Source organism: Tamandua tetradactyla, chromosome 11, assembly GCF_023851605.1.
Source record: "Tamandua tetradactyla isolate mTamTet1 chromosome 11, mTamTet1.pri, whole genome shotgun sequence".
Lineage (NCBI taxonomy): Eukaryota > Metazoa > Chordata > Mammalia > Pilosa > Myrmecophagidae > Tamandua > Tamandua tetradactyla.
The window spans coordinates 41,692,296-41,836,474 of NC_135337.1; positions in this window are offsets into that span (position 1 = coordinate 41,692,296).

The following is a 144,179-nucleotide window of genomic DNA, read 5'->3' on the forward strand; positions in this document are numbered from 1 at the left end:
GAAATGATGAATATGCAACTATGTGATGATATTAAGAATTACTGATTATATATGTAGAATGAAATGATATCTTATTGTTTGTTTGTTAATTTTTTTAATTAATAAAAAAATGCTCAATCAAAAAAAAAGAGAGAGGGGTGTGGGATTCTTGTTGTTGTTTCTCTTTTTTTTCTTTTTTCTTTTCCCCTCTTCTTCTTTCTTTGCGGAAGAAATGGAGGAGTTCTCATTTAGATTGTGGTGGTGAATGCATAACCATGTGATTATACCGTAGAGAAGTAGAATGGTGCAGCTCCTCTGGAGGGCAGTATCATGGCTCCAAAGAGGCTAAATACAGAGTTGCCACAGGATTCTGCAACCCAATTTTAGACAAAGACTTGAAAGAACTGAAAGCAGGAACACAAATAGGCCTTTGCACACTGGTGCTTATGGTGACATTATTCACAATTTGCAATGGATGGAGGTGGCCTAAGGGTACATTGATGAATGGAAGGGCAAAATGTGGTATATACATACAACTGAATAATGAGCAGCTGCAGGAAGGAATGAAGTCAGGTTGCCTGTAACTAAGAAAATGAAGCTTGAGGCCATTATATTGAGTGAGATAAGCCAGAAAAACAGACAGATAATGCCTGGTCTCACTAATATAAACTAACTATAATGAGCAAACACTGAGAATTGAATTAGAGTGTATGGGTTATCAAGGGATAGAAAGTGGGCAGAGATTGGGAAATTGATGTTTAAGGAGTAAAGAATGTTCATATAAGGCTCATTGTAAAGTCTCCTAGATTGTAAGCTCTTATAGTAATCACATGAGTTTTTTTTTTATAGCTCAGATGCAGCTTCATTCAGTGTTTTAACATAATTACATTACAATTAGGTAGTATTGTGCTGTCCATTTTTGAGTTTTTGTACCTAGTCCTGTTGCATAGTCTGTATCCCTTCAGCTCCAATTACCCATTATCTTACCCTGTTTCTAACTCCTGATGGTCTCTGTTACCAATGACATATTCCAAGTTTATTCTCGAATGTCGGTTCACATCAGTGGGACCATACAGTATTTGTCCTTTACTTTTTGGCTAGTCTCACTCAGCATAATGTTCTCTAGGTCCATCCATGTTATTGCATGCTTCATAAGTTTATTCCATCTTAAAGCTGCATAATATTCCATCGTATGTATATACCACAGTTTGTTTAGCCACTCGTCTGTTGATGGACATTTTGGCTGTTTCCATCTCTTTGCAATTGTAAATAATGCTGCTATAAACATTGGTGTGCAAATGCCCATTTGTGTCTTTGCCCTTAAGTCCTTTGAGTAGATTCCCAGCAATGGTATTGCTGGGTCGTATGGCAATTCTATATTCAGTTTTTTTAGGAACCGCCAAACTGCCTTCCACAGTGGTTGCACCATTTGACCATCCCACCAACAGTGGATAAGTGTGCCTCTTTCTCCACATCCTCTCCAGCACTTGTCATTTTCTGTTTTGTTGATAATGGCCATTCTGCTGGGTGTGAGATGATATCTCATTGTGGTTCTGATTTGCATTTCTCTAATGTCCAGGGACATTGAGCATCTCTTCATGTGCCTTTTGGCCATTTGTATTTCCTCTTCTGAGAGGTGTCTGTTCAAATCTTTTTCCCATTTTGTAATTGGATTGGCTGTCTTTTGTTGTTGAGTTGAACAATCTCTTTATAAACTCTGGATACTAGACCTTTATCCGATATGTCGTTTCCAAATATTGTCTCCCATTGTGTAGGCTGTCTTTCTACTTTCTTGATGAAGTTCTTTGATGCACAAAAGTGTTTAATTTTGAGGAGCTCCCATTTATTTATTTCTTTCTTCAGTGCTCTTGCTTTAGGTGTAAGGTCCATAAAACCACCTCCAATTGTAAGTGTCATAAGATATCTCCCTACATTTTCCTCTAACTGTTTTATGGTCTTAGACCTAATGTTTAGATCTTTGATCCATTTTGAGTTAACTTTGTATAGGGTGTGAGATACGGGTCCTCTTTCATTTTTTTGCATATGGATATCCAGTTCTCTAGGCACCATTTATTGAAGAGACTGTTCTGTCCCAGGTGAATTGGCTTGACTGCCTTATCAAAGATCAAATGTCCATAGATGAGAGAGTCTATATCTGAGCACTCTATTCGATTCCATTGGTCGATATATCTATCTGTATGCCAATACCATGCTGTTTTGACCACTGTGGCTTCATAATATGCCTTAAAGTCCGGCAGCATGAGACCTCCAGCTTCTTTTTTTTTCCCTCAAGGTACTTTTAGCAATTCGGGGCACCCTGCCCTTCCAGATAAATTTGCTTATTGGTTTTTCTATTTCTGAAAAATAAGTTGTTGGGATTTTGATTGGTATTGCATTGAATCTGTAAATCAATTTAGGTAGGATTGACATCTTAACTATATTTAGTCTTCCAATCCATGAACATGGTATGCCCTTCCATCTATTTAGGTCTTCTGTGATTTCTTTTAACAGTTTTTTGTAGTTTTCTTTGTATAGGTCTTTTGTCTCTTTAGTTAAATTTATTCCTAAGTACTTTATTCTTTTAGTTGCAATTGTAAATGGAATTCGTTTCTTGATTTCCCCCTCAGCTTGTTCATTCCTAGTGTATAGAAACACTACAGATTTTTGAATGTTGATCTTGTAACCTGCCACTTTGCTGTACTCATTTATTAGCTCTAGTAGTTTTGTTGTGGATTTTTCCAGGTTTTCGACGTATGGTATCATATCATCTGCAAACAGTGATAGTTTTACTTCTTCCTTTCCAATTTTGATGCCTTGTATTTCTTTTTCTTGTCTAATTGCTCTGGCTAGAACCTCCAACATGATGTTGAATAATAGTGGTGATAATGGACATCCTTGTCTTGTTCCTGATCTTAGGGGGAAAGTTCTCAATTTTTCCCCATTGAGGATGATATTAGCTGTGGGTTTTTCATATATTCCCTCTATCATTTTAAGGAAGTTCCCTTGTATTTCTATCCTTTGAAGTGTTTTCAACAGGAAAGGATGTTGAATCTTGTCAAATGCCTTCTCTGCATCAATTGAGATGATCATGTGATTTTTCTGCTTTGATTTGTTGATATGGTGTATTACATTAATTGATTTTCTTATGTTGAACCATCCTTGCATACCTGGGATGAATCCTACTTGGTCATGATGTATAATTCTTTTAATGTGTTGCTGGATTTGATTTGCTAGAATTTTGTTGAGGATTTTTGCATCTATGTTCATTAGAGAGATTGGTCTGTAGTTTTCTTTTTTTGTAATATCTTTGCCTGGTTTTGGTATAAGGGAGATGTTGGCTTCATAGAATGAATTAGGTAGCTTTCCCTCCACTTCGATTTTTTTGAAGAGTTTGAGGAGAGTTGGTACTAATTCTTCCTGGAATGTTTGATAGAATTCACATGTGAAGCCGTCTGGTCCTGGATTTTTCTTTTTGGGAAGCTTTTGAATGACTGATTCAATTTCTTTACTTGTGATTGGTTTGTTGAGGTCATCTATTTCTTCTTGAGTCAAAGTTTATTGTTCATGCCTTTCTAGGAACTTGTCCGTTTCATCTACATTGTTGTATTTATTAGCGTAAAGTTGTTCATAGTATCCTGTTATTACCTCCTTTATTTTTGTGAGGTCAGTGGTTATGTCTCCTCTTCCATTTCTGATCTTATTTATTTGCATCCTCTCTCTTCTTCTTTTTGTCAATCTTGCTAAGGGCCCATCAATCTTATTGATTTTCTCATAGAACCAACTTCTGGTCTTATTGATTTTCTCTATTGTTTTCATGTTCTCAATTTCATTTCTTTCTGCTCTAATCTTTGTTATTTCTTTCCTTTTGCTTGCTTTGGGGTTAGTTTGCTGTTCTTTCTCCAGTTCTTCCAAGTGGACAGTTAATTCCTGAATTTTTGCCCTTTCTTCTTTTCTGATATAGGCATTTAGGGCAATAAATTTCCCTCTTAGCACTACCTTTGCTGCGTCCCATAGGTTTTGATATGTTGTGTTTTCATTTTCATTCGCCTCGAGATATTTACTAATTTCTCTTGTAATTTCTTCCTTGACCCACTGGTTGTTTAAGAGTGTGTTGTTGAGCCTCCACGTATTTGTGAATTTTCTGGCACTCTGCCTATTATTGATTTCCAGCTTCATTCCTTCATGATCCGTGAAAGTGTTGTGTATGATTTCAATCTTTTTAAATTTGTTGAGACTTGCTTTGTGACCCAACATATGGTCTATCTTTGAGAATGATCCACGAGCACTTGAGAAAAAGGTGTATCCTGCTGTCTTGGGTGTAATGTCCTATAAATGTCTGTTAAGTCTAGCTCGTTTATTATAATATTCAAATTCTCTGTCTCTTTATTGATCCTCTGTCTAGATGTTCTGTCCATTGATGAGAGTGGTGAATTGAAGTCTCCAACTATTACGGTAGATGTGTCTATTTCCCTTTTCAGTGATTGCAGTGTATTCCTCACATATTTTGGGGCATTCTGGTTCGGTGCATAAATATTTATGATTGTTATGTCTTCTTGTTTAATTGTTCCTTTTATTAGTATATAGTGTCCTTCTTTGTCTCTTTTACCTGTTTTACATTTGAAGTCTAATTTGTTGGATATTAGTATAGCCACTCCTGCTCTTTTCTGGTTGTTATTTGCATGAAATATCTTTTCCCAACCTTTCACTTTCAACCTATGTTTATCTTTGGGTCTAAGATGTGTTTCCTGTAGACAGCATATAGAAGGATCCTGTTTTTTAATCCATTCTGCCAGTCTATGTCTTTTGATTGGGGAATTCAGTCCATTAACATTTAGTGTTATTACTGTTTGGGTAATACTTTCCTCTACCATTTTTCCTTTTGTATTATATATATCATATCTGATTTTCTTTCTTTCTACACTCTTCTCCATACCTCTCTCTTCTGTCTTTTCGGTTCTGACTCTAGTGCTCCCTTTAGTATTTCTTGCAGAGCTGGTCTCTTGGTCACAAATTCTCTCAGTGACTTTTTGTCTGAAAATGTTTTAATTTCTCCCTCATTTTTGAAGGACAATTTTGCTGGATATAGAAGTCTTGGTTGGCAGTTTTTCTCTTTTAGTAATTTAAATATATCATCCCACTGTCTTCTAGCTTCCATGGTTTCTGCTGAGAAATCTACACATAGTCTTATTGGGTTTCTCTTGTATGTGATGGATTGTTTTTCTCTTGCTGCTTTCAAGATCCTCTCTTTCTCTTTGACCTCTGACATTCTAACTAGTAAGTGTCTTGGAGAACACCTATTTGGATCTATTCTCTTTGGGGTGCGCTGCACTTCTTGGATCTGTAATTTTAGGTCTTTCATAGGAGTTGGAAATTTTCAGTGATAATTTCTTCCATTAGTTTTTCTCCTCCTTTTCCCTTCTCTTCTCCTTCTGGGACACCCACAACACGTATATTTGTGCGCTTCATATTATCATTCAATTCCCTGAGCCCCTGCTCAAATTTTTCCATTCTTTTCCCAATAGTTTCTGTTTCTTTTTGGATTTCAGATGTTCCATCCTCCAGTTCACTAATTCTAGCCTCTGTCTCTTTAAATCTACCATTGTAAGTTTCCATTGTTTTTTTCATCTCTTCTACTTTGTCTTTCAATCCCATAAGTTCTGTAATTTGTTTTTTTCAGACTTTCCATTTCTTCTTTTTGTTGATCCATGCCTTCTTCATGTCCTCCCTCAATTTATTGATTTGGTTTTTGAAGAGATTTTCTATTTCTGTTCATATATTCAGAATTAGTTGTCTCAGCTCCTGTATCTCATTTGAGGTATTGGTTTGTTCCTTTGACTGGGCCATTTCTTCAATTTTCCTGGTGTGATTTGTTATTTTTTGCTGGCGTCTGGGCATTTAATCAGATTTCCCTGAGTGTGGGACCCAGCAGGTTGAAAGACTTTCCTGTGAAGTCTCTGGGTTCTATTTTCCTTATCCTGCCCAGTTCGTGGTGCTTGTCTGTCTGTGGGTCCCACCAGCAAAAGATGTTGTGGCTCCTTTAACTTTGGAAGACTCTCGCTGCTGGGTGTGTGGTGGAGACAGAAGAAAGGTTGTAGGTTGGTTTTAATGGCTTCAAATTGTGAAGTCCTGGGATCTGAATTCCTTGAGAGAGGAATTCCATCTCAGGTGCGTTTCATCCCTCCTGCGGGGAAGGTTCAGGTGGTAGAGAGCCCTGAAAGCAGCCTGTTTCTGCGTTTGGGGCAGTCGCAACCTGTGTAATCCCAGCGCTGAGCCCAGAGGCTACGAAGCCTCCATAGAAACAGCCACAGAAGGCTCTGTTTCGCCCCCTTTCCTCTTTTTCAGTTAGCCCAGTCGGCGGCTTCCGCCTTTATCAGTTTCGCCTGAGCTGAGGGCCTATTTTTAGTAGTCAGAAGTTGTTCATTAATGCCACTATTGGTGTTAGGTTGGGCTCAGTCTCTACTACTGTTGGAGACTCTTTCCTTTCCCTCTGGGAAGTCTCCTGTGGGGGAGGGTCGCCAGCCGCCATGACTTGGGGAACCGCTGTTTCGAGGCTCCTAGCCGGCCCGGGAAACTGCGTGTGTGGAAGGGGCTGTGGTCGCTGGCCACCGCGGCTTGGGGAATCACTGTTCTGAGGCTCCCAGCTGGCCCGGGAAGCTGCGCGTGGGGGAGGGGTGCCGGCTGCCACGGCTTGGGGAACCGCTGATCCAAAGCTCCCAGCCGGCCTGGGAAGGAGGGAGGGAGGGGCTCCGGCCGCCAGCCGCCGTGGCCCGGGGAAGCGCGTGCCTCTCGGGGACCTCACTGCAGTGGAGTCTCTTAGCCAGTTCAACCATTCCAGAATGGGGTACACTGTGTGTCTGGTCTCTGTCATGACTCCGGGAGCTGTTCTCTACTGTTTGTAGTTCTTTAGTAGTTGTTCTGGAGGAGGAACTAAGACCCGCATGCCTTACTAAGCCGCCATCTTCTCTGGACCACCAATCACACGAGTTTTAATTGTTATTTCTAATTTCCAAGATGCTGTGTTCTTTGTGTATAACTAGTTCCCTGGAACATTGGATATCTGTGGGACAACTGAGACTCAGAGCTAGAGTTCTGCAGCTCTGAAAGTCAGTGTTATTCCAAATAGCAACTGATATGAAAAAGAGATCAGACTCCATTTAGAGATATGAATGAAATGGACCTGGTTAGGACTAAGGTAAATCAGAATACAAGGAAAGGGATGATACTGTCTGTATTTTAAAACTTTCATCTCCATGGGAGACCAAAAGGAAGAAATGTTTATTTGGTCCAAACTTTAAATTTTCTGTAGTATAAACCTGTCTGGTCAGTTTATTTAAACAATCTAATTACATAGACCTAGAATAGGGAATGAAATCTTATTATTCTGTGCAGGTTAATATAATACCTAGATGCATTCCCAAACACTTTGGGTAGAAAATAAAAATGTATTTACAAAGTTACCATGAGGGACTGAGGAAAAGGTGAAACTGTTAAACTTCTTTACCAGGGGAATTTCTAATATTCTGTCAGGTGTTAGGGACTACTGATTTAGTAAACCAAGCCCTTTGTCTTGAGACTTGTCCTTGTGAGACTTATTTCTGCAACAGCGAAGTTAGGCGTCCATGTAAATATGCCTAAGAGTCATCCCCAGGGAGCCTCTTTTGTTTCTCAGAAGTGACCTCTCTCTCTCTAAGCCAACTCCACAGGTAAACTCACTGCCCTCCCTACTACATGGGACATGACTCCCAGGGATATTTTCTCCCTGGCAGTGTGAGACCTGAATCCTGGGGATGAGTTGGGACCCAGCATGATGGGTTGAGAATGACCAAAAGGGGGAAAATAAATGGAACAAAATAAAGTTTCAGTGACCAAGAGATTTCAAAGTCAAGCGGTCATTCATTCTGGAGGTTACTCTTAAGCAGGCTTCACAGTTATTGCAAATTGCTGCAGTATGCTATGCTCCAAACAATAGTATTCCTGAAAATTGTGGGGAGTGCCCTGGACTCTAGCAAAATCTCTGTAAAATTTTTTCTTGGTGAGTTTGTTTTGTCAGAAACTTAAAGGTGCCAGGTTGAACCTGAAACCCAGAGGTACCAGTCCTCCAAGATCAACCACCTGGTTCATTCCTCTACCTCAGAAGGTGAACATGCCTTCCAGAGTAAAGAAGTTAAAATGGTCATTGTCCACATATCCCTGAAGATTGAAGAAAGATCAAATGAGAAGAAGGAGGTATAACTGAAAAAAATTAGGGTTTTGCATCTGTGACTCCTGACTCATTATTTTTTAGAGTTTGATGTTTTAGAATAGCCAGAAGGAATATGTGAAGTTGTAGAGCTGTAACCCAGTAGCCCTGATTTTTGATAATGATTGCATAACTATACTGAAAAAAAAGTCACTCACCCATGATTGTGTGGTTTTACGTTTAGGTATTTTGTTTTGTTCCACAGATATATATTTATCTGCCAATACTACATTGTCTTGGTTAATCTACCTCTACTTTATGTCTTAAAATCAAGTACATTGCAATATTAGTGATCGATAAGAGGGAGCAATAAGGGATGTATAAGGTTTTTCTTTTTATTTCTTTTCCTGAGTAATAGAAGTGTTCTAAAAAGATCATGGTGATGACCACGCAACTATATGGTGATATTGCGAGCCATTGTATACTTTGGACATATTATATGGTGTGTGAAGAAATCTCAAAAGGTACATAAAAATTTTAAAAAGAGTGATTCGTCTATTAGTAGTGTTTACTTGGAATGATGAGAAGAGAAATACAGAATGCATGGTGTTCTTTTGAACTTTCAGAGAACTTATTCATAGATATCCAGCACTTTTGGGAAAAAAATGCACAGCTGAGCAGAAAGCTCCAGTTCTTAAGACATGTGGGTGACATGAAGAATAGTTCTGAGCAAAGCCTAATTCAACCCAGAAAGCTCAGGAATGAACCCTTCAGAAGTACTTAATTCCATGGTTATGAAACATTTACTTGAAATGAATAATAACCAAAGTGTTTTTCCCTTGCATAAGAAAGGAAGGACCTTTATGTGTTTAAAAAACATTTTCTTTTTCCCAAGCTGCAAATTGTGGTCCAGCACATTGTATTTTGCCTACAGATGTCGCGAGGAGCAGTGGAAAACAGTGACACATCTGGTAAATTCAGCTGGTAAATTTTGCTTTGTCACTGTTAGGCATTTTGTTTGCCTAAAATTTTGGTTCAAAGTCCTGTTGGACAACTGTATTTCTTTGTTCATAAGTTGTTAGATTATTTCAGAGATATCGTATGATACCGTACGGTTTGCGGTGAGATTTTTAGAAGGCAAAACTACCTAACCTATATTCTGTAGGGAGACGTCCCTATTACTTGTGTTGACAGTAATCTCAAGGTAATCCTTTGAAATAAAACCTATAAAAAATGTTGTGGCAGGACAAAGATAATATGTGTGGTAGAGGAAATGAAGTTAAAGTGTTTATTTTCCTGATAAAATAGGAGTGCCTTTTCTTTCCCAGTTGTAGTGTAGTGACTCAGTTCAGTGAACTATATAATCCTCTCTGGAGCTTAATTGGAAACCTTGTAAACTGAGTGCAAGAGGCCAGAATATACGTTATATGAACACACAGAAAAGGCTTTTATTTCTTTTTTTTTTTTTAATGAAAACAGGAACTCCCATTGAATCATCGTATGCTGGGGTCTAATGACCTTGTAATTGAATTACCCCATTGCGGTTCAGGAAAAGGCACCTTCTGTATCCACAGAACGATGATGAGAAACGTGGACTTTGCACTTTTATATTGAAAGCATTCTTCCTTTGCTCCCTACATTTCAGAGTATAGAGCACATGGATCCAGATTCCTCTAGCAGCTGTTTTGTTGGCTGTGAACTAAGGCCTAGCATGATTTCCTAAAAGGCATTCTCATGAGCTGAAAGAGTTAATGTCTGGCTCCTATCCAGTTGTAAGGAGAACCCAATTTCCCCTCCAAAGGAGACCAGTTTTTGTTTTGTGTTTTTTTCGCATTTCTTGAAAAGCTGGAGTCTGTTGCTGAAGTGTTCACTAGTGCGGCCAGGCAATGAATGGTGGGTACCTTTTAAATACCTTTTTCCATCCCCTTGCACTTTACCTTTCACCTATCCTCTATGTCTTTACACTGACTTTTGACCTTCCAACCTCCAGGCTATGTCCTAATGTGAACTTTTACAGTCTGTACTATTAGTTTATAAGCTTCCATTCCGAAGCTTATTAAGTTTTAGTCAAGGGGTGGTTGCCATTTCTTCTTTGCCCTGGAGTTTAAAGTTTAGTGTACTTAACGATATTGAAGTTTTGGAATAATTGCTCTTCCTTTTCTAGGGTCTGAACACCAAAGGAATATATTCCCTAAAATAAAGGTGCATTTTTGTATTTATGTGATCAGAAAAATAAGAAAAAAATGCGGTATACAATAACTTATGACTCTGGCTTTTTCATCAGCTACATCGATTTATATAATAACATTTGTGTTCAGTTATATAACATGAATAATAGTATATAAATGGATGTCTTTTTATAAGTAGCACTTGTAATCATAAAACACATGTAGGGTTTATACCCAGTCAAATTTCAAATGTTTTGAATATTGAACATGTTATTAGATGAGATTAATAAACTCATCTTTTCAACTCACTATACCTCCCGTTTTCTGAAATATATTGTGCTTACATTGAAGGCTAATGGATGTATTTGAATAATAGTTTTTTTTTTTTGAACTTTTATATCATCACAGGATGATGTTGCAAACCATTCTATATACTTCTCAGAATTGGACTGCTATTCTTCATATTTCCTATTCTTTCCACGTTCTTCAAATGTAATTGATTAGGTCTGGGGAAGAGGAACCGGATTGGCAACCTGTTAAAATTGCAACATGCCACATGACATTTTACACTCCAGCTCCCTTTCAATAAACAAATGCATAAACCTCATCATAATTTAAGATGGATGAAAGAAAGCTCTTCTATCCAAACTAAGCTGCCACAGTTTTCCAAGTTGCCATATATGCCCCCCCCCCATTTTTACCAATGTTTCATCTCATATTCTAAGGTATTCAATGAGCACTTTTATCCTTAATGCCTTCTACTTGTAAAAGAATTTTCATTGAGATGAAGATGTAGCTCCTGTCCTTAATGGACAGTAATCTCAAAGGTGAGATGAAACAAATACACGCATAGTAATAAAACAAAGTAGACCAGGACAGAAGTCATAAAAAGTTTTAATAAATAATATATTTAAAGTGCCTAGCATGGAACTCCTCACACAGCATATGCTCAATAAATGCTGGTTCCTTTCTTCTCTTTACCAGGATGGAAATGCTCCATGTGTTCGGAAGAATATTTAAACTGGTGAGACAAGTAAGTATTTTGGTTAAGACAATGTGGGCAAAGGCCTATGGAATGGAAAGCAATTCAAATAGACTTGAAAATGTATAAGTATAAGAAGGCAGTTGAAATTATTTTTGGAAAGATGGGCTAGGGCCTCATGTGCAGGGTCTTGCATGTTAGAATGAAAATTTCAATTTAATTTCATCAGTAGTAGGAAGCCATTGAGAGTTTTAAAGTAGAGGAGGATCATACCATAACCTGTGCTTTAGAGATATTCTGCAAGGAGATTAGTCTGGATAAAAATATTTATTGCAGTCTTTGCTATTTGTAATGGTTAAGGTCACGTCTCAGCTTGGCTAGGTTATTGTGTCCAGTCATTTGGTCAAACAAGCCATGACTAGATTTTTACTGTAAGGATATTCTGTGCTATGAAATCATCAATAAGGTGATTGCATCTCTGGCCAATGACTTCTACAATCAACTGGGGAGATTGTTTTCAGCAATGAGAGAAGTCTCATCATATCAGTTGAAGTCTTTAAAAGAAGAAACAATTGATGTCTGCAGTCAGAAGGAAAAATTTCTCCTTTTCAACAGCTAGCTTCTCCTGGGGAATTCATTAAAACGTTCATCAGTTATCAGCTTGAGGCCTTCCCTATGGAATCCACCTTGCCTATTCCCACTTGAAGTAGTGTGAGCCATTTCCTATAGTAAATTTCAAAAGTATTTACATATATATCAAGCCTGTCAGTTCCATTTTCCTGGAGAACCCTGACTAATACACCATTCATTTAATGTATATTTTGGACCACAATTTCTACATATGTAATCTTTAATCTTCCCAACCATCTTGGAAGGTAGATATCTCCATTTAACTGGTTAAGTAATTGAAGAACAGGACTTATCTATGACATAGCTACTTAGCATTACTATATCCAGCATTGAAAACCATATTTCTCTGAATAGTAAGTAGGTCTCACACTGTTCATAATGGAATATGGGACCTTGGTTGGGTGACTTGCCCAGGACTCAGTTTTTCCTTTATGAGGAGGCAAATCAAACTTTTAAATTCCACTATCTATCTATATCTACTCCTCTACTTCTCATTATGGCCAATGGCATGCATTTGCATTCTGAGTGTCCAGGAAATCAAATAGAGGCCAATATGGGGTTTTACCAAGACTTACATTCTTACTAGCTGAGCTAACTTTTCAGGCTGAAGTATAATGGATTTGAATTTCTAATAGCACAGTTTTTGTAACTAAAATGAGATTACAGAGAATAGACATTGGCAAATCATCCAAATTCTGTAGCAGAAAGATCATATTTAGCCATATTTTATAAAAGGAATATTTAAAAATATTCAATCAAATGATATTTCACTTGAAGATATTCTGGAGTTAAAAAGAACAAGTTTCAGGGAAAAACATTATGACCCTAAACCCCTTTTTACTTCAGTTCAATAAGGAATCAGGAGCAGACTTTGTCAAAGAAATAATTGAAGAACCTCTGGGAAGAGGAGACTGAGGTTTTCAAGTTTGTCATAAATCATTCAATGCCTTTGGCAGAGCCTTGGTGGAAATTATGAAACTGAATATTGTAATGCAATTTAAGTTTTCACTAAGGACTTCATTCTAATTCTGATGGGAATTTTATCCAAGAAAGGACTGCTGAACTGAATCCCAAGAGACAGATTCTGTTATTCGTGATAATGTTTTGCCTCTAGCTGAAAGGTGAGCCGCTATTTTTGAACCCAAATGAGAAAAGGATTTTGGAAGCATCACATCTACTTCTTTTATACTGAGCGGAGGTAAACCAAGGAAAGGATATGAAATCTATTCCTCTTCTAGATAAAAGTTGAATGGTAGTCCCTTTATTTGTATAGGACCGAACTTACAAATCTCCTCTGAAATCTGTATCAAGTGTCTCTAAATGGTATAGGCGTGTGCATCAGTGATGGCTCAGTAGATCTAAACCTGTCTGAAAATCAGAGCAATTGGAAAATATTTGTGCTCACTCACCTCCTGACAAAGGAAACAATAACTAACACAGTAGGAAGCTACAGTTATCTTCTGACACATTATGTTTCCAGCCCCAAAATGTCACCTGAAACTCGCTGAATGGAGATGAATGAAAACCAGCAGTGGTCCCGAAACATGCAAAAAGAGAAAAAGGCCCAGCTGCAAAAGCAGCAGTGGTTCTTCAAAGGCCAACAAGCTGTTGACTCAGACCTTTGCAAAGTAGAGAGCATGTGTTCCTTGATAAGGCCAAGGGACCTATAATTGACCAGGCAGGGAAACTTACATCTCTAATTTAAGGTATAACTGCAAATGTGAATTCTTTGCAAGAAGTCCTTGGAGAGAAAAGCTACAGGAAACCTCAGAATGATTTTCTGTGTCTCTGCCATTTGAAAATGTAAGACTCCAAAGTTTATAATGTTTGAAGAAAAGAGGACCCAGGAGCTTCCAGAATTCAAACTTATTTGACTGGGCTGCATCAAGAAATTTTGCATTAAGTTCCCTGTGGCACTAATGAAAGACTCCTTCAGAATCTGCGCAGGTTGAAGAGCTTAACAGAGGCATGAAAATAAGTTATCTTTATATAATACCCTTTTCAGAGCTTCCACATTACTACTGAAGTCAAATGAACTTTTTAAAAGCATAAACATTTCTTAATGCATGAAGTTAGAAATTCATATTCATTTGAAACTGAAGGCGGAAATGAGAAAATGGGAGTTATCCTTCATAACTTAAAAAAATTCTCATTGGTTATTATTTGAGCTACCAGTATTCTTTGGTACCCTAGTGAGTAAAATACTGTGATTATTCTGCTTATTTGAATAGAGAAATTTCATTTGCTCCAAGAGAAAGTAAAAGCAAATGGAAACAAGCTTTATGAATTCCTTTTATTTGTGACTGGAATATTTCAGGATGGGTCATTTTTACTTTTATGCATAAAACTTTAGCTCTTTTTCTTCCAAGAACACAAGATTTCATTAAACAAAAATTCAGCCCCATGGTGGAATTCAGATGCTGGTGCAAATGGGAAGAGACGAATATATGTCAACATTTTACTTGAAATGAAGCATTAACATTGGACCAGGTAAATGACATTACTTCTCACCACAAATTCACAATTGATAATTGGGCAAAAAAAAAAAAGGATTTTCTGTGATTTTTTTGAGCACTTAAACACTCAGGCTCAGTAACTGTCCAATGTTTAATACTGAAGTGATACTACCTACAAATGAAATTAGGATGACTTTATTTTCCCAAGCCTTGAAATCCCTCTGGTAAGAAACCTATCAGAATATATAATGAACTAAACTGAAATGTGTATAAAACATTATACATTTACAACTTTTCCTTTAATGCTGCAAAACTTCATTTTGGTGCTGGAGGTATTATTTTCAGATATTTTAGTAGTGTTAGACAAAATATATAATGGAGAAATATGCTAGAAAATTAAAGAGAATAAGGTTTTGGGTTATTAAGTTATATTAACAGCTTTCTCCAGCTTTATTTAAAAAATTGATGCAATAAATGTCATTTTAAATATTTAATCATACATTTAATCTGGTTGAATAGGATTTTGGCAATTTATTCGTGAACATAACATTTCTTAATGAGGATTTTTATACTTGAAATTTATTAGCATATAAGACAAAGAAAAATAAGTGAATTTTTACCCCTATATTGCCAAGTTTATGATTTGTTAGCATGTTAAAGTAAATAAACATGGTGCTTATACTAATAGATTAATTTTACATATATTACAAAGATGCTAGTTGTTCAATTTTCCTAATTTTATTTTTTAACTTCAAATGTACTAATGATATTTGTACATATATACATCATTCCTCAAATTTTAATCATGTGAGATACTAGCTTATAATGAATTTCAATCTATTCATTTTGTGATTTTGAATGTTCCCAGATAATCTAAAGAGATTGATTGATGCATTCATCCTTTCTTCAAAAAAATGTATTTCGTGTCTAATATGTACCAGGTACTAAGCTATGGGCTGTGAGTATACTGGTGTAAAAGGCACAGTTCTTGCTCTTAAAGTAGTTTGTGGCTGCCTCATAGAATGTCAGAAAGGCAAATTAAGGGCTTGGCTAAGGTGCATTCAGGGATTATATCCTGTATGGTTGGGATGTTCTCCTTCCGGGAGTGGTATATGAGCTGAATCAGTGGCCGTTATATGGTGCTGTAACCCTTAAAGCCAGAATACATGAGTCCAAGAACCAAGAAGTAGAAGTAAAATTGGCCCTACTTGCTGTCACTCAAAGCATGTCCCTTGTGGAATTTGTGCTTACCACCCCCACAACTCTGACTCTGCTAGATTTGGAGTCTGGTTTTCAGTGGAGTGGCCGACTCTTCCATACAGAGGCTGGTAAGTGTATCAGACCTTGAAACTTTGACTACTGTTTGGTCATTTTGGGCTTCTCATGTAAGTGGATCCAAAGGAAGTCATCGTCATATTAGCAGGGGTAATTGATCCTGATTACTGTGAAAGAACTCTGGCTGCTGCTGCCCACTGGTTTCATGCATGATTTCATTTAGAACCCAGCAGCTTCACTGAAGCTTCTCCTGGTGATAACAGCAAAAGAACAACTATAAAGACAGTGGCCTGAGCTGGGTATGGTAATCAAGGTCACTGATCCCTTGGAGGTACAGGTATGGGTTATCCTGCCAAACAAGCTAGGTTAGACTAACTGGGGTCCTGAATAAGAGTGAGGGAAATGGAAAATGGTGCAGATGAAGAAGATGATGATTAAGATCAGTTTATGGCCTCAGGACCAGTTGAAGCAACAGGGACTCTAGCTTGTTCTGCATGCTTTCCACCCTGGTTTTTTTGTTGATGATGCAAGAGGTGGGCTCTATCAGAAACCACATATGCCCACTTCTACATGGAACACCTATAAGAATCTGCTCAGCCATTCTGAACATGAGCCCCATTCTAAACCACACCTCAGGGTTGACACTTGAACCATGAGGGATAAGAGCCTATGTGTCAGGTAGACAATTCTGAAATATACTCTACAGGGATGCTTAAGGGTCCCTGATAATATCGAGCCCTCATTACCAACCTTGGCAACCAACTCAAAACGCAGCACTGGATCAGATTTCCTTCCTTTCCTGTTTCCATTCTCCCACTTCTATTCCTTGGCATTACTTCCAAAATAAGCTATCTACATGCACACCACTGTCTGAGGGTCTGACTTTTCTTTTAGAGGGTGGGGAGTGGGATGTAAGAAAGATGGTGAGAAGTATTTTGAAGAAAAGCAATGAATGGGTTATGGGACTATCAAGAAGTTGAGAGGAATTGGTGATATTTGAACAGAGAACAAAGAAAAACAGTGAACTATGTGGTTATTTGGTGGAAAAGCATTCCGAGCAGGTGGGGCTGTAAGTGAAAAGGCACTATGGCAGAAGTGCTGTCTGTCATGTTTGAGGAACAGGCTGACCAGTGTGAATGGAGCAGAGCAAATAAAGGAGAAAAATGTAAGAACATTTATAGAGGCAATTGGGTCAGATGAAATAGGAGCTTTTAGGGTCTGTGCCAGTGTATTTCACATCTCTCCCCTCTCGTCTGTATATGGAGCAAATAATGCTGACTTCACATGGTCTTGGGAAGTATTCAAGATAATATAGTTCCCAGGCAGAATAAGCATGTCCTCTATCAATCTCTCTACATTTTACTTCTTAATTCTTTCATTCTCTTCCACCTCCTCTTTACTTCTCTTCTTGCACAGCACTCACAGATACATAAACGATTATAAACTTTGGCCACATTGTTGAAATGAATAGAAATGAAATGGAATAAATGGAAAGGAACTAGAGAGCTAAGAGCCTTCAGGGAATGAGACTCTCATACCACATCCATATGTCACAAAATATAATTTGTCTCCTTTTGTCATCCTATGTCATCTTTCAGTCTCAGGAGCTTTGCCCCCTCTTAGCCTAGAAACCTTGTTCTACTATGAAAATTTTTGCATCCTGACCTCTTAGAGGGGCATATCCTTGACGATACACATGCTCTAAAAGAAACTTAAAACAGGTGGGTACTTTGATCATATCCAATGTAGCAGGAACACCCTTCGTTCATTGACTTTTGTCATGTTTTTACTTTCTACTCAGGCTATGAGGGAGAGCACGAGTCATCACTATTGGGAAAAATAAGGTAAAGCAGAGTAGGCTGACTATCAGAACACGTGTAAATTATCTGATGCTGCCTGGAGCAATTGACTTTATAATCTGTTATGAAGGTACTTTCTATTCCATACTTCTGGTTTCTCAAAGATCTGTTCACTTCGTAACTAGGGACTTCCTCCTGGCTAATGTTATGAAATCTTCTGCTTCTAGACTATAGGAGATCCATTCATTAATTTACTTGCCAAATGTTTAATTTTATCGAGTATAGCGTTGTAAAAATTACTATGCTTATGACTTGGAAGATATTCACGCATATTGGGCCTTTCATTCTTTCTTACAGCAAGTATCAGGGTATGCCTGATAGGTATAAGGTGCTAGGAATATAATAGCATATACAATTTGAGCTCTTATATAACTTAGCATCTTGGGGTGGGGGCATTGAAAAGTAGTTATGAAAATGATGACTCTGGCAAAAGAGAAGTCCAGGGGTCAGGGGAGCTTTTAATAAAGGGACTGGCTTGAAACAGGCAGCTCTGTGTCTCTGTTGCTTGTTGATACATTTATCCTGCTACTTAGATAGCAACTCCTGCTCCTTAGAAACCCAGCAGTTTCACTGGGGCACACTGGAAGAACTTTAACAGAGGAATTCTGTAATGGGAGACACCAGGAATCCCTCAAAGACAGGCTGCTTAGAGACACGGCTTAGGTTTTAAATTTTGCAGTTGATTTAATCATTAGTTAAACTAATAGGAAAGTTGCCACACTGTCTCCATTTTCCTTCTTCATGCTCCCACTCCAAACAAAGCAAGATGAAACAGAAACGCCTCTTTAGATAAATTGGCCTCCTATTTGGTAGTTCAGGTTGTAATACTGCTGATGCAATTCCAAAATTGATGCATAAAATTATGAAGCAGTAAATAAAGCCCAAATCACAAAAAGCTTCTTGTGGTCTAAATGTTGCAAAAGCCCAACTCCCACAAATCATGCCAGGAATAAGACTTCCAAAGATGAGAGCTTCAATTTGAGAGAATTCAAACCAAGAATAAACAATAAGGAAATATTTGACAGGAATTCTAAAATTTGAGAAAGTTTAAATGTCAAGCATTAAAAACTGTATCTTGAGCATCCCAAAGCAAGCATAACCATAAAAAAATTTATATTCAATTGATGTTACTTATATATAACACTCTAAAAAGGCCAAAGGAGTTTGGAAATAGGTTTTCAGAATCTCAACAGAATTGGTTAAACTTTTGAATGCTCATGATGCTATTCTAGATATCTAAATTTCTTTGAGTTTTCCAACCAGTGATTGACATATAAGTGGCTTAGATTCCAAAGTACAAGTTTTGCTTAATTACATTTAAATGTGTTCACTGACATATTAAACTGTCATGCCATTTTTGGGATAGATAAATAATTTTTATTTAGAATAAATTCGTACCTTTCATTATCACCCTTTATTTCTTTATTAGTTTCTTCACTTGGTTTCTGGGACACAGCCACCTCCCAGATTTCCTCCTATCTTACTGGACACTTCTGTCTCCTTTGTTTGGTTCTCCTTATCTCTCTGAACTCTAAATAAGGAGGGCCCAAGAATTCAGTCTTTGAATTCCTTCTCTTCTCTGTCTTCACTCATGATGTCATAGTCTCAAGGATTAAGATATCTCTATTGAGAACCTCCACGAACTACAGACTCCTTTTACAACTGCTTAATCAACACCTCTTCATAGAATTCCCGATTCCCTCCCTATCCCAAACTTCCTTCTCCCAAACTCTTCTCCATTATTTGTTAAATGACAGCTCTATACTTGCATTCACTCAGGTTGAAAACTTGAAATCATCCTTGACTTTCTTTCTCTTACATTCTATATAAATTTGTCAGCAAATCCTCTTTACTTTAATATGTATATCTAGAATCTAACCTCTTTGTCCTGCCTCCACTGATGATCCAAGCCTCCAACATGTTTCATCTGCATTATTTCGATAGCACCTCAGCTAGGTCTCCGCTTCCACTCTTAGCCCCAGTGCTCTATTTTCAAGGTAGCTTGACTCCTTCCTTCTAGATTTCAAGTTAGATCACCCTACTCCTCAGCTTAGAATCCTCTGATGGCTTCCCAGCTGACCTGGGGGTTAAAGCCATTCATCAAACCCCCTACCCCCCATCTCACCCATCTTTCTGACCTAGTCACCTTCAATTCTCCCTCCCTTGCTCATTTTGCCCCAGCCACATTCACCTCCCCACTATTCTTCAAACACTCCAGGGAGGTTCCTGGCTGCGGGCTTTTGCACTTGCTTTTCTGCCTGGAACATTCTCTCTCTCTCCAGCCAGTCAGTTTCACACCTTGCTTCCTTGCTTCCTTCAGGGCTTTTTGCTCTAATGCCACCTTTTCAAAGAGGCTTTCCCTGATCATTTCTCATTTTCTGTTTTGTTTTTCTTCCTAACATTTACTGTCGACCAGCACACTAAATGTTGTTCTTATCTCTTGACAACAATGTAAACTTCACTGGGGCAGAGATTTTCACTACTTTTCTTCCTTATTTTTTCTCCAGGTGAAACTATCATTTTAAAGAAAATAACTAGTATGCACACACTAAGAAGCGTGCCTATTAGACATTCAGTAACTGGAGGAGATTCATAAAATGGTTAAAGACCAAGGCTTCTCTTTAGATGAAGTTGTTAAAGCATTTAAAAGTATAATATTTTAACAATCATGAAAATCACAAAACAATTATTCCTCTGGAAATAATCATTTTAAATATAAACTTAAAATGTCTATTACTTCTAAACAAAACAAACCCAAGTCTTCTGCTACTGAGCCATCAGAGTATCGCCCTCTGTTCTTATTAACATGATTATCAACAGAATCCAATGTCTTAATAAACTATGGAAAATACCCAATAAAATGGTGAGGAAAACTTCCAGAGACAATGTGTCTCAAATAAAGCAGATAGCTGTCTATCGTGGCAGACAATTCTATAATCCAGGGCATGAGACGGTTTCTCACGCCCATTAAAAATCTCTACGGGTCCTTAGGGACTCCAGAGAGAAGCAAACCAGACATCATGGCGTCCATGAAAAATTAGGTATGACAATTCATTAAAAGCATCTTTTGATGAGAGCTGATGGTTCTCTTAAATTTGGTGGCTGCAAAACAAAAAAAGATGAAATCCTAATATCATGTTTAACTGGCTGACATCCTTTCTGTTTTTTAATAAAAGAAGGATTTCAAGTGCCACAAAACCATATTCATTGTCAAACACAAGAATGGGGTATGAATAGGAAATAAGCGGAGATGAACATAGGGTGCGTCCGTGTCAATGTCAATCTTGTGAAATTGTACATATTTAGAAACTCTCATGGCCTTGCATTTTGTGTTCCTGGTAGTAATAATCTCTAGAATCTAGGACTGTTTGTTTACACTTTGGGAATATAGTGTTTCATTTTTCCTGAAACTAATGGGACTTATTAGTAATGGCATCATCGTATTGTAAACACGTGTATTTCTCAGTAAATTTACAGCTCGATGCTTTGGCTAAAAGAAAATGCCATTTAAAGAACAGAGCCTGCAAACTGAAATATGACATAGGGAACAGCAGTGAGGAAATGATCAAAAATGAAACTCATCCCACTACTAGTTTAAAAGCATTATTGAACCGGTTGAGATTGTAATTTGGCTTCTAATTTCACCTGCTCATGTGTAAATCACTCACAACTGCCAAGGTCTTGAGCTCAGATTTTTGTATGTTTTACAAATTTAAATGACTAAAGCAGGGGTTTAACTATTTACCTCTACCTGTTTCTCCATGCTTAACTAATGTAAAAGCTTGGCTAGGCAGATCTTTTACCTCTCCGTTCCTAGAAAAAGGCAAATTGTCGTGGAGTGATAATTGAACTATAGGCAACTCTGTCCATACGGTGGTTCATCAGACAAATATTTCAAAGAGAATATTGAAACATAGAGAAACACAAATGATCTTGGCTGTGGAAGTCTTAGGATTTCAAGTTCAATCAAAGGGAATAGGACTTGCTTAAAAATAGTCATCTCCATACACACTGCAGCCTGAAGTTAGACCTGCATAATGACAGACGCTGCCAAGTCAGTGTAAGGCACACCTTAAAGCAGGAATGCACACGCAGCTCACAAGGCAGTGCATTTGGATGATTTGTGGCACAGGATCAGAAATTGCTTCAACTTGTTTGAAAGGAAAGAACAACACACTTTAGAAAAAAGAACAAGAAATCCCTTGTGATCTTGATTCTTGGAAACACCTATTTTCTTAGTAAATGTAAAGCACGGAGGAGTGCATCTTGTATTATTTATTCCTGGCCGATGGTATATGTCAGAGTGGAATGGCTTTTTGGTTTTGGTATACATGATTGGAATGAGACAAACAGAGCAACACAAATATTCCATTGTTTGCCTCTGTCGACTGAGGGGGTAGAGACAAAGGCACTAGAATGCTGGAGAAGCAGTTTTGTGGAAGCGCTGGTGAGAGGCACCAAATGCTACTCTGCCATTCTCCCCAACTTGCTTTCATTTCTCCAAAGCCAAAGCAATGATAATTTTAAAAGCACAAAAATAATAGAAAGGTGATGTGCCCAGTCACAGTTATAAGTGAAAAGAACTTTCTTATAGCATTTACAAAAACGAGAACTTACTCGGAGCCCCCTCATCACCATGCATACACCCTCAATTAAAACAGTGCCCCTGATAGCAGGCAGTATAATCTGCATTTTATTTCACTCATGAGCAAAATAACAAGTTACTCAGGCCTGCGGCACTCATGAGTGATATGGGGCGTGTAATATCCTTTCCATTGAGTTTCCTATTATTAAGCTTGAAATAAGGAGTTCAGAATTAACTGTGACAATGATTTTATCTGGTGTTGGCATCACCATTAGCTTTTGTAGTTTACTGCTAATAAAACTTTAAATTTGCTATTACTTCTAATAACCTTCTTGCCACCTTAGCTGTAGAAATTAGACAAAGAACCCTGCTGACATGTGGCTAGTGACATTTTCTGGAAGTATAGAAAATTCAGATGACAACAGCGACTGTTATTTACCAAAGTATAATAAAGCTAGGCACTGCTGGCCTTCAGCAGCCTAATTTAAAGCACCTGTTCCTGGGATTTGAAGGGGCCTGTAAAAGAACAAAGCATAAAATTTTGGTTTCTGTTATTGTTGTTCCAAGCATCAGGGTTTTCTTTCATAGCAATCCGTTAGATTCTAAAGTAGGAAAAATAATTTGTGGCTAGGCTACATGAATGAAATGAAATATTCAAGTAAGTCATTGTTTGGTGAACTCAAAAACCTTACATATATACACTAGAATCATTAAAAAAAATGATGCAATGACAAACAGATCTGTAGGCTTGATCATTTTCTATCAGATCAGTAATTGTATTTAATAATTCCTCTGTAATATTGGCGATAATACCACCCCTCCCCATTAATTAGGGTTATGAACATTCTTATTTTTTCATACTGTTAGCAGAACTGAAATAGGTCTGGGCATTATGACTTCTGATCAGGGACCTGTTCTATCTGACAATGTCCTCCCACCAAGATTTCCTCAGATAAACAAATAAAATATAAGTGGGAGAGTGGACTAAGCATACAGAGAAAAATAATGGAGCTTTTATTTATTTATTTATATTTATATTTTAAAATAAAAAAAATTAAAGCATTTGCTTTTAATCACAGTGAGAAGAAGTAGTACTCAGACTTGTATTTGGGCATCAATGTGTCACATCCAGTCAGGTTTATGTCTGGCATGGAAATTTCTTCACTCACAAATTTTCATCTCAGGGTAGGCTGTGATGTTGGAAGGTCTACACTTGGACAGTGTGTTGTTTGATGAGGAAGCCTGAACTCCAGAAAATTTGGGAATCGAAGTGAAACTTCTAAGTTAAAAACACATCTTTTATAATTATTCTTTTTTTTTATTCTGAGTTCTTTAGTCAACTCTCTTCTCAATTTAAATAAACAAATTTCATTTAAAAACATGGCAAAAAGAGAAAGTATCCCCCTTCCCACCTGCCATACCCGCCCAGGACATTCCAATGAGGATGTTCTCCCTGCCAGTAAGTGAAAAGTCAGCACTTCTTGTAATGCCCTGAGGAAGACTGGTTGTAAGTAGCAACAGAGAACTAGCAAGCTCTTGAGATTCCCTGAACTGTGAATGAATTGTTTATAACTGGAGGAACCAGCTCAGACCATTCTCAGGCTTTGCAGAGTTGATAATGGCTTCAGCATATAGTGCCGCTTTCTCCCTTAGGCAATACAGGGTTATCCTTTGCCCCTCAGCTACTAGATCACTTCCTGAGTGAAAGTTAGGTATGTACCCATTGCCTCTCCCTCTTAATCTTTATCCTCTCTCAGCACTACACACACTGAAGATATAGAGATTCTGCTACTTCTTTTACTGTGCCAACCTTTTGGAAACAGTACAGTGCCAGCTTTTTGAACTAGTGAAGGGAGAATAAGGGTGTCAATATTGGATCCAGTTAAGAATGACATAAAAGAGGAGAGTGTGGGAGATGAATAGGGGATCAAATTGGAAATGGGCAGGATATCAAATGGTAGTCTCTTGTTATGACTTTCCTGGTAACCCAGGAAGAATTTCCTTTCGTTAAATTTCCCAATTCCCTCACAACTCAAGGAAATGTTTTCTTGGCATTCTAAGCCAGGAAGGAATGGTATCTTTCCTTTAATGAGCCAGGACTTCATTCCTTGTGTGAATGCAAACTATTCTTCTCACATCTGGGATTCATCTGTTCAACCACAAAATGTCGGCTAAGAAAGAAAGAATTTAGTAAAGAACGTGATATTCAAGGTCAGCTCATTCTGGGTTGTCTGGGAATTTGGTCAGAAGAGATAGAAAATGACTGAGAATCAGGTAAAAACCACTGATAGTTATATAATGATAAAAGAAGCACATTGTTTCTGTCCATCATTCCTTGCCCCTTCATTTGCCATTGATTCCTCCTCATTTCAGAGCCCTACCCCAAGTCCCTGCCTTCAATTCAAACATCGGGTCCCAGAAAACTCCATTTTGATCCTCTAAACTACATACATGAGGCTTGGGGAAGGAGGAGAGAAGACAATACTCTGCTTCAACACCAAGGAAAACTTGTTCCTGCCAAACTCCAACCTAAGGGTGTAGAGGTCTAATTGCAGATTCTCAAGGGAACCCTGTGTGAAAGTTACATTTAAACTTCAGTCAGAGCCATTAGGAGTTAAATTGTCAAAATGTATGGCATTATTGATATGAAGTGATGCATTTGGGGTTTCCAAAATATCTCCTTCAACAGAGCTTTGGAAAATAGAATTGGTTCATAAATTGTTTTTTTGCAAAAATGCTAGTTGTGCTGAATTCCCTAAGTTACATTGACTTTTATTAGCTTTTGATTACTACAAAAGATCCATGTTTGTTGTAATTATTCTTCTTTCTTATTATTAAATCAGGAAAAATTTTCCTAAACTCATTATTTGTCTCATAAAACACTACTGAAATTAGATGTATTTCTCCCCAAATTATTTTCTACTCTAGTGGTTTCTGTCCACTTGGACTATTCACATCAGTTGCTGAACCATAGAAATAGGTATCTTTTGTAACGTACAAAGAGCTTTCAATCTGCTAATTAGGGGTAATTAGAGGGCAATTGAACTTTACTCTCCCTGCATCTTTCTCTCTTTAAACTATAGGCTGATGGCATTTTACAGAGTAATAGAATGAGCGAGCCTTCCGCTCATGCTCTTTACTATGCTACTGGTTCTATACATTTTCTTGTCAGCCTTAGTATATAGAAACTCTAGCACTGCAACTGTGTTTATTAAACATACTAAGAGAGACTAATTGAAGTCTACTGTATAGGGTTTGATTGTTCTCAAGAAAATATTCTTTCGGATTGGGGAAAGGAGGTATAGCTAGGTAATTGTGTAAGATTCAGTTATTTTCTATACTTTTTAGTAATATTTTCCTCCTTAAAAGTAAATATTCTAGACTTCTTGGTTCCTGTCCCATGTTATTTGCTAACATGATTTCCCTTGTTCCTTATATCAACCCTGTAAGGTAGACCATTGTCTGCCCCATAGAATTAACATGGCACAGGAGGAAAGCCATGTTCTTTTGAGTCGGACAGCTTGGGATCAACTTCTGCTCCCCCGTTTCTATTCTTTACTTTGGCATATTACTAAAATTCTTGGAACTTTAGTCTCACTCATTTGTTCATGAAGTGATAGTATGTATAAGGTTGGTGAGATTGGAGTCACCAGCTCAAGTTTCAGTCATTCACCAAACTCCCACTGAAATTCTACTGTGTGCCACATATTTTAATACAGAGGCATCAACACTAATGTAAACATGATGCTGTCTGCTTCCTTCAAGGGGTTTTGATCCATTGGAGAAGACAGTCCAGAGAACAGAAACCCTCCAGGCTAGGAGATAAATGCTGTGATATAAGTGATATGGATAGTGACTACAGGAACACTGAGGTAGGTGTTATCTAACTCAGCTAGGAGGACTCAGGAAGGGATTCTGGAGAAAGTGACAAGTAAGCTGAGCTTTGAAAGAAGGGATGAGTTAAATGAAATGATAGATGAAGCGAGGCCAACCATATCTAGAAGCAAATGAGTGATAACAGATGGTCATAGAGATGAGAACAGAGGGTTTGAGGTAGTGGTTAGAGAATTAGTTAGTGGGTAAGAGATAGAGGGATTTTAATTTTAAGATCATAATCAGGAAAGGGTAGAGTCAGGATTTTAAGGCAGATTTTCTGATTCAAACACCATATTCATGGGCCTACTTCTCGAAGTTACGTCTTAGCTCAGCACATTTGTATACTTGTGTGTGTGTTTGTATGTATAGCCATATATAGAAATGAGCCTTTTATATATATATTTACTATTCTAGGATGGTACTTTTCTTTACAACTAACATGTTAATACACCTTATAATGCTGGTCTAATGGAACTGATATATGAACATACTTTGAAAGAAGCATTTAGCTGTATTTTTACCTACTGCTATCTATACTTAAAAAGAGAAAGGGAACAATTGAATCCATTAAAAACTGTTTGTGAAATCTTCAAGCTTTAAAAAGTTGTCTTTGATGAGACGGAGTACAAGCAAAGGAAGAAAGCAAAGCAAACTTACACTAGGACAGCATAGAATAATCATTTTATCTGAAGTGAGAGCCAACCACCCTAATGGGCTTGAACTGTAAATATTTCTCCAATGACTGGCAATTCGTGGAGAGAATTCCTCAAGTACACTGCTTTTTGCATTTGAATTATTGTAAATTTAGATTAGTAGATAGGTGGATAATGGACAGGTAGATAATCTACCTATATAGTAATGTAGCGGTCACATTTTTCTTTTAAGACATGACTAATATATAACATAAGACCCAGATTCTGAATAGCATGTACATTTACTGCTAAGAATGTCAACCTCCTCATAAAAATAGATAAATGTATATATTTTAGGTGAGACCCCATGGTATTCTAACCCTCAAACCCAGACCATTTCATTGTAGAAGTCACAATGAAAACGTCTGAGGATGAAAAAGAAAAAATTGTCTAGTCCTATCTAATACCTAACATATTTAAATGTTTGCAATAAATGGGCTCCTTATGAGGGTGTGATTAAGAAAAAAATAATCTAAAGTTCATACACTTTTAACCTTGTTCAAATAAATGTATACCTCTGATGTTTTTCTGTTTATGAATATAATCAGTTATTTAAATTCATAGTTTATGATTGAATGTCTTTAAACCAAATCCTAGTTTCTTGTTTTTCTTATAAACTAGGGGGCATATGTCCACATTCTGAATTCATTGTGCATGTGGAGTAGGGAATTAGGAGGTTGAGGAAAAGTTTAGTTATTCACATGACCTCCTAGAAATATTATCACAGTATTTGTATTTGCTATAAACTCTGCTATGTTTAATTTTCCTCAAAATCTTAACAGTTCCCCTAATGTTCATCAGTGTTCTTACTTCACACTCATACTTCCTAAAGCTGAGCAGCCCTCTTAATTTGGTCAGGGTCTATCATATCTACAGTCTTTTCTAATTTTTTTTTATTGCAGTTGAAAAAATTACATTTATATTGCCAATTCTGTAAGCATGCAGCAAACACCTAAAATAAAATACAGCTATGTAGACTGCTATGATGGGTACTTTCTATTTGCCTCTTCATATTTTTTTCCAGCCTTCCCCCCTTTGATCTTTGTTCCAGGAGGCAAAGCTGAAGGGGGACTAGGATTCTTTTCCTCTGACTTTCAATGGGGTTCAGCCAATAGGAAGCTGGAAGACATTGAGGCAGGAAAAGTTAGGGTATTTGTTGCCTTGGCTCCCTGCCACTGGTCCATGGGTTGCGGGTGTTCTCTTCTGATAGCCACAGCTCTTGGAGGGCTGTGCTCTCTTACAGACCTGGTTTTCACCCGGGTCTCTCAATATTCCCTCTTCTTGTTATTTCAAACTTAGCGTTGGTTGGGAGCCTGTGGGGTGCTTCCCCTTCCTCGGTGAGTTTCAGCTAACTCTGCCCACCCTTTGTGTCCTCATTAAAACCCATTGCAATCACTTTTTGTGAGTATGCTATTTTCTTTGTACCGGAACTCTGTCTGATACCACCTGCTAACACCGAAAGTGAAAACAATAGAAACAAATATCACATTTGTGTACTGAATAAGCCAAAATTTTGTTTCCCTGCATCTCAATGTACTGTGCAAAGCAAATTGATGTGAATACAAAATGTATTATCTCCGAAAAAGGAGGTTAGTTAGGAAGAGTAAATTATTTGCATTGCACTATGGTTAGCATTCACTATACATCAATGATATGAAGATGGTGCCAATTTGCACTGAAAAGTAAACTGTTTTCTTCCTCTCCTAGGAGGCTATTTTTTAAAAATATGGCCAATCATTTCATGTAAAAAGATGTACAAACTATAGAATATCAGAAACTAAACACATGATTTAGAGGCCATGCTAAAAAGCATTGTAAAGGCTCTTCAATTGCTTCATCAGAATGCTCTGATAATGGCAAAATCGTACCTGCCCATCAATGGGCTTATGCTTAAATGACAAAGTTATTGCATAGTGACTTACCTTTAATTTCATTAATGCAATTTGGGTGGGTAGGGGGACTGTTTTTGTTTCATTTCCTGGCTCATTTCTTTCTCCACACTTTCTTGGTCTCTGGTGCTACTTTCTGCTATAAGTTAGAAATGAATTTTTAAAAATAAGCACTTGTACTTTGAACCATAAAACAAAATCTGAAGCTGAAATCAAAGGAAGAAGGTAAATTACTTTTAGTGCTCTGCAAAGAAACTTTCACTTGGCTATTTCCTGTTGTTTTGAAACTCTGAAAATCAATACGGAAACATATCATATTCTGAAGGCAGGTCATCTGTGCACTAGGTGTTTTTAACAGTTGGCTTTGAAGGGGATACTTATGCCCCCTTGACATGAATCTACAGTTCTTTGCACTAAGTGTCCCCATGAAACTACATTTTTGCTTGGGCTATCCATCTCAATGGTTATTACTTTTTACTGTTTCAGGCTCCCATCTTCTATTATAGATTCACTGATAGATCAGTATGACAGAGGCAAGATAAAAGTCAGTTAACTGTACATGTCTATTATGAGCCTGAAAATTCAGGCTCACATTTCTTCTGACAGAAGCCAGGCACATAACTGAACTGTTACATGTCTGGATGGTTTTTCTAGTTCTTTCTGTACAAACTCACATTTCTGGATATCTTTCTTAATTTTGAGGACCTCATGGCCAGTCAGGGAGTTAGGAGTGAGTGGTTCCCTAGGGAAGAGAGTGATTTTTCAAATACAATCCTCACTTTTGAAAGAAGAGAACAAAACACATTTGCTGCTACAGTGAGGTAGTAAAAAGGAGTGCTGACATGCTCGGTTTCTGAACCACGGGCAAGTGGACTGTAAAGTTAAGCAATGGTTCAAAGTCAAGGCACAAATCTTTGCAGTCCTCTAGTGGATAATGGGAATGAGGAATCTGGCTTTGGGTTCATTGGAAACCTCAGATTCCCTCTGAAGTAGATCACTTCAGCTATTAATCAGCAACCATTTTGAGAAAGAAGCAGAAGCCTTCCAAACATTTTAGCCACTGCCCATTAGTTGTTTTATAATATTGACCAGGCTTAGTAGGGATAGTGTTAGAGGGATGACTCAGAGAATGAAGAAATAGGTAGTGAAAGAGGCTGAGATTCAAATGGTCTTACATTTTAAGATTTTAGCTCTCATTGTGAGTTCTCATGTTACATTCCTGACAAGAGATATAAAACTTACAAAGTCCACCAAAGGCCATTAGATATTCAGCTAGAATATAGATTTTTAAATTCATATGTTTTTTTGCTTCATGGACTTAGTACACATTGCGAACTCTTATTGAGTTCTCCTGTGTAAATTGTTTAGCTTGGAAAGAGGTTGGATTCCTATCCATAAGTAGCTTATGATCCAGTGGAAGATACAGGCAAATTAACAGGTGATTTTGGAAAATACACAGGCACAGCAAAATTCCATTTTCATAAAGATGTATCTAAAATCAAGGATACATATAAATGTATGGATCCAAAGAACACATTACAACAGATGCTTATATGTGAAGGGAAAAGGAAGGGTGAAATGGAATGAGTGAATAGTAATGGGAAAAAATGTATTGCACTGACTGTTAATAATAAGTCATGACTGAGTTTGGAAAATAAAACAACCTAGAAATTATAATGTTAGGGTGGGGGTGGGCAGTCCCCATAGTGCTGCTGGCAACATGGAGTGGGATGGTCCACTCAGCCTGACGGGTTTAGGGAAAGCCATCTGGTAGAGGAAGAAATGAATAGACTTTTAGAGGATAAGAACTGAATAGGTTACTAGAGGACGAGCTGGGGTTTATCAGCTGAAGAAAGTTTGTTGAAGTTATGGCTTTAGCTTTTTTTTTTTAATTAGATCTGTGTAGTTTTAATTTTGATTTCTCCCCTTCCACTACCCACAAAGAAAAGGGAGTTTGTTAGAACTGTCAACTTTGTGTGCTTGTTGCCTTGGTATCTGTTCTGGTTTGCCAGCTGCTGGAATACGATATACCAGAAACAGAATGGCTTTTTAAAAAGAGAATTTAATAAGTTGCTAGTTTATAGCTCTAAGGCCATGACAATCTCCAAATTAAAGCAAATCTATAAAAATATCCAAATTAAGGCACCATCAAGAGGTTACCTTCACTCAAGAAAGGCTGATTAAGTTCAGGGTTTCTCTCTCAACTGGAAAGGCAGGTGGCGAACATGGTGAAGTCTGCTAACTTTCTCTCCAGAAATCTTTCAAGAAGCTCCACCAGGGGTGTTTTTCTTCTTCAACTCCAATGTCTTTGGCTGTGTGGGCTCCGGTAGTTCTTGTGGCTCTCTTGTCATTCTGAAGCTTTCTCCAAAATGCTTCCTCTTTTAAAGGATTCCAGTAAACTAATCAAGACCCACCTGAATTGGGTGGAGTCACATCTCCCTCTATTCAGAAGTCAATACCCCCAATTGGGCGAGTCTCATCTCTGTGGAGGTAATCTAATCAAGTTTTCCAACATACAGTGGTGAATAAGGTTTAAAGAACTTGGATTAGGATTAAGCATGGCTTTTCTAGGGTACATAAATCCTTTCAAATTGGCATAGTATCCACCTTACTTTGGCTAAATTGCTTGCCTCAACACTGACCTCTTGCCTAGTTAATAAGCAGCTTTCCAGGGCTGGGGCATAAAATCCATCCTTTACTACTCTTGTCCCCTCCCCACCCCAGTCCCTTTCTCTTTTCCTATGTGTTTGCTTTAAACCAAGCAACCTTTACTCCAGTGGAAAGTCTACTAACAGTCACCCTGGACTACAATAAAGGCACAGACCAGGGGTCCCTCTTGCTACTTGTGTGCTCTCCACCTGCTGTTGAGCTACCCAAGCTCATTGAGCTTCCCCTGCCACAATACCCCTCTGTCTCTAGGGCCTGTGAATTACAAACTGTCTTTTCTCATACATCATGTCCTAAGTTTCCTATCATATCACACCTGACCTCCACCCTGATCCAAATTTGAAATCCATTTAATCAATTCGGGACAGAGCTCTTGTTTAAATGCATGCGGGAGAACCACAAGTAGTTTAATATGTCAAACAACAGGGGGAGGGAGAAAGTGATAAGATTTCATGTGGTAGCAGACAATAAGAGGCCTTACAAATTATTGATGTTACATCAATAACAATTCAATAAGAAACCAATGAAATTATCTGTGAAAGGGCATGAAATGATCAAAATATACATTTCAAAACTATCACTCTGTGGGCAATTAGGAGGGTAGATTGGAAGAGGGTGAAACAAGTGGATCAGTCTGGAAAAAAATGATAACTTAAGGGTGCACGGGTGGTTCAGTGGTAGAATGCTTGCCTTCCACGTGGGAGACCTGGGTTTGATTCCTGGACCATGTACCACCTCTCCCCCAAAAAAGTGATAATTTAGACAAATATAATGAGGACCTGAATGAAAGCTGTGGCAGTGTGGTGGAGAATGTTACAGGTTCCCAGGTAAAAAGGAATACTAGAGGAGACGGGGCAAATGACTATGCTGCAGGATGTCCATTTACTCAGTTTCACTCGAGAAGACTAGATAAACCTCAAGCCCACTGCTGGAAATATTCACATAAGAAAAGTTCTGAGCTCTCCCAGCTCAGCTGTAGTTTACACACTGAAGATGGCCTCAACGTGCAAACCTTCAGAAATGACAAGTCATGTCACTTTCCACACTTCAGTTTTAAGAGCAATTGGAGCATCAGTGAGTATTACAGAAAATAAGATAAGGAAAGACAGAGCTAGAGCTCAGTGGGAATCAGTGTCTAGTGCTGAATGTCAAAAATTCTCCATTATTTCATTTTTATAATATGTCAAAAATGATTTAAAAAATGTAGTCCTAAAGAAACAATGCTAAAAGCTTTATTTTGTTTTGTGTATTACTATAAAGCTGCCCTTCCAATCAATACCCACATTTTTGTGAGATACCTGAGGAATGACCAAGGCCCTGGAATTTAAGATAGATAGAAAAAGAGAGACTAAAATAAGACTAGGCTATGATTTGGTGAGAAGATGGAACTTAAAGGTTCGTATATATTTTAACAGCTTTATCAAGATAATTTGCACACTATAAAAATCACCCATTTAGACATCAGGTTGGGGCATATTATAAAGGGTCCTAGATTGCAAGCTCTTATAGCAGTCATTTATATTCAGGAGGTGTAACTGTTAATTCTAAATTCTCAGATACTGAGCTGTTTGTATATAACATGTTCTTTCCCAGAAACTTCGGGTATTTATATGACACTTGTGACTCAGAGTTAGAGCTCTGAAGCTATGAAAGTCAGCAGTACCCTATTCAGGAACTGTTTAAAAAGTTGGAAAAGTGATCAGACATTCAGAGATATGAGCTTATCTGGATAGGCCTAAGCTACATCAGAAGACTGGGTAAAGGATGATACCATCCATATTTAAAATACTTCAACTTCTGTGTGAGACTAAAGGGAGAGTTGTTTATTTGGATATATTTTGGGTAGTGCATTTCCTAATTGAACTTGTATGGTCAGTTTAGTTGAATACCATAAGTACATGGAATCTTGAATAGGGCATGAGATTTTGTTGGTTTGTTCAGGTTAGTGTGATGCCCCGATAAATCCCAGAGTGATTGGACAGTGAATAAAGAAGTATTTGCAAAGTCCTCTTGGGGGGAATGGGGAGAGAGGGGGAAATAGTCAACTTCCCCATTTGGAGAATTTCTACTATTTTTGCAAGCAGTGGGAACAACCAAATCAATAGGCTGAGCCCTCAATCTTGTGAAACTTATTCGCCCCTGTGAAATTTATCCTTGCAAAGGATAGGCTAAGCCTACTTAAAAATAGCCTACTTGAGCCTACTTAAAAATAGGCTTAAGAGTCATCCCCAGAGAATCTCTTTTGTTGCTCAGATGTGGCCTCTCCCTAAGCTGACATTGTAAGTGAACTCACTGCCCTCCCCCCACCCAATGTGGGACATAACTTCCAGAGGTGTAAATCTCCTTGGCAATGTGGGACAGAAATCCCTAGATGAGTCAGGACTTGGCATGAAGGGATTGAGAAAATCTCGATGTAAAGGGAGAAGAGAAAAATGAGGCAAAATAAAGTTTCAGTGGCTGAGAGATTTCAAACAGAGTTGAGAGGTTATCCTGGAGGTATTCTTACGCATTCTATGGATGTCCCTTTTTAGTTTATGGTGTATTGGAGTGGCTAGAAGGCAGTACCTGAAACTGTAAAGCTTTGTTCCAGTAGCCTTGTTTCTTGAAGATGATTGTATGATGATATAGCTTCTACAATGTGACTGTGTGATTGTGAAAATCTTGTGTCTGATGGTCTTTTTATCTAGAGTATGGAAAGATGAGTAAAAAAATGTATAAAAATAAACAAATAATAGGGGGAACAAAAGATAAAATTGAATAGACTGAAATACTAGTGGTCAATGAGAGGGAAGGGTAAGGAGTATGGTATGTTTGAGTTTTTTCTTTTATATTTCTTTTTCTTGAGTGATGGAAATGTTCAAAAACAATGATCATGGTGATGAATATACAACCATGTGCTGACATTGTGAACCATTGATTGTACACCATGCATGGAATGTTTGTGTGTCAAGAATGTATGTTTGCATGTTAAGTTTTTGCAATAAAAATTTTTAAATCAGAAAGAACCCTACCCATTTAAAGTATACAATCAAATCAGTTTTAGGATATTCATAAAGCTGTATGACCATCACCACAATATATTTTGTGCACGCTTTTATCATCCAAATAGTAAACCTTGTACCCATTAACAATTACTCTGCATGCCCCCCAACCCAAGTATAGGAAACCATGAATCTATTTTCTGTGTCTATAGATTTGACTATTCTGGACATTTTATATAAGTGGAATTAGGCAAAATGTGAACTTTGCGCCTCCCAGGCACATTTTTTCAGTTAAAATAATGTTTTTAAGATTTGTCTTGATGTCGTGTATATTAGTACTTCATTTGTTTTAATTGAAAAATAATATTCCATTGTGTGGACTTGCCATTTTATTTCTTCATTCATCCAGTTGATGGATTTTTGCATTGCTTCCACTTTCTAGCAATTAAGAGTAATACTGCCATGAAAGTTTGTGTATACCTTTTCACATGGACCTATGTTTTCATTTTTCTTGGTTATATATCTAGGAATAAAATAATGTATGTAACGTATTGAGGAACTGCCAAACTGCTTTCCAAAGTGGCTGCACCATTCTAAATCGCTTCCAGTAATACATGAGGGTTCTAATTTCCTCCACATCTTTGTCAACACTTGTTATTGTCTGTCTTTTTTATTATAGCCATTCTAGTGGGTGTGAAATGCTATATCATGTGGTTTGATTTGCATGTATCTTTTTCACATATGTATCTTTTAAATCTGGAGAATCAATGAATAATCTATTTTCCATTATACATAAGGGATAATCTATTTTTCATTACACATAAAGATATTTCCTTTTCATTTTTTGATCTTATAAAACTTGATGAAAACTCTTTAGAGATATCCTAGTAGTCTCCCCAAAGCCTGATGACATGGAGCATTGTCAGTGTTCAAGCTTTTCATGTGATGATGCTGAAGAAAGAGTTGATATCATTTCCTTTAGTAGTTTGTCATATTTATTCTAGATCAAACAGATTCTCAGATCAAACAGGCCATTGAGAGTGAGTCAGGGATCCCTCCATGAGCTTTGATGCTGATTGCTGCAGATATCATTGAGATCTTGATAAGCTAATTTTCTGTTCATAATAGAATTGGGGGTAGTTAGCAAATGGACAGAAGGGAACTTACAATGTGTTTCTAATTCAACTTCTTGATTTGATTCTAAAGGTATGCTTTAGTTCCATCCTTTGTTATTCCTGATTTTCATATTGCATCACTTATTAGTAATTTTCATCCAAGTATGATAACTGATTTCATTTCAATACAATGAAAAGTGCAGAAACACAGTAATAAGTGCTGTCATTTATTGAGCTCCTATTAGACACCAATTCTATTCTAAACTTTTTACATCCATAAACCTAATTTCTAAGTCAAATGAGGATTAGAGATGACAAATAAATTGCCAAAAGTTACCAAGTGGCAGAGCCAGAATTTAAATCCAGACCCATCTGACTTAAGAAAAGCACTTTGATGATAGTCATCTAGTAACAGAATATTGTGGCTTAGCAAACACTACAAAACTCAGGTATTTAAAACAGTAAGCATTTATTTAGTTTGCAGCCCTGTGGGTCAGTGATTTAGGTGGGGCTCAGAGGGTTTTTCTGCCCTCAATTGAGTTCAGTCATGGGTCTGGGCATTGGCTACTTATTGGCTGATGTCAGCTGGCCTTGACAGGACATCTCAGGTCTTCTCCATGTCTCTTGTCCCTCCAGAAGGCCAAACAAGGCATGTTCTCAGCAGTGGCCAAAGAGCATAAATAGATGTGGAAATGTGCAAACACTTTTTTGTGTGTGTGCTTCTGCTTCTGTCATGACACATCTTTGGCCAAAGCAATTCACACAGCTAAACGCAGAATCAAGGGGTTAGGAAATAAGTGGTCTCTTGGTAAAAGGTGTGAATACAACTGAGGGGTGAAGCATCCATCAGCACTGATGGTATATACTGATGAGAGAGGGGTTTCAGTTGGTAGGTCAGCAACTGTTGCATTTTTGATCTCCTACACCAGGCCCAGATTTACTTCAAGTTTTTCTATGTGAAAAACACAACCACTACTTACACTCTAAGGTTAAATATTCTCCTGGCAACAGTTATTCTACTTTTTCAAAATAGGGAAGAAGTTTATGTGGTAAATGAAAATTTTATTGTTTGAAAACATCTCCAGTGCCATAATGAGAATTCAGGACAAACCTAGATCAAACATCAGTAGGTACTCTGAAATATTCTGGGAAGTGTTTAAACCCGGAATATATGACATTATTTAAGTATTTATAAATGTCATATCATCTGTTTTAGGAAAAGCTAATAGAATGTCTTGCAGACATTTCAAGTCCAAAAATTGCTTCTGTAATCTATTTCTATAGAATCGGCGAAAGTGAAAGCAAACGTATTATGGGTCAATACCACTGAAAGGACTCTTTGCACAGACATAGGATTCACAGTCCATTAAGCTTCAGGTCTGCCCTGAATGTGGATTCCTCTGATGTATTACTATTATGCCCTATTTTTGTTGACTCAGTTACTATGTCAGCAAAACCAAACATTTTGGCTTGTGGCCCAGCCTCGAGCTGTCTATGGAGGATATGTTTTGCCTTTACCACCATGACAATAATGAGCAACTGGCATTAGTTTGATTTGCATAATTGTGCATTTCCAACTTAAACTCTGTGTCAGTAGGAGACAACTTATTTTTGTGATGATACCCACAGCATATTATCTGTTTTGTGATATCAGCATTTATTTATGTAAATTTCATCATTACAAGGGGTCATTTTCCAACCTTCCACCATAAAAGCACATTCTCTGTCAATAAGCAGGAAGAAAACACCGTAGGAGAAGAGCTGGGTGTATTTTGTCATTCACAGTTGTTGGTCAAGGAGTCAGAAAGGGTACTGTTGGTGGTTGCTTTGTTTGTTTGTTTGTTTGTTTTTTTCGGGTAGTTTGCTTTAAGGACTGGCAGATATGATGACAACTCCAATCCGAAAGGCTGTCTATGATCTCTCTAGGACTAATGCCAGCAAGCAGGCACATTCTCCTTCTCTTGCATAAACACAAACACCACTAACAATGCTCAATTCATATAAGATTTTCTTTAAGAATACTTTACAGTTAAAAAAAAATTGCATTCCTTACATGGTGAGTCAATGTTTTCTTTGATAAGAAGCAGAACTCTGTAATTTATCCATGCAAGAAATAAAGAAAGATAAAATAACTAACTAGGATATCTGACATGTGAAAGTACCAGGCAGAATAAGAAGGAATCATGTAGAACTTGAAGATTCATAAGTCAAACTTTGTGACTCCATTCACAAAAGTATAGCCCAGGTCAGGTGTGCATTTTGTCATTGGAGGTAGACAAGTGTTCTAAGCCTCAGAATAACTGAAGCTGTAATTTATGCATTACTTTGATAATTATTTCTAGTTAAGCATGAAGGGATGTTCACCACTTAACCTTATTTCAAGGAATGATGATGTGGAAAAAAGGAACAGAAGAAAGGAAAAAAATCCCAGCAGCCAACTGATTTAAGTCTAGTTGACACTTGTTGAAAGGAACACTTACTAACAAGAGGATAATTAGGATATTACTTTGCTGTGAGCTTGTAGTTCCCAGTTTGATTTGTATTGCTCTTCAGGATGGTCAGAGAAGAGAAAGAGGGGGAAAAATATTTAAAATGATAAAACAACCAGAAATCACACTTTACACTTCAGCAACCACACTTTTAGCCCCTGTTTTTTGCAGAGACTTTTAATGGGGGCCCTGCTGATCTTTCAGCTTAAAAGAAACTTAGAAATCTGAAATGTTCTTATATGGGTTACACCTTAAAAGTGACACTTGGGAAAGCTTAAAAAGTATGTGGGCTTTTCCTAGATGCCTTTTCAAACCTTGATGCTAAATTGAGAAGCAACAGCCGGAAATACCTATGACTCCAAATTTCTTAGTATGATAATTCTTTGAATGAAAATCATGTTAGGTGCATGCATTTTCATTTTGTTTCTTCACTTAACTTTGAACATTTTGATGTGTAGGAAAGAGGGCAAGCGAAATTGGGCAAGGAATACAGTTGATCAAATGAGAGATGTCATGATGTGCCATACAGAGCGTACAATTAGAAGTACTAGACAGGATTCAATTCACAGCCATTTTGTACCTTTTATGTAACATTTGCCAGTCTTTCAACATGTCACATCATCAGTTTCCTCATTTGTAAAATGTAATGGAGAGCTCTAAGAGTCCTTTTATGCTATCTTTTGAAACAGCACCATGATTTATGTTATCATTTTCTCGAGTGCCTGTGTTTGGAATAGAAGTAAGAATGGAAAAGTTAGGTCTCTTGTTTTTTCTTTTGTAGGACAAGTTCTCAAAGAGAGAGAAGATACTCAAGGAAACACAAAGCCAGGCAAACAGAGCCAACATTCTTTCAGGAACACTACTATTAAAGAGTTCAGATAAGTGATAAGGGAGGAAGAAAAAGCTGATCAGGGAAGAATAGGTGGGAGAAGCAGGAGTCTAGCCTTTGCTTCATCTACAGTGGGGGAATTATACCACCCAATACATCAAAGGCAGTAAGCAATATATCTGAAACATATGTTTAGAGAAGTGGAAGGTTGAAAGGCAACATGCAATACTACCTAAAAGCCAGAGGGGTGGAACAGTTATACAGGGAAAAATAACACCAACCCCAAAATGGAGCAAGTCAAGTGAAATATGCAGTTTAGAGGACTGAGGGAGACCCATGTGGGGCAGTTGAGCAAAGAGGACTGAAGGAAATGACAGTAGCAGTCAGAGAAAAGTTAATATGTTTAGCCACAGGGACTGACAGAGGCATGTGGAAACAATGAAAGGCAGAATTTATTTTTCTCTAGAAGTTTTCTTTGAAAATAACTCTCTAGTGAAGCAAAAACCATAATAACAATATCGTCACCATTTCACTTTTAATGTTTTAAGAACTGGTCTAAGAAACAAACATGAAATTCTGCCTTTGTTAATTACATGGAATTGTGATTTACAAAACAACCCTCTGTGGACGTTCTGATTTCATGAGGTTTTATGCTGCTTAGAAGATGCCCCAGGCACAAGAAGATAACTCAATGAATGTATTTTTTTTTTATATTCCCTATAGGCATTCTTTTTTTTCTGCTCACCCTCTTTTGGACATATGGATATGTAATGGAAAGAATGAACAAAATAAATTCAACAGTGTTTTTTTCTTGGGTGATGATGGGAAAAAAAACAAAAACCAATACTGATTATTTATAATATGTAATTCATTCCTATCAAAGGTAACCTAATCAGAGGAGAGTGGGTTACAAACTATCACCAAAATATTTGCAGGTTGCTTGGTAACCCAGTTAAAAGTCTGTATTCAAATTCCAGATCATTAGTGACGGAAAATCACTATCATTTGATAGCTCATCTCAGCCCAGTTCTTAGGGGAGATTTTCGTACATCAAAAAACCACCAACATATTTGGCACTAATTGGCTCCCTTGGTGGCAGTCTCAGCCTATAGGCCAAGAATTGAGTGGACCTGGGAGGCTGAACTATCCCCAGCCTGAGAGTTGGTGCTTCCCAGCATAGGTTGAAGGACATTGGTGGGTTAATATGAGATTTTTACACAGATGTTACCTGTCTCTGGATAAGTTGAGATGTTCTATTTTTAAGAATGTGAAATTGGTGGCAAGTGTTTTTTTTTTTTTTTAATTAAGTTCTATTTAGGACTTTCTTATGAAAATAGATCTCTTCTCTCCTTTCTCTTCTTTTTAGGTCTCCCCCAACTCACAGTGATTTACTGGAAGAATATTAAATTTTATCATCTCAGAATTAGAAACCTCAATTACACATTGATACCAAAAGCCAGGCCTAGATTAAAAGGGAAATTATTTTTTCCTTAAAATTAACTTGCTGATAGCCTTGCTACTTCATTTGATATAAGAGCTTCTGTAGAGATGGAGATAGTTACACAGAATTCATGCAAATATATATATGAGCCTTTATGTTATTTAAGCACTTTTCTATTGAAAATTGGTCTGAAATTGAATTTTGAGATGAAGGTTTTCCATATATTATGGTGTTGAAAGTGGTAGACAAATTCAAAGTCATCAGTGACAAGGCATAAATATGAAGAGCATATGATCAGAAAATTCTAGGTTTGCTACTAGGAATAATATTGTAGCTAAATATGTGTATCTTGGTCATTTGACTATGAAGAAAAGCATGCTACAATCTTACAAGATAAATTCATCACATTTATGGTATAATATTTGATATACACACAAAAGATAATGAAGATCACCGACAAGAGAACAGTTTGGAAAATTCTAATACAAAATAAGTGGACTAAGAGTAAGAAGTCTTCAGTTGTATCTTCCTTATTTCTTCTGTTTTTTTCACCTGAAACCTGGAAATAAGGATATGTAAGATTTATGCTCAGGAACATGATATACCTTTACAATTTTCTTCCGAGTATTGTCTATTTTTCCTACACTGAAGATATGAAGAGTCACTTGTATTTTACCTTCAAGAAATTTAGAAAAAAATCTAAAATGACAAAGCCTGGTGAATTTACTGGAGTCCAGCATTTTCTAAAATGAATCTCTGAGAATTCACTGCAAGAAATATTCACCCAGATATATGGATAGTTTTAGTTTCATTTGTCTCTAGTGCTTTTTATGGGAGGTAGGCAGACTTGTTGATTAAAATCAGAGGAAACAACAGGGAAAACATCAAACACTGTAATAGCAATGAACTTTCACAATGCAGAAGTCAAGGCAATGAGATTGCAGTACCTGAGATGATAAAGTGCACGAACTTCCAACCATTTACAAATTTGCACATTTGCACACCAACGTTTATAGCAGCGTTATTTACAATTGTGAAGAGATAGAAACAGCCAAAATGTCCATCAACAGATGAGTGGCTAAACAAACTGTGGTATATACATACGATGGAATATTTTGCAACTGTAAGACAGAATAAAGTTATGAAGTATGTAACAACATGGATGGACCTTAAAGACATTATGCTGAGTGAGATTAGCCAGAAACAAAAGGACAAATACTGTTTGGTCTCACTGATATGAACTGACATTAGTGAATAAACTTGGAGAATTTCATTGCTAACAGAGACCATCAGGAGATAGAAATAGGGTAAGATATTGGGTAATTGGAGCTGAAGGGATACAGATTGTCTAACATGACTGATTGTAAAAACTCAGAAAAGGACAGCACAATACTACCTAACTGTAATACAATTATGCTAAAACACCAAATAAAACTGAATGTGAGAATGATAGAGGGAGGAGAGATGGGGGCACAAATGAAATCAGAAAGATAGACAGTAAAGACTAAGGTGGTATAATCTAGGAATGCCTAGAGTGTGTAAGGATGGTGACTAAATGTACAAATTTAATAAATGTTTTTGCATGAGGAAGAACAAAGGAGTATCATTACAGCAGGGTGTTGAAAATAGGTGGTAATTTATATTTTAAAATTTTAATTTATGTGTGAGACTAAAGCAAAAAAATGTTTATTTGGTACAAAATTTATATCTTGACTAGTGCATTTCCTAATATAACTTATATAGACAGATTAATTGAACACCATAAGTACATGGAAACTTGAGTAGGACATGAGATTTTGTTGGTTTGTCCAGAGTGATGTCCTGATAAATCCCAGAGTGATTTGAACAGTGGATAAAAAAGTATTTGCAAAGTCCCCTTTGGGGAATGGTGAGAAAGAGGGAAAATTCGACTTTCCCAAGTTGAATTCCTAATATTCTCACAAGCATTGTGGACAACCAAAGCTATAAGCTGAGCCCCCAATCTTGTTCATATGAAACTTAACCCCACAAAGGATAGGTCAGGCCTACTTAAAATTAGGCCTAAGAGTCATCCCCAAGAGAATCTCTTTTGTTACTCAGATGTTGCCTCTCTCTCCAGCCGACATAACAAGCAAACTCACCTCCCTCCCCCTGTCTACGTGGGACATGACTCCCAGGGGTGTGGACCTTCCTGGCAATGTGGGATGGAGATCCTGGAGTGAGCTGAGACTCAGCATCAAGGGATTGAGAGAACCTTCTTGACCAAGACGGGGAGGAGCAAGGTGAGACAGAATGAAGTGTCAATGGCTGAGAGATTCCAAACACAGTTGAGAGGTTATCCTGGAGGTTATTCTTACACATTAAATAGATATCACTTTGTTAGTCAAGATGTAATGGAGAGGCTGGAGAGAACAGCCTGAAAATGCAGAGCTGTGTTCCAGTGGCCATGTTTCCTGAAGGTGATTGTGTGGTGGTATGGCTTTCACAATGTGACTGTGCGATTGTAAGAGCCTTGTGTCTGATGCTCCTTTTATCTACCTTATCAACAGATGAGTGAAACATATGGAATAAAAATAGATAATGGGGGGAACAAATGTTAAAATAAATTTAGTTTGAAATGCTACTGATCAATGAAAGGGAGGGGTAAAGGGTATGGTATGTATGAATTTTTTTTTTTCTGTTTTCTCTTTATTTCCTTTTCTGAATAGATGCAAATGTTCCAAGAAATGATCATGATGATGAATATGCAACTATGTGATGATATTGTGAAGTACTGATTATATATGTAGAACAGAATGATATATGTAAACAGAATGTTTGCGTTCGTTTGGTGTTTTTTGGTATTTTAAAAAAAAATTAAAAATTAATAAAAAAAAACACTGCTCATTTTATATGGCTATTGTGTATGCTTTGCTCATCTTGGTGAAGATGACCCAGTTCTAGGGAAGTAGACAAGTGTGTCACAAAATCATGGGAGAGACTGAAGTGATCATCCCAAACCATTCCATGATGCAGGAACATCCTTTAAAACCCACATTTTTTCAAGTGAAGCTTGTAAAACACCAGTAGTAAAGGCATTTAAAAGAAAAAAAAAGTTTGGCATTTGATTAATACAGGAAATTTTTTGCATTACACCCTTCTATTAGAGAATCATAGGACATAATGAAGTCTCTGAGAAATCTTACAGTGGGAGAGAAACACTCTTAATTTGCTTATTTTAGAATTTTCTACATAAATGTGATCACAAGCCCATTTTTCTCTTTAATTCCAAATTATTTGCATTCCAAATAATAAAGACTCTAATGAAGTGGCTGGGCGCTCTCTAGGAAAATCCAGAGATTTTTTTAGAAAAGTTTATTGCTTATTAAGTTCTTCCTCATACTGAACTGTAGTGTTTCCTTTTTGCCTTCCCTAAAGGCATACAGTTAATATTAATCTTGTGGTGAGAAAATAATGTCATCTCTATGATTCTTTTCCTGCACAGAAAACATACTCAGTCCTTCAGACTTCCTTCAACGTCACAGTTTTCAGAACATTTCCCATCTCAGTATGACCCAGTTTACTATAGCCCCTCTCTTAAGGGTGGCACTAAAGAGGGATACAGCACCCTCAGGAGCTTGAACAGAAAAGAGCAGAGGGAAACTATCACCTTTCTTATGTAGAAGTCAGTACTTTATCTTCTGGTCATGATTCACTTGCTTGGCTTTTGCTGAAGAGAATTTGTAACAGATGTTAGGTGTAGGAGGCAGAATTCTAAGATAGCCCCCAAGATTTTCTATGCCCCTGGAATTTTCATATTCCTGGACTATAATATGATGGCATTTACTCCCATGGTTAGGTTTTGTAATGGTAAAGTTAATCTTAAAACAGACAGTCATACCAGAAGGATTCAAAGCAGCATTGCTGGCTTGAAGATAGAAGGGGCCATGTGTCAAGGGATATAGGTAACCTTTAGGAACTGAGAGCAACCACGGGCCAGCAGCCAACAAGAAAAACAGCAAAGAATGGACCTCACTCCATAAGGAACTGAATTCAGACAGCAGCCTGAACAAGACTGGGGGTGGATTTTTTCTCCCTAGTACTTCTAGAGAAAAACAGTCTGGCTGTCACCTTGACTTTGGCCTTGTGAGACTGAGCAGAGATCACAGTCATACCATGCCAGATTTCTGAGTTACAAAACTGAGGTATGAAATGGGTGTTGCTTTAAGCCCTTAAGTTTGTGGTAGTTTGTTACACAGTAATAGAAAAATAATAAATACAGATAACCAAAGCTTGCTATTTTTACTATGTTTTGATTATATGCGGGTGTTGTGATATATTTCAGTAATGCATTTTCCATTTTCTCTGGCTAAACAGCTTTACATACACTATGTAAATAAAATGATTTACGTGCCTCCTTTTCTTTGTCCTCAGTGCAATGCTTTCAGTTTGCATCCAATCTCAGATTCATGGATTTCTCGACACATTCATATTCTCTGGACATGCAAATATATCTAATTTTTATACTTTCTTTGGACTTTTTTATTAAGATGGTTCCTTCCATTTCTGGATTAGAAGTTTGAGACAGATGACATAACTGATTAAATATTCATAATAACAATTTATCCTTTTATGCTATGATTGTAATTTTACTCTGTTGATTACTCAAACCCTAGTATTGTTATGCTGATTGACCTCAAGTATTGATTATGACCTCTTTTCTCTTTTGCTTTTTCTTATGACTTACCAGCCATCTTTCCCACTGTTACCTTTCTGACTTATGCCCTTTGTCTTTAATTATAGCTGGTATTAAAGATGTCTTCCATTTCTTCTCCCTTACTATTTTCAGTTTAATACGCTCTTATACCACTCATCCTCTCACCAGGAATCTTAATCCATCATTGGGCTGACTATCATTGCAAAATCTAAGAAACCACTGTGTGTTCTATAGTACTGTGCCCTCTGTCTAGACAACTCTTCGCTGCATATCACCTCATCTCTCTTACAGAATCGCAGCCTTCAAATGGATCAAATGGTGGAGTTGTTAAATGGGGCCTTGAATCATTCAGTATTGTACCCCTGAAGATATTTATTAATCCTTCACCATTGGTATTCCTTGTTCCTGTATGAATAACCAGTTGTAGATAACAGAAGATCTGGTAAGACTCAGAACATTACAATGGCCTATAAACTCTCTTTAAGAAGTGGCAAAGCCCTGCATGTGCAAGTCACGAGACAGAAGAGTTATCACATCTTAGACATTTATTTCTGAACCCAGTGATCATTCCTTGGTAGTCTCCTTTGCTGGCCCCTCCTCCTTAGTTGGGTCTATATAGTCACATCTCACTATAGGCTCTATTTGAGCTGGAATTCAGCTTGAACATGAAGTGAAAAACAGTATACTTTTAGATCCCACGTATGTACTTGGCTGGCTAACATGAAATGCTCTTTTAGTTTCCTGGCTGCTAAAGCAAATCCCATGCAATGGGTTGGCTTAAACCATGAGAATGTATTGGCTTATATGTTTGAGGCCATACGTCTAAAATCGAGGTGTCTCTAAGGTGATCTTTCCCCATGCCAGCTGTGGTTTTCTGTGGCTGGCTGCCAGAGATCCTCGGTGCTTGTTTTTTTATCACATGGCAATGCACATGGTAATCTTGCCATTGACTTTCAGCTTCTGTTGCTTTCTTTGGCTTTTTCTTTGACCTTCCCTCTAAGCCTTCTGTAATAGGATTAAAACCCTTCTTGGTTCAGCTGGATGTTAAGTAACTTCATCAGAATGTTCTACTTACAATGGGTTCACACCCACAGAAATGGATTAAGTTTACGAATATGTTTTTCTGGGGTACAGAGCTCCATGCCACAATGGCTCCTTTCTCCCATTGTATACTTTTAAGAGAAATTAAGGGATATAATTTGTATCCCAATGTATCTCAATGATACAAATTGAAAAAAAAGGCTGGTTTATGCTACCAAATTTGGTCTATGCTACCAAATTCAATGATTACTGTCTAATGGTATGTGTCTTGAATTGGTAATTGGATTGGATCTTAGAGCTAAATGAGAACAAGACTTACTGATTCTTTGGATAACAAACTTCAAGGGAAATTTTATCTTTGCTCCTGCTATCCCAATAAGAGTTAAAGCATCTCTATTAATCTGGTATAACAATATCTATATTTTTTAATAGTCTGGTTGTTTTACTTCAGAAAACTTGAGTAATGGGTGCATATGTGGTGTACACATACATGTTGGGGGTGGTTCTCTTTGCTCATCATGATTTCCAAAGCATTCTTCTATGCTTTCCCCTTTGACCATTAATTAGGAACTGATGATTATTTGGTTTTCTCTTTGCTGCATACATCTAGTAAATATACTTGTTTGTTGTTTTTGAAGTTTTCTAGTTCATTGGCATCTCCATAATTGGTCCAACATTGTCACTAATGTTTACTTTCATCATTTACAATCTCCTTCAGAATCAATTCCAGTATACCCCAAAAATCTTTATTTTCATTCATTCATAGCTCATTAATACAAATTATCTTCTACCTCCATTTACAATAACAAATAAAAATTATATGAAAATACTTATGCTGCTCATATAACATGGTTTAACTTTTCTGTATTCTTCTTATGGATTACACAGTGTCTATTTTCTTTCATCTACTTTAACCTTAGTACAACACAGGGGAGTAATAAATTAATATGAGTGAAGCTGTAATATCATTCAGTCAGAAGAAAGTCACATATTACAGAAAAATATCACAGAAAATGTATTAGAAAAGGGTTATGTTGAAGACTGGCAAACCCATATCTTCCTTCAGTATTGGAACTGCATGTTGTTTCCTTCGTTGAATTTCAGAGGAAATAGTCATCTTAAATTTAGGGGCCATGCTTTACTGAAGATAAGTATCTTTAAATGATGGAAGTGTGCCCCAGCCAGTGGTGAGCAATGACTAAGGGGAAAGCCAAACCCACTCTCCCATCTCAAGTTTACTAGGGGATTTATGTCTCTTTATGGAAATGGCAGGAATAATCTCCTGCAGCTATTAAACTGTTCTTTCTCTTTCTTTTTGGCTTGCTTACTCTTTCATTGTTTTCAAAGGTTGTTTAATTTGCATAATTTAAATGTGTGGTCAAGCAACTACACTGTTCTAAATAATATATTGGCATGATAGCTATTAGATTTTTACTAAACTAAACTTTAAATGATGAGACAAAATAGTTTTTATTTACTCTCATTATACAGTTTAAAATTTTCAATTCTGTTTTGCTTTGTGTGAGAATGAGAGAATGGAGATAAGAAGAGCAAAGAAAAAAGAATTAGGATTTATTGCACATATATCCTATGGCAGTCATTGTACATGTATTATGCCATCAAATCCTCAAAATAACCTTGCAAGAATGCATTATTTTATCCATTTTATGGAAAATAAAACTTACTTAGGGCAAAATCATTTGTTGAAGATCACACAACTAGCATGCACAGATGCTACTGTCCCAGGAAATAATATAATAAAATATCAAAACCCAGATTCCTTCCCTGGGTCCTCCTGTCATTTTTTTCTTCATTCTTACTATTAAAACAAGAGTTTTACAGGCTTTTGGGTTGGCAGATTGAGGTTTCCTAGGCCTTGTTAAATTTCCCCCAAACTTCAGTTCAGCATTTTTATTCCATTTGTAACAAACAGAAAATGTATTCCTTGTGGTTGTGATTCATTTACACACCACTCACAAAAAGGTCAGTATCTCATCAAGAGCTATTTGAGTGGCAATCCAGGTGACTTTTTAAAAAGTTCCTGGAAGTAAAATATTATTATGAACAAAATGGAAGCACCACCTCTAACAACTGGATTAGAAACAAAATTCTGATCTCAAAAGTTACAGCTACAATAGTGTATTTATAAACTTGGCAAAGCAAATTTTATTGTTTATACATTTGATTGCCTAAAATTAAAATAGTGAGCACAAAAATGCATTTTTTCCCCTTAATGCTTATCAGGCATATATGCATGGTTTGATGTGTGTGTTTGTGTGTTTCTGGAGCTTCTATTTTTCCTAGAAATTGTATCAGTAGACTACTTTAAACACACATACACACAAAAATACACAAAGAACCAAATATTTGTGGGGATTTTGTTTCTATTGAATCAGCTGTACTATAGGCCAATGATTTAAGTTGTACTTTAGTAAACAATGCCAGTGGTTTCACAGAAAGTTAGAGATTTTTATTTTAAATCATAGAAAGTCTGATAGTGCAGAAACATTAAAAGTCAATTTTCTAATACCCTTACACAACTAGTTGAGATTGTAGAAGAAACAAAAATTGGTTGGAACTTAGTGAAGTGAGGAAACAAATCCCACTTTGTATAGGTTGACTTCCTAATGTCACAAGTCAATTTAGAAATTATGCACAAGGTGAATCTTTTTTCTCTTATTGTGTTGCATGAAACAGAGACAAGGCTGCAAGCCTCCTGGAACATTACGTGGAAACAGAACAAACTGGGGCTGAGGCTCTGAAGTTCCAGGAAGTAAGTTTTATTGGCTATGACCATAGGCTCAGCTGAGTAGCCTCTGAAAGTCTGAGCCCCGAATAAAAGGTTAACATCCGTTTTATAGACAGGATGACACGTTAAAGACAAGGTAAACAATTGACTGGTTTAAATCAGGAAGGGCACAAAGCTGGGTTTACAGAAGCGGATGAGTGGTTACGGGGAAGGGTGCTTCACAGGGACTTCTCTTATCCTGCTTATTGACCATCCTCAAGGCCTGGAAGATTTTTCAAACAGGAAACGGCCCAAGCGAACAGGGCCTGCTGCAACAGGAAGTGGCTTTAACAAACAGGGGCTGCCTGCAACAATTGCACCAACATATTTAGCTTAATCATGAGCATGAGTGGAGACAGAGATTGAAAAATAAATCGTTCACTGTCTCCAGGACAAACCTCAAATAGGAAACTGGATATTCTGCATAAACTCTATCACTGAAATATGCTTATAAAAAGGCAGGGTATAATTATATGTAGCATTGTAGAGATTCTTGTGTTTATAAATATTTTCAAAAGCCTTTGAAATTGTTTGTAAATCCACAGTTAAGAATGACTTATGAAATCCACAAATTTGCTAAATATGTTTCTGCATTTTTTGTATTATGCTTTGTGATTTTTCTTTCTATGCAGTGTTAGTAAAAAATGATATACAATATGGCTAGATAGAACTAAAATTTCCAAACAAAAGAAGCATCTGTTTTTCTAATTTAGTTTTTGAATTTATGTTGGTTTCACAATTGGTTACACTACAAACAATGTGGTTCAAATGACAAAGACATTGATTACAATTCTACTTTGCACTAAGACCACTTTCTATTCAGGATTGTCAGCCTCCTTAGCTAACAATAGCTAAGACTTTCAGCACCTCTATAGCTTGGATATTGTTTTACCCACTCTGAAGCTGATAGAACTGTAACTCTGCAGTAGGATGACACAGTTTTCATGAAGCCAGAGATGGCTAGAAGTTTAAGGAATTTTGCTATAGTTTCTCCTTTGATATACATTTTTAAATTTTGGAGCAAGCTACTTACGCATATGGTTTCTCCATTGTACTCATCTATGTAGTGCTTTGAAAAAATCCCCGGTTCAAGGATCATGGGCCCAGTGAGCTTTGCTTTATCTTTGTTCCAACTTTCTTTATCTTTCTGTGCAATATATTCCTGCATCATCTCTTAGCCAGTGGAAGAGGTTAGTGTAAGTGGGTAACAAGCCTTCAGAGTATCATCTTGCCATTCACGTATTTGATTTCTGAGGTGTCTCCCAGCAACTGCTCTAGTCCGAAATTTCTGCATCTTAAGTCTTTTTTATGTCTATGTTGTATCCCTATGGACTTCAAGACATGGAGAAATTTATATTCCTTTTGTCCTACTGCAATCATTTGCTCATTTAGCAAGTACTCATTGATTACATACCATGTGTAAGACAGTGATGGCCCATAGGAGCAATTGAACACGCTTGTTAAGGAAAATACTGATTGTTTCAATGAGGTGGGAGCACTAAGGAAAACGTTTTGGAGATCGAGTTGATCAATGTGCTCTATTAAAATGTTTTCATGATGCAACTTGCAGTTATGGCAGTAGAACATTTTCACTGTGTAATTTCTACAGTTACAACATCTTAGTCCTGATGACGACTATTTTGTACTTTCTATATTGAATGGGAATTTTATCCCTCGTGAACTGGAAATGCAAAGCTCTGAATCATCTCCCAAAGATTTTGCTTCTGCAATAATGCCTTTAGTGATTTCATTAGTGTTTAGCTGTGTATTAAAATACCACTTTTTTTCTTATAAATAAGATAAACTTAGTGATCATTTATTTTAATGACAAGAACAAGACATTATAATATGGAATTAAATGGAGATTATTCCTTAATGGTGAAATCACAGCAGCTTTAATGTATACTTTATCAAATGGTATCATATATTACAGCAAGGGCAAATTGCTGGCTAAAATGGTTAGTTACTACAACACTGAGAGAGCCCAAAATGATACTATTACCTGATTCCCTTTTATGCCATTTTGACATTAACCAGGCATGTGAAACTTACCTGAGTGGTCTTATAATACAACAGATAACCAATCTGATTCTGGAGTCAAGCAAACTTGGATATAAAATCTGATTTTCCCACTCACAAATTTTATCATCATGGGGAAGTCCATGTAAAATTCAGTTTTGACTTCTGCACAATGGGGCAATAAAAGTAATTTCATGAGTTAATGTATGGGCTACTCAGAAGAGTGTAATAAAAAGTAAGCTCCCAAGAAATGTTAGCTACTGATTAGTAAATAAATCGATTTTATACCAACTTTATTGGAACTGATGAACAACTCATATAAGATAACTGATAAATTAGGAAATTGTTATTAGCTGAGTAGGAAGCAACTGTTAATTTTGGTGGCTACCAACATATCATTATTATTCGGTGACTTGGTACTTAGTTTTATTGAAGTGAATATTAACTGTAACTATAACAGATATTTAGTCATCTCAACATTATGAGATAGGTAATATGGTTCCCACTTTACAGGTGAGGAAACTGGGGCTCAGCATAAGAAAGAGATACTTCATGGTTAAACAATAGCTATATGAAAAGGCAGGCCTTGACTCCAGGTGTTTCAACTTCCAGAATTGCATGTTTTCCAATAGTCTGTCATTTTAATTAGCATTACTTAATTAGCAAGTAGTCAATTATTTCAAAAGAGCCAAATATTAGTGCTGATTTAATAACATGAAACATCTATTACATGTCAAATACTATGCAACAGGGTTTAATTCATATTTTTTTTTATAATGCAACCCTTAAGTAGCTTGCTGTATTTACTGGGCACCAGTTTTGCTACTATACTAGCTACCAGGGATTCGATGAAAAAAAAAGATACATTCTTCATGTTAAGGCATTTTCAATGTCACAGAAGAAAGGCACAAATAAATAGACTATTGGAAGCCAATATAATGAGTGTTAGCACAAAGAATTTTTATCCCATAATATACATCCTATAGATGAGAAAACTGAGCTCAGTGAAGAAAGTAAGATGCTAGAGGACAATAGGTAGCATGAGTAATAGCCAGGATACAAATGAAAATCAACCTATTGCTTATGGAATTTAGAAGTTTTTCAATATGCCATGCCTATGGACATTGCCAACAGTAGAATTCAGAAGGCTGGAGACACAACTTTTGAGCAGTTGCATCTTGATTAGTTGTGGTTCTAGACCTCTGACCGAGGTGACAGATACTGTTTTATGACATGAAATATTTACAGAATATGGCAGGCACTGTTGTTTGTACACTAACCATCATTCTCTACCTTCTTTATTAACAAAAGCTCAGTTTTGTTTAGATATCTTATATCCATGCTTTTGGTATCCCCTCTAGATCCAAGGAGTGACTCATGGTTGGTCAAAAGAATCAGAGCAAGCCTGTTCTTGGCAGTTCAGGCTTGGTCCTATCATGCAATTCTGGCAAAAAGACTGAGAAGAGATATCTGCAGGGAAGCATCTGGATAAAATCCATCAAAGAGAAACACAGAAGGAAAGATTCTATTCTATGCCTCTCTGCATTTTGTAGCCATTTTGAATCCATCCAAGACCAGTCAACTCACTGGGGGTCACAGATCACAAAGATAAAAATGCTTAGAATATCGATGATATCTGCACACTACTGAATTATACAACTCTAGATCACTTCTTATATGAAATAATGAATTTTATTTGTTGCTTAAATAACTCTGTGTTGGATTTTCTGACTCTTATAGGGAAGAAGCATGAAAGGTATTATTGTAGGATTCTTCAAACGTAATCTTAAAAATGTTACTTTTTCCTCTGAATTTTTCTGATGTTCCCCCTTCCTCCCAATCCCATAATATTTTAATGACATGTACATCTTAGAGTCATATTGAAAGGTCTAAGGTGAAGTTTAAATTACTTTATTGGGCTCAATTTCAGATGCCAAACCCCGACTTGTGAAAAGACAGTAATTTCTGGGCACGAACAAGGCACTAAAAACACTTGTGGATTTTTTGGTTCCAAGGATAGCTTACCCAGAAAGACATCTGGTCATCTAAAAGTACAGAGCAGGCTTCAGTGGGAACCGATGGTAGTTGAGGAATCACTGGCGATGAAGACAGTGACAAATATAAATTTAGATGGAGAATCTACTAATACATGATGCTGCTTTTACTCAATTTTATTATGAATGTTGATCGCAAATACAATGAGGAAGAAATAAAAAAAATCCAAGAGAAACAATAAAATATTGTTAGAATATAGTTTACTATGTAGATAGTTTAGATGTATTTTGCTGATATTTAGCCAAGTTGTAACAGTGCTGTAGGAAAGAGTGCAGAAAATAAGTAAGGTTTTTACTATTATAAATTGGGTAACTGTATGCTTAATATACAAAAAAAAGAATTCAATACAGTCTTTGCCCACAGACCGTTTACCATATGGAGATGGTGATTGGTGGACAAGTGCCTGACAGGTTACGATGTATTGCCATGTATGCTAAATAGAGATGTGCCAAGCAGCAATTCAATGGATGCCTGTGTGAGAATTTATGGTAGTGGATTACAGGTGAGTTAGGGTAAGTTCCACAGAGAACTGATCCAAATCTTAAAGAATGCACTGCAAATAACTTATGGTAACTGGAATGCATTCTCCTTGTGGAAGTGTGACAGATAAAGCTGGAGAGATAGTTAGAAACAAGATCATGAACAGGGGAAAAATAATGAGCGCCTACCTCTATGGGTCAGGATTATCCAGAGAAACAGACCAACTAACATATACAATATATATAAATAAAGAAAAAAATTTAATGCAAAGAATTCGCTGTTGTGACATTAGGTGCTGCCACATCCAATCTCTATGGCAGGCCACAAACTGGAAACTGCAATTAAAGTGTTGTTAAAGTCCTTAGTCTGAATTCTGCAGGAGAAGCTGCTGCCTGGAAATTTTGGCAAGAGCTAATGTTGAAGTTGAGACAGAAATTCTTCTTCTGATATCTGAAACCCTCAAGTCCAGCTTTTAAGATCTCCAATTAATTGGATGATGAGATTACCCACATTGCTGTGGGCAATCTCCTTTGTTGATTATAGATGCAATCAACAGATTACAACTCCCATCAATGAAAATGAAAATCCTTCATAAAAACAGGCAGGCCAGTGTTTGACCAAACAACCACACACCCATAACCTAGCTAAGTTGACACATGAAATTAACCATTACATACCTTAAAGTAATGGGGAGTGGGGAGTGGGAAGTAGAATTAGCTAACTGGCAGGATAGATAGTTAACTCTTTAAATGTACCATGCAAAATGGAATATTTTGAGAGCAAAGGGGCCACACACAATTAGGAATCATGATGGACAACAGATGTAAATTGAAACTATCCTGAACAAACTTGAGTGCCTAGGCTCTTTGCATTTGTGATATATATTCAAGAGCTCTTTATTTGACAGAATTAACAGAACAGAGTAACTGATTTCTTCTGGAGGTGATAAGTGAGGGTAAAGAGCATAAGATCATGTACAGGCTTCTGATGTAGGCAAGACTGATGGTGATTCCTTCCACTGTGGTAATAAATATGGGAGAAGGAGCAAGATTTCATGGAGAGATGAGTTATGTTTTAGATATCTGAGTTTGAGATGCTTGTAGGAAATCTAGTAGCAATGTGTATTGAAATCTTAAACATGGATTATGAAACCAAGAGAGGATGTTCAGTACCAAGTTAAATACTCGGAAATTTTAAAATAAGATGAGAGTTGAAGCTATGTAGAGGGTTGAATTTACTTGCTTGTTTCACTATATTCAATGAAAAATGATGACTTAATATGGCAGAATATATTTATAGCTTACATAAAAGAAGAGAAGCCCATGAAGGAAAAAGAAAAAAGTAATCAGAGAGATAGAAGAAAGCAAAGAAGGGTATCATGGACAAAAATATGAGTTATTTCAGGAAGGATGCTGGTAGATATGATTGGTTTTTGCCTGCCCATGTACAATCTTCTTTACCTGTTAACAGAAGTCTGTGACCTGTGAGGAACTCATACCCTGTACTTCCTATTCACTTCAGCACCAGTGTTGATTATTTAATGCCAGTTATTTTAGCCCATCCATCTATCAACAATTGACTCAAGGGTAGTCATGTGAACTAAATTAAAGCTATTTGTCTAGATATTTTAATCTTGACTGACTTGACACATGGAGACATGGCAATGAGAACTGAAGCCTTCCAATACCAGTGTTCAAAAGAGACTATCTGTAAGATACTGACTGAGATCTATGGTTCAATCCTGATTAACATACATTTTAAGTCCTGATTGTTCTGCCTTTCCTAGAGTCTGTGTGTTAACTAATTATTTCCACCTTCCATTTATTTCTTTATTTTAAGTTATTTAGAATTGGTTTCCATTGCTTGCAACCAAAGAACCCCAAATAATGCTAAAATTGGTAAGTAGAAGTAGATTGTTACATGTAATGGTTTTTACAAGACATTTGTTGAATGGACGTGGGTGGAGGACAGTTAAGTTTCTTCTTCCCAAAAGATTCTTTGGCTTTTAAAAAAAAAACAGTAGCAAGGCATCTGATGAACTTATTATCTGTTGTATCTTGGAAATCAGACCATGTGCTAACAAAGGTGGAACTTTGGCATAGTTGATAGAAACAAAATGTCAAGATGCTGGAATATGCAGACTTTGTGTAATCTTCAATAAGGTTTCATAAAAAGGGAAACATTTCAGCGTGAGCTTGTTCATGTGAAAGCAGAGAAGGAAGGTTATTCTGCCTGCCTAAGTGAAGCCATTTATTTCTTTGCCTAGCAGTCTGAGAGATGGCTAATCATTTCCTTTGTTGAATGAAAGAGCAAGATTCTCTGATCTCAGTAAAATTAATGTGAACCTAAACAAGACTAAAGAGATCTGGGTGGAGATAAATTTGGGGTCAACAAAAAGTATCGAAAGTCATGGGACAAACTGATCAGCTAGTCTTCTACCACAGTCCTCCCACTCTGATTCTCCTGCTTGATAAATTATAATGATTATCCCTAAAATAAACAATAAAAATCAAAAAAAAAGAAATTCTTTCTTTCTTTCTTTTTCTCAGATATAATATTGCATTTAAGTTCATAGACCCTGACTTATCAAAAATTCTAAGATTGGTTGCTAACCCCAAAGTCTTCAAAATATGAATGACCCAGCAGTGCTCTAAAGTCATAGGTTACATTGACAATGAATCTGTAAACTTGGCAAATAGAAACTTCTGTTTGCTCAATGCCAACAACATTCCTGGGTTCCCCAACCCTAATTAACAGAAATTGATCTGTGAAAGCAGTAATGTCTCCCAAAGGGAGCTCTCCATTTCTCCTTTTTGATGTGTCTATAGAGGAGAGTGGAGAAGAAGTGGTCTTTCATAAAACCACTTTTTTTCTTTTTGTTTGTGGAGTAGAACCACAAACAGCCAGATCAGTTGGCCAAAGAACTCATATCTTTGGCAGGGCAGAAAGTCTTTGCTATTCTTGACTGACGGGATATGTTCTATGTCTCATCATGACTACTATATTGCTATCCTCAATTTCCAAGTATGCATTTATTTTAGATTATCCCATTTTCCTTCCATCAATATATATTGGGTATTGTATCAAGATGCTTTGGGCTACATATACAGAAGATTTCAACTCCAGCCAGCTGAAACAGAAAGCATGTTACTTCCCTTTACAGAAATAAAGATTTCAGTGTCATGGTCAGGTTCATGTGTCAACTTGGCCAAGTGGTAGTACCTGTTTGATTGGGCAAGTGCTGGCCTGTCTGTTGTGATAAGGACATTTCATAGAATTAAATCATGATCATGTCAGCTCCATCTACATCTGATTCCATTTGTAATCAGGCAAGGGGCGTATCTTCTGCAATGAGTGATGCTTAATCTAATCACTGGAAGTCTTTAAGGAGGATTCAGAAGAGACAGGCTCTCTTCCTGCTTTGGCTAGTGAGCCTCTCCTGTGGAGTTCATCCAGACCCTCCATCAGAATCGTCAGCTTCACAGCCTGCCCTGCAGATTTTGGACTCTGCATTCCCATGGTTACATGAGACACTTTTATAAATTTTATATTTCGAGTGTTTCTTGTTGATTCTGTTTCTTTAGAGAACCCTAACTAATACACAGAGCCAAATGATTCAATTGCTCAATATGGCATTGAGGAACCATGCCCCTTTCATCTCTTCCTCTAAGTTTTTGTGCATTGGGTTTTCTTTTCTGACCTTCAGAGAGCTGCAACATTTACAAATATGGAATCCAGATATAGCAATGTAAAGAACAAGAAAAAGAATTGTGTCATCTTTCTAAAAAATAAAATAATCTTTCTTGGAAGCTTACCTGCCCCAAGTAGATGTGCCTTCTTCTCTTCTGTGCCAGATTTAAGGCACATGCTCAAATCCATGGCAATTAATGCACATTGACTTGCTCATAGACTACTCATGATCATCTCTGGAGCTGGGAATGGGGCTACCTTCTTTTGATTCATAGAAGGAGATGTGAATAATTGAAACAAATGTAATTCATATGGAAAGAATAAGGAGATACATGGGTATTTACAGTAATGATAAGTGTGAGAACATGTAAGGCTACCACATCTAAAATTATTGTGCAGGTCAGTTTCATGCATCAATTTGGTGAGTCTATAGTCCCAAATTATTCAATCATCTACTAATCTAGGTGTTACTGTGAAGGTATTTTGTAGATGTGATTAAATTCTGCCATCTTTTTACTATAACTAAGGAAGATAATCCTAGATAATGCAGGTGGACCTGATTCAATCAGTTGAAAGGCCTTAAGAACAGATCTGAGTTTTTCCTGAAGAAGAATTCATATATGTTGACTGCATCTTCACTTCAATACCTGAGAATTCCAGCCTGCTATCTATCTATCTATCTATCTATCTATCTATCTATCTATCTATCTATCTATCCATCCTTCTATCTATCTACCACCTATCAATTTACTTATCTTACTGGTTTTGTTTTTCTGGTGGAAACTTGAATAATACACTAATGAATGAAATCAAGTTCCAGAATATCTTGGTCTTAGAGAAGGATACATTAACTTGCTAATTTCCTAATTTTCTCCTTTAAAGGAGTGGTTATATACCTTTTTTGATCATATATGACATTATGTTGGGTATTAGTATTTTTAAAATTTTTGCATGTAGAAAAGGAAGTGGCTGTCAAAGATGAGTAACGTGGTTGGCTTTTTATTTTTATTTTTATTTTTTTTAATTTCTGACCAGCATTCTTTCTCCCTTTGTCTGGTTCCAAAATCCTGGTTTCCTTTGGAGAGCATGTTTCATGTGGTTTGGTTGAGTGACAGCTTTGTTTGACAATTATTGTTGGCATAATTTTCTCTGACACATTGACGCCACATGGAGTTTTATTTTTTCTTTTCTAAATAGATTTCTACATTACCAAGAATTACATATAGAGCTTCTAGTAGCAATCATAGAGCCAGATGTAAAGGGATTGTATGAAAAAAGTTAAAACATGATAACTTTATTTGAGCCCTTAGATGCTGTGTCTGAAGACAGTTTACTTATATGCTTTTTAGTTATCTGAACCAGTAATAAACTTTCTTTGCTTAACCTAGTTTAATTTGGGTTTCTTTAACTTGCAGCAGTGAAAGCCTGAAGGACTCAGATGCAAAAATCAATAGTGACAAATGACATGGAGATGCCAAGTGTGAAAAGGACCCCAATAATAAGCTTAGGCAAGCATGCAGCCGTAAACAATGATTCCAAGATCTTAGGGGCTTGCAGGATCAAGGTTGATTTCTTATTTTCAATATATGTCTATTATGGGGTATGTAATCTTTTTTGGGATCCAGGCTAATAGAGTAGACCCTTTTCGGTACCATGCAGAGAGAAGAAAAGAGCTGGCTCTTAAGATTTCTGCTCAGAAGTTGTTCTTTTTACCCCATTCAATTGACCAAAACAAGTTTCATGACCACAGCTGAGTTCAAAAGAATTTGAGAATTACAATTCTCTTAGGTGCTCTGTCTCTGAGCTCCTGCTATAATCAGCACTTTCCTGTACATCCATATTTTTGTTGTTGTTGTTACATGTTCCTTCTTTCTATCATGAAACTATGCATTATTTGAGGTCAGAGTAGGCTGCATTTACTCTTTTTATGCTGGTGCCTAAATAAAAAACTGCCCTCAAAATTAGAAGAATTAGTAGGTGCTGTGCTGGTTTGAAGCTGTTATGTACCCCAGGAAAGCCATTTCCTTTTTCTTGGTCCAATCTTGTGGAGACATCCATGTTTCTTTTAATCCTGATTCAATATTGTGGCAATAGAAACTTTGATTGGATTGTTTCCATGAAGTTGTGACATACTCAATTGTGGTTGTGGTTTTTTGACTAGATGGAGATGTGACTCCACCCATTCAAAGTGGTTCTTGATTAGTTTACTGGAGTCCTTTAAAAGGGGAAATGACAAAATGTTGATACCTGAGATGCAGATGCTTGGAGAACAGTCAGAGCTGACAGAAATGCAGAAGTCTAGAGATGTTTGGAGTGCCGACAGAGAGAGCAGATGCCTATACATGTTTGTTGGGAGATGCAAAACCCAGTAGATGTCACCATGTGTCTTCTCATGAAATGCTAAGCACACCAGAACACAGAGTTTGGGGTTCTGAGAACCCAGAGGAGCTAAGTGAAGTCCCACAGATGTTTAGAGAGGAAACCACTGGCATCAGAGGCTGGAAGCAACAGATTTGGAAACAGATACCAGCAAATGGCAGCTACATGCCTTCTGATGTGACAGACATCAGTCTTCTTTGAGTCAAGGTATCTTTCTCTGGATGCCTTAGTTTGGACATTTTTATGACCTTAGAACTGTAAACTTGTAACTTAATAAATTCCCTTTTTAAAAGCCATTCCATTTCTGGTATATTGTATCCCAGCAGCATTTAGCAAATTAATACTAGGTGCTCAAAAAATGCTTGTTGAAAGAAAGAAGAAGTCAACATTATAGACAACTCACTTAAGAAAATTTGCTGCGAAAGGAATATGTGTAGATTGAGGCGGCAATAATTAACAGTAACATTAATTAAGTTCTTACTATGTGCCAGGTACTGTTCTATGTGTTTATTTTCATCAACCCATTTTATCTTCAAATCAATCTTTTAAAGTAGCTCCCATTCTCATCACCATTTTACTGTCATAGAAAACCTCAATTTACTTTTTTGACTTTATAATTCTTCAAAACTTTCCCTACTCCCAACATCATTTTGTGAATAACATTTTGAAGCAATCTTTGTTTTTTGTTTTTTGGAAAAAATGTACTAAATTGCTGTTTAACCAAAAGAGTACAAACAAGAAGGTCTATTGCACTATTTCCTTGTCCACATAAGAAATATTATAAAAAATATTTATTAATTTGGAGAGTAAAAATTTTATCACAATGATACTTTAATTTGCATTTCTTTATTTGTGAGGTGAATTTTTCACATATTAACTATTTGCCTCTTCCTAATAGCTTGAACCGTTTGTTCATATAATTTGTGATATGTGTTTATCATATTTAATTATGTGTTCTTTATGTAGCATTGATATTAACACTTTGTTAATTTTTGACCACTACTTTTATGAGTTATTATCTTGATCCCATTCATGTATTTTATGTTTCTGTCAATCTTCCCAAGCCAAATGTCTAGACTGAAATATTTACTGAAATTAAGCATCTAAGTTATGTAACCAAAACTGTACCAAAAAGACTTTAGACATTGGCACATAACTGGATAGTTTACTGAATTTTTCATTTCCTTCTTAGTAATATCAGTATCTAAGCCTCCTCTTTAATATTTAGAATATAAGGGTTTAACATTAAATAAATTGAGCAACAATGCTCTTTACTGATTTTTTAATTGAAAACCTATGCTGAGTACAGAGATAAAAATAGGGTCCTGGACTTCAGTTTTCTGCTCTAGTTATTCTAAGAAAATTCTATGCAGTTAAAAATCTATTAGTTACAATAGCCAACGCAAGCAAATACTGTGACTCTGACTTATTTGCTATTCATGTATGGGTTTGATTCTGCTCTCAGAGTTGTCCTCACTTGTCAGAACATTCCCAAATCTCTCATCTTCAACTTATGGAAACAATATTCAAACACACAAAATACAGGTGGTGTTTAATTTTGTAGGGAATTGTTTGGTTATATGACCTATTGAAGTTACATCCTAAACTGATCAAGAAATAAATTAAAAGAATTTAATGAAATGAATGCCAAAATTTGACTTAGAATTGTAACATCCCATACTAAATAATTCCTTCCATTGAATTTCCTTACAGATGAGCCTGGAGAGGTGTTTGGGAAGATATTACTGTGGTAGTTAGATTCAAGTGTCAACTTGGCTAGGTGAAGGTGCTTAGTTGTATTGCTGTGGACATGAGCCAATGGCATGCAAACCTCATCTGTTGCTGATTACATCTGCAGTCGGCTAGGAGGCATGCCTGCTGCAATGAATGATGTTTGATTTAACTGGCTGGCGCTTAAATGAGAGACTCAACGTAGCACAGCCTAAGCAGCTCAGCATACGTCATCTCAGCACTCGCAGTTCAGTACAGGCCTTTGAAGGTGCAGAAAGAAATCGCCCCAGGGAAAGTTGTTGGAACCCAGAGGCCTGGAGAGAAGGCCAACAGAGACCACTCTGTGCCTTCCCACATAAGAAAGAACTTCATTTGAAAATTAGCTGCCTTTCCTCTGAAGAGCTAATGAAATAAATCCCTTCTTATTAAAAGCCAATCCATCTCTGGTGTGCTGCATTCCGGCAGCTAGCAAACTAGAGCAATTAGAAGAGTTTTTTCTTATTCTGACAGAGAAAACAGGATTTTATTATTTCAGGATCTACTTGTACAAATTGTCTGCCAATACTCACCTGATCAAAGCTGGGATGACCGTAGAATTATTTTCCTCAAATGGTGGGACCTTTGATAGTAAAAGTAGGTGATATAATTAAAATGAAAGAATTTTTTAAACAAGATCATGGATTTACTATATTGATAGACCTACAAAATAGCTCTCATAAACATTATATATTATTTTTTATTATCAATATTATTTGCAGATCATTGTCACCAGGTCATAAGCCTTCTCAATTTCATCCTATTATGGTATATAATATGAATTTACTAAATTAAAAATATGGGTTCTATCAAAATTCTTTACAAAAGAGGAGATATTCCAATTTGTTATTAGAGAATTTTAAAATTGTACCTTTTATATCATTTTAACTCATCATTTAATCATTTAGGTTTCTCCTTTGCTCTTCAAGGTATTTCAATGTCTTCCTATATTCAGCCTTCATTTACAATAAATGCAATTTTTTAAAACTTCAATAGTTGAAATATTCAGGTGTTCTAGAACTGGAAATATTTTCTTAAGGATTTCTAATGATTTTGAAAAACAAACATTCAGCATATTGCTAATTCATTTACAAAGCATTTAATTATTTGGTAGGGATGCTTAAATAAATTTACAAAACAGGTATCCAAAGGCTTAAATATTTCTAATATTTCTAAAATCTAATTGATCATGGGTATTAAAAAGACCAGGAGTATTTTGCTCTGCCAGAGTATTTTCTTATTATTTCATTATCAATTTCCTCATGAAAATTTTTAATTCAGTTACACACATGTACACACACATATATATGAAAGTATATAAATATTCATAATTGTTGATAACTACATCTCTTTTTTTCTTGGTGTGGTATGTTGAATTATGTACATCAACAAACACATGTTCTTAATCTTAATCTGCATCCCTGTGGGTGTGTATTCCTAGCAAGTCAGACCTTTTGAAGAGGTTATTTTTAGTTAAGGTTGGCTAGCTGAGTCCATATTACTGGATTAAGACCCTACCAAAGGGTCACAGAAGCCAGAAAAGAGTGGATATCATCAAGTGAAGGGAGGCACAGATACTAGTAAAGAAGCCCCATGGATTGCTGGCAGCCAGCACCATGATGCCTCTGGGAGAAAGCAAGTGTTGCTGACGTCTTGATTTTGGACTTCTTCTAGCCTCAAAACCATAAGTCAATAAATTCCTGTTGTTAAGCCAAAACTGGTTTGTGATATTTGTAAAAGCAGCTCTGGAAAACTAAGACACTTGGTAACATATCACAGACTATTAGGGCACTGCTTTCTTTCTTCAAGGTCATTTGTTTATGTGCCACAAATGCCTTAATTTGTTAATGTCGCAAGTACCGAATGGCTCATAGTTTGATGGCTAGAAGTTCAAAATCAGGATATTGGCAGGCTGTGTCTTCTCTGAAGTCTGTATTGTTCAGGTGGTGGCTTGCTAGCAATCAACCGCAGCTTCTGCCACATGGCAATCTCTTTCTGTAATTTATACTGATCACATCTGAATTTTCCTCTGCTTATGAGGACATCAGTCAAATTGGATTAAGGTCCATCTCGATCAACTTGGCCTCATATTAATAGTAACTTCCAAGAGCCCATGATTCCATTTATAAATCAGTTAACATCCATAGGACCAAGGGTTAAGACTTGAGCAGAATTCTTAATTTAGTTGAATATTTTTTTACCCTGATGCTATACTCTGCATAAATTTGTATTCACATTACAAGAACAAAATAAACAATTTTATAATTAATATTTCACTTAACCCTAACCTGTAATTTCCCACATTTCTCACTAACTCAACCACCACCACACCACTACCACAAGTGTCCATATGAGTTGGTTGTGTCTTATCTCTTTTTTCCAAGCTCATTTGATCAATGAGTTCCTATGGGCTATCCTTGAAAGGATGTATTGGTTACATTGAGCCTGAGATGGAAATAGACAGGTTAGTGTTGGTCTTTGAGATTAAAGTGAGAACTCCATTCCTTCCATTAGTCTTTGTGGTTGAGATCGTTGCAAATGTTGGAAGTATGAAGTGGAGGTTTACCAAATTCATCCTGGCTTATTTCCACTAATAATAGTAATAGCAAGAACAACTTTGTTAAAAGGCAAAGCAATAAAGGACAAATGCTAACTGGGATGGGCCATCAGGACAACAGTTATAAAATTACATTGTCCCAAGCGAACGGGGATATATAGTTGCCCTACATATGCGTTAGTGAATTGGTCTCTAAACAAATAATTTTTCTTCTTTCATTTTTGGTTATTTGTATTTATTGTAACTTCTTTATTCATATGAACTAAATCACTGTGCTTTAGTTTGCTAAAGCTACTGAAATGCAATATACCAGAGACGAATTGGCTTTTAACAATGAAAATTTATTAATTTATAAGCTTACAGTTCTGAGACCAAATCAAGACAATGAAAATGTCCAAATCAAGGCATCCACAGGCAATTTGCCTTCTAAAAGACAAAATAGCTTATTAATTTTAATTTCAAAGTGTAGATCATTTATATAGGTTTATTATTGCAAAACCAAATACATTGTAATCTAATTATATATCACTTAGCCTCCCTTAATATTCTCATTTTTTGTTCTACTTTCTGTTTGTTTCTTTTTGTTCTATATTTTTGTGCTACACATCATGTTGTGTACAATGGCAGAGTTAAGACTAACTTGATCTAATTTAAGGGGCGGATATTTTTATTAACTGCTCATTTTCAGTGTATGCAAAAGATATTTGAAGCCAAACATCATATTGTCCTTATTATATCATCTTTCAGTTGAACTTATATTGCAACAATCCTTGTGGCTGTTTGGAAGGAAATATTGGAATGGGCTTATGAACAATGTCAAATATTTTTTCGCTGAAATATTAATTTATAATATTCTAATATAACATAGTAATATGATATTAAATATGATATTTGGGTCACAAAAAGTAAAACTTCATGTGCTAACAATACAAATAATATAATCTTAACATTGAATTTATAAATACATTGCATTTATGTATTTAACATAGCACAATGTTTTTCTGGAAATCATTTCTAGAACAAAATCAACATAATCTCTAAAGCAGAAAGCATACCCAACAGCCTGTGAGGTACCATGTTCAGCATGCAGCTAATGTAGTTGATGATTCAATAAAAAAAATGACACACTGATGCTGTGAGTGGTGTTGGAAATTGGGGGCTACATTGTTAACAGTAGACATTTTAGATATGAGGATAATGAGTTTAAACACCTAAAATCCAATTTCATTAGCTTATCTGGATGGCTGGGCAGGTACCTGTTTTCTCTTCACATCTTCATGAATCTTACTTCCTAAGTAAGATTCACACCTGACAGAGCAAATAACTTTTTCTTATTCCTGTGTTATCGTTCTTCTAAGACATGTCTCCTTCATCCTAATAATCAATACTAGTATAATTCAGGGCCTCAGTAGCACCCACCTTTATTATTGCAGAAGTTTATAGATGGTCTCTGTTTCCAGGCTCATCTCTAACAACTACCATATTGATTTATTGAAAACACACATCCAGCCATATCGTGTCCTGGATTACAACTCTTCAGGAGAAACTGGAACACTTATAATTAGCTGGTGGGAATGTATAATGGTATAGTTACTTTGGAAAACTACTCGATAGTTTTTTAAAATGTTAAGCAAAAATTTACTATGTGATCAAGGAGTTCTGCCCCCAAGTATCTACCCACGAGAAATAAAAATGTATACCCACAGAAAGCCTGCATGCAAATGTTTATAGAAACATTATCCATATTAACCAAAAGTGGAAGCAATCCAGCAGATTATAGTATAGCTATACCCCATGGGATACTATCTGACCAAACAAAGAAACAAACTACATGCTACATTATAAGTAAACCTCAGAAACATAATAAATAAAAGCATCCAGAAGCAAAAGACTACAATATTGCGTGGTTCCACTTCTGTGAAATGCCCAAAAAAGGCAGATATACAGACACTGAAAGCAGATTAGTGTTTGCCTGGATCTGGGATGGGGATGACTAAGAGTATGCATGAGAGGTATTTGAGGGGTTGATTGAACTATTATAAACTGGATTTTGATAGTTGTTGCACAATTCTATAAGTTTAATGGAAATCATTGAATTGTACACTTAAGTTAATTTTAAGGTATCTCAATTATACCTCAGTAAAGCTATTTAACAACAAACAAACAAATGAAAAACAAACTCTACAGGAGCTCCTGACACAAGGTCAAGCCTAGGCATCAACACTCTGCTCTTAGGATATTCCCTACTCTTGCCCCTTGCTTACCTCTCTATTTACATCACATTGGGCCTACTCTCACTAAGTAAACTCTTGGAGCATCATTGCTAGATCATGCACATTATACACTGTCTCTTGACTCCATGCCTTTGCTCATTCCCTGCATACGTGAAATGCCATTCCCTACTATTTCCCCATCCCAGCTCCTTTACCAAGAACATTATTTACTCATCCTTTAAGCCTCAGCTCATGTCACATCTATAAGTCAACTTATTATCTTGGTTTGCAAGGTCCCCTATGCCATATGCCACAAAACAAGCTGGCTTCAGCAGAAGGAAGTTATTGTTTCAGTTTTGGAGGCTAGAAGTACAAATCAGGATCTCAACAGGTCATTGTTTCTCCTGGACTCTGTAGCGTTTTGGTGCAGGCTTGCCACCATCCCTGCAGTTCCTTGGCTTGCATCTCTGTCTCTATTATATGGTGATCTGTATCCTTGCTCTCCTCCAGTGGATTTCTCTATCTGTGTACAAATTTCTTCTGCCTTATAAGGACTCCTGCCATATGGATTAAAACCCATTCTGATTCAACTTGGCCTCACCTCACCTAACATATAATAATATTTTCAAATATCCTATTTACAAGTATTTTCAAATGAATTATGACTTGAACTTGTCTTTATGTGTGGGGTATGATTCAATTCCCCACACTTATCTCAGTATTCATGTTATCCCACCCACCATCTGACATCAAAATAAAGCACTCTCCCTAATATTTCCAAATAATGAAAAAATGCACTTTTTATGGCTATTTATTCATAAATCTGTCTCCCTCTTCAGACATTAATAAATGTCAATAATAAATCATTACTATTAATTTCATCTTTAAAACCTAGCATATTGCTTGACAGCAAATGCTCAAAATGTTTGTGGAATAAAGAGTTAATACATGTACACATTCAGAGTCAGTATTTATGGGGCATTCTCATCCAACCTGACATGAGCCACTTCTTCAACCTTATCTTTGGCAGCTGAATTCCAGGAGAGATGACATGCACATGGGATCATAGGTTAAAATATTTCATCTATGAACTCACTTCAGTTCATGTTTTCCAGAATGTGAAATGGCAATATTTTAACCAAATCTATCACTTGCACATAAGATGGATCACATGCGTGTGTACGTGTGTGTGTGTGTGTGTGTGTGTGTGTGTTGTGACTGTGGCTCCTTGTGATGATGATAGATCATACTGTCTAACAGGCTGTCACTTCCTGACATGATTTACAGTCACAGTGGAGACCGCAAGGGAAGATGGACGGCCACAGGTGAGGAATGCAGTTTCATTGTCAGCTGCTCTGAAATCACCACGTTAGGAGGATTTGGAGGCTAGTCAGTAGGCTGTGGGTAGACAAATATGCCAGACAAACTAAACACCAACGAATGACAGATTTCAGATCAACCTACAAGCTTTTACTAGGACTAAATAGTGGAGTGTGGTACTACTAAATGCTGCCACATATAGAAATGAAGCCACGATAATGAATGCTTATTTCCTAGGGCAATAATAAGTGCAGATATCATCCTATACAGTATAAGTGATATTTCTGCTTCTTCTAAAGAATATTTTTTGAATCAAAATGCATAGCAAATATCCTAACTACAACCTGTGAGGAGATGCATGTTACTTATTTATAAGCACATAAGAAATTATAATAAAAAAAAACCTTTTAGAAAACAGTAGAAGGAAAAACGTGTAACCCTGTGAATCTTTGGTATTAACCCACAGTTGAGCAGAATTCCATATGCCCCTGTAGATTTGCAGGCAGGAGAATGATGTCTTTTTAAAAGCGCCTGGAATTCTCTTAAAATGCATAATATGGGCGAGAATCTGGTTGCAAAAGTTCATAGAACTTCAGTTGGTTGCAGCATGGAAGTTTATTTGTTCTTCTGGTTTTAATTTTAAAATGCATTAAAAAGTACAGGGTCCAATTAAAGATGGTATACTGCATTCTGGAAGTTTTAGCAAAATATGTAAGGACTATTTGGCAATAACTATCAAATGTATATTGGTTATATTCACTTATAATTTTCCAGAAATTTCACTTCTGTAAATTTGGCTAACAGATGTACTAGCCCATACATACAAACACATTAGGTGTGAGCATTGTATGTAATAATGAAGGACTGAAGACCGCAAAAATTTTTATTAAAATTTCACAGAGGGTAGGCCATGGTGACTCAGCAGGCAGAGTTCTCACTTGCCATGCCGGAGACCCAGGTTTGATTCTGGGTGACTGTCCATGCAGAAAAAAAAAGAAATGTCACTGAATAGATTGATAGTGACACAACCATGTAATGCAATATACCATCAAGAAAAAGTGAGATAAGTTTCTATGTTCTGATTGGAGTAATTTCCAAATTGCTATGTTAAGAGAAAAATCACAAGGTCATTGTTTTAGTTTCTTAGGATGCTTAAACCAGACACCATGAAATAGGTTGGCTTTAAACAATGGGAATTTATTAGCTTACAGTTTGAGGCCATGAGCATGCACAAATCAAGGCATCATCAAAGCAATGCTTTCTTCCTTAATATTGGATGCTGGTGATCTTTGACTCCTCTGCCACATGACAAGCATACGGTAGCATCTGCTTGTCTCCCCTTTCTCTTCCAGGTTTTACTGCTTTCATCTTCCCACTCTGTCTGTCTGTCTCTCTCTCTCTCTTCATTCCATTCATAATGGACTCTAGTAAGAGCATTAAGACCCATCTTGAATGAGGCAGGTTGCATTTTAACTGAAGTAGCCTCCTCAAAAGATCCTATATACAATGGGTTTACACCTACTGGAGTGGATAAAGTTTAAGAACATGTCTTTTTAGGGTACAAACAGCTTCAAACCATCACAGTCATGAATGAATAGTGTATATAACATATACTCAATTGTGTAAAATGAAAAGATACATTTCTGTGTGTGTGTGTATATATATATATATATACATATATATGTGTGTGTGTGTGTGTGTATATATATACACACACACACACACAGATATACATATACATACATATTACCTGTAGGTACACATATTTCTGAGAAGTTCATAAGAAAATCAAAAGTGGCTGCCTCTAGGAAGACAACAACTATCTCAGGTTAGAGAACTGCATCTATTTTCTTCAAACACCATTGTGCTCCTTGAAGTATTTAATGTATAAATCTGTCTTAAGTATTGATGTGTCTCCTCCTATCCCCACTCTGCCCATTGTAGTAGCTAAATAAACATTTGTTCAGTTGAATGGACCAGTATTTCTGCGTTATTCATTCTCTAGGAGTGATAACATTGAAACAATTAAATACTTTTATTTATAGAAAGCTCTATACTTTTTACAAAACTTTTCTGTTGGCTAACCTTATTTGATGCTCAAATGCTTTTTGAGTATACAAACTATTTGTAAGTTTTACGTATGTTCACACTTCAAATATATTCTACAAGGAAGTGATTGGCTCCTCTGCAACAGTTGTATTCTTTGCTTAAACTCTATATTCATACTTTGTTTCTTTTCTTATTTGCTCTGCAGTCTTCTTTTCTAGAATGTAGTTCACCATTCAGGCCAGTTCTCTCTACTCTTATGCATGAATGCCCTTGTATACTCTTCAATACCACACTTATGCTTTATTATGCTTTTTTCTTTCTGCTTTCTTTCTATTAGCAAAACAATTGTTTAAAATACTCAACTAAACTATAGCTGCTTCACTTTGTGCCCTTCGAGTAGTCCTTAGAAATATATTTAGAAACTCATTGTCATGGATTCTCTTTCTCACCCTCACCTCCACCCACCTTTCTATTGAGCAGGAATTCTTTCTCCAGCCTAAGAATTACATTGGCTCTGGCCAGCAGTTTGTCATAAAATATTCTACATGACATCCATGCTTTGTCCCAGCTCTTCTATTTCCTGCAGAAGCTTAAAGATCTTTTTTAATATCCTTATTCGCAAATCCATCAATTTCCGTGTTATAAGGGAAGAAGGCCTTTGCAATTACTCTATGTAATACTTTCCTGACTTCTTTTTTTTAAGGACCTCATTCTGCATTCTTCTTTCTGCTTCATTTAGTGTATTCTTTTGAAAAGTTAGGCTTTCCTGCCTGACATATTTAATAGCATTGTTACACTTCTGTTCCCATTTTCTGGACCTTTTACCTTTCTCTTAAATTCTCTGAAAATCTGGGTACTCCCATTGCTCAAAAATGTGATCACACTCTGTCCATTTCCAGAGAGATTATTTTTTTTCTTCTTTTGGCAAATCAACAACTTTGCACTTCTATCTTTTGAAATAGTTCCATAAAACAACCACCACCACAACAAACCACAAACACTTCTTCAATCATTTATACTTCCTCTTTCAGCATTTTCATGACCTGTCAGTCCATTTTCACCTTTTAGGCTTATTAACCCAGTTTTTCTGACTACTCTAGGAGGCCTTTAGAAATTTCTTTCTTCTTCCATTTTCTCTTTGACTTTTCAAGAATTTGCTTACAGTTTTCTCATTGCTGTGTGTTTTCTATCTCTCTTCTTCAGTAATCATGCCTGCCAATGAGGTCTCCATAATTTCTATTTTGATTTGTAGCAGTTAGCATAGATCTGGTCATGATGCTGCATAACAAACCACATCAAAATGTAATGACTTAACAACCACAGACATTTATTTTCTCCATTAAGTGTGTGTGGGTCACTGGGCCAGCTCTGCTCTAGCCTGAGCATTCACTGACCTTGGCCCCCATCTTTGGAATTGGCATTGTGTCTACTCCACAATCTCTTCATTCTCCTTGAACCAATAGCTCCTAGACACATTCTTCTAAAAATGAAGCACAAAATCAAGCATGCTTTAGTTATCTATATACTTTTTTTAAATGTAACAACACCAATAACCTGTCCAATTCACAGAAATCAGCAAATCTTGCTGGGTAGAAATGTTGAGGACTCCCTGCCCTGACTGTGATGTGAACTCTTTAGCTTGTTCATCCCACAGCCCCAGGTTCTCTCTTCCATAAGAATTTCCCCCAGTGGCCACTGGCTCTGCCTTCTGGTAATTTCTCCCTTATATCTTATCCTCTGTGACCAAATTTGAATTGGATATTTGGGAGCATATCTTTCCTAAGGATTCTACACACAGAACAAACCACTTCTTATGTATATGAATTCAAGATCCAGTGGATTATTTTTAAATAGTAAATTTCATGAAAACAATGTGGTAGACTTCCAACACAGTTGCTCTTTTTTCATTTCCAAATGGGAGCAAACAAAGTCAAGCATCTTGGGAAACGGAATTTTTAAGCTTGTGGACTCTGGTCTTATATTTATAGGCAACTAATTCTTAGCTTGTTGCCTACTGCTTTGCAGACATCTGAAATGATGCACTATCTTTGCCAGCAGGTTGACAACATTTGTATGGTGCAGCACCGGTCATATTTATTGCTAAGACTGGAATTTGCAGGCACTTCTTTTAACTGCATCAATTTGGGGTATTGAAAGGTTTCAAATTACCAGACTCTTACTCAACTGAGATTGCAGGTTGCAAGAACAGCGTGCCTCCCTTAGCAAAGACACATTTATTTCCATTTCGAGTTTCAGACTGATTTGTTCTACCTTGAATTCATCATTCTTTTAGGAATTTGCTGACAACCCATGCCAATGTTCTGCTCATATTTTACCACTCCTCCTAATACTTTATATAGCCTTTGCAACATATGGTTGGGTGGCCTTTTAATGTATAGCAGGTGATGATTTGTCAGTATAAGAGTCATAAGATTTTCCCCTTTCATTAGTTGAGTCACTAATATGCACTTACCCAGCCTCTGCCACCAAACCAGTACCATATTTTTGTTTCTGTTACTTGAAGCATCTCACTTCCAGGTACTAAATCAGTTGCATTGGGTTTTGAATGGTTGTAACAAGAAAAAGTAATAGTGGAAACGACAGTGGTTTGATCAATATAGAAATGTATTTCTCCATGTAAAAGAGAAGTTTGAAGACTAATCATTCAAGGCTCTCTATGACACCAGGATGTTATTAAAGACCCCAGTTGTTATCCTTTTGCTACTCCATTTTTAGCATGGGGTTTCCTTCTTTAAAGTCACCTAAGTCTAAGGTGGCCAATATAGCTCCAGCCACCATTCCACTGGCTGCAGAAAGAGGTAGGAAGGATAAAAGAGGATCCCTTCAGCTTAAATGCAGTCTTCCTAGAAGACCTTAAAGAGAATGAAGCTTACATCTTGTTGGCAAGGACTTCATCTTTATCATATAATCTCATCTTGCTGCAAGGGATGTTGGGAAGTATAGTATTTTATTCTTAACTGAATACAGTTGAAGCTAGTTATTAAGAAAGAAGGGATCATGGGTATTGGGATGTTGGAATTAGCAGTCTTTACCAGAGAAGTAAATTTATTCTTTGCCTTGAGACTTTTATTTTCATTTTTTAAAACATGTTCAGTTAAGCTTTGACATCTTGAAAGGACAGAACATATTCCCTCTTCTTTATCATCCTCATATCATAATTTAAGTCATCCTTATTATAGCAGCAATTTACTCATCCTGCATATACATATGCCACATTTCAAACCTTTGTGAAAATTAATTTCAGTCATTACTCTAGTCTTATTAAAAAAGGTGGACTCTTTTTCTTTATATAGCGCAACAATAATTCTTTTACATAGATCTTGTCAATCTGGCTGGCCTGTTTCCTTTACTTTTAAGTACATTCCAGACTGCTCTTCTGTTTAGCTAACTATTTTTTTGAATTGGAAATGACCTTAGAGATCATCTAATTTAATCCTCTCATTTTGCAGATGCGGACGCTGAGGTCCGGAAAGAGTGTATTAAGTCACTTGTGTCATGCAGGAGAAATTAATAAAAGGTCTTCATGCCAGTATTCTTAGCTTGATTTGCAATTAAATGTGTCGCATATTACTTTTTGCTTGTTTTCCCCAGTCAATTTCCTTTCTACCATTTATAGTTATGAAATTAAAGTCTCCGTCTGATCATTCATATTATATGCAGGAGATAAGTCATGACCCAACATAATATTTCCTTTCCTTATTTCTCTTATGGATTAGATGGAGAGTAGTATATTCATAGTTCTGAAATTTCTTCTCACTGAGGAACTCACACATGATCACATATCTTCTACTTCAAATCTCTTATATCTTTGAACATTTACATTTGTGTGACTGGCAACTCTTTTCTCTTTATGAATTTTTTTTTTCCTTTTTGGCTAGTGAAAAGAGCCCTAAACCAAGTTTCCACTAAGCAAAGGTAAGTCCTTCTCTTGTTCCTTCTTCTAAGATGAATGCCACTTTTTTCTCTTTGTTGATTAATTTAACAACATTTACCAATTCCTTTGACATGCAAGTACCAAAAAATCTGTCTATATAAAGAACCACTTAAAGTGGAAGCATGTAACGCTACGTGAAACCATATTTTGCTTTATCCCAGGAAGCTTCATTTTAGCTCCCAGGTCTCTTTCCCTACTGTGATTTTCCTGCTATTGCTTCTCTTTATTGCCAGAACACAGCAAGAAGTAAGCAGCCATAAATGGTTTTTGCATTTTTTTGAACTTCAGACACTGCTATGGCACAATCCTTTTCTGCCTTCATCCCCATCCTCCATTGCCTCATTTGTAGCAGATAAATAACATGTGGTGGTTGCTTGGTTGAGAGAGGGTAAACTTAGGTTCAATGAGAGTCATAGGGTAAGTTTGGGACTTAGTGCATTCACACATACGGGTTATACTTTTGACACTGTTGTTATTACAATTTTGTTTTTTTCATATTAAATTGTACACAGCTTTGTTTATGCGATGCTTTCATCTTTTCATCCATAAGTTGTAGGACTTTTAATAGCTTGTTCTGTGTCCAGTTTCTTAATTATTTCCCTATTCCAGGTCCTACCTGATGTCTCCTTTCCCCCAGATAACAGAATTGAATTCTTTACACTGCACTGTTGCACACAACAGAGGTAATCATGGACATAGAGCATAGCTTGATGGCTAGCCTTCAATAAATATAATTAGGAAGTAATCTTCACCATACTTTTCCATGGTAGGTAAAGTTGGCATGAAATGACCTAACCAAAGTGCAAGATGTTAATAAAGCTAATTAAATACTATCAGAACATTATTATTAGAACAAGACAAAACAAATAGATTTAAAGTCTCTCTCGTTGACTTAGACTAACTAAATAACATGATTTCTTTCTTGCAAATTATACCTCAATCACAAAACTCTCCTCTTCTTTAGGTTTCGGTGAGGTACAGCATTTGGAATAAAACAAACTTATAAGACTTGGCTCTATCAGTAAATGTTACGTGAAACTGGGCAATTTATTTCAATCCTTTGAAGCTGTTCCTTTTGGGTGTGAATTGGGAAATAGAATCCTACCTCATTGGGTTGGTGTACATATTCAATTGTTTTAAATGGGGTATCCAACTTGACCAGTGTATTGTGCAAGTGCCACAAAAGTTAGTTCTTTTCCCCTTTTATTATGGTGCCTAATTTGATACTGGACCCAGTGGTACTTGCTAATTATTTTTCAATTACGTTCTTAATGGTCTTTATAAACAGAGGTATGCTCCTTTCCATTTTTCAAAAAAAGACATCAAGGAAAGAGAAAATAAACCAGTGACTTTGTTGAAAACCATATTTTCAACTAGATTAAACCTACTGCTGGATATACCTGTTTTCCTGAAAGTCTGAGGTAAAATATGCTGTTTGTTGGTGGTAAAGACTTGATGTGATTTTATTTTGAATAAGCTTTGAAGGGAAAAGCCATATTTCTTCAGCATTTTCTCATCTTATATATATAAAATGGCAACTGATTTAGGAATAAGCTCTTCAGTATCTGGTCTTGTAAACTTAGCTCTAATAAACTAAATGTCAATGTGATAAAAAGAATCTTTACTAAAGGAAAAAAAACAACTACTTCATGTCAGTTCTGAAAAATGTGCTTTGCTGTAGGTGTGAGAGGCTTTTTGGTACGCTCTTGGGGTCCATTCACTTAGTTTTTGTATAGCACTAACTCCCAGGGAGAGTTTGTAGTGAAATTGTCACATTATTTATCTCAGTATATGGTGACAATGAAGACTGAGAAAAGTTTGTGATCATTTTCTTTCTTGATGAGACCTTTTCTTTAGAGGATCCAGTTTGCACAAACCCTAGGAAGAAGGGCTATTACTCATCACGTTTACAGGTCACAACAGCCCAGAATCTAAAGTCTTACACTAGAAGAGTGATGGGTTAAATCCAAGACAATGAAATTTTACCAGAAAATACTGTTAACATCCTTAACTTAAAGCTCAAAATTTGACTCTATGGGTATTTGGTAATTAAATATTTCTTGATAGTAGCAAATATTAGGAGAAAATGCCCTTTTTATTTTCTTACTTTTCCAACTCCTTTCCATGGCCCTTTCACTTTTTAGCATAGCTACTGACCACCTCTCTAAGGTTTGTCAATTGCCATTTGCCCTTACTTTTCCCATTCCCATCAAACTCAATTTATCTTAGTTCCTGGAACACTTCAGGTGCTCTCATTGGACGCTTTGCCTTCACATGTTATTTTCTCTTTCTGGAACTTTCTTCACATCCATTTTGCATGAGTAGCTCTTACTTATCATTAGGCAACGTCTCAGAATAATGCCAATTCCTCTATGATGATTTCCCACACTCTCCATACTCCCCACACTCCCACAGGGTTGCAGATTATATACTCAACTTCATCTATTTTACAGCTACAGTATTCACAGGACCCAGTGCAAAACGAAAATACAGGACTCTGGCTGGGGTTGCAGAAGTCAATCTTCCATTTTCATGGGCTCAGCACTCCAACACAAGGTGAACAGGCGACTCTCAAGGGATTGCAATTTATGAATTGGAACATGCTTGATAGTTTGGAGATGTTATTACCCCAGAAAAGACCTTGTCCTTTAAATCCATTCTTGCGACTGCAGACCTATTGTTGTTGGGACCTTTTGGTTAGGTTATTTCAATTGAGAGGTGACCCCACCCATTCAAGGTGAGTCTTAATCCTTTACTGGAGTTCTTTGTGAGAGGATAAAAGAGAGAAAAGCCCCCAGGGCAGTAGAGAGAACCCTTGAAACCAGAATCCAGGAGAGAAGATCCAGCAGACATTGCCATATGACTTCCCATGTGAAAGAGGGCTCCAGATGCCAGCAGCCTTTCCTCAGAGAAGATATATTCCTCTTGATGCCTTAATTAGGACATTTTAAGGCCTTCCAACTGTACATCTGTAATCTAATAAATCATATTGAAAAAGCCAACCCATTTCTGATATATTGCATTCCAGCAGCTTTAGCAAACCAAAACAATAGACAAGAGACATTCACCAAATTGCCTGAAAAGTATACTACGGTACTGAAAGCCCAGGCTTGGGATGCCTGCTGCCTTGCTCCCTCTACCTCTCAAGACAGCACAGGCCATGCACCAGACCCTGAAGAGCATCTGACCCCTGACTGCTCACACAGGTCTTCACCAAAGGTGATGGAGAACTCAAGCCTGTCCCTGCCATTGTGTCCTGGTTGCCCTCCAGACAGAAGGCAGTAATGATTCAGAAAAGAGAGGAGAGTTGGAGGCAAGGCAGAGCCTGGGGCCCTAGGGGGAAGGAAGCTGTTAGCAGACAACCCCTCCCATGGAGGTGGAGGGGAGAGGTACATGGGCAGAGCCAAGTGGCCTTCCCAAGACTTTGTTTGACACCAGATCCATTGTTTTATTGGATTTCACTTACAAAACACAAAATAAAAGATAAATGACCAAACACTACAAGACAGTCACCGCAGGGCATTATACGCCACAAATAAGATCTTTCTGAGAACTGGTCACCAGTATGATTACCTTGGTCACGCAAGCTTGTGAAACTGGCCTCTGTATAGCTGATCTAAAATTATTTTTATTCCTTTTCATTTATATTTTTTTCTTCCACTAGATTGTAAGTGTCACATGAGGACAGGGACTATATTTATAGTAAACACTTGGTAAACAGTTATTGCATAAATTAATGAATGAATTGATAAATTCCTTCCCCTATCTAGGGCATGTTCCTAAACTATGAGGATGACTTGCATAACATCTTAGATTCATTGCTCCTTTTCTTGGTTTATACCAATTATCTGCACCTCTGCTCCCCTCTTCAGAACTCCAGTGTTCTGTGCTGGTGCTCATCATCTTTCTCAGGACAACTAGAGAACAGTTATTATGGATCTCTCAGCTTCCTGGGTCATTTTCTAACCTGTAGGTATGACCATGCAATAAACATGCTTATAGATGTTTATTGGCCACCATGAAATCCCAACCTCTGCTTGTGATGTTCAAAACCTTCCATAATATAGCCACAATTAGTTTGCAGAATGAATTTCTTAGTACTTCTGTTTTATATGATGGAAGCAGTACATTAAACTTCAAATCCCAGATGGAATTGCTTGTCATCTCTCTTATGAATTCTACCATCAGCTTTGGAGGATGGTGTCTTCCTCTCCTCTATCCATGAAGAGTCCTTTGTTGTACAATAACACTGACTGTATAAATGATCAAGCTGAACTGTGGCTTGTTTTATTCCAGAAATTGAATTTTTATTATTAAGTATCAACTTTTTGGACACTGCTTAACAGTGATAAATTCAATTAACATTTTAGTTTACAAATCCAACATGTCATATTAAGGGATTTTATTTGCCAAGATCTATGAAAGGTCCAAGGGAAACACCCAAACAGAAATGATTAAATTGTGACCTACACCCTGGAGAAGTACATAATCTAATAGGAGGGATTAAACATAAAATCAAATGTGATACTGCAAGCACTGTAATAGCGACAAAAAATTATCCTTGATATTTCATGTATTTCCACAGTTAAGAAAATCATGACGATGATGAGGGGTCAAGGAATTGCACACTCTGAGTATTCTGGAAAATTAATTTCCAGAAAGCAAATAAGACTATGGAGTAACTTGAAAGCCATCCAGTGGAAGAGGACTTTCATTTATTTTGCACATTTTCAGAGGACAGAAATAGAAAAATAATAAATGGAAGTTATGAAGAAGTAGATTTTGGATCAAAAATGAGGATTTTGAAAATTAGAATGAGTTTCCTCAGGAGGTGAGGAAATGGAACGACCAGCATCTCTTGCTGACTCTTTATTGTAGGATGAAACCAGAATGTTGATGATCACACAACTTGATGTAGTGGATAGTGATATGGAGCATTGAAAAATCAGAATTTTATTCTTGGCACTTTCTTTTTCTGATTATATAAAACAGACACTGACCTCTTTGACTCCATTTCCACATCTGAAAAATGTAGACAACAAAACCTGCCTCAGAATTAAATGGCTTAAGGTAGTTAACGTTAGTTTGTAAACTGTAAAATGCTATGGAATAAGAGCTATTAATCATTATTTATGCTGATAATAGCAAAAATATTAATAGTTATATGCATATGCATTATGTCAGTTGATGCTTTTTGTAGTACCAGGAGATAGCGTAATTATTTTCTCTTTCTACAGACAAAGAAAAAGTATCAGATTACAAGTGGCTGACCACAGTAACATAATTGGTCAGCGACTGGTGGGATTGGAAGTCATGTCTTCTCCCATAGCGTTAAGTATTATTCCCGGTGTATTACGCTCCCTTTATAATGAAGCAGAGTCTGTAACATTTTACAGTTCACAAAGTGCTTTGGACAGGAGTGAAGTCATGTGCCAGGCTCTGTTTAGACATGATTCTCTAAGTTATATGTTTATGTGATTTTTCCACTCAGGGTATCAGGGTGAAAATGATGAATGTTGACTAGATCTACCCTTTCTTTAGTTAACAGTCCCCTTATTTAATAAATCTTGGCAGTATTTTTTTTTCTATTAGGAACTTTTAAAAAAAAGGATTAATCAAGATGAATTGAATATCCACTATGGAACACTATATATATAAAATTATAAATGATATGCAAAGAAACTGGTATTAAATTTGTTGTTAATAATCATCACTTAATATTCTGGTAACCAACTAGATCACATTTCTGCTCCTACTCTCTTAATTCACTCTCCTTGTTCTGCTTGTTGTCTTATTTAAATGTTCTAGCTCATTTCTTTATGGCAAAGAGGATATACTCTGCAGGGTGTTCTCAGTATTGATTCAGTAATTTACATGGGTGTGCTTTTTGCCTGAACTATTCACAACTTGGAAGCTATTTGGATGTTTATTCTTAATTATTGTTACATCAATGTTTCAAGGAAGTGAATTTAAGAGATGTGTCTTTGTTCTCTATGAAAACCCAATATCCTCTGTGAAAATTTTCTAGAGCTTCAAGGGAAGGTGTTTTTTATGGTTTTCCTTGCACTTAAAGGCAGAACATTGTTATCTTTTGGGCTGAATGCTACTTTGTACACATCACTTGGAAGTTCTTTTCCTGTCTTTTCCCATTTTTCACCACCAATTGCTCGTCCCACCCCCATTTACAGAATTTGGGATGCAAAGCTCTTTTGCTGTAACAAATTATAATGTTTCAACAGGAGTTTGTAGTTTAACTGAAGACTACAACATATGGGTTACTCTTTTATATATTTAATCTCATAAATAAACATCAGAAAAATTGAGAAAGTGGTTATATACAACCAGTCCTTTGAAAACATTCTTCTTTGATTTGTTTTCTATTAAAAGCTCACAGTTCACTAGCTAAGTAGTGTGTGAATATTTTTTGTGTCCTTTTCATCTGTCAAAATGTATAATTTTAAAGGACTTATGAATGTTTTAATCACAAGGAGTTTTAATGACAATTCTCTAAGCTGGTATGCAGTAGTAGCATAAGAGGTAGGTCAGCAATGGAGCCTTAACCCCATCTGCAATTCAAAATCTCAATGAACTAGTAAAATGCCGCTGTTCAGGAAATCACAGTAGGGTCCCTCATCCCATTTATATATATTAATATTTTATGCGTATTTATAATGAAGTTTTATAATTCCATTCACTGTTAAGAAATATATATGTTATATTATATAACGTATACATAGTGTGCATATATATTTATATAACATATATATAAGGCTACTATATATATGTGTGTGTGTGTGTGTGTATTTCCCAGTAGTGAATCTAGCCATTGATTTTGACTTTAGAGTGAGTGGAAAAGAGGGGAAAAATACCTCCTATTTCAGTTAACTTGGAAGGAAAGGAATAAAAGGGTACCAGTTGCATAGCTGTTTCAATTCTCTTTTCTGAAATCATGGAGACACTCAGGAAAAAGCTCAGTTTCTCCTCTGGGCGGCAGTGCTGTACATGTGTCGCCTTCTTCATTTTCATGCTTAAGCGCCATTACAAGCACTACCCACTTATATTCCATTACAATTGATTGAATATTATACATCAAAAGTGGAGAGAAAATGTTTAAGATTTTATGAATGCAAGTGAAATGATTAGAGCTCGCAAAACTTTGAATTTTGAAGCACGGCTTCTATCTTGTCCTTATATAAGCATCTTTGATCTTCTCTTCACCCAGCCTTTTAGATGACTTTTATGTGGTCTTACAATTGTTTTATTATTTTAGGAGAATTAGTCACATAGAGTTCTTCTTCTTTTTTTCTTTTTTTTTTATTTGATTAAAGGCTACTTTGAAAGGAATATTTTAATTCTATTACAAGTCGGGGAATTTCTCAAACCAGACAGAATTAACGCTTACTCTTCTGCGTGTTACAAGGGAAAGAAGTTTGGAATAGCTGGGTACTAATCCTGGGTCTTCCATAAAATATTTTGTGACATTGGGGAAATCATTCATCTGATCTGCCTTATTTTTTTCTCTTTCTACAATGGGCAACTTTATCTTCTTTTTTTTTGCTTTTCAGGATCAATGGAGTTAATCAATTTGGAGTTAAAACCATTTTAGAAATCCGAGATATTAATATAAAAACCAAAATTGAGGGATAAGATTACAATAGACATTTTTTTAAGAAGCAGTAAAATACTTTGTGCAAAGACAGTAAGCCTCCTTTCAAATCTCAGTTTTACCCCTAACAACCGCATTGAATTGGGTCTTCCTCTACAGTGGGAGATTGCCAAGACTGTGTGAACTTTTCCTGCAGGGACCTCTTAGCTGTAATCTCTCAGAATAAGGATAATTAGGAAACACCTGGAAGTCTTGGTTTCAGAACATTGGACAGTCAATTAAAAGTCCCCAAAAGAGCTGACTTTAGTTATATGGTTCTCTTTCCATTCACTTACCATCCATTTCAGTCAACAGTTCTAGAGCATTTAGAAACGCTGTTCTAGGCACTGGAGATACAGTGGCCAACAAGGTCCCTCCCTTCATGGAACTCTCTCTGAAGGGAAATCACACTTCAAGAAGCATTACAATGAAGCAAATAGCAATTTCCCAGAAAGTCAGGAATAGGCTATTTTATAATGCAGTAAAATCTACCTTCACTTTCTTTTTTCTCTCCCCTTAGCTGCACAGCTTAACCATGGTTTTCATTGTACTCCTGGTGTTCGTTTTTCCTGACTTGAGTAAATGGAGTCAGGCCCCAACCAGGGCACTGCCTATCACCTTTGGGTTGCTCTCTGCCATGTTTTGGCATGCATCTTTTATCCTTTGATTAATAAGGACATTTAAGCCAGTTTTTCCTAAAGTATTTGCCACAACACACTACCCACTAAAGGTACTGAGAAGCCCCATAGTAAATCACTGTTTAACTTCATTTAACAAAGCATTTCCCAAACTTATTTTGACCATAAATAGAACACTTTCTCCTCCCCTGTAATATCCCTTGATACTTATTACCTCAGCATCACACATTCTAGAAATTGCTGCATTAAACAATCTTCAAAATGCCTACTGACCTATTTTCCATCATTTCCTCTCAAAGGTTAGGTCTTGGTAAAAACTTGAGAAAGAATATTTTTCCCCTCAGGAGTAAGTTTCCAAATAGAAAAAAAATCATGTAGCAAAAAATGTAGCTGTTACATTATATGCATTAATTACTGAAAGATAAGAAATAAAATGCACTTTTTTTTCTTTTAAGGTCAGCACATTTATTCAAAAAATTGAGAATGCAATTAAACAAATCAGTGCTCACTGTAGTATCATAATATGCCGATGGTTTGAAAGAAAAAGGTTAATTGTATGAGAAAGGTGCTGAAATGATAACAGCTATAGAATTATATAGCCGGGGTGAATTGAATAACATTTCTGAAGGCTTTGAAGATATCATCTTGTGATATAATATCACTAATGTACATAGAAGCTAAAGTTCTTGTAGGACATTAAGACGTGATCTGAGGGTCTCGAATTTGTGGGTTCATGCTATTTTCCTACTTTTTCATTAGACTATTTTTTCCTCATTTACTTTAATAAAAACTCTTTATAAAAACTTCTCAAATGAGACTACCAATCAAATTTTCCTAACAATATGATGAATAAGTTTTCTTCACCTCTCTTTTCTGGTATGTGGTTTTGTTATAAAGTTATGGGTTCTGCTTGCAAGGATGTTCTTCAATTTCTTTCTATTTCTTAATGCTGCTCCTTAATGAGGGCTTCTTTCTTTTCACGCTACACGTTCTTATTGGGCAATCCACCTTTTTAAGCCTTCAAAGGCTATCTATATACATTTGACTCTAAAAAAGTATATCTCTAGACAAGATGTTTGCCCCTGAGCTCAAGGTCTAACTATCCACCTGGACTGACCATTGCCTGGGCCATATTCAACACACTCGCAACACATTGAAGCTAAACCCTTCATTTTTACCTTCACGTTTGCCCTAATACCAAGGGTGCAGACAAAATAGACCAGTATTATTTTGTTTTGGTTTGTCTTTATCTTCTATCTATCTCAGCATATACAGTTTTTTACTATGTATTCATTAAATGCCAGTCTTCCTTTACTAGCTTCTAAGCTTCTCAAGGGGAGCAACTGCTTTTATTTTAAATATAGTTTTATCTTCTTTGTTATGAATAGATTTTATTCTCAAAGCATAACATAAAGCGTGGCCCACAATAAATTCTTTTTTTTTTTTTTTTTTTTTTTTTATTAATTAAAAAAAGAATTAACAAAACAATTAGAAATCATTTCAATCTACATGTACAATCAGTAATTCTTAATAACATCACATAGTTGCATATTCATCATTTCTTAGTACATTTGCATCGATTTAGAAAAAGAAATAAAAAGACAACAGAATAAGAATTAAAACAATAATAGAAAGAAAAAAAAACAAAAAAAACAAAAACAAAAAACCTATACCTCACATGCAGCTTCATTCAGTGTTTTAACATAATTGTATTACAATTGGGTAGTATTGTGCTGTCCATTTCTGAGTTTTTATATCCAGTCCCGTTGTACAGTCTGTATCCCTTCATCTCCAATTATCCCTTCTCTTTTTTTTTTTTTTTTTAATTAACGGAAAAAAAGAAATTAACCCAACATTTAGAGATCATACCATTCTACACATGCAATCATTAATTCTTAACATCATCACATAGCTGCATGATCATCATTTCTTAGTACATTTGCATTGGTTTAGAAGAACTAGCAACATAACCGAAAAAGATATAGAATGTTAATATAGAGAAAAAAATAAAAGTGATAATAGTAAAATCAAAACAAAACAACACAAAACAAAACAAAAACCTATAGCTCAGATGCAGCTTCATTCAGTGTTTTAACATGATTACTTTACAATTAGGTATTATTGTGCTGTCCATTTTTGAGTTTTTGTATCTAGTCCTGTTGCACAGTCTGTATCCCTTCAGCTTCAATTACCCATTGTCTTACCCTGTTTCTAACTCCTGCTGAACTCTGTTACCAATGAAATATTTCAAGTTTATTCTCGAATGTCCGTTCACATCAGTGGGACCATACAGTATTTGTCCTTTAGTTTTTGGCTGGATTCACTCAGCATAATATTCTCTAGGTCCATCCATGTTATTACATGGTTCATAAGTTTATCTTGTCTTAAAGCTGCATAATATTCCATCGTATGTATATACCACAGTTTGTTTAGCCACTCTTCTGTTGATGGAGATTTTGGCTGTTTCCATCTCTTTGCAATTGTAAATAATGCTGCTATAAACATTGGTGTGCAAATGTCCGTTTGTGTCTTTGCCCTTAAGTCCTTTGAGTAGATACCTAGCAATGGTATTGCTGGGTCGTATGGCAATTCTATATTCAGCTTTTTGAGGAACCGCCAAACTGCCTTCCACAGTGGTTGCACCCTTTGACATTCCCACCAACAGTGGATAAGTGTGCCTCTTTCTCCGCATCCTCTCCAGCACTTGTCATTTTCTGTTTTGTTGATAATGGCCATTCTGGTGGGTGTGAGATGATATCTCATTGTGGTTTTGATTTGCATTTCTCTAATGGCCAGGGACATTGAGCATCTCTTCATGTGCCTCTTGGCCATCCGTATTTCCTCTTCTGAGAGGTGTCTGTTCAAGTCTTTTTCCCATTTTGTAATTGGGTTGGCTGTCTTTTTGTTGTTGAGATGAACAATCTCTTTATAAATTCTGGATACTAGACCTTTATCTGATATATCATTTCCAAATATTGTCTCCCATTGTGAAGGCTGTCTTTCTACTTTCTTGATGAAGTTCTTTGATGCACAAAAGTGTTTAATTTTGAGGAGTTCCCATTTATTTATTTCCTTCTTCAGTGCTCTTGCTTTAGGTTTAAGGTCCATAAAACCGCCTCCAGTTGTAAGATCCATAAGATATCTCCCTACATTTTCCTCTAACTGTTTTATGGTCTTAGACCTAATGTTTAGATCTTTGATCCATTTTGAGTTAACTTTTGTATAGGGTGTGAGAGATGGGTCTTCTTTCATTCTTTTGCATATGGATATCCAGTTCTCTAGGCACCATTTATTGAAGAGACTGCTCTGTCCCAGGTGAGTTGGCTTGACTGCCTTATCAAAGATCAAATGTCCATAGATGAGAGGGTCTATATCTGAGCACTCTATTCGATTCCATTGGTCGATATATCTATCTTTATGCCAATACCATGCTGTTTTGACCACTGTGGCTTCATAATATGCCTTAAAGTCAGGCAGCGCGAGACCTCCAGCTTCGTTTTTTTCCCTCAAGATGTTTTTAGCAATTCGGGGCACCCTACCCTTCCAGATAAATTTGCTTATTGGTTTTTCTATTTCTGAAAAATAAGTTGTTGGGATTTTGATTGGTATTGCATTGAATCTGTAAATCAATTTAGGTAGGATTGACATCTTAACTATATTTAGTCTTCCAATCCATGAACACGGTATGCCCTTCCATCTATTTAGGTCTTCTGTGATTTCTTTTAGCAGTTTTTTGTAGTTTTCTTTATATAGGTTTTTTGTCTCTTTAGTTAAATTTATTCCTAGGTATTTTATTCTTTTAGTTGCAATTGTGAATGGGATTCGTTTCTTGATTTCCCCCTCAGCTTGTTCCTTACTAGTGTATAGAAATGCTACAGATTTTTGAATGTTGATCTTGTAACCTGCTACTTTGCTGTACTCATTTATTAGCTCTAGTAGTTTTGTTGTGGATTTTTCCGGGTTTTCAACGTATAGTATCATATCGTCTGCAAACAGTGATAGTTTTACTTCTTCCTTTCCAATTTTGATGCCTTGTATTTCTTTTTCTTGTCTAATTGCTCTGGCTAGAACCTCCAACACAATGTTGAATAATAGTGGTGATAGTGGACATCCTTGTCTTGTTCCTGATCTTAGGGGGAAAGTTTTCAATTTTTCCCCATTGAGGATGATATTAGCTGTGGGTTTTTCATATATTCCCTCTATCATTTTAAGGAAGTTCCCTTGTATTCCTATCTTTTGAAGTGTTTTCAACAGGAAAGGATGTTGAATCTTGTCGAATGCCTTCTCTGCATCAATTGAGATGATCATGTGATTTTTCTGCTTTGATTTGTTGATATGGTGTATTACATTAATTGATTTTCTTATGTTGAACCATCCTTGCATACCTGGGATGAATCCTACTTGGTCATGATGTATAATTCTTTTAATGTGTTGTTGGATACGATTTGCTAGAATTTTATTGAGGATTTTTGCATCTGTATTCATTAGAGAGATTGGTCTGTAGTTTTCTTTTTTTGTAATATCTTTGCCTGGTTTTGGTATGAGGGTGATGTTGGCTTCATAGAATGAATTAGGTAGTTTTCCCTCCACTTCGATTTTTTTGAAGAGTTTGAAGAGAATTGGTACTAATTCTTTCTGGAACGTTTGGTAGAATTCACATGTGAAGCCATCTGGTCCTGGACTTTTCTTTTTAGGAAGCTTTTGAATGACTAATTCAATTTCTTTACTTGTGATTGGTTTGTTGAGGTCATCTATGTCTTCTTGAGTCAAAGTTGGTTGTTCATGTCTTTCCAGGAACCCGTCCATTTCCTCTAAATTGTTGTATTTATTAGCGTAAAGTTGTTCATAGTATCCTGTTATTACCTCCTTTATTTCTGTGAGGTCAGTAGTTATGTCTCCTCTTCCATTTCTGATCTTATTTATTTGCATCCTCTCTCTTCTTCTTTTTGTCAATCTTGCTAAGGGCCCATCAATCTTATTGATTTTCTCATAGAACCAACTTCTGGCCTTATTGATTTTCTCTATTGTTTTCATGTTTTCAATTTCATTTATTTGTGCTCTAATCTTTGTTATTTCTTTCCTTTTGCTTGCTTTGGGGTTAGCTTGCTGTTCTTTCTCCAGTTCTTCCAAATGGATAGTTAATTCCTGAATTTTTGCCTTTTCTTCTTTTCTGATATAGGCATTTAGAGCAATAAATTTCCCTCTTAGCACTGCCTTTGCTGCGTCCCATAAGCTTTGATATGTTGTGTTTTCATTTTCATTCGCCTCGAGGTATTTGCTAATTTCTCTTGCAATTTCTTCTTTGACCCAGTCGTTGTTTAGGAGTGTGTTGTTGAGCCTCCACGTATTTGTGAATTTTCTGGCACTCTGCCTATTATTGATTTCCAACATCATTCCTTTATGGTCCGAGAAAGTGTTGTGTAAGATTTCAATCTTTTTAAATTTGTTAAGACTTGCTTTGTGACCCAGCATATGGTCTATCTTTGAGAATGATCCATGAGCACTTGAGAAAAAGGTGTATCCTGCTGTTGTGGGATGTAATGTCCTATAAATGTCTATTAAGTCTAGTTCATTTATAGTAGTATTCAGATTCTCTATTTCTTTGTTGATCCTCTGTCTAGATGTTCTGTCCCTTGATGAGAGTGGTGAGTTGAAGTCTCCAACTATTATGGTATATGAGTCTATTTCCCTTTTCAGTGTTTGCAGTATATTCCTCACGTATTTTGGGGCATTCTGATTCGGTGCGTAAATATTTATGATTGTTATGTCTTCTTGTTTAATTGTTCCTTTTATTAGTATATAGTGTCCTTCTTTGTCTCTTTTAACTGTTTTACATTTGAAGTCTAATTTGTTGGATATTAGTATAGCCACTCCTGCTCTTTTCTGGTTGTTATTTGCATGAAATATCTTTTCCCAACCTTTCACTTTCAACCTATATTTATCTTTGGGTCTAAGATGTGTTTCCTGTAGACAGCATATAGAAGGATCCTGTTTTTTAATCCATTCTGCCAATCTATGTCTTTTGATTGGGGAATTCAGTCCATTGACATTTAGTGTTATTACTGTTTGGATAATATTTTCCTCTAACATTTTGCCTTTTGTATTATATATATCATATCTGATTTTCCTTCTTTCTACACTCTTTTCCATATCTCTCTCTTCTGTCTTTTTGTATCTGACTCTAGTGCTCCCTTTAGTATTTCTTGCAGAGCTGGTCTCTTGGTCACAAATTCTTTCAGTGACTTTTTGTCTGAGAATGTTTTAATTTCTCCCTCATTTTTGAAGGATAATTTTGCTGGATATAGGAGTCTTGGTTGGCAGTTTTTCTCTTTTAGTATTTTAAATATATCATCCCACTGTCTTCTAGCTTCCATGGTTTCTGCTGAGAAATCTACACAAAGTCTTATTGGGTTTCCCTTGTATGTAATGGATTGTTTTTCTCTTGCTGCTTTCAAGATCTTGTCTTTCTCTTTGACCTCTGACATTCTAACTAGTAAGTGTCTTGGAGAACGCCTATTTGGGTCTAATCTCTTTGGGGTGCGCTGCACTTCTTGGATCTGTAATTTTAGGTCTTTCATAAGAGTTGGGAAATTTTCAGTGAAAATTTCTTCCATTAGTTTTTCTCCTCCTTTTCCCTTCTCTTCTCCTTCTGGGACGCCCACAACACGTATATTTGTGCGGTTCATATTGTCCTTGAGTTCCCTGATACCCTGTTCAAATTTTTCCATTCTTTTCCCGATAGTTTCTGTTTCTTTTTGGAATTCAGATGTTCCATCCTCCAAATCACTAATTCTATCTTCTGTCTCTTTAAATCTATCATTGTAGCTATCCATTATTTTTTCTATGTTTGCTACTTTATCCTTCACTTCCATAAGTTCTGCGATTTGTTTTTTCAGTTTTTCTATTTCTTCTTTATGTTCAGCCCATGTCCTCTTCATGTCCTCCCTCAATTTATCGATTTCATTTTTGAAGAGGTTTTCCATTTCTGTTCGTATATTCAGGATTAGTTGTCTCAGCTCTTGTGTCTCATTTGAGCTATTGGTTTGTTCCTTTGACTGGGCCATATTCTCAATCTTTTGAGCGTGGACAGTTATCTTCTGCTGCTGGCGTCTGGGCATTTATTCAGATTTCTCTTGGTGTTGGACCCAGCAAGGTTGTAATATTTTTCTGTGAAATCTCTGGGTTCTGTTTTTCTTATCCTGCCCAGTAGGTGGCGCTCATGGCACACGTTTGTCTGCGGGTCCCACCAGTAAAAGGTGCTGTGGGACCTTAAACTTTGGAAAACTCTCGCCGTCCTGGGGGTTCGCTAGCCGAAGCGGCTTGAGCCGGCCCTCGGTCCGAACGCAGGGAGGGTTGCTGGTCGCCGCAGCCAGGGAAAGAGCCCGTCCGAATTTCCTAGTCGGCCCTGGGCAACAAGCGTGGTGGGAGGGCGCCAGCGGCAGCGGCCCGCCCGAGAGAGTGCACGTTCCCCGGGAGTCACGGGTTTGGAAGGGGCCTCCCCCACCCGTCACCGTTCTCCGCGGGCTGGGGATTTCTGATCCAATTCTCTCAGTTGGTCCGGGGGCTGCGCGTGGTGTGGGCGCCAGTCGCCTTGGTTTCAGGGGACCGCCTCTCCGATTCTCCCAGCCGGCCTGGGAAGGGGGAAGGGAGTTACTCCGGCCGCTTGCCACCCTGCCCGGTAAGGCCCGCGCGCCTCGGCGATCTCACCCGAGCTGCTTCTCTCAGCCAGCCAGCCGTTCCAGGATGGGGTACGCTGTCTTTTTTATCTCTGTTGTGGCTTTGGGCGCTTTCTGTATCGTTTCTACTCCCCTAGTAGGTGTCCTGGAGAAGAAACTAAGATCCGCGCGTCTTACTAAGCCGCCATCTTCCAGGAAAGCAGCCCACAATAAATTCTTGATGCATACTTGTCACATGAATGAATGGGTAAGTCTAAGGGAAGAGATGAAACTGGGTGATTTGTTGTAGGGAAAGGTACGCAACTATGGTCTGGGAAGAATTACTACCCTGAGGAGTGATAGAAGTTGAGTGGTGGAGGGTAAAAATCAGGATTCCAGTTACAGTGTTAGAGTAGGTGAGAACAGTATGGTATAGTGAAAAGTACCAGAAGACTTTGCCTCTGCTAGCCTCTGGTAGAATGTATTCACTTTAGTTGTCTATTTGTCTCTCTCCCTTACCAGCCTAAGAACTCATCATGGGCAGAAATCCTACCACATTCACTTTTGTATCCATAGCCCCTGGCTTAATCCCTAGAACGTGGCAAACACTCAGTAAATGTTTCTGGATAACTGGATAGCCCAAGGCAAGTTAGTAAAACTTTTTGAACTTCACTTTTCTCATATACAACATAAGGATAATAATAACTACTTGAGTGGTTGTTCTTTTGTTGTTGTTGTTTTGCATAGGCAGGCACTGGGAGTCGAACTCTGGTCTCCAGTCTGGCAGGCGAGAACTCTGCCTGCTGAGCCACTGTGGCCCACCCTTCAGTGGTTGTTTTAATGATAAAACGAGAACATGCATGTAAAACAGGAAGCATAATGTTTGAATGGAAAGTAACATATAAATATGACACTTTCTTTATACGCTTGCTATTCTAACACCAGATTGTTTCCATAGATTGGAAGGAAAGAAAGGATGAAGGGAAGGAAGAAATGTTTTGAAAGCCTACCGAAAGTCCACTTCTTTTCGTGTATTTATTTCTAGGAATCTTTTCCTCAACACTGAGTGGAGATTGGTCTATTTTTTTCAGGTAAGAAAACAGATAACAGATAATTAATGAAATTAAGTGACCTGTCCATTATCAAAAAGATAAAAATAGCAGTCATAGGATATTATAGCTTCTGAATCCAAAGCTTGAATTAGTTTCATTGCAACAAGTAGGGATTAGATTTCCCCAGAGATTGTGAATAGGTGCGTTCGAACATAGGAAGTTGGAAAGAGGCTAACAGTGACCCCACATAAATATACTGGTTATGCTAATTATGCCCAGAGGCTCTTATATCTACAACCATTTTGAAATAACTAATATAAATTAATGTTTAGCAAATGTCCTCTTTACAAATCACAAATTAACTTTAATTTGCAAATTTTATGGTCTTTCCATAATACATTCTTCTTATATTAATTACTGAAAGGAAGGGGTGGTAATGTTAAGAATAGTTTCAATATGTAAAAATCCCTACTCTTGGGGACTGCAAAATGGCTAGCATACTTTACCCTTATTTCAGTATTTTGGTTCTATCTCTTTGTACGCTAATGACTCTGTTTCTGTGGGTGATGATTAATTATCTTTAATCATTTCCATTCTTACCCTTTCTTCTCTTCTCTATCCAGGCTTGCAATCAGGTTTCTATATGTTTGTTTGTTTCTCTAATTCGTTTATCTCCATTAACAGATTTGGCAGAGCAGCTTGGAAAGTTTTGGGGAGTATAAAACCAACAACTTAAAATATTTACTGAAGCTGGGGGAATTATATGGTTACAAACACCGTCAAAGATAACAGGGATGCCATGTTCAATATACCTACAGGGAAGGTTAAGGGGCATTTTAATGCATTATCTTTAATTCCTTTCACCACTTAGGACCAAGAGACTTAAACCTGTGTAATGTCCTAGGTTAAATTGCCAGATGGAATGATTAGCACAGGAACTGGAATCATTTTTGATATTTTACAAACTAGATGCTCATACTGTCACACACGAGGTTTTCTTGAATGACTTTTTGGATAATAATTTAGTCATGCATTATGAAAAGCCAGGAAACAATCTCTTCTTCACTGATTCTTTTAGGCAACTGTTTCAAAACTGCTTCATGTCTATGCCATTATACATGAACAATGAGGATTTTTTTTGGTAATTAAAACCTAAAATGAATCATATATCATCTTCTCATAGAAAAAAATTAGTGATGAAAAATTTAATCCCCTGGAAACGCTTTTGTGGTGTATGCTGTTTATTATTTTAATAAAAGTTGAATATCAGAAAAGCAGTTTTGAATAACATCAATGTGAAATTATATTGACTATGCAATCAATAAGAAATCACCGACAGTCTCAAAAATATTTTAGGATGCATGACATGATACAGACATAGTCTTTACTGTACTTAAAAATGGAAATAAGTATTCTTATGGACGGGCTTAAAGAGAACAACTGAAAGTGTAAGCTCTTTGAATGCAAAATCAATTTTTCATCATCTCTTTTGTTTTCAGGTGGCTAATGCTGCTGAATGCAATATACCAAAAATGGTTTGGCCTTTTCAATGGGGATTTATTAAATTACAAATTTACAGTTCTAAGACCATGAAAATGTCCTAATTAAGTCATCAAGAGGAAGATACCTTCTTGGAGGAAAGGCAGCTAGCATCCAGGGTTCCTGTTTACAAGGAAAGGCATGGTGACATCTGCTGGCCCTTCTCTCCTGATTCTGGTTTCAGTGGCTGTCTCCAAAATGTCTCTGGGTGTTTCTTTCTCTCTTAGCTTCTCCTGGAGGCTTTTCTTTCTAAACTCTTTCTCTCTGTGAGCTCTATTACACCAGTAAAGGATTAAGATCCCCTTGAATGCGCTGGTCACTTTTCCATGGAAATAACCTTAGCAAAAGATCCTGCCCATAATAGGTCTGCATCCACAGTGTGGACTAAAAGAACCTAGGCTTTTCTGGGGGTATATAACAGATTTAAGCCAGAATACTATTCATTTTATAGTTTCAGAAAAGCTGGCATTTGGGGCAGTATGGTTAAAAGCTCTAGCCTCTAGAGTCAGACTGTTTATAAACTGGCTGTTTCACTTAATGGCAGTATGATCTTGGGATCCCTATCAGTAATATTGGGAGAATAATGCCATCTACTTCATATGCAGATTCAAGGAGGCAACATGTCCAATATGTTTAGAATAGTGTCCAGCACGTAAGAAGAGTTGGGTGTTTACCATTAGTGTCAGCATTGCTTTTGTTGCTATCATTAGTGTCATTGACACAATGTCTTACAGATAACTGATGGCAAACATATGTGCTTACTCAGTAAGGAATAAACTAAGAAATCTAGCCCAACTTTCATTCTTTTTGTGTTTTTTCCATTGACTTAAAAAAACTCCCTTCAAGTTTAAGTTATAGAGATGTTTTAGTTGTATTGTTGCTAAAGCAAATGCCACACATTTGGCTGGCTTAAACAATGGGAATTTATTGGCTCATGGTTTTGAGGCTAGAAGTAGTTCAAAACTGAGGTATAGCAAGGTGATACCATCTTCCTGAAGACTGGCATTCTGAAGCTGGCTGCTGGTAATCCTTGGTCCTAGGATTTTTTTGTCACAAGGCAATGCACATGGCAGTGTCTTCTTCTTTCTCTTCCAGGTCCCTTGCTTCCAATGGCTTTTTCTCTATCTATCTATATGTCATTCAGTTTATAAAGGACTACAGTAATAGGATTAAGACTCATCTTGTTTGAGTTGGGCCACACCATAACCTCATTAAAAAGTCCTAGTTATAGTTGGCTCACACAAAAAGAATGGATTAATTTTAAAGACATGTTTTTCTTGGATCCATAGCTCCAAACCACCACAAGAGTGTTTTTGTTATTTGTTCATGAACTATTCTGGTTAAGAGAAAAACATGCTCCCTACTTGTCCTGTCCTAGCTCTGCTGTAGTTTGAACCAGTGGTACATGAGGCTGATGTACTACCATTAGCCTTCCCTCCATTGTCATCCAAAGACTGAAATGTAAGGAGGGAAACAGATCATCCTACCATCTTCCAAATCGACAGTTACAGAAATTTCCTTGGTGATTTTCCACTCTTAATATCTGTATTTATTGGACATTTTATCAGTTGATATGCTTTCTATGTAAATAAGAGAATGCCAATTCTAAGTTCTCTAAATCCACAAGGATATTGCTCATCAAACTGGGAGTCCAAAGAGGTATGATTCATAGTTAGCATCTTCTGGTAACTGAATCTCCTTTTCTCTGCATTCCTCTGCATGCTGGATTTACCTTAATGTGGTAGCCAGTTTCTGATCTCACATCTGTGCATGGAAAAGTCTGGAAGAGCATTATCTTTTTCTGTGGTATTAATAGTAAAGAAGTTTTTAACAGAATCTCCCCAAAACTTCCCCCAGAATCCCAGAATAATGAAGAAACCGAATTTTTTCTTGCATATGATCGACTTGCATATGATTGACTTAAACAAGGTCATATGCTCATTCCCTTAGGTAGGGGATGCCAAGTGCTAATTGGCCAAAGTGTCATATCTTGAGGGATTACCATTATTGGTTTAGGCTGATGAGGTCCACCATCTGAGCAGACTCAATCCCCAAACAGCTTGACTGTGTGGACTGGATATTAGTGAGCCTACCACAACATCCACTATGAATATCAAGAACTCCTCTACTGCCCTGCTGTATTCTGTTTCAGAAAGCAGGTAAGCAGTTCTCCATCTGGAAAGGGAAGGCTTTTCCCACTCATGAAATTTCCTGCAAAGCAGTCCCAGGAATTTTCCTTAATTCTGATCTACTGATCTAAATTGAATGCACATCTGATTAAATGGATTTGGGACAGTTTTATGGCATTATTTCAGATGGGTATTTTATATCTTCCTGAACCACTGGGTTAGATGTTCAAATATATGGATTTAGTTTTTCTTCTTCCTTGGATTTGACTTTCTGTGGATTGCAGCATCAACTTTATTTTCACTTTGGTCCACATTGTTACACTAACCATGGTTCTCCCATTTTTTAAATACTTTCTCTGCTTTGCTTTCACTTTAGGTGAGTTGAGATAAAGGAAGCAACATGTGTGTAAGTCAGGGTTCTCTAAAGAAACAGAACTAATAAGAGAGATCTGTAAATATGAGATTTATAAAGGTGTCTCATGCAACTGTGGGAATGGAAGAGTCCTAAATCTGTACGGCAGGCTGTAAAGCTGGCAGCTCCGATGAAGAGTCTGGACTAACTCTACAAGAGAGGTTCACTGGCTGAAGAAGGGGAGGTGAAAAAGTCTCTCTTCTTCCTTAAAAGGCATCAACTATTTGAATTATCTCATCATGGGAGACACCCCTTAGTTGATTGCAGATATAATCAGTGACAGATGCAATCAACTGACTGATGTTTTAATACACCAGCCTTCCAGTTTACCAACCAGCCATGAAATATCCCTGCAGCAATGGTCAGGTCAATGTTTGCCTGACCAGACAACTGGACATAATCACTTGGACAAATTGACAACAGAACCTAACCATCACAGTCTACCCCATGTCAACTTGGCAGCCATACACATAATGTTGAAACATGTTTAATTTCCAAATAAAACACAATAACAGACATATGTTTTGCCTACCAATATTCAACTGTCCTATGTACAACCAGAAATGCACTACATCAATGGCTTGACCATTGCTGCAAGAATATTTCATGGCTGATTGATAAACCAGAAGGCTGGTGTTTTAAATCATGAGTTAGTTGATTGTATCTGTGGCTGATTACATCAAAGAACATGAGATATTTGTGCCCCACGTGAATAGGAGGAAAGTCCTTAGGTAACATTCATTCTTAAACTTCATGTTCTATAATTGAAATACTAAAACCTGATCAGTACAACTTATGTCATATGATAAGAGGAAAATAAGATATTTGTTTATGTATAAATGCAAATATACTCATAATAAAATGGAGGAAGTATTCATGCAATCACAGTCTTTGTTTCTATAACTGGTCATGTGGTCTTAGCTCATATTTATCACTACCTTCTTCTACTACCTATTCCATGTTCCCTTTACTATCAGCAAGCACTTCAGCTGGCTGTGGTTCTTTGCTAGAAGGGGCAGTCTGGGCCACTGGTAGTCCTAGATTGGGTTGTTGCAGTTTTCCATTGACTTTAATCACAGGGCATGGTAACAACAAGAGATGTCCTAGGGGATCTCCTGTATTCCAGGAAAACTCTTCTTTACCTCCATTGTATAGTTGCAATCCCACTTCCCCTTGATAGTAAGGATCAATCACCCCAGAACAGAACAGTAATCTCATTCCTTGCCTGTTGATTCAGTGGTATGAGAAGTCCTAAGTGACCAAGTGGCAGGTTTAACCTCCAGTTCAAGGGAGTCATTGTTTTGTCTCCTGACAGAACTCTTCTTTTCGGAAATAAGACCTATAGACCAGCAGAACTTAAGGTTTCAGGGACAGGAGGTAAACATTTTCCTAGTGGATCTCTAGGTGGATAGTGAGTAGCGCCACTCTCATTTCCGCTCCTTGATTCTTGGACCCATGAATCCTAGCGAGGAGAGGAACAGCGCCATAGAGTGGATGTTGATTCAGAGCATACAGCCTCATGGAGAACATTGTCCCAGCCCTGCAAGGTATTGCCATCTAGTTGGCACCACAAATGGGTCTTCAAAAGGTCATTCCACTGTTCGATCAATGCAGCTGCTTCTGAATGATGAGAACATGGGAAGACCAGAGAATTCCATGAGCATATGCCCATTCTCATACTTCATTTGCTGTGAATTGGGTTCTTTGATTGGAAGCAATGCTGTGTGCAATATCATGATGGTGCATAAGGCATTCCATAAGTCCATGTATCATTGCTTTTGCAGAAACATTGCATGCAAGGAATGCAAACCAAAGTATGTGTCTATTCCAGTTAGAACAAATTGCTGCCCCTTCCATGATGGAAGTGGTCCAATGTAATCAATCTGCTACCAGCTAGCAGTATAATCACCTCAGGGAATGGTGCTATATAAGGGACTGAGTGTGGGCCTCTGCTACTAGCAGATTGGGAACTCAACAGTGGCCATAGCCAGGTCAGCCTTGGTGAGTGAAAGCCCATCTTGCTGAGCCCATGCATAACCTACATCCGAACCACCACACCAACTTTTTTCATGAGCCATCGGGCAATGGCAGGAGTGACTGAGGGAAGAGGATGACTTGTATTCACATGATGGGTCATCTTACCAACTTGATTATTAAAAACTTCCTTTGGTGAGCATTCACATGGGGCACAAATATCTCATGTTCTTTGATGTAATCAGCCACAGATACAATCAACTAACTCATGATTTAAAACACCAGCCTTCCGGTTTATCAATCAGCCATGAAATATTCTTCCAGCAATGGTCAAGCCAATGCTTGCCTGACCAGACAACTGAGCCTAATCGCTTGGTCAAGTTGACACCAAAACCTGACCATCACATTGTGTGTGAAGACAAACAAAGGGCATCTGCTGGAGCAGAGGGAGTAGGGACATAAGATAAAAATGAAGAAGTCAATGAGACCAGATTACTCAGGATCTTATAGGCAAAATTAAGGAGACTGAATTTTATTACAAGTGCAATAGAAGGCCTAGAAAAGATTATAAATCAGACAGTGACATACTCAGGATTTTAAATTTTAAAGCCCTTTATAGATGCTTTCTAGGTAACAAACTAAAAAAGCAACAATGGAACAAAAGAGACAATTAGTGAAACTATTATCAAATTCCAGGCCAGAGGAGATAGTGCATAGAATACAGTAGCAGCAGTGAAGAGTGGAAAAAGTGAATTAATGATGTACTTCAGAGGTAAGAGTGACATACTACTGATGGATTTCATACAGGAATTGAAGGAAAATAAATCAAGAATGGCTCATAAATATCTGATGTAAACCACTGTGAAGGCTTGATTCTTCCAAGATAAGAAGATTGAGTGAGAGTGTTGGGTTTGTTTGAGAGTTTTGTTTTTATTCAAGTTAAATACAAATAAAGCTGTCAAGAAAGCAGTTGAATATAAAATATGGTTTTTCAAAAAGAAAGATCATTGTGAGATATTGAACTTTGGGATTTAACGGATGGTATTTAAAGCAATGAAGCTGAATAAGATAAATTAGGGATAGAAGGTAATTAGAGAAGAGAGGAGGAGGAAAATGCTCTAAGAAAGTCTTAAATTTACAGGTCAAGTAGAGACAAAGGAGCTCTTGAAAGAGAATGAGAGAGTGGGGATAGAGGGAGAGGAAACTCTAGAATAGCATGAAGTCTTTTGAGCCAAGTGACGTTTCATGAAAAGTTGAGTTGTTAAGAGTCTTGCATGCTGTTGAGAAGCCCAGTAACATAAGAATTGAAAAATATATCTCAGATGTGTTATGTGGAAGTCCTTTGTGACTCTGTCAAAAGGATTTTACCGGAGAAATAAGAGAAGATGCCAGATCAAATTGTTTGAATGCTGACAAGTAAGAGGCAATCAGAGGCATTGATTGTAGACAACATACTTTATATATAAATATGTATATCTATTTTCTTTGTTTCTTAAAAGATGGTTAATAAAGTACCATGATGAAAATCATGCTGAAAAAAAGTAACAGTTATTATACCATCCACTACTAGGATACATATTCTAAATCATTTTTGCCCCTGTTGGGGACCCTATCCTTTTGTTTCCCATCCCTCCTCCAACAAAAGTGATACATATCACAACTACCATATGGTGAGAAGAAGACAGATAGAGAGATGTTTTTGAAAACAAAATAAAACTCTGGAGAGACAATGTAAGTCAAAAGAAAAGGGGCAGATGGATAAGCATACACAGAAGAGTAAGCTCTTAGCCTCCACACAATCAATAAATGTTGACTGGCTATTGACAAGAAAGAGGACAGGAGAGCAAGACAGGCACTTTTGGGGGAAAGGCATTTCTTTATAACATCTGGTGTTGCCACCACCAAGCAGCTGCTCAGGTCCACTGCTCCAGACTTTCTGATCCCCTTACACTACTCCTAGGGGACCACAGTTCGTACTCTGATACTGCTGTCTTAGAGAAGATGTCATGTGTGATTTATTTAGTATTGAGCCAGAACTTGTTAAATCACTGAATAGGCCATGAGAGCAGTGAGGGAATGATGCATACACTACACTCTCTCCTTTTCCTGGGCTTTGGTGATCCTCGAAGTTAAATTGTAATATGTAATCAAACATAACTATGGCCTTTGCAGGTGAAAGAGAAACCATATTTTAGAGACAGAAAAAGAATTTGTTCTCTCATCTCTAGAAAGGGATTAGGTTTAGGATGGTTTAGACTATAGTGCCCTAAGCTTACCTGCTCACTTTTATTGGAGGTATTGTTCTTGATTTTCTTGTATATGGATGGTCTGTGAGTATCTTACTAGGACATTTCTGTGCTCATCTACTTCCTGTTTGCATATTTCATGTATTAACAGTATTTCCTTTCACATGCAAGGAACTGACATATTACAGGAACTCCCTACATTTTATAATTAATAATAATAATTTATTAATTTCTTAGGGGCGTCCTGTATAGGAGCAAGGATAGTTCCATCACTATAAAGGCATACATCTCAATATCAAGGATCCAAACAACTACATTAATAGTCACACATCTGCTTACTAAATATGGATGTAGGGTGCTGCTTCTTTCTGGTTGTGGGAATGAAGGAGCAGCTTCCCAGCACTGCAGTAGAATATGCATCTACAGGTGTAACAATGCCTGTCCCTCAGTATGGCATGGGACTTCAATATCAGAGAAAAATGGTAACAAATACTTTTGTTATTTTCCCATGCAATATAAAATACCACTAACATTATTGTTGTTTTATTGGCAATATGTTCAGAATTCATGAAATTTGAAAAGCAATCAGTGCGATATATGTTCAATACACTTTGATATAAACATTTTAAAAACATTTCACCACATCCATTTGGCTTTGTTTGATGGTGGAGAGACAATGGAGGATGGGGGAGTTCCAGGATTTTTAGGAGGTGAGTAGTAAAGAAAGTTTGGAGTAGCTTGGGGTAAAGACATTAGAGTTGTGAAGGTTTGATTGGGAGGCAGGGAAGGATAAGGATGTGAAGATAGAAACTGGAGTCAAGAAGGGCGACTACAACTGCTGTTGAATGTTTGAAACAATAGTATCACACACACAAATAATACCAGTCTGAATCTTAAAAATAGCGTAGGATGACAGAATGCTGCTATTATATTTACTAAATACATCTGGAGAAATGCTAGAAATACATGTTTAATACATTCTGATACAAAAATCTATTGCTTTCCTTTCTTCAAGTCTCATGGAGGACCACCAAGAAAACTCCTTTTTATTCACAGTATATAATTACTAGGTTTCATTTTTACTTATTGATTCTGACAAATAAAAACGTATGTTCATGTTCTTTAGTTTCAAAATGAGTGCTCAGCACTAATAATTTAATTGCCACAGTTGCAATATATGTCCACATTTATTCTATTCATTTCCTGCATTAAGTAAATCTTGCATGACCCAGGCCTATTTGGAAAGTGACAGTGAAATGCAAAACACTAATCCAAAACATTGACTGTTTCTTCTGGGAGAATAGGTTCATATAGAGAATAAAAGCTGAGAGAGATGGGATTAATCTGCCCAATGTATATTTTATTGAGCACTGTAAGAAAGAAAAGGATAATATAAATAATACAGTCTTTGCCATTGAGGAACTTGGACTTTAGTGGGAGGCTGGAGAGGAGTGACCCTGATAAACAGTTAAATCACAGTGCAGCAGGTGTTAGAGAAAGAGTGGCTTGGAAGCGTTCAGAAAGGGATCTTAGTCCAGAGTGCAGGTTTGAGTAAAAGGAGTCGCCACAGAAAAGGAAAAAGGAAGAGTCCTAAGTGAAGGTTTGGAATGAGGCAGAGGTACATTAGCATTTCAGGCACGGAACCACCAACGATGGTTCATAGCTGAAGAGAACAAGGCAGTTTTAGGGAACCAAGGCTAGTTGGTCATGTGGTGAGGGCATAACAGTCTGTACCAGGAGAAAGTAGTGAGAGATGAATAGAAAGGGAAGCAGAAGCAAGACCAGTAAAGACCTCTGTTTTATGCTGAATTTGAACTTTATCTGAAAAGGCAAGGAGTCATGGGGAAAAATTAAGGAAGGAGAGATATGAACATATTTGTACTCTAGAAAACATAACTCTGGTAATGTGATGAAATGGATCACAGTAACTAAGGGCAGAGGGAGTTAGGAAGCCATTATAAGAAAAAGTTGTAATAAGCAAGGTAAAGTCCCAGTGACTCCATGCTGGGGAGAATGAAGTAAACTCAGGTTTCTGGTTTTCCAAATGTTTGGATAACAGAGTTATTTCTTGAGCTAAGACATTAATTTCTTCATTAAGCCAAAATTGCTTGGCTGCACACAATATGTCAGGCATAGTTCTACTTGCTAGGGATAGAGCCATAAAAACATGGACTAGAGCCTTTTGTTTATGAAGCTTTAGCTGTAGTGATAAGAGTGGATCACATTTGGTGGTGGGGAGGAAGTTAGGGAATTTTGTTTTAGATACAATGAGTATGAGGTGTGTCAGAGAACTGGATAGAGTTTAGTTGGAAAGTGGAGATTGGAGATTTGGACATAGGAGTCAACAGCATATAAGTAGATCTTGAAATCATTGGAGTAAATGCAAATGCTTGGGAGAGTGTTTGAGCAGTAACCATGGAGAACATAGAAAGCTGGCAAAATCCCTAACATTGCATGCAAAAATTATGGCATATGTCTGTTGTTGGCATATCATTGGTTTTAATAATTCCTCAAAAGAACAGGGGACCACTGGTTTAGAGTTAGAAGAGAAAAATATGAGGAAAGATCTTGGGCTACAAATAAAAAGGGTAAATGTAGAGGGAGGTAAGTCTATAAAAGAAACTGAGGGATAACAGCAGTAGAATTGTTAGAAAAACAATGAATTATTGCATTAGGTACACTAAGGAGCAGAGTCTCAAGAAGGAGTGTATGATTGATTAATAGTTTCAAATGCTACAGAGAAGTCAAGAAATAGAAGGAATTAAATAACTGGATTTGATAGCAGAATCACCAATGAATTTAGTAAGAACAGCTTTGTTGAAAGATGGATAAAATGCCCTATCAGTGAGTTGAAGGCATGTGAAGGTAAGAAGCAGAGACCATGAGTATAATCAACAATTTAAACAACTTAGGAGAGAACGGGTGATACACACACAAGCACACTGTCAGAAGAGTTTCATTTGAATATATTTAAACATTATCAAGAAGGAAGAAGGAATCAAGGATATTTTGTAAATCTCAGAAGAGATAATAATTGATAGATTCAAGCCTTTGAGGATCCAGGAAGGAACAGGACCCAAGTTGCCACATTAGAGATGAATGTGGGTAAAAACTCCTCTGTGACAAAAGAGGAGGGAGAGATGTTTGCAGATGCAGAGGACTTTATAGATGCAGGGACAGAACAGGAATCTACTTCCCATAGTATAGTTTCCATTTACTCCTAAATCAGGTGGAGAGGTGGTGAGATTAAAAATGTGAGTCATACCTGAGACTCAGAGCTAGAGTTCTGAAGCTATGAAAGTCAGCAGTTTGCCATACAGGAACTGTTTAAAAGCTGAAAAAGTGATCAGACTTTGAGTAGAGATATGAATGAAGCTGATCTAGACAGAACTAAGGTAAATTAGAATACACGGATGATATCATTCATACTTTAAAGCTTCAACATCTGTATGAGATCAAAAGGAGAGATGTTTATTTGGTACAAAATTTGTATTTGGGGCAGTGCGTTTCCTAATTTAGCTTGTATGATCACTTTAGTCAAACATCATAAGTACATGGAAACTTGAATAGGATGTGAGACTTTGTTGTTTTGTCCAGGTTAGTGTGATGCCCCCAGTATATCCCAGAGTAAATTCGGCAATTAGAAGAGAAACTTTTACTCACTCACCTTCCTCCATCTTGGGTTTGGTGAGTTCTGCCCAGGAGTGCAGAAATAACCCCCCACACACACACACTTTAAAAAAAAAAAGAAAAGCTTTTGCAAAGTCCTCTTGGGGAGCTGGGGAGAAATGAGGAAATATTCAATTTCCCCATCTGCGGAATTTCTGATATTTTCATAATTAGTGGGGACAAACAAATCAATAGGCTGAGCCTTCAATCTTGGAGTTCACCCTTATGAAACTTATTCCTGCAAAGGATAGGCTAAGCCTACCTATAAGTATGCCTAAGAGTCACTCCCAGAGGACCTCCTTTGTTGCTCAGATGTGACCTCTCTCTCTAAACCAACTTGGCAGATGAACTCACTGCTGACCCATTATGTAGGACATGACTTCCAGGGGTGTAAATCTCCCTGGCAACATGGGACAGAAATCCTGGGATGAACCAGTCCCTGGCATCAAGGGATTGAGAAAGCCTTCTTGTCTGTCCAAAAGAAGGAAGAGAGAAATGAGACAAGATAAAATTTCAGTGGCTGAGAGATTTCAAACAGATTCGAGAGGTTATCCTGGAGATTATTATTGTGCATTATATAGATATCCCTTTTTAGTTAAGGTGTATTGGAGTGGCTGAAGGGAAGTACCTGAAGCTGTTGAGCTGTGTTCCAGTAGCCTTGATTCTTGAAGATGACTGTATAAAGATATAACTTTTACAATGCAACTGTGTGATTGTGAAAATCTTGTGTCTAATGCTCCTTCTATCCAGGTTATGGACAGATGAGTAAAAAAATATGGATAAAAATTAATAAATAATAGGGGGGACAAAAGGTAAAATAAGTTGGGTAGATGGAAATACTAGTGGTCAATGAGAGGCAGGGGTAAGCGGTTTGGTATGTATGAGTTTTTTCTTTTTTGTTGTTCTTTTTCTGGAGTGATAACAAACGTTCTAAAAAATGATAATGGTGATGAATACACAATGTTGTGATGATATTGCAAGCTATTGATTGTACAACATGTATGGGATATATGTGTGTGAAGATTTTTCAATAAAAATATTGAGAAAAGAATTTGAGTCACGATTCTGTGATATATACACTGTGAGGAAGGAGTTATAGTCACTGGAAAGAATTAAAGTGCATTTAGGCTTTCAGGTCTTGAAATTTTAGTGGCATCAATTTGTGCAGGTGTTATTTTCTCTTTCAGTTTTCTGCCACAGAAGACAAACAGTTGATTTATTGGAAGGCAGTGTGTTCCAGGTTTGTGCAATGAAGAAACAAGAGGGTACCTGGACTAAGACTATTAGTCACAGTTGTATATTGATTTGAGGTATGGACCATGAGTTTTAAGATGAAAGAAAAAATAAAGGAACAAGTGGTTGAATGATTAGGAGGAATCAGGGAGCCAGGGAGCCAATGCACCAATGAGGTCAAAGAACAAATGTTGTGGAAACAAGGGAGAAGATGTGAGTGGGGTGGGGAGAGGCTGTGTCTCCATGGGAGGTGTAGAGCAGGGTAAAGGTAAAAAGGTGAAAGGAGGAGGCTGCGAAAACAGAGGATATGGGAGAATTTGTTTGTTTTAAAATAAAAGTCTCAGAGGAAAATGTTATAGAGGGAGGAGAGAGCTGGGATTTGAGGGTTAAAGGAAAGACTCACAAAGGTTGAGGGGGATTTGCATGCAGGACAAAGATAGATGGCCAGAAGAGCTTGATTCTGGCCATGACAGCTATTAGGCTCCTCAAGGTCTCTAATTATTTTGTGAGGTCACACAGATAATAAGCAAGAGAACTGGCAGCAAATTCCTGCTTTTTTGATTGTCAATCCTGATCCATTATCAGGTTTACATATATATATTTTCCTAAATGCACCTTTTCAATTTCAGGATTTATCATTAAAAGGCACACACTTTTTTTCTTGGAAAAGACAAATGTGAAAGCTGTTGAAAAGTTTTTACCCTAGTTTCCTGAATAGGGATCTTGATATTTTAAAAAATTGAAATGTAGCTTTCTCTTCTCAAAATAGAAGCTTACAAGAGATCTGATTATACTCTGAAGAAATGAAAAATGCAAAGGTTCCTTCAAATATTGTATATATATCGAAGTAACTGAAAAAATTTCTAAAGTTTTTTATTTTAATCAGTACAGTTGGTTTTAATAATTAAATTGCCTTACAAAAGTTTATGTGGGGGCTGCAAGGTAGTTCAGTGGTAGAATTCTCGCCTGCCATGCGGGAGACCTGAGTTTGATTCCAGGCCCATTCATTTCCCATAAAAAATAGATAAGCAAACAAACAACCAAAACAACAAACAAACAAAAACTCAACAAATGGTGCTTCAATAACAGGATACTCACATGGAAAAAAAGAATGAAATGTGATCCCTACAGCACACGCACACAAAAGTTTATGTGAATATGTTTTGTCAACTTCCAGGTATGCATGAGGGTATGGGAAGAAATTCCATTCATAATGAGCCATATTGATTTACGGAAAAGCAGGCATCTGCATTGGAAACTAGAAAAGGGGGCCATCTTCATGGCAACAAGTTCAAGGATTATCTATTAAGCACAATTCAGATGCTGTTAAAGGAATGCTAGAGCCAAGGGCTGAATCACATGCCTTCTACTGCAAAGAAACTGCTTCACCAAAAGCAACGTGAGGAAACCCCCATTCTCATCATATCTGTATACCCTGAATGTTAATCTTTTGTATTTGCTCAACAAGCGATAATTTTCCATACATTTAAAGTGAATTTAGTACCTCTATTTTTTCATGATCCATTTATGTTCATCTTTATTTCATGCAGTTGGAATGGAGTTGACAGTACCTGTATTGAAAAGGATTAGATTTAGTTGTACATTATAGAAGACTCAACATAGCAACTTGATCAAGGCTGAAATTTATTTTCATGCAAATTGAGACTAGAGAAAGAACAGGGCTATGATGAGTGCTGGTGTTACACATCTAAGCTCCATCTTTTTCTTTGCTCTATTATTGATTCCTTTCAAGTTCACTTCCCTGAAATGGCACATACAAGTTATTGACCAGAAAACAATCACAAGCCCACATCTCGCTACAACAGAGGCTGGGAAATGTAGCCATATCAGTAACTGATACTTGAGGATTCAATTTATAAAGAAAGACATGGAGAATGGATTTTCAGGGAAACTAGCAATCTCTGTCACACTATTCTTGGTTCTAAGGCAGATGTTCAGAATGTTGCCTCTCTTAGCTGCTATAATTGGTTCAAACATGGGTTCATGTCCAAATCGTACTACCCTCTCACCACCAAGATTTTATTAGGAATGACAAATAAACTAAGCCAAGCAGATAAGACTAAATTCTGAGAAACTTTCTTCTTCCAGACTCAGTGGGGGTCAGTGTATGCTTGGAGCTACTGGATGCCACCAAAGGAGTAAAACCAAAGAAGCAGAAAACTGATCCAAGAGATGGAAAAGATGGAGGACTCACATCTGAGCCTGGACTACAGCCAGTCCTCAGGCACTGACTAACCCTGAATGCTTCAATTAGGTCATTCAATAACTTCTTGCTGTTTTTTCGTACTTAGACTGAAAAGCTTAACAACTAAAGAGGGGGCTGTAAATAAGGGGAGTACTGAGGGAACATGCCATTTGGTTTTTATTTCACTGCCACAAATCAAAGAAGAAAACTGGTGGGGAGATCACCGATGGCTAAGAGCTTTTCAATACATTTTTGAAAGACAGGAAGTGAATGTTTTAATCATATAAACACGGCTGCAGTGAAGAGGGGAACTAGTTGGCTCAGATTTATTCAATATGATAGAAGGTAGTAATGATGAAAATGAGAGCTTAACACTGGGAGATCAATTACACATCTCTGCACAGAATAACCACTCCAGTGCACCCGTTTTTCCCTCCTGCTTTTCTGCTGTTAGTTCTGAAGCTCAGACTGTCTGAAATTTACCATGAATCAAAATTCTGATTTGATAGAGAAACCCCATTCTATAGCGAAATAGAATATTCATCCAGGAAAAACTCAAGGCATTTAAGTGTGAGTATTGATGATGATTCTCACCCTGTAATTTGGGAGTCCAATGCCTGACTGTTTACCTAGTCTTCCAACTCCCATCTTTATGGTTGAAAGTACTACTCAAGGAGGTACATAGTGAACAATAGTGATGCACCATAGTTCCTCATAGGAGAAGATACCCACACAGCTGCCTTATCTTATATGAACTAACAATCAAGGATTATAAAACATCAAAATTAGTGACATGAAAGAGAAATAACATAAAAAAAACAGAAAAAAGCTTTTCCAAAGAAAACAAGGAATGGAAAATATTTTACTGTCAAATACACAAAAAATACTTTCTAAGTAATACACACACAGAAGTTTGAGAGGATATTATATCCCGTACAATTAGGATGGGATGCTGTGAGAACAACAACCATTTAAAAAAAAACGCAAACCTCAAAACATTATTAGTAGGAATCTTAGCTATTAAGGATATAATTTCTAAAATTAAAAATTTCAATAAATGTACTCAACAAAAAAGTTTATGAAATTGTACAGAATCTAGAGAAGGAAAGCAGAGTAAAAAATATGTGGGAAAATATGTGGGAAAAGATGTGGCCTAAATAACTAATACAAGGATCTAATATCTGACAATTAGAAATATTGAAAAAGAAAATGGAAGGAATAACATTATCTAAGAAGTAATATCAGGCACTTTCTCAGAGTGGTACAACATAAATCTTCAGGTTATTTACAATGGGTGTCTGGCTCAATGAATGAAAATAATAAATCACATCTAGACACATTATTGGGCAGTTTCAGAGCATCAAGAAAAATGAAAGATCTGAAAAATTTTTAGAGGGAAAAAATTGCCTACAAAGGAATGAAAATAAAAATTCTCAATAGCAACACTGTATGCTAAAGGAGAATAGAAGTGAAATGCCAAAATATTGAATGAAAATGATTTTTAACCTCAAACACTAATAAACAAAGTCGTACAAAGTATGAAGGCAGAATTGACATATTTTTAGGTGTTTAGGAGCTCAGGAATTTTACCATCATTTTCAATAAGTAATTGTTTTCATTTACTAGCAATTGAGACCAGAAATGACAGTTGGTTAGTCTGAATATGTTTTTTTCTTTTTTCTCTATCTTAAAAAATAAGTTTGTTCATGGCCAGAACTGAGCTGGTATAGCAGTTCCATGTTGTCAACAGGGACCCAGGTTCCTCTCTATCCTTTTATTCTGTCATTCTTAGTGCATGGCTCCCAACCTTAAGGTTGCCTCATTTTCCAAATAGCTGCTGGAGTTCCTCCCACTACTTCTGCATTCCAGTTAGGATTGTTTGCCTGTGTGTCTGTGGAGTGCTTGCCCAGCTAATTTCACTCTTCTTAAGGAACATTCCCCAAAGTTGTGACCAATACAACTTTCCCCTTTTACACTTCCGGACATACCAAGCTATAAGGTAGCTGGGAAATAGGATCATTTCTTTGGGCACTTTGCAGTCTGAAAATAAAATTAGAGGTCTGCTACTAAGTGAACAAAGCAGAATGGATATTGGGGAGAGAACTAGGTCCCACTAATTATGATGCATAGTCACATTGCCCAAATCTCATTTTTGTAAAGTTATCTGAAATTGTACTCTGCTGACAAAAATGAGGGATAGAACAAGAAATAAAATACGCATAAACAAGGAATTAGCAAGAAGGGAAATTTCAGGATAACAGCAGTCGATCAGTAGGGCAGCAGGAGAGTTGTGGACTCTGGGAGGGAACCCTATGAAGATACAAGAAGACTCCATACAAGTGAATATATGATTGAGAGAATTAAAAAAACTCAAGGTGAGATAAAACATGTTTTTGAAAATCAAAGCAATGGCAATACAAAATTCCCAAAGAAAATAAATGGCATAAAACAATTCATTTCAATTTGCTGGAATATAAGAAAATTCATCTTGGTCTTGATGTTCTTAACACTTTATTCTGAGTGGATTAGAGGTTATGAAATTGTTTATACAGGTAAGGAAGTTAGTCACAGTAACTACTCATAATAATATAATAACGTTATTAATGGATTTCAACTCTTGGTCAATACATGGACAAATTGTGTAAGACATGGCTGGAGATATACAAAAGAATGTAATTATCAACAAGAATGGCAGTGTAAATGTAAAATAATACTAGATAGTGGAAAGCAGAAGGGCAGAGGATGTGTGGGAAGAAATATGGGGTCACCAATATTTAAAGTATTAAATATAACCTAATATCAAATTGAAGACTCACAAAAATGACACTATCAGATATTGAGAAGAGAAGAAAAGTGGCGGGGGATAAAGGATTACTTAATATTTTTTGGTTTTAATTTTAGGAAATCAAAGCTCTCTGAATTTTTTAAACTGAGGGAAAGCAATGCATGTTTGTAATTCAGTGTTTTGAAGTTAATCGAAAGATGTAAAAGGTTCTCCTAAGAAGTGGCACAAGCATTTGAAAATGTGTGTGTGTGTGTGGGGGGAGTGTTGTCAAAATTATTGTAGGCTAAATTTACTATTTGATTTATTAACATATTGTTTTAATTTGCTAAAGCTTTCAGAATGCAATATACCAGAAATGGAATGGCTTTTTAAATGAGCATTTATTAAGTTGCAAGTTTACAGTTTGAAGACTATAAAAATGTCCAAACTAAGGCATCCAAATACAGATACCTTGACTCAAGAAAGGGCTGATAACATTCTCTCAGTTGGGAAAGCACAGGACGTCTGCTAACTTTCTCTAACTGCTTCTTCAAATGGCTTCACCAGATGTGCTTTCTCTCTTTATCTCCAATGATTTCTAGCTGTGTGGGCTCTGAAGCTTTTACCAAAATGTTTTCCCAGTAAGTAACCCTACCTTGAATGGATGGAGACACATCTCCATGGAAACCACTTACTCAACAGGCCCATCCACAACTGAGTGGGTCACATCTCTTGGAAACAACGTAATTCCCAGCAATACTGAAAAAGGATTAATGAACATGGCTTTCCTGGGGTATATAGCAGTTCCAAAATAGCACATGCAAATTACTATACTGATAGTTATAAACACTACAAGAAACAAATTGTGAAGTAAGAAGGCTTCAAGTTTTGCTTGGGAGTCTTAAAAATCACAAATGTCAGCAGGGACAGAAGGCTAGTTCCTAGCACAGTCAAGGCTTCTCTCTGATGCGGAAGTCACCAGATAGAAAACTAAGCACGGGCACATGTGAACCTACTACAGGTACACAGAAACCGGAAGCAGAAAATTGACCCCTGGTGAAGTTAGTTTAATAAATGCTGAAGAAAGAGGGCATAGGAAATGCCAACTCGGACTCACAGGCTGTTGTATAACTTGATGAGTGATGTGAATTTAGATCTGCCAGCTCTTTTATTACATTTGAAAATTACAACAAAACCAGATATACAGTGCTGGACAAGACATTCTTTGTTTAAGAACATATGCACTTAAGATGAACCTCACATGAATGTATAAAATATTCACAATGTAAGAAACCAACTAATAATATGCAGAAATCCATTGTTTTGATATAATTATGACACAAAAATAAAATCAAGTTATGTGAATTATTTGCCAAAATATTAGGAAAAGTTTAGAAATGAGTATAAAGTATATCATTTAGGCTAGGGTAAGTATTGCTACAGTGGCAAAAGGTCCAAATTCTCAGTGGCAAGATTTTATTTCTTGCTTATACCACATATCTAACATTGGTTGACAATGGACTCTGGTCCAGGTTGTACTTATTCTAAAACCAAGCCTGATGAAGGTGACATTTTCTGGAATATTCTGGTCATTGAAGCAAGGGATAATGATTAAGTGCATAACAAATATTATATGGCTTTTAAACTTCTGTACATCATATCAACATTTCACTTCCACGCACATTCCATGGGTCAAAGCCAGTCACATGCTATGACTGATTTCAAGGGGCAAAAGTACAATCCTTGTTACCAGAATAAAAGAAAACTAAATGTGTGAACAGCCTGAATGGCTAACACATTAAGAAACTGAAAAGCAATTTCAGAATGAAAATCACAGTATAAATTCAGTTGTAAATTAATAATTCAGAAAGCAAGTTTCATAATTTGAAAGACAAATGGTAATTATTCCTAAAGTGCAGCAGAGATATCCAAACACCTAAAGACAATAGGAATGAATATGATAGATGTCAAAGACCTGAGACAGGAGGCCTAGAAAAACTTGCAGTATTTTTTATCAAAAGAGAGAGGAAAACAATAAAACAATGAAGAAGAACTCTTAAAAGCTAGGAAAAGTTAATAAAAAGATGAAAATACCTAGATGTCCTGCTTTGGTTTTAAAATTTCAGTAATAATCAAAGCATCTGATGTGTCCATAGGGGAAAAGTTAGTTTCCTGAATTTTTTGTTTGCTGGTTGGTTTGTATTCCAAACTGATGTATAATACATATATAGAAAAGTGCATGAGTCACAAATGCACACAGCTTATTGAATTATCGATTCCATGACCAATACTCAGGCCAAGAGAAAAAAATGTTACCTGCACTCTAAAGATCTTCCCATAGCCATCCCAATTAGTATACTCTTCCTCTCCTTTTTAAAGAGGAACTTAGTTTTAGTTTTACCTCGTTTTAAGCTTGAAATATGTGGGACGACACCACGGAGAGTCTGTTATATGACATTTCCTTTTTCTGTTAACAATTATATTGTTGAGATACAACCTTATTGCTTCATTATAACTGCTGCTCATTCAATTTCATTGATTCTTTATCTGTTCTCCTGATGATAGACTTGATAGAGTATACTTATTTTTCCAGATGGACTTAATATCTCTCATTTTTTCATACATGCTTGCAAAATCAAATTGAAAACTAAAAAAACGTCAAAGGAAGAAGCATGCAAAAATTCCTATTGATATTTTAATCAGGACTGTACTAAATATTAGATTAGTTTAGTGAAAAGTGGCATAACTGTATTTATATTTCCATATCCCCAAGTATGTGATTTTTTTTACGAAATTAAATTATCTTTTTTGCTTTTATTTATAAATTTTAGAGATTTCTTATTAGGCCTGATGCAATACTAGTAACATTTATGTCTAAATTTTTTATAATTTTCCAGTTTTTTGACCTAAATTAATTTTTCTAATATTCTGTTTTCTGACTGGATATTATTTGAACAATGACAATCTTTGGATTTTTATATATTAACTTTCCTTACTACCACTTAATACATTTTTTTGTAACATGCTTATAATCAATTTCTATGACATATACATGCATCATTCATAATACTGATAATTTTACCTAGGAAACATCAGTTGATAAGAGCAGAATGTGGTTTGTTACAAAGAGAAAAATGATAGAATCGATTTCTGAATCCAAGATTTAAAAAATATAAATATCAATCAATATTAAAAATATTCTAAAAATAGGTGCAGATTAGAAAGACTATCAAAACAAAACAAATAGGGGGAAAATCACTCCATATTCGTATAAAAAAATCTGATTATATTTATTTAAATTTACTAATAGATTTAGAATATCATGAGAGTGCTAGGCATATCCCTTTAGTTGATTTTTTTACGTAGGTATGAATGCATATCAATGGAAAACAGTCTTTTCAATAAATGGTGCTGAAACAGCTGGATATTCCTATGGGTAAGGAGTGAACTGTGACTTTTGCCTCAGACCATAGGAAAAAATTAAATTAAAATTAAATTAAATTAGAATGTATCATAGACCTAAATGTGAGTAAAATAAAACAGTCCAGAAAAGAAAAGTAAATATTCAGGACACTGGGGTATGCAAAGCACTCACAAGCAACACAAGGGGAGAAAATGGAAGATTGGATTTTATCAGAATTAATAAACTGCTCATTGACATTAACTTAAGAAAACATAAAGGAAAGTCAGAGACTTGGAGACAATATTCAAAATAAATATATCTGACAGAGGATGAGTTATACACACACACACACATATTCATACAAACAATAATAAGATTGGACTATTACTATATGCAAAGATGCCCAACATACTTCTTATTCACTAAGGAAATGTAAAATAAAACCACAAGAAATCACTACATTGCCACTAGAATGGTTAAAATTTAAAAGTTCAATAATACTAAAGGGTGACAAAGGGTAACAGGAATCTCATATAGTGTGTGAAGGTAACATGGTATAACTATTTGGGAAAACCTGCAGTTTATCATAAACCTAAACGTACAGTAAATTAATTGCTGTGACTCAGCAATTATACCACTAGGCATTTACCCCGAGGAAAGAAAAACATATGTCTATAAAAATACTTGTTCACAAAAATTCACAGCAATTTCACTCATAATATCCCTTTTCTCATGTGGTAGGCAGAATTATGTCACCACAAAAGAGTTCATGCCCTAATTCCTGGAACCTGTGACTGTTTTACCTTACAAGGGTCCTTAATGATGTGATTAAACATCTTGAGATAAGGAAATTATCGTGGATTATTCATGTGGGCCTAATATAATCACAAGCATTCTTAAAAGTGAAAAAGGGAGGCAGGCAGGCCAGAAATGAGATTTGAGGAAGATATGCTTGCTTTGAAGATGGCAGGAACCAAGGGGCAAAGGGATTTAGGCAGCTTCCAGTAGCTGGAAAGAGCAAAGAAAAGGCTCCCCTAGAACCTCCAGAAGAAACACAACCCTGCCCCCTTGATTTTAGCCTGATGAGACCTATTTTGGACTTCCAACATCCAGGAATATAAGATAATAAATTTTGTTGTTTTCAGTCATCAAATTTGTGGTAGTTTGTTACAGCAGAAATAGGAAACTGAAACACCTGTCAATAACCCAAATATTCACAATCAAATGAATGGATAAACAAATTATCGTATATTCATAGGAAAATATACCACTTAGCAATGAAAAAGAAATCAATTATTGATAAATACAGCTATGTGGATGAATCTCTGAAACTCCGTTCTCTGGAATATAAGCTCTATGATTCAATTTGTGTAAGGTTCTAGAATAGGGAAAATTCATTGAAAGTGTCAGAAAGTAGATCAGTGGCTGCTTTGGACAGCAATCGAAGTGATTCACTAGAAAGGGTCATGAGGAACCTTTTCTTAGTGATGAACATATCTTGATTATGGTGGTGGTTACATGGGTGTACACATTTGTAAAAACCCCTCCAACTGTACACTTAAAATGGGTGCATTTTATTGTATGCGAATTTTATCTCCAAAAAATTGACTTTAAAGGTAAAAAAAAAAAGAAAAAGCAACCAACAACAGAATAAGAAATGTGAAGTAATTACATTTACATGAGATTAAAAATTGTGCGACTTCTATATACGACTAGAATTGGAAATTAATAAAGTAAGAACATTTTTTTGTGTTTTTTTTAGAAAACTACTTGTAGATTAAGGTACAGGTTGAAAACAGCTTTTCTGTGAAACTTTTTCAAAATGTTATTGCAGACTCTTTCTCAAAGCCAACTCCACAGGTGAACCCACTGTCCTCCCCCTACCTCGTGGGATGTGACTCCTGGGATGAGCTAGGTCCTGGCATCATGGAATGGAGAAAGTCTTCTTGACCAAAAGCGGGAAGAGAGAAATGAAACAAAATCAAGTTTCAGTGTTTGAGAGATTTCAGAGTCAAGATGTTATTTTGGAGCTTATTCTTATGCAGTATATAGATATCCCTTTTTAGTTTTTAGTATATTAGAATAGCTAGAAGGAAATACCTGAAACTGTGGAACTGTACTCCAGTAGCCTTTATTCTTGAAGATGATTGTATAATTATATAGCCTTTGCAGTATGACCATGTGACTGTGAAAACCTTGTGGCTCATGCTACCTTTATCCAGGGTAGAGACAGATGAGTAAAAAAATAAGGACAAAAAATAAGTAAATGATAAGGGGGGGTGATAAGGGGTAAAAAAATTTGGTTAGGTTGCAATACTAATGGTCAATAACTGGGAAGGGTAAGGGGAACGGGATTTGTATGGGTTTTTTTTTCCTGGAGTGATATGAATGTTCTAAAAATGATCATGGTGATGAATACATAACTATGTGATATTGCGAACCCTTAATTGTATACTTTGGATGGTGTTCTAGTTTGCTAGCTGCCAGAATGCAACACACCAGAGACGGATTGGCTATTAATAAAAGGGGATTTATTTTGTTGGTTCTTCAGAGGAAAGGCAGCTAACTTTCCACTGAGGTTCTTTCTTACGTGGAAGGCACAAGATGGTCTCTGCTGGTCTTCTCTCCAGGCCCCTGGGTTCCAACAATTTTCCCCGGGTGACTTCTTTCTCCAAAGAAAGGCCTCCAAAGGCCTGGGGTGAGCTGCTAGTGCTGAGATGAGGAATGCCGAGCTGCTTAGCTTTGCTATATTGCTATCTGTCATTTAAGCACCAGCCAATTAAGTCAAACGTCACTCATTGAAGCAGACACGCCTCCTAGCCAACTGCAGATGTAATTAGCAACAGATGAGGTTCACGTACCATTGGCTTATGTCTGCAGCAACAAGACTAGATATGCTCACCTGGCCAAATTGACAACTGAATCTAACTAACACAGATGGACTGTACGGTACATGAAAATATCTCAATAAAAATACTTGAAAGCAATGTTATGACAAAATTGAATCCTAAGCTGGTTAAACTATTCTGGATATATAATTTTTGAGAGTGAAAATTAGTGTATGTTATGATGAATCATTACATAAAATTCAGGCATTAAAATATTTTTGACACATAAGAATATTAATGGCATATTCTTGAGTGAAATTCCATTTTAATTTTATTCAACACTTACTGAATGTCTGTTGTATTTTAGTCAAAGATAATGAAAGGTCAATTTTGGTCCCTGTTCTCACATTGCTTACTGCCTAGTGAGATCAAAAATTCAATTAGCAAGAATAAGTAACCATGATACATACTACAATAAGAAAACTGTAAGATCCTCATATGTAGCAGCAGTAACCAATTTACTGGAAATTGAGGCTAGAGAAGTATATACAGAATCAATTTGGCAGGATTTCTTAATGCAATAGATATTTAGATTGAAAATTGTGAATAATCATTCAATAATGAAGTTTTTATTCATCATTCAATACCTAGATAGCCATGTTACCAAAAAGAAAATCTTGGTCTTTAGTCTTCAATCCATTGCAATCTGCCTCTACCACTGAAAGTGTCTTGCTAAAATAAGCAACTTCTTGTTTCCTGATCCAATAGACAAGTAAGCTCTCATCTTACAATTCCCTCTTAGATGCATTTCTCATAGATGACCACTCCCTCCTTTGTGAAATTCTCTTGTCTCTTGGTTTCCATCCCAAGGGACTTTTTGTTCCTTTCTTCTCTAACAGTTCTCACATCCCTCCACCCATTCCTGTGAATGTAGGAATAATTTCGACCTTAGTGTTTAGCCTTCTTTGCTCCCCATTCTGACCCCAGCTATTCTTCACACTCCAATGGTTTCAAATTCCTTCCGCAAACCAGTGGTTTCCAACTATACAGTTTCCGTCTGCTTCATTCTTCTAACCATAGAAAACACACATGCTCTACAAATGGTAAATCACATCAAAGTGGAGGGTCAAATGACTTGGAAATGGGGAGTAGGGGTGGAACTCTCTAAGTTGACCTTCCTGTCCGGTCCTCCCCAACCAAAATCGTTCAGCTGGAATTGTAGTGGTGTTTCATTTTACATCCCATTAAATTACAGTGTGACATTTATTGAGTGATTACTATGTGCCAGGCACCCTTCTATGAGCTTTACACATGTTAATTCATCTTTCTGATCCTCAGGATAGTTTTATCCTCACATTATTCCAATTTACAGATTAGGGAATTTAATTACAGGGTGGTTAAGTAAATCGCGTAAGGTCACACAGCTTGTAAGTGATTGTAATTACCTTATAGTCTGACTCCAGAGCTCACATTCTCAACCACTTTGCCAGGAATGTGGTTATGTATTTATTTGATGATAAATCATAGTGTTTTAAATCAGTGTAAGGATGTTTTAGGCAAAAATGTAGGTATGTATAATTGGAATATTATTTAAGAAAATTAAAGCATTGTTAGATTGTTTTTCTGGCACATTATGTGTCAGATGAAAAAGACTTCAGTATAAAATTTACATCCATAATGTAGAGAACATTTTAAAAAAATGTTTTCACTGTGGAAGAGGCCTTTCTATAAATGATAATACGAGATGAAAACTAAGTTAAAATTTAGCAAAGTTGACTACAAGCTAATGCCATAAAATATCACACACAAATGAAAATCTAATGCCATAAAATATCACACACAAATGAAAAAACACATAAACCTGAGCAAAGTTCTTGTGGATTAACAAGAAAACCAAAAGAATGCCATAATAGAAAAATGATAAATAATTACTATTTTACAGAAGTAAAAATACACATATCTCATGAACTTATAATGAAAATTAAAACATTTTTGTCTTCTCAAATTTATTTATTCATTTACTTATTTATCTATCTATCTATCTATCTATCTATAAATAAATAAATATCTATTATTTATTTATTTATTTTGCATGGGTAGGTACCAGGAATCGAACCCAGGTCTCCAGCATGGCAAGTGAAAACTCTGCCACTGAGCCACCATTGCCCGCCCAAAATTTACTTTTTAATGACAATTTCCAGTGTAGGTGCAGGGCTGGGAAATCTGATATTCAAAGATTGCTAGATTGGTGGATATGTAATTGGTAAAACCTCTCTGGAAAACAGTTTGGTAATAGATATTTTTTCTTGGAAACTTGATAATTTGTTTTCCAAATATTTATATCATTTACGCCAGCATTTCTACACCAATAAAGTTAGTTTAGTGAAATATGTGAATGTATATATATGCTTTTTAAAGCAAATTTATTGAGATATATTCACATACCATAATCCATCCAAAGTGGAAAATCAATAGCTTTTAGTATAATCAGAGCTGTCCATTCGTTACCACAATGAATGTTAGAATATTTTCATCACTCCAAAAAGAACTCCATACATTTAGTGGTCACTTCTTAGTTCCTCTATTCTTCTCAAGCCCTATATAACTACTAATCTAATTGTCTCTATAGATTTATTTATATTTACATTTCATACAAATGAAATACTATATGCAATACTTTGTATCTATTTTCTTTCACTTAAATTTTTTAAAAACATTATTACTATTTTAAGTAGAGAAGCTGTAGGTTATATAAAAAATCATTTAAAAATAAAACATTCTCACATTCCCTCTCTGGTTGATACTTTGCATTGGTGTGGTACCTTTGTTACAAATGATAAAAAAAAAAATTAAGATATTACTGTTAAGTAGAGTCCATAGTTTGCAGTAAGCGTATTTTCCCCCAATACCACCCTATTATTTAATAATGATATGCATTTGTTATGATTCATGTACTGTTAACCATATTCATAGTCCCAATTGGGTTTACTGTGTCATAAAATCTCATGTTTTAACCTCTAACTTTCCGTCTAATAATATGTATGACCCAAAAATTACCCTTCAACCACATTCACATATATTATTCAGTTATATATGTATTAATTGCGCTCATAAAGATGTGTTACCATCCCCATTATCCATTTCCAAGCATTTACAATCAACCTACTTTGAACATGTGCACAAATTAAGCATTAGCTCCCCATGCTCTATCCTCATTCTATCTCCTGGTAACCTGTATTCTAGATTCTAACTCTATGAGTTTGCTTATTATATTAGTTTATATCTGTGAGATTATACAATATTTGCCCTTTGTGCCTGGCTTATTTCACTCAACATAATGCATTTAAGGTTCATCCATGTTGGGGCATGCATCAGAACTTCGTTCCTTCTAACAGCTGGATAATATTTCAGTGCACATATATATTGCTTTTTTTTTTGGAATTGTCAGATCATATGGAAATTCTATACTCAGCTCACTCAGGAACCTCCAAACCATCTTCCACAGCAGCTGCACCATTTTACATTTCCACCAGCAGTGAATGAGTATTTCTATTTCTGCACATCCTCTCAAATACACGCAGTTTTCTGTTTGTTTAATAATGGCCATTCTAGTAATGATATTTCATGCTGGTTTCAATTTGCATTTCCCTAATAACTAGTGATGTTGGGCACATTTTCATGTACTTTTGGCCATTTGTATTTCCTCCTAAGAAAAATGTCTATTCAAGCCTTTTGCTCATTTTTAAACTGGGCTGTCTTTTCATTTGAGCTGTAGGATTTCTTTATGTATTCTGTATATTAAATGCTTATCAAAAATGCAGTTTACAATTATTTTCGTCTATTGAATAGGCAACCTTCTCATTGTCTTGACAAAGTCCTTTCAAGCACAGGTGTTTTCCATTTTTAGGAGGTCCCATTTATCTATTTTTTTCCTTTCCTTGCTTGTGCTTTGGGTGTAAAGTCGAAGAAAACATTGCATGACAAAAGATCTTGAAGATGTCTCTCAATATTTTTTCTAGGATATTTATTGTGCTGATTCTTATATTTAGGTTTTTATCCATTTTGAGTTAATTTTTAATAAGGTGTGAGATAGGAATTCTCTTTCTTTTTTTGTATTTGGATATACAGTACTGCCAGCACCATTTGTTAAAGAGAATATTCTGTCTCAGTTCAGTGCACTAGATGGCCTTGTCAAATATCAATTGGCCATAGCTGTGAGGGTCTATTTCTGAACTCTCAATTCAATTCCATTGGTCAATATATACCTTTATCCCAGCACCATGCTGTTTTGACCACTGTAACCTCAAAATATGCTTTAAGGTCAAGAAGTGTGTGTCCTCCAACTTCATTCTTCTTTATTAGATGTTTTTGGTTATTCAGGGCCACTTGCCCTTCCAAATAAATTTGACGACTGGCTTTTCCATTTCAATTAGTAGGCTTTTGGAATTCCAATTGGGATTGCCCTGAATCTGTAAATCTATTTGGGCAGAATTGAAACCATATCAATATTTAGTTTTCTAATCCATGAACATGGACTATCCTTTCATTCATTTAGGTCTTCTTTGATCTCTTTTAAGCAATGTTTTGCAGCTTTATGTATATAAGCCCTTTACATCCTTCATTAAATTTATTCCTAGATATTGGATTCTTTTAGTTGCTATTGTAATGTAGTATAATTTTTTCTTGATTTTCTCCGCAGATTGATGATTTCCAGTGTATAGAAACACTACTAGCCTTTATTTGTTCCTCTTGTATCCTGCCATTTTATTAGCTCTAATAGGTTTGTTGTAGATTTTTCAGGACTTTCTTTATATAGGGTCATGTCATCTGCAAATAGTGAGGAGTTTTGCTTCTTCTCTTTCAAATTGGATGCCTTTTATTTCCTTTCTTGCCTAACTGCTCTAGCTATAACTTACAGCATAACCTATTTGTGTTCTTGGGTCTAAGGTGAGTCTCTTGCAGAGAGCATATAGATGTATCATAATTTTTTTATCCATTCTGCCAATCTATGTCTCTAATGTCTATTAATGGAGTTTAACCATTAATATTCAATGTTATTACTATTAAAGTAGTACTTCCTTCAATCATTTTATCCTTGGGTTTTTATGTGTCATATCTTATTTTGGACTGTATTTTTACCCTTTTAGCTACCATTACTATTAATCTTCATTTCTACACTCTCCTCTCTCTCTCTCGTCTTTACTTTCCAGCTTGCAGAAAACTTCCTTTAGTATTTCTTTTCAGGCATGTCTCACTTCTACACACTCCTTCTCTCGTGTTTAGTTTTCAGCCTGCAGAACTCCCTTTAGTATTTCTTTTAAGGTATGTCTCTTGATGAATTCTCTCAGTTTTCTGTTTCTCTGTGAATATTTTAAACCCTCCTTCATTTTTGAAGGGCAATATTGCAGATAAGGAATTCTCGGGTGGAAGTTTTTCTCTTTCCATACATTAAATATCTAATTGTCTTCTTGTCTCCATGTTTTTGATGAGAAATTGGCATTTAATCTTATTGCTGTTTCCTTGTATGTGGTGAATCGCTTTTCTCTTGCTGTTTTCAGGATTCTCTCTTTGTCTTTGTCATTTGCATTCTGATTAGCATGTGTTTTGGAGTAGGTTTATTAGGATTTATTCTATTTGGAGTATGATGAGCTTCTTGGATTGTATATTTGTGTCTTTCATAAGTGTTGAGAAATATTCTTTCCACCCCTTTTCCCTTCTCTTTTCCTTCTGGGACGCTCATGTCATGAATGTTTGTGTGCTTCATGCTGTCTTTCATTTCCTGAGACCTTGTTCAATTTTTTCCATTCTTTTCTCTAGCTGTTTTCCTGACTGAAAGATTCCAATTGTCCTAACTTTTAGTGTACTGATTCTTTCTTCTGCCTGCTCAAATCTGCTGCTTTATGCCTCTAGCGTATGTTTAATCTCTTCTATTTGTGCCTTTCATTCCTATAAATTTTGTTGTTTCTTTTCAAACTTTCAAATCCTTCTTTATACTCACCCAGTGTCTTCTTAATATTCTTTATCTCTTTAGCTGTATTAACCTTCATCTTCTTGAATTGATTTAGGAGATTACTTTTAATATTTTCACTAGTTGTTCCAAATTCTGTGTCTTCTCTGAAGTTTAATTTTTCACTTTAACTGGACCATATCTTTCAGTTCGTAGTATGGCTTGTAACTTATTTTTTTGTGCTGATGTTTAAGCATCTTGATGAGTTTAATTTGAAGGTCAGTTTCTCTTTCTTCTCTTGGGTTTTATTGTTGACTGGCTTTGTGTTAAGGCTCTTCTTTGATACTTTCAAGTTCTTCTAGAACTTTAGACTTGTCCATTTTTAACTGATCAGATTGTTTCAGCTCGTCTTTGTCTAATTCTTGCCTTAGGTGCAATTTTAAGATGGAACTATTCGTTCATTTGTTTTACCCCTAGGAGAACATTTCCTTTCCTTTGTTTCTTCTCTGGGAATCTTGATCTGCTCTGTTTGTTTCTGTTTTGTTGTTATAGGTTTTAAAAAAAAAAAAAAAAACTCTCCTTTTGTTGCCTCTAGCTACTTTGGCCTAGAGGGAAAGTTCTGTGAGCAGTGTCATCCCAGATAGGACTTTCATTCAGAAAAGTGTTTTTCATTCAAAAAAAAAGTACATGGAAATGAATGGAGCCAGCAATTCATCAGTTTTCAAAACTGACTTATATACCAGTTTTGCAGAGCACTAGGTATTTCACAACCATATCAGGGCCAAAAAGGGAGTGCTGACCATTTCCAAAGAACTCTGGGGAGAGGGTCAGGCAAGACAACAGAAAACATTTTGATGTCTCTCCAAGACTGTGCTTTCCTGGTCTACCCCTATAGATAGTGCTTTTAAGAAAACTGTTCCCTATAGCCCTAAGGAGCCCCTACATCTTTAAAACTCTACCACTTTCACCCTTGTTGGGAGTGGAGTTGAAACAATGGCCACAACTTCCCTATCAGGGGTGGGCTAAAAGCAGAATTTCAGAGATGGACCCAGTAATCTAAATGTGCTGATCAAAAGCTGTGATCAGCACTCAGCAATCATCTTTGCACCCCACGCCACCCACCCCCATTCTTGGGAAAGAGTTCTTCATGTCCCTCTTCATCCTCAGCAGCCAGCCAGGGACCAGACCCAAGATGAGTCACCTCAAGAGTGAGGGCTGGGCACTGCCACAGAATGAGTTACTCAAAAATTGTTTACTGCAGTTTCTCAGCCTCATCGATCCACTCCTCTCCATATTCTGTACAGTGTTTGTATTAGTTAGGGTTCTCTAGAGAAGCAGAATCAACCAAGAAGACTCGTAAATATAAAATTTATAAAGGTGTCTCATGTGACCGCGGGAATGCAGAGTCCAAAATCCTCAGGGCAGGCTGTGAAGCCGACGACTCTGATGGAGGGTCTGGACAAACTCCACAGGAGAGGCTGGCCAGCCGAAGCAGGAATAGAACCTGTCTCTTCTGAATCCTCCTTAAAAGGCTTCTTGTGATTAGATTAGGCATTACTCACTGCAGAAGACAGGGCTCCCCTTTGTCTGATTAGAAATGGAATCAGCTGTGGATGAAGCTGACATGATCATGACCTAATTCTATGAAACGTCCTCATTGCAACAGGCCAGCACTTGCCCAACCAGACAAACAGGTACCACAACTTGGCCAAGTTGACACATGAACCTGACCAGGACAGTGTTCTTCAGGCTTCCAGAGTCCCAGAACAGCTGTTTCAGACTGTTTCTGCCTATACATTGGCTGTTTTTGGAGGAAGAGTGAGTCCTGGAGCTCTTAACTCTACCATCGTCTCTGGTAATTCCTTTACATGTTTTTTTTTTTATAAAGCTGTTGTGGTAGTTAGATTCAGTTGTCAACTTGGCCAAGTGAAGGCACCTAGTTCTGTTGCTGTGGACATGAGCCAATTTTACGTGAACCTCCTCTGTTGCTGATTTACATCTACAGTCGGCTAGGAGGCGTGCCTGCTGCAATGAAGGACATTTGACTTAATTGGCTGGTGCTTAAACGACAGAATGCAACATAGCACAGCCCAAGCAGCTCAGCATACCTCATCTCAGCACTCGCAGCTCAGCCCAGGCCTTTGGAGGTGCAGAAAGAAATCACCCCGGGGAAAGTTGTTGGATCCCAGAGACCTGAAGAGAAGGCCAGCAGAGACCATCCTGTGCCTTCCCACATAAGAAAGAACCTCAGTGGAAAGTTAGCTGCCTTTCCTCTGAAGAACTAACAAAATAAATCCCCTTTTATTAAAAGCCAATCCATCTCTGATGTGTTGCACTCTGGCAGCTAGCAAACTAGAACAGCTATTTATTCAATAATTAATTATGGCAGTGAAATATTGGTAGCAATCTGAATATCCCATATGACAGGATTTCCATAAATGAGGTAGAAAATTATTCATGTTAATTTATCCTCCAACATCTAGTCATTCCTCACTGCAGCGTTCAGGGGCTTTCAGGAGTAGGGTCCATACTGCCCAGTCAAGTCTTAAATTGAAAGTACAGGCGATGGTAAATTTGGAGGTCTATGAAAACACTAGAGACAGATTTCTGGGGTTTATCTGGCTATACTCGGGCTTTAGCACAATGTGATTCTACTATATCATATAACTTGGACTCTATCACACAACTAATTTAGTTTATCAGACTCCGGCTAAAGTAAAGCATATGTTTATGTCTCTTAGAAATGCCATCAGGTCATTTCCTTGGAGAAAACATAATTGCCATCATATGAATTATCCTGTGTCACTTTGGTTAAGCTGGGACTACAATATCCAGAACCTACTTTCTTATAGAGTTCTGGGTTACAGTTGCAAAAGATGCACATGTATGAGATTTGGAGGGCAGAAATGAAGCAACATCATTACTCTCTGAAAGTTGTTGTAATCAGATGTGGTGATGGACAGATGCAGAGATAGGTTCCTGTTTCTTCTCACTTTTCTCCACTACAAGTCCAGCTCTTATTTCTAACCGATGATCCTGGTGACCAATAGCGGCTCCAGGCCTACCACTAAATGATTTGTTATGGAACTAGAGTAGTGGGACCTATCTCCACAGAAAAGAATAACTTTCTATGGACCTCCACACAAATTTCTTCTGCATAGTTTAGACTTGCCAAATCAAATAAAAGACCCTCATTTAATGTGAATTTCAGACAAACAACAATCTTTTTTTTTTAAGTGTAAGTGTGTCCCAAATATTGTGAGAGTTAATTATAGCAGTGAAACTTTAGTAACAATGTAAATATCTCACGATGGACCCAGTGGATTGGAAACATACATGTGCTAAAAAAAATGGTCATTTAGGTCAAATTTTAATTTAACTGGGTACACAGGACTTTTTGTTTTCTGTATCTGACAATTCTAGCCTTAGGGGCTTGACTTGTTGGTTGTCAGATTGTTTGATTGATGACCCCTTCTCCAATCCTCCAGGACCCCTTCCAAACTTTAACTTCTTCTGTTCCTCCTATGATTGTGTAAGGTCTAGTTTCTATAGTAAATCTCTGTTTCCACAACACTCACAGTGACTCTGCTCCTCTGACTGACCCCTGATTGTTACAATAATAATGATAATAAAAATAACAGTAAAAGCTAAGATTTATTGAGGCTTAATATGTACCAAATCCTATGTTAAGCACTTAATAATAATTCTATAATTGTTGCTGCAATTTACCCCCATTTTAATACATCTGAGAATCCAGTTATACATAATACTTTTATACCAATTTCCACTGATCATAAATATTCTGTACTCCTTGCTTTTTCTTTTATATTTTTCATTAAAGGAAGCTGCAAAGTGAGATAGTTATTTTAAACATCTGTATCTGATGAAAAAGGAAACTGAGGCACTAAGTGTTTCAGAGAAACTTTCAAAGTCATATATTGAGTTAATGGAGCCCTTGGGAGTAGGATTTACCATAGTTGAGATCCCAAGCTGCTGTCTTGTTTTGAATAGAACCATATTTCTTTAGAACAGAAAGAAAAATATGTCTCAATATTTCAATGAGTCATTCTCCATTAAGTCTCTATATCCTGCACAGAAACATTTATTTTTAGATCAAAATATCCAAATGTAACTTAATCCTTAAATTTTAGTATTTATTTTAATCCAAGAAGTTTACATGCTTTTTTGTTCTTCTTACCAAATCAGATTTTATATTCCTTATCAGACATATGTTTGTGAGTACAGCTTCTAAACATAACAGCGGTTTTCATTTAAATGCCTCAGAAGACTTGAACAATGGGTTTCATGTGCAACACAGAAAAGACGTTTAAAATAATCCCCTGGAATTTCTGGCTTTATCAGAGATGAGATTTGGATGAGAAAAATTTGCAAAAAAAAATCAAATAATAAATGAAAATGGCAAATATTTGAGGAAATTGAATGAGCTCGATTGATAAAAGTAATTTCAATGAAAGGAGAAAACTAACCATGTATCCTTCACAAGTAAAACCTCGAAAATAATTGTCATATAGAGAAGAATGTAATTTAAGTGCGCTTTCAAGAATTGCTGTGAAAACTGTTGGCATGAGAAAGATATTTTTCCAGCTGTTCTTTTATGGACTTGATAGAGAATTTCTACTGATGGGTGCTCATTCCTATCCCCCTTTTACTTTTAGGGGAATATTTGCTTTTTTCACAAATGCGAGTCATTTTCTCCTAGAGGTAAATTAATCTGCCACATCCTTTGACATATTATCCATGTATTAAAGATTTCATTTGTAGAAGAATTGTTGTTCCGTGGTACCCCTATCTGAAGTCTGGAAGTGGAATAAATGAGGAAAAGAGAGGTGAGATGACTAGACTAGGAAGACTGCCTAAAGTACCCAGTTTTAGTTTTACGAATTATTGTTTATCTTCATGATATTCATAAACACTGGCCTTACCTTAAATTAAATGTAGTAATTTATAAAACCTCCCTTCTAATTATCTTAGCTAGAGCATCTCACAAAGTTGCTCATAATATTCTAACAAATCAATTACAACTGTATACATAGGATATAGAACAATGTTTCTTGAACTATCTGCCATGAAATTCAAGGAATCATTGTTATTCTTTCCAGTTCATTGCAGACCAACATTTTTAAGGTACGATAAATGCAAATTACAGGAAAAATGATCGTGCACTTGAATATTGAGGCAATATTAAAAAGCTGTAAAAGTTTTCACATAGTTATGCATTTACCATGTGGCTTACAGGTACCAGACCATGAGCCACACTTTAATAGTGTCACTGCAGAGTAAGGCCTCTGTTATTCAACTCTTTGGGCTCAAACTCCATCTGTGCCATATACTTCTTGCCTTGTAATTGTGAGCAAGATATTTAAATATAAAATGGGGGTGTTATTAGTTCTTTCTTCAAAGTTTGCCATGAAGATTTATTATAATAATGTATGCGAAACTATTCCAAGGATGTCTAACGCACCATGGAATCAATAAAGAGAGGTTCTCTTTCTCTAAGCTGACACGGCAAGCAAACTCACTGCCTTCCCCCTTGAACATTGGGACATGACTCCTAGGGGTGTAAACCCCCCTGACAACATGGGACAGAAACCCTGGGACTGGGCATCAAGGAATTGAGAAAACTTTCTAGACCAAAAGGGGGAAAAGAAAAATGAGATGAAATAAAGTGTCAGTTACTGAGAGATTTCAGAGTCAAAAGGGTATCCTGGAGGCTATTCTTATGCATTATGTAGATATCCCCTTTTAAGTTTATGGTCTATTAGAGTTGCTAGAGGAAAGTGCCTGAAACTGTAGGACCGTAATCCAGTAGCCATATTGTGTGAAGAAGATTGTATTATGACAGCTTTTGCAATGTGACTGTGTGATTGTATAAACCTTGTAAGTCTGATGCTCCTTTTATGTATGGTATGGACAGATGAGTGAAAAATATGGATAAAAAATGAACAAACCATAAAGAGAGCAAAGGTTAAAATAAACTGAGTAGATGGAAACACTAGTGGTCAATGAGAGTGAGTGGTAAAGGGTATGGCATGTCTGAATTTTTTCTTTTTTCTTTTTTACTTCTTTGCTGGAGAGATGCAAATGTTCAAAAAAATGATCATGGTGATGAATTCATTACTATGTGATGATATTGTGAGCCATTGATTGTACACCAGGTATAGAATGTTTGTAAGTCAATAAAAATACAGAGAAGTTATTATAATTACTTTATGCCATTTTATAATATAAAATGTGCTTCTCCATATAGCATTTCATTTATTCCCCACAAATATCTGTGGGGCAGGTTAAGGAAGTTATGATTATCCCACTGCATAGTTAAAAAAACCAAGGGTCAGGTGTTTAAAAGTTTATTCAGCTGGTAAATGGCAAGCCAGGAGTTGAATTTAATGCTCCTTCTTCCTTTTTCTATCCTTCTCTTCAAGACATGTCAAAAGCTGTATGAAATAGTTCTCCTTATCCAGAACAAATTCTTTCTGCCCATTTCCTGGACCTCTCAGACTGTGATACAGCTTGACAAAATCCAGGACCCTCATGGCAATCCCAAGATTGCTGATTGCCTCTCATTTAGTAGACGTCTTCCATAGGAGGGTTTCTGGTTGACCCTGCACTTCCATTTCTTTTAAATAGCTACTGAAGAGGAAGATGTGTACAATTTATGCTTTTAGTTCAGAATGCTATATATCTGGTTAATGTAATGGCAGCTATTCTTCAGATGTTGGAAACGTCAACTGAAAAAAAATAATTTCAAACCGTAAGTTGAGAGAAATGATTATCTTCTTTCCTGTGTTGATAAATGGTCTGCCTTACATTTTCTTCTTCAACATGCCCAGGTGATATGAAGGTTTTTTGGGTCAGAGATTGGATATTTTACTTCTTAAAATTCCAAAGAAATATTTATTTCTTCCCGTGGTTAAATCACACATATGAATTCCAACAGGATGACGTGCACAAGAAATTCTTATGGGACATGAAGTTTCAAGCAATTATGATCTCTGTTTGATTCAGAGACAAAGGAAGGAACCAAATCCAAGATGTGTTAAGAGAATAAAGCTTCTCTATGTTAGTTAATTGAAAAGGGAGTTACAGAAAGCAAGCTCTGCAGATGTATTTTGTCCAGGAATGCCTTCAGGGAAACTTTCTATCAGAAAAGGAATCTCTTCAATTTTAAAGCAGTACAAAATGAGCTTAATGTAAATAAACCATTGTCCACCACTCTAAATAAGGTAATGAACATTCCATTAGTGAATTTACAAACAAAATGATAAAATCAGTTAAAAATGGCATAGAATAAAGAAATATGGATGAAGGTAAACCTAAAGCATTCAGAATTATGCCTAAGTGCTATGCTGTGTATATCAAACCTCTACAGGAGTGAGTCCTTTTGGACAAAACACTCTACTCTGTCAAAAGCATCAAGTAAATGAAATAACTCAACCACACTTGTTTGAAAGCAGCCCTGTTCTCACAAAATTCTGGGCTGAGGTCATGACTGCTATAGCAACCATGATGAAATGTGAGATCCCATTGTGCTCTAGACTCTTATTTCCTGCACATAAAAGATTTTGTGTGGCATAGAGCGTCCCAGGTATTGCACTGTTAATGGCCAAAAAGCATATAACCCTTTGTTGAAAAGCAAAGACATCCCAGACCTAAGAGACAGGGATTGTAAGTTGACTGCAGTGCATACAGTAGGAACTCTATTTTATTAAAGGTGAAGGATTGCCATGGTAGATACAATGTTGCCTACAATCTGCTCAAATATTCTCTTTGCCCAACATTTCTCAATAGGTGATCTGAAAATTTGAAGCCAGCATAAAAGCATGCATGGGTATATGAGAAAGAAGAATTCTAGTTAGAAAGAAGAAATCCATGATCAATTTGAGTTCCTTCAGGAGACCCTGAGGCTACTTAGGAAGTTTTAGTTTACTTTGCAGGTGATCCTAGAAAACATTATTAGGAAAACTGGGCAAGTGAGGCAGGGAAAGGAAGACACAAAATACAGGGTACATTTTCAAACCAGTTACCAGAGGGACACGATGAAACGTAATTCCATTTGTTCCCCACTGGAAGAACTCTGGGTCCATCAGAGAATAGTTACCGCTGAGTTAGCTCTGCCCAGGGCCCAAGAAATTGAAGTGTTGGTATATCAAATCTGTTATTGGCTGAGTGATACTGGGAAATGGGGGCATTACAGTTTAACACTTGCAACCTGATGTGTTGGCCTCCAGGCAGCTGGATGTCCAGTAGTGCCATACAATGGGGAAACTTCAAGGGATGAGTTAGGACATCTGCTACAAATTGTAAAGCCAAATTTCTTTGGATTTTATAGCACTTGGCACTAATACCCCTAGCGTTTGACTTAAGAATTACCTTCATTTGCTTTTTAAATGCAGAAGAAGGACTAACAAAAACGTAAAAAAAAAAAAAAAAAACAAAACCCTAGACGGTCGATGCTCACGATGGTAAAATGGCCTTACCAGCCAAATGAATTTGAGCAAGTGATCGAATGTCCTTGCATTGCATTTTCTTTATCAGAAAAATGAGTAGATAATATGAATTTAGCAGAGATGTGATAATGTAGTTCAAACTCCTAAGCAAATGCTTGGGATACAGTGGTTTCTCAGGGAGGACTCGCCAAAAGCACCACCACCACATCATAAACTCCCACCTCCCCCACCTCCTCCTCAAGATCTTCTTGTTCAAAATGCTAAGAGGTATTTCTGCAAAAAGGAAAAATACCTCTTTAGATGTAATAGGGAGAAAATGAGAACAATCTTCAACATTTAAAAATAGGTGATAAGGACTCAAATCTTCTCTGAAATGAAATGTGTCATATTTTTATTGCACTTGGCATTGGTTGTACAGCTGCTTATGTTAGAACATTTAGACAGGTACTAATTAACAGGCACTAACAGCTTCAAGGGAAAAGAGTCATGTAAATACTTATTTAGAAAATATTTAAAGTAGTCATTACAGAGATCTCTAAATTACCGCATATTTTATGGCAATCTATTTTCTAAAATGAATCAACAGGACTAAACTATTCTGTTAAGAAGGCATTTAGCAATGCCTCCATACAACTGACTGTAGTGCCATTATATGGCTCCCAACACAGGTTTAACACAGTAATTCCTTCTGCTCTCTTCTAAAAATCATAACATTAAAGAAAATACTACTCATTTTCAGAAAGGAAACTATTAACTGGATACGACTGGCTGAAACTACATGTGAGAGGAATTTGGGTAATTTAAGCTCTCAAAGGCACTGTGACCTAAATATGTTGTTAACAGAGGAAACCACTTTTTGTTTTGATAACTTGATGATTCAGATGTGAAAATGTCAGCCATCATTCTATCTTAACTGAAAAATTCAATGAGCTTAATAATGATAATAAACTCTTCCCCTTATTGAGCTCATCTAGCTCCATGATTTTAAACAACATTAATGTGTAGATAATTCCTAAACTTTTGTCTCCAATACCATCTTGTTTTCTAAACATCTCCCCCAATCCACCCCTTACTGACACATCTTTCTTCTGGATGACTAATGGGTAGCTCAGTATTAAATAGCTCAAAAGGAAGGTGTTTATGTTACCTCTCGTACAAGCAACCTCCTTCTCAAAGCCAAACTTGGGTGCATGCTTGATTTTTCTCTTTTTCTCCCAATCTATAAATAAGTTGTGAAGGTTTCACCTCCAAAATATTTCCTGACCCTATCTATCTATCTATCTATCTATCTATCTATCTATCTATCTATCTATCTATCTATCTATCTATCTATCTATCTTATTCTCCCAGCTATTCCAAGCCACTGTCTATTCTTGACTGAATTAGTGCAATTTCCTACTCATTGGACTGTCTGCTTCTAATCCTATAATACATTAGCAACCAAACTAAAAAGACTTCTTTTCAAAATGTGAATCAGATCCTATCAGTTTTTTGCTTAAAATTTTCCAGTGGTTTCAGTTCATATTCCAAATAAATTTTAAAATCTTAACAAATCATTAAAGTCTCTACAGTGAAGGCTCTTTGCCTCTTGGAACTCTTTCCCAAGTCATCTTCTTCTTACTTTCCAGTCACAGTGGCTTCCTGTTTCAATGACACATTATAGCTTCTTCCTGACTGTGGTTTTGCTTTCCCTGCTGTTTAGAACACTCTTCTCCCAAATATTTTTGTGACTAACTCCTTACAATACAGCTCTCAGTGTAAATGACATCCTTTAGAGGGATCTGCTCTAAAACTGTATTTAATTTCTTATATACTGTTCAACCATTTTTTTTTTTACCTATAACCCATATATTTTTTTTCATAATGCTCATAACTCTTTGGAATAATCTTGTCTAATTATTAACTATTTTATTCCCTGTTCCATTCACTAGAATATAAGATCTACAAGAGTAGTCATTGACTGTATGGAATTTTATGACACTCTCTGAATAATATAATGTACCTCTCCCAGGTTGTTCTTTCTGTGTAGATAATTGGTATTTCCCTGTATGCCTCTGGAGACTCTGATCTGTTGTTAGGGGTTGGTTCAGCCACTGTTGAGTTTTCTAGGATGTGTTGCCTGGCCACATGGCCCTCACAAGCTACCTTCCTAAACGAGGGAGTGGTGGCAGGAGAGAGCACAATACTCCACAACCTCAGGCATATTTTATTTCCATGTGGGGTGATTGAGCTGATTACTTTATGGAATTTGTCAGCCATGCTAAGTCAGTAGCCAGTTAGATAGCTTGGAACTTGGAGGCACAGTAGATTAGTTTAGACTCTTTGGACAGAGTAATTTTGTAAAATAGAATGAATGACTCTTACGTATCTGTTAGCTGGCCAAGGGAGTAGGGAAGTGCTACATGTTGACCAACATCAAGTTTTATATAGGTTAACAAGTGGAAAAGTAGAACAACCCTTGTTCTGCATATAGTAATTGAAAGGATGGTGGTCTAATAGGAAGCCTGGGACCTATTCCCTTGGCACCCACAGCCTGACTTAGTGGAGATCTTCATGTGTCAACCTGTGAATGGTTTCTTCTTCTATTTACTGTCTTAACCATCTTCTGAGGTGGTTCATATCTATGACTAGCATTGCAACTCTCATGATTTGAAATAGTATAAATTACTGACATACATTAGTATTTGATCTGCAAAATCCAGCCATTGTGATCAGGGGAAGTTTTGAAGTGAAAATTAAGGGTTAATTTGTTCAATTCTTATTTTTTGCAGGTTGACCCCTTGCAAATTTCCATGAAAACTGGCCACAGCTAAATGCAATTAAAGCAATTAATTTTGACAGAGAGCTGAGGAGACAAATAAGGTCACCCGTTTATCACACACATAAGCTGCAAATACAGTACTTGGACCCCAGGGCCCTGATCATATTAAGTGTATTAGTTATCTAAGCAAACATTTATTTTGTCACAGTCACTTTGAGTCATGTGCCCAACAGTGACTAACTGAGTGGTTATGGTTCAGCATCACTGAGACTGTAATAAGAGACTTAGCTGGGGCTGTGTTCATTTCAAGGCTCAACTGAGGAAAATTTACTTCCAAATTCATGCACATGACCATTGGTAGTACTCAGATGACCCTCTTTAAAGGTGACTCATGTGGGCTGTGGAGATAGGGCTGCCTCATGACATGACAGCTGGCTTCCACCAAAGCGAGCAGTCCAAGAGAGAGAGTAAGGCAGAGAACCCAAGGAGGAAGCCACAACCTTTTTATAGCCTGATATTAGAAGTAACATTCCATCACTTCTACTATATTCTACTCATTAGAAGTGAGACAATAAGTCCAGCCCAAACTCAAGAGGAGGATATTACAAAAGGTCTGAATACCATGAGGTATAGACTAATAAGCCACTTCAGGAGCTACATACAAAACTTTAGAAAGCTAGATGACTCCTGTCCATAAATAGTTTGCTTACAGAATAGAATTGGGTTCCAAATCATAGCGCTATTTGATCTCAGCCACTGGTAACGTCTGGAACAGCTGACATTATCCTATTCATATGACTCAAAAGTCCCTCAAACAAACCACCTAGTTCCCTCTCCCAGAATCTGACTTCTTGCTTCATTCGGTCCCTTTGTGCTATACAATAATGCAACGAACAGTGGGAAACTTAAACTTCTACTACTGTTTCGATCACCATGATTTTTATGATTTCCCCTTTCACTGAATGGCTATTGCTATTTCAGCAAACATGCCATGTATCATGTATTCTCCCCAGTCATTTGTCCTTTTTTTTTTTTTTGGTTTCTGTTGCCTTAGTATTTTATATACTATCAAATTTCAACCCCCAAATTTCCTTAAATTGTGTTCAGTTACTTTTACTATATCAAATTTGAGTGGGTAGTCTATTCATCATTTCTTTGGGGAAAAAAAAGTATCTTCTGGAGATTTTTGGCCTGAAACACAGCAGTTGAAGTTGACTTTTCCTTTACCATCATTATTCTGGGTGTCTCCTTCGTTTCCATCCTGCGATGGCCATCCTATTTCTTTTGTGCCTTGTCTGTCCCCATCTTGTTTTATTTCCAGTTGGTGGATCATATTCCTCAATAGAGTTTAGAAAAATGGCGCAGCAGAAAAAAAAGTAAGACATTGGTAAAAATTCTGGATTGTAAATAATTTTTTCTCAGAATTTTGAAGCCATGTATATACTTTAGCTTCTAAATATTACTGTTAATAAACCCCATACCTTAGTATAAGCAAAAAAAAACATGCTTTTTTGCTTGCTTTTGTTTTGCCTTTACAGGCTAGTGACATTTCTAACTATCTTTGTTGCTCGTAAATTTCCCAGTGATGTGGGTTGATTCACATCCATTGGTAGGCTCTAAATCTAGAAGCTCGTGTCCTTCAGTTCTGGAAAATTTTCTTGACTTATTTCGTTGATTATTTCTTCCACTCTATTTTCTTTTATCTCACTTTCTAGAACATCTGCTACACATATATTTAATGATATTGACTCCTTTCATATTTTCTTTTATTTGGAATTTAAAATAATTTTCAGTGAAAACAAACAAACCACTACTTCTGGTTTAGTGGGCTTATATCGAGTGGGGAGAGAATTGAAGTTAAATGTCTATATTCAACCAGATTCATTGTCTTTATCTGGAGGTATTTGAATTACTATTTATTTATGTATTTATTTTAGATGCATGGTCTGGGAATCAAACCTGGGTCTCCAGCATGGAAAGTGAGCATTCTACCACTGAACCACTTGTGTTCCCTGAACTATTTTTTTTCATCATTTTTTTTGGCGTCTCTATATAGATTTAATTAGAATATTTTAGCCAATACATTTAATGTAATTTTTTATCTGGTTGGGTTCATATCTACCATCTTGCTGTGCTTTTTCTACTTGTCCTTCCTTTTCTGCCTTCTTTTGAGTTAACTGAGGATTTTATTTTTTCCTTTTATCACCCCTACTGGTTTTTGGCTTTTCTTCTTTGCCTTGTTTTGCTAGTGGATTGTTCTAGGTATCATAATGCACATATTTAATACACTGTAAATTAAAATCCTACAATAAAGGGAGCAGTAACTCTTTGGCAAGAGTAATTTTGGAGGGCAGTGTGGTGGTTCTGCAGGAGGCTAGATGTGGGGTTGGCATATGATATTGCAATCCCATTGTTCAGTATGTACTTGGCGGAACTGCAAGTGGGGACATGAATGGACATATGCACACTGGTGTTTATAGTGGCAATGTTCATGGTTCACAATGGATGGAGGTGATCTGAGGGTACACTGACTGAGGAATGTGAGGGGTACTGTGGTGTATACATACAACAGAATACTGAGAAGCTACAAGGAGGAATGACGTTGTGAGGCATGCAAATAGGTGAATGAACATTGAGGACAGTTTGTTGAATGAAATGTCAAAAACAAAAAGACAAGTATTATCATGCCTCACTAGTATGGACTACCTATAATATACAAACTTGGAGAATTGAAGTCTAGGGGGTTATCAGGTTGAAGCCTATTGTAAAGGGTCCTAGATTGTGAGCTCTTATAGCAGTCATATCTATTCTGGAGCTGTAACTGTTATTTCTAAATTATGAGATGCTGAACTATTTGTGTGCACCTGGTCATTTCCTGGAAATTTGGGTATTTGTGTGACACCTGGGACTCAGAGTTAGAGATCTGAAACTTTGGAAGTCAGCATTATGCTACACAGAATAAAAGTTGAAAAAGTGATCAGTCTTCAACTACAAATATGAATGAAGCTGATCTGGTTATAGCTAAGGGGAATGAGAATACAAGGTAAAAGATGATATAGTCTATATTTTAAAACTCAACTTCTGTATGAGACCAAAGGAAGAGATATTTATTTGGTGCAAAATTTGTATTTTGGGTAGCACCTTATCTAATTTGACTTTTAGGGTCAGTTTATTCAAACACCAAAATTACATGGAATTTTGAATAGGGAGTAAGATCTTGTTGGTTTGCACAGGGTAGTGTGATGCCGCAGTATATCCCAGAGTAATTTGGGCAGAGAATAAAAAAGTATTTGCAAAGTCCCATTGGGGGACTGCAAAGAAAGGAGGAAATATTCAACTTCTCCTTCTGGGGAATTCCTGATATTATTCCAAGTGGTAGGGCCAACAAATTCAGTAGACCAAGCCCTCAGTCTTGGAGTTTGCCCTTATGAAACTTATTCCTGCAGAGGACAGGCTAAGCCTGCTGATAATTATGCCTAAGAGTCACCCCCAGAGAACCTCTCTTGTTGCTCAGATGTGGCCTTTCTCTCTAAGTCAACTGGGCAGGTGAACTCACTGCCCTCCCCGCTATGTGGAACATGACTCCCAGAGGTGTAAATCTATCTGACAATGTGGGACATGAATTCCAGGAGTGAGCTTGGATTCAGCATCATGAGACTGAGAAAGCTTTCTTGACCAAAAAGGGGGAAAGAGATTTCAAGCAGAGTCAAGATATTATCCTAGAGGTTATCCTTATGCATTGTATGATATCTCTTTTTAGTTTATGGTGTACTGGAGCGGCTAGAGGGAAGTACTGAAACTGCTGAACTGTGTTTCAGTAGCCTTGAATCTTGAAGGTGATTGAAAAACTATACAGCTTTTACAATACGACTGTGATTGTGAAAACCGTGTGGTTGATTGCCTTTATCCAGTGTATGAAGAGACGAGTAAAAAAAATAAGGAAATAAATAAATGGTAGGGGGAAAAGGGGTAAACAAAGTGATTAGATTGCAATATTAATGGTCAAAGAGAGGGAGGGGTAAAGGGTATGGGAGGTATAAGCTTTTTCTTCTTATTTCTTTTTTCTAAAATGATACAAATGTTCTAAAAATGTTCATGGTGATGAATGCACAACTATGTGAGGACATTGTGAGCCACCGATTGTATACTTTGGATGAGCTATGGTTCATGAAGATATTTCAGTAAAAATATTTTAAAAAAATCCTACAAGAGTATAAAATTCCATTTACATGCTGTAAGTTCCATTTACATTTACATGTAAATGGAATAATAGCATTCTATTATGCTATTGTTATAGTAAATTTTACTTTAAATCTATTATAAACTCCACAGTAAATTGTTACTACTTTCAAACAGTTTATTAACATACATGTAATTTAGGAAAATGAAGAAAGCACAGTGTTTTTTACTTTTACTCAGCTATCGACCATTACAATTCTTAGCAATCTAGATTTCAGTCTTCAACTTAAAGAACTTCTTAACCATTTTTTGTAGGGCAGGTTTGGAGACAACAAATTGTCTAGGTTTTGTTGAAATACATTTTTGAAATGTATTTATCTGACTTTCTCTTAAGGACATTTTCCTTGCTTATATAATCTAAGATTAATATTTTCTTTTTCAGCATTTTAGAAATGATATTTCCTTGTCATCTGGCCTCCACTGTTTCTGATGAGAACTCATTCAATAGTTGTTCCCATTTGCAGGGAGTTCCCCTCTCCAAATCAATTTTAAGGTTCTGTCTTTATCTTTGGCTTTCATAATTTGACTGATGTACCTACTTTCGTTTGTTTGCTTGTTTTGTTCTGCTTTTTATGTTTATTCTTCTTGGGTTTTTCTGACTTCCTAAATCCTGCGGAGTGAAGAAATTTTCCCTGCCACATTTTTTCTCCCTTTTACTCTGAGGACTTGAATTACTTGTATATTAGTGACTTTGCTCAAATTTTGCAATCCATTTTCTCATTGTACTTCAACTTCACCAATACTTTCTTCTGCTGTATTCTATGTGCTAATAAACTTGTTCAATAATTTTCTGATTTCATATACTGATCTTTTCAATTCTAGAGTTTCCACTTGGTTTATTTATAGGATTTTCATCTCTTTCACGTATTTCTCCATCTCTTCACCCATTATAGTCATCTTTTCTTTCTTTTTAAAAAATGTTTTATGAATGAATGCTTGTGTCATGGTCAGGTTCATGTGTCAGCTTGGCCAGGTGGTGGTAGTTGTTTGTCTGCTTAGGCAAGTGCTGGCCTCTCTGTTGCTATGAGGACATTTCATTGAATTAGATTATGATCACATCGCAACATCCACAGCTGATTCCATTTGTAGTCAGCCAGGGGAAGTGTCTTCTTTAATGAGTGATGCTTGATCTAGACACTGGAAGCCTTTTAAGGAGGATTCAGAAGAGACAGGCTCTTTTCCTGCTTAGGCCGGTGAGTCTCTCCTGTGGAGTTCGTCCAGACCCTCCACTGGAATCGTCGGCTTCACAGCCTGCCCTGCGGATTTTGAACTCTGCGTTCCCACGGTTGTGTGAGACACTTTTATAAATTTTATATTTGCGAATATTTCCTATTGATTCTGTTTCTCTAGAGAACCCTAACTAATACAGCTCGGTTTGCAACTTTGCGGGGAAAGGCCTACTTTAGTTTTGCTTTTATCCTTCTATATAGATTCCAGGTATCAAGTGAAAGCCTGAGATTTTTCCTAGGCCACACTAACTTGGTAGGCCTTAAGTTCCAAACACTTCTCTCCACTGATGGGCAGCTTTAGAAATCTCTATTCAGTTCTCTCAGTCTTCTAACCATTGTTTTTGTTGGGGTCCCTGAAGTCTTGTTCAATGCATATACAATTTGGGGGTCAGCCGGAATTTGAGGGGAATTTGTATTCATAATTGCTATTGCTCCTTCTGCAGTTTCCTCTTTCCTAGGACTTCTTTCAATTTCCAGCTGCTCTGAATTCAAATATCTGAATTCTCAACTAAGTAAAACTGCTACTTTCCATTTGAGTTGTATCCCTTTATGTACTAAAAAACTAGAGGTTCCCTGAGGGAAAACGCCAATAGTGAGGGCAGGTCTCATCCAGTAAGCTTCCTTTCTTTCAAGGGTAATATCCTCTCCAGGTTCTCCTAATTTGGATTATTCACCAATGACTTCCCTGGTTGTTTTCTCTATTATATCCATAATTTATAATTATTGACAGCAGGAGGGTTAGTCTAGTCAAATTAAGCCACCATAACTAAAAGCCAGGAGTCTCCTATGCAAGCCTGTAAAAGAACATTTTCAGTAAAAGAACATTTTCTCAAATATCTACTTCTCACTTATGTTGACTTCTCTCTAGATATAAACTGTGAACCCTCTTGAAGGGTTCAATATATTGTTGTATGGAAAGTTATGGGTGGGCTTCAATCACACTAGTATATACATGCAATAGATGACATTCCTTAAAACAGGATCATCTCCAGGTAAAATCTGAAAGAGAGTAAGCCAGGAATTAGGCTACTTGTTTACATTTTATTGTTTAGTTATCATAAAATGAAGATCGTATTGGCTTACAAATTAAAGAGGAATAAGGGAATAAGGTGGACTTTAGGTGCAGTTTAATAAGGGCTCTGGCATCACATCTCTGAGATTCTCCTGGTTCTGCTTTCCTTGGCCCATCATCAACGTTCAGTGTAACTTACTTTAAGAGCACATGCTGACTAAATGAATTTCAGCTTCATAGCCACTGCCACGAAGAGCAGGCCATCCATATCTTAGAATTCTCCAAAAAGGTTCTTGATAAATGTTCTGATTAAACCATCCTCTAGCTAATTCCTTAACTAAGATAATTCATACAATGAACTTAGATTAGTAATTGGCACATGATTAACAGATGTTAGCAGTTGGTATCACCATTTCTTTCCCTTCTAAATTCTTGCACATTTTAGGTCACACTTTTTGTGTTGTTCTATCAAAGCAGTGTAAAAAGTGACCTTCAGCTCTCCTGAGCTATACCTGACAGCTTAGTATGAAGGAGTTTTACTGATTTTTTTCACCAGTGGTAATTTGTTGGGAAAGGAACCAATGGATGATGATGGTGATGGTTATAATGATGCTAACCAGCAACATTTGCTGTGTGGATAATGGCTTACAAAGGTGCTTTCATACACATGGTCTTATGGAACATCTATACCAGTTAGGATAAAATGAATTTCTTTGGTAGAGTGGCGGTCAATTTGGAATCTGGCTATTTATGGAAAATTAGGAATTGTGTAGGGCCTGTCAGATCAGATGTAGGCCATTGGTTTATTCTACCTGTCTTTAAGAACAGTCGTTCTTTGAACTCCAGTCCACATTAGAATCTAGGAGGTTATTCCAACTGTTTTTGATTGACTCAAAATCAGTTTACTTTCTGAGTGAATACTTTGAATCAATATTTGTCCAAGAAAACTGTGGGGTCTTCCACTATGTATCTGAAAATCCAGTTTTAAACTATCTTCTATACTTAAGATGAATTATAATACAATTATTTGGTCTTGGTAGAAGTTAATATGATTTCATACTTTTATATGCAACAATAAGAAAATAGGCATATTTTATTTCAGATGTATAAGGTATATTTATATATATGATCTCAACTGATCTTCGCAGCTATCAAGAAGAAGAGGAGAATGGAATAAACATTAACTGCAAAATATGTGCCAGGCTCTAGAACTTGAAAATGTAGATATAAATATAGACAACTCTGTAAGTCTCATATCGCCCCCCTAGTAAATGTGAAACTTATGAATTATGGATTCGACTTTAGAAATTAGGAAGTTAGGTATCAAAGAGGTGAAGTGACTTTCCCAATGTCATGCAATTAGGAACGGGTGAAGGTCGAACTCCATCTGGGTCTTCTGATTCAAAGTCCTGTAGATTTTGTATTATTACAATTCCTGCTTCTGACCTAATGATGTTATATTAGAAATGAATTCCTTCTGCTTTTTCAGTTTGTTGGCATTTAAAAATAGACCCAGAGAATAATTCATTGTCTCCTTTTGTATATGAGATGTGTGGAAAGCCTTTCTCCATTTACATATGCTTCTATTTGTAGATTCATAGTCTAGATGGCCACGGCTGTGAGTATTCACTGGTGGGCCATTATGATGATGTTTTCTCTTTCTCACTAATATCATAAGTGGATATAAGGTTTGATAGCTCTAAGTGACAGAAAAATATTTTTATAGGTGGAGCAGGCACCCATGTCTTTGTAATTAAGCTTGCCTGAAATAAGACCAAATACATCAACATATTTATGCTTTGTATTGTGCAGCCTCTTTTCAAGTTATTTTATTACCACAAGGGCTGCCTTTAATTATGCAGAACAGCAAACTGCATTGTTGATATTCTATAAACATTAACTACACCCGCCTCTAATGAAGCAAAAAAATAAAACATAGTCTCTTAGAAAGATTCTTAAAAAGAAAGAAATGCTACAGTATAAAATAAAAGCAGTTGGAGGCATTATCCTCCTTGAGTGCTGCGTGGATGTAGTCAATTTCATTGTTGGAATTTTCCAGCTCCAGTATCTCCTGTTCAAATGTTCCTAAATTGTACTAACATTTAAAAAAATGATACAAAGATTTGTTGCTTCACTCCACTATGCACACTTTCATTTTCAATGTATCTCATTCTTTCTACACCACTGGTATATACATGAGACTATTTCAAAATGGTTGATTTCCATTTCGCATTGGATTTGGGACTCCAAAGTCTATTAGTCAGGTTCAATCCTTAATTGATTTAAAGGTTTGTATCACTTTGTGTTTCTTTACCCCCTCAGTTCAGTTTTTACAGAGAGACAGACAAAGAGAGTGACAGAGACATAAAGAAAGAGAATAATTGCCAAATTGCAATTGCATGGCCTTAATCTTAATAGTTTATTTTACATAACTCACATGGGATGTATTGTCACTAAAAGATGTGGTGGAAATTCATGAGAACAGGAGATCATAAAAGTAATGATTACTGTCCTCCAAGCTTAAGAAATTATTAAAATCTAATAATCAAACATCTTTGACTTACTTTACTCTATTCCATCTATGGAATTTCAAGCCAAAAACACCTTGCTATTCAGATTAACTATGGAAAATTATGAAGTAATTTAAAGAAAATAGCTTCCACTACTGTATAACTTTGTTCATTAAAAATATATATGCCATTGGAACCATCTTTATATTTTGGACTTGGCTCAAAACTTTGCTTCAATGTATTTATTAGCATATTTTACTGTGTTGCTTTTGTAAAACCTGAAATAAAGCTTGAGTGAATTGTGCTTGAGTGATCTGATCTTTCATTCATTCCATCATTCACCAAATATTTATTAGGTATTTTCTCTCTGGCTAAAGAAGAGAACTAGCTAGTGTGATCTCTGTAGTTCTAAAAGTCTATGATCTGCTTTGTTAGAAAGACATTATAGAGAAGGTCACAAAAGCAATTAAAAGATATGTAATTAGCAGATAGGAGCTTTGAAATAACTATTAAAATATATTAAATAAGCTACAAGAAAAGGTATATGTAATAGGCAAAGGGATGAAGAATTCAAGAGAGATATGGAACCCTCTTCCCCCAAAAAAACATGAAAATTGTAGAACTGGAAAATATAATTTTTGAAAAAAGAACAATTCATTTCAGGAGATTAAAAGGAATATTGGACATTACATAAAAAAGAAACACTAAACTTGAAAATACATCCATAGATATTCTAACTGAAATACAGAAAAAAGAAGGATAAAAAAGATACTTGACAGAGCCATAATGACTTGTGAGGCCATATCATGCAGTTTAATCACTTAGTCAAGAAAGATGAGAAAAAGAACAAGGCAGAAAAATAATGGATGACAATTTTTTAAATTTAGTTGAAAACTTTAGCCTGTAAATGGAAGAAGTTCCAGCAAACCCTGGCAGGACAACTATAAAGACTAGAGTCAACATGTTGAAAACTAGTCAGTTCTATGAAAGCATGAGATAAAACAAGGAGAGGGGAGTAGGAGAGTACAAACGCTACCAGAAATGCTTCTTTGTCCAACTCAGATATAATTCTAACAACCACTCCTCACACACAAAAAACATACAACAATCATATAAACTATTTCAAATACTTGTGTATATGTGCATATAAATTAAACACATAAATACATATAAATATATGTATATGTTATGTATATGTGTGTACATATATATATATAAAACAAATTTTTAAATATTTTGTGTGTGTATATAATATTCATACATGACCTGAGACAGATGAATCAAAGCCATGGGGACTTAACTCCATAACTTTTGATTGAGGTATTAGAGAAGAAGAATTTCCTTTCTCTGCTGCATTTGAACTTGGAATCATGTACCTCCTGGAATTGATGGCAACTATTTTTCAAACGTAATATCTATTGCTCAACTCAAAAGATGTACAAACAAAGGAAGAAGATGCATTCAGAGAAAGAAATTCTGTTAAAGTTGTATTGCTTGAGTGATTTGAATTGCTGATTCAAGTCTAATCTGGCCATTTCAGAAAGTGTGACCTTTTTTTTTTATTATTAATTAAAAAAATTGACTGACACAACATTTAGAAATCATTCCATTCTACATATACAATCAGTAATTCTTAATATCATCACATAGATGCATATTCATCGTTTCTTAGTACATTTGCATTGATTTAGAAATAGAAATAGAAAGACAACAGAAAAAGAAATAAAAAATAATAATAGAGAGAAAAAAATTAAAAAAAGAAAAGAAAAAACTATACCTCAGATGCAGCTTCATTCAGTGTTTTAACCTAATTAAATTACAATTAGGTAGTATTGTGCTGTCCATTTCTGAGTTTTTATATCCAGTTTTATTGCACAGTCTGTGTCCCTTCAGCTCCAATTACCCATTATCTTACCCTATTTCTATCTCCTGATGGTCTCTATTACCAATGACATATTCCAAGTTTATTCTCTAATGTCGGTTCACATCCGTGGGACCATACAGTATTTGTCCTTTAGTTTTTAGCTAGTCTCACTCAGTATAATGTTCTCTAGGTCCATTCATGTTATTACATGCTTCGTAAGTTTATTCTGTCTTAAAGCTGCATAATATTCCATCGTATGTATATACCACAGTTTGTTTAGCCACTTGTCTGTTGATGGACATTTTGGCTGTTTCCATCTCTTTGCAATTGTAAATAATGCTGCTATAAACATTGGTGTGCAAATGTCCGTTTGTGTCTTTGCCCTTAAGTCCTCTGAGTAGATACCTAGCAATGGTATTGCTGGGTCGAATGGCAATTCTATATTCAGCTTTCTGAGGAACCACCAAACTGCCTTCCACAGTGGTTGCACCATTTGACATTGCCACCAACAGTGGATAAGTGTGCCTCTTTCTCCACATCCTCTCCAGCACTTGTCATTTTCTGTTTTGTTGATAATGACCATTCTGGTGGGTGTGAGATGATATCTCATTGTGGTTTTGATTTGGATTTCTCTAATGGCCAGGGACATTGAGCATCTCTTCATGTGCCTTTTGGCCATTTGTATTTCCTCTTCTGAGAGGTGTCCGTTCAAGTCTTTTTCCCATTTTGTAATTGGATTGGCTGTCTTTTTGTTGTTGAGTTGAACAATCTCTTTATAAGTTCTGGATACTAGACCTTTATCTGATATGTCGTTTCCAAATATTGTCTCCCATTGTGTAGGCTGTCTTTCTACTTTCTTGATGAAGTTCTTTGATGCACAAAAGTGTTTAATTTTGAGGAGCTCCCATTTATTTTATTTTCTTCTTCAGTACTCTTGCTTTAGGTTTAAGGTCCATAAAACCGCCTCCAATTGTAAGTTTCATAAGATATCTCCCTACATTTTCCTCTAACTGTTTCATGGTCTTAGACCTAATGTTCAGATCTTTGATCCATTTTGAGTTAACTTTTGTATAGGGTGTGAAATACGGGTCCTCTTTCATTCTTTTGCATATGGATATCCAGTTCTCTAGGCACCATTTATTGAAAAGACTGTTCTGTCCCAGGTGAGTTGGCTTGACTGCCTTATCAAAGATCAAATGCCCATAGATGAGAGGGTCTATATCTGAGCACTCTATTCAATTCCATTGGTCGATATATCTATCTTTATGCCAGTACCATGCTGTTTTGATGACTGTGGCTTCATAATATGCCTTAAAGTCAGGCAGCGTGAGACCTCCAACTTCGTTTTTTTTCCTCAAGATACTTTTAGCAATTTGGGGCACCCTGCCCTTCCATATAAATTTGCTTGTTGGTTTTTCTATTTCTGAAAAATAAGTTGTTGGGATTTTGATTGGTATTGCATTGAATCTGTAAATCAATTTAGGTAGGATTGACATCTTAACTATATTTAGTTTTCCAATCCATGAACATGGTATGCCCTTCCATCTATTTAGGTCTTCTGTGATTTCTTTTAACAGTTTTTTGTAGTTTTCTTTGTATAGGTCTTTTGTCTCTTTAGTTAAATTTATTCCTAAGTACTTTATTCTTTTAGTTGCAATTGTAAATGGAATTCATTT